General features: G+C 44.4%; 2 protein-coding genes, 1 long non-coding RNA gene and 3 pseudogenes across 21 annotated transcripts; 3 read left to right on the top strand and 3 right to left on the bottom strand.

Moving 5' to 3' along the window:
- Positions 1 to 251: 251 nt before the first annotated feature.
- On the bottom strand, positions 252 to 26149 carry LOC116744824. 8 transcript variants are annotated; one of them, XR_004347151.1, is made up of 8 exons: positions 25621 to 26149; positions 22832 to 22961; positions 22091 to 22158; positions 10287 to 11189; positions 9876 to 10206; positions 8565 to 9742; positions 7641 to 7770; positions 775 to 1960 (listed from the first exon to the last, which is right to left on the bottom strand). It is a non-coding gene; the product is annotated as an uncharacterized LOC116744824 (long non-coding RNA). The 8 variants fall into 8 exon arrangements; XR_004347146.1 differs by lacking the exon at positions 775 to 1960 and adding an exon at positions 252 to 331 and having other exon boundaries at positions 8565 to 10206; XR_004347145.1 differs by having other exon boundaries at positions 8565 to 10206.
- Positions 26150 to 30133: 3984 nt separating this feature from the next.
- On the bottom strand, positions 30134 to 39970 carry C19H19orf18 (chromosome 19 C19orf18 homolog). The gene is made up of 8 exons (XM_032613306.1): positions 39540 to 39970; positions 39355 to 39459; positions 38377 to 38418; positions 35569 to 35658; positions 34626 to 34675; positions 32158 to 32198; positions 31364 to 31572; positions 30134 to 30383 (listed from the first exon to the last, which is right to left on the bottom strand). Exons 1-8 carry the CDS (start codon positions 39658 to 39660, stop codon positions 30265 to 30267), a joined length of 777 nt encoding a protein of 258 aa, XP_032469197.1. The 5' UTR covers positions 39661 to 39970; the 3' UTR covers positions 30134 to 30264.
- A 4574-nt stretch (positions 39971 to 44544) lies between these two features.
- On the bottom strand, positions 44545 to 70862 carry ZNF606 (zinc finger protein 606). Of its 12 annotated transcripts, none has more exons than XM_032614913.1 (10): positions 70460 to 70850; positions 69288 to 69396; positions 68497 to 68553; positions 67795 to 67883; positions 59486 to 59612; positions 59159 to 59257; positions 58648 to 58683; positions 57594 to 57652; positions 45998 to 47658; positions 44545 to 44927 (listed from the first exon to the last, which is right to left on the bottom strand). In XM_032614913.1, exons 2-8 carry the CDS (start codon positions 69316 to 69318, stop codon positions 57645 to 57647), a joined length of 447 nt encoding a protein of 148 aa, XP_032470804.1. In that variant the 5' UTR covers positions 69319 to 69396; positions 70460 to 70850; the 3' UTR covers positions 44545 to 44927; positions 45998 to 47658; positions 57594 to 57644. The 12 variants fall into 12 exon arrangements, with proteins under 12 accessions (XP_032470804.1, XP_032470806.1, XP_032470803.1 ...); XM_032614915.1 differs by having other exon boundaries at positions 47607 to 47658; XM_032614912.1 differs by having other exon boundaries at positions 44545 to 47658.
- A 21726-nt stretch (positions 70863 to 92588) lies between these two features.
- Positions 92589 to 95106, top strand: LOC116744817 (annotated as a pseudogene).
- LOC116744816 lies at positions 94000 to 95106 on the top strand (annotated as a pseudogene).
- Positions 95107 to 97246: 2140 nt separating this feature from the next.
- On the top strand, positions 97247 to 100542 carry LOC116744019 (annotated as a pseudogene).
- The last annotated feature ends 15293 nt before the right edge of the window (positions 100543 to 115835 follow it).

Below are 115835 nucleotides of genomic sequence, written 5' to 3'. Positions count from 1 at the left end.
TCTATGAGTAAACGTGAGCTGAGCCCCAGGCCAGCTGCTGCTGAACTGTTCCCACCCTTCCCAGGTAAAACACCTGAATGTGTGCAAGGACTTGAAAGCCTACAGGAAGGGCCCAGCGACAGCACGCAGGCCGACTTGGTGCCTGCAGGCCAGCCGGGATGGTCCTGGCCCCGGGCGCTCTACTGGAAGCTTTCCATTTCCCTGCCTGATGTACCCCTCCTGTCCCGGCCCCCACTGCTTTTTTCCTTCCTCACCTCTGCCCGGGGAGAAATTCCAGCAGCAGGTATGGGTGACACATCCTCTTCTTTAGCAGGTGGCAGCCCAGCAACTCCTGCAGAAAGTCCAGCAGAGCCCCACTCACACCGGGCCACCCACAAAGCCGTGGGCCCTACTCCCTCCCACCAGCCCAACCCGAGACTGCTGACGGGGCAGAGAATATGGCGTCAGGCACAGCTGCAGGTACTCTTGCCTGGAAGGGGTATTTATATTGACCTCAACCCAGGCACACCTGGGGAGGGCTGGCCGGCTGGGTCAGGCTGCCCAGGTCAGCCATCCCTCGCCCATCAGGGGCTCAGAGTTGCACAAATTGGGCCTTGCTGCACCAGCCAGGTCCAAGGAACCGGGGGGGGGGGGCGGTCCTGAGGGTCAGGATAGACAAGGGGCTGCAGCCCTGGCTTGTTTTCTAATAATTTTATCTGGTCCATGAGCGGGAGACAACTTCAAGAAGACCCGCTCCTAATCAGAGGAACCCAGGAGTCAGGGAGAGGAGGGGTGGTGGGTGGAGACAGAGGCCTGGTGCCCCGGCTGCAGTAGAAGTCTCTGGAAGGCCCGGTGGAGGGAGACGAGATAAGCCCCATGGGCTGCCCAGGTGAGTCCCATGTTCTGGAAGGTGCCTGCCCACCTTAGCCCCGTGGGCTGCTGGGTACCTGCTCAGGTGAGCTCCATATCCTGGGAGGGGCCTGTCCACGAGAGCCCCATGGGCTGCTGGGTACATGCCCAGGTGAGCTCCATATCCTGGGAGGGGCCTGTGTAGAAGAGCCCTTGCAGTGGGAGGGGCCGTGGAACAAGCATCCTCTTTGCCACGAGCACACAGTTGCTTCCTCCCCCTTGGGCAGTGCTGGGGTGAGATGAGAAGCAGGAGACACTGTGGGCTCCTGAAACCCTGCGCGGGCTCGTGCAGAGCAAGGAGGTCAGCAGGTGGGCGCTGGCTACTGTGCTGCAGACTCGCTTTGAATGTAGCTATTTGTTTTATAGCACTTCATATTATGTGAATATAAATTATTTATCACATATGTATTTTGCAAATATTTTTCTCCCAGTTTCTGGCTTGTCTCTTGGCTTTCAGAATAAGGTATTTAACCAAGTACAATTTTCAGTTTTATAAAGTACGTTATTAAGTTTTTCCCTTTTGTGTGAGGGCTTTTCACGTGGTGTTAGAAATCAAAGCTCGTGATCTATGTGACCAAACCCATGGCCATGTCAATTTTCTTCTATATGATCTTCTATAATTTTTAAAGTTTTATATTTTAAATTTGCCTGTGGACAATTTGGAGTGACTTTTGGTGCGAGTTGTAAAGTCTGTGCCTACGTTCGTTTCGTGGCACGTGGTTCCTAATTCTCCTGTAATTAGGTTCCAGAAGTCCTGGGATGTTGGCCTCTGTCCCTTGGAACCTGCAGAGTGTAGTGCGTTGAGCGGGGCTGCCCACAGGGAACTCAGCCTCCCCTGAAGTGGGAGTGGGTGCTGCTTGCATTTTCCCAGGTGGCCAGCGGAGGGCGACAAGCCGGCATCTCTCACCAGTGCGGGACCTGCCTCTTCTGCCCACAGGCTTGGCCCTGTGCACAGCTGACAGGGGTTTTAGGTCTGCGCAGGACCCGCCAGGGCTTTGGCTTTGGAAAATGCAGACCTGCATCCACATGAAGGGTAGCTCGGTTTTCCCAAGAACTGCCGGGAGGTTCCACCCTGGGAGGGAAAGGTGAAGAAAATGTGGTGGGATGCTTCCTGCTGGGGGGGTGGGACACCCGGAGATGCAGAGCTGCCTGCAGACGCTGCTACAGAAACCCCTGATTTTTTTTCTTTTTGTGTGTGTGTGTGTGGTACGCGGGCCTCTCTGTTGTGGCCTCTCCCGTTGCGGAGCACAGGCTCCGGAGGCGCAGGCTCAGCGGCCATGGCTCACGGGCCTAGCCGCTCCGCGGCGGCATGTGGGATCGTCACAGACCGGGGCACGAACCTGTGTCCCCTGCATCGGCAGGCGGACTCTCAACCACTGCCCCACCAGGGAAGCCCCGAGAAACCCGATTCTTTCCTGAGAATATTGGTGGAGCGGGGCATTCAGGCAACAGGGCAAACAGCTTTCTCTGGAGGCTCCTGTGGGGAAGTGGGGGTATAGCAACAGGGGCTCAGCCCACAAAACCCCAGAACAGCTCCCAGATCAGCTCTAGAACTGCTCCCAGAATGGCAAGAAGTGGGTCTTCCACCTACTAGACGTGGAGGAAAGGGGTGGGGTCTGCAGGGCCTCCCTCACCTTCGGGGACTTGCTGGGAGGTCACGGGGCTCAGCACATGCTGTGTGCTCAAGGCTAAGATGGGTCAGGACGTGCAGTAGGGATGCAAAGGGGGATCCCTGCGCCAGCATCTTCGTGACCCCTCCTTTCCTCAAGGGTCTCGAGAACGTCTCTTTCCCCAGTGACGAAGGATAAAACCATGACATTTCCCCCAGGGAAGCTCATTATAGACTTGGCACTCAGCTGGGGGCTGGTCACGTGATTTCCACCCTCACCCTCCCAAATGCCTGGGCCCAGAAGCGGAGCCTTGTTCAGCGCGAACCACATGGTTTGTGCAAACAGTGTAGGCGCAGGGGGGTGCCCCTAAGGGGAGGGAGGTTTAGATAAGGGCGGGGTGATTTTCCAACTCTCCCCCACCCCCTCGGCCCCCAGGGCATTTTACAAAAGCCAGAGACTCAGCCCAGGAGGAGAGGCAGCGGCCCCTTCCTGATCCACGGGCCTAGGATGCCCGATATGCCGAGGGCACTAGACTCAGGTGTCTCCTACACCGTGCCTGGTAGAGGGGCCCTGCAGGTTCTAGGGCTCTGAGACCACCCCACTTCTGAGCCCAGCTGCAAGACTGGGAGCCCCTAGACCACCCCAGGTTTTCTTCTTAGAGGCTCCCAGGACTCACTGAAGCTTTATACTCAGGCTCAGGATTTGTTATGGTGAAAGAAATCAGATAACAGCTGAGAGCAGAGGTCAGGAGGAGAGTTGGGGGGTCCATCGGGTATGACCACCTAGGGAGGCGACCTGAGCCCTGGGGTGCAGGGTGTCACTGAGGTCCACCACGTTGATGTGGGGACCCCGTGTGGCTGGAGTTTCACTCCAGCGCCTGTGAGGGGCTCAGGAAACCCCACCATGCGTCACGCCGTCAGCACAGACCAGCCCAGTGTGAAGAGCACGGACACACGGATCTGATGCAAGGTGACCACCCGGAGCCAGGAGCAGAGGCCCGGCCTCTCTGAGGGCAGGTTTGCGGGTCTTTCACTTCTTGGGTTACGTTTATTCCTAGGGGTTATGTCCTTCTGATGCTATTATAACTGGGATGGTTTTCTTCTTTTCTCTCTCTGATGTTTCATTATTAGTGTATAGGGACACAACTGGCTTTTGTGTACTTGTGATTTTGTATCGTGCAACTTCCCTGGATTCACGCACTACTGCTAACCGTGTTTTGGTGTTTGGATGTGGAAAGCTGCAATTAGAAATACCACTGTTTCTAAAACATCCAGGTCATCCAGAACGCCAAGACATGGTGGCTACTGACATAATCTTCCCGCCGTGCCCCTCAAATCTCTGCCATCCTACAGCGGTGAACTGAACCACCACTGGGGAGCAGGAGCTGGGTGGGGCTTGGCCTCCATAACAAACTATGACATCTTCTCTGCTTTCCTGTCCCTTCACTGACATGCTTGTTTTGAAAAGTAATTGACTCTGCAGTCATTTCCAAAGTCTAGAAAATTGTCCCTAGCAGTAGAAAAGACTCACATTTGCCATTTCACACAGAATTCTACATTGTGTTTTATGCAAAGCAGAAATCCTCTTCCAGGGAAGCAGCACGTGACCTCCAAGTGAGGACATTTTTATGGTTTCCACATTATAATCCAATCCACAGGCCCACGTCCACTTTCACCAGGTGCCCCAACGCTAGGGAAATGTCTTGTTCCATTCTGATCCAGGTTTCTTTTTCTGAAACACTAACAGATCCTTTCCCTCCTTTTCACAACCTTGATGGATCGAGAGCCCACGACACGAGTATGATCTGGGTGGCCTTTTCTGTGTGGTTACACAGATCAGTACTTCACTCATTGCTTGTTGTGACTAAGTGGGCCTCACATTTAGCATGTGAGCCATTTAAAGTACACAGTCCTATGGCATTAACCACAGGCACGTTGTTGTACAAATAACCTCACCATCCATGTCCAGATCTTTTCCAATTTCACCAGTGAAACGCTGTACTTTGATTGAACACTAATTCCCCTCAGTCCCTGGCACCCACATTCTACTTTCTGCCTTTGAATTGTACTTCTCTGGATACCTCCTATACGTAGTAACTCATCATGTGTGTCCTTCTAAAGTGACAGGGCTATTTCACGCTGTCTGATCGTAATGCCTTTGAGGTTCGTATATGCTGTAGGAGTTGTCAGAATTTCCTTTGTTGTTAAGGCTGAATGACATTCCTTCGTGTGGATATTACATGTAGTTTACCCATTCATCCATGGATGGACACTTGGGTGGCATCTGCCTCTTGGCATTGTGATTCACGCTGCTTGGAATGTGGGTGTACCCATTTCTGTCCCAGGCCCTGCTTTTAATCTTTTGGGTATGATCCTCTCTGACGAGGTGTTTTAAAACTTTTGAAAACTTTGAACAGACTTTCCAAATATCAGATTCTTTGAACTCCAGCTAACTTTGGGGTGCTTCAAAGGGCTCCTGGAGCATCCCGAAGAGAGATCCTAAGCTAGCTGGGTTCACTTGGTGTGTTAAATTACATGGAAAACATTGTCCAAGCTCGCTGTTGCCTGTGGCAGATGGAACCATCAGGCTCTCCCCAGTTTTTTCGTAGCCACAAAACAGACAGGGGAAAGGATTTGGGGCTCTTCTGCTCTCTAGTCTCTCACCTCACCCAACTTACAAAAATCTAAAGAATTTCTGTTTCCCGGCCTCGGGTCTTGAACCCCTTGCCCAGCTCCACTTTCTCCAAAGATTCCTCTTTGAATCTATCGGACCCCCTTCACTCCAGGCCTTGGCAGCCCATACACTGCTACGGACAGCCTATCGGGCTGGCCGCTGCCCAGAAGCCCATATTATAAACTCTGTAGACATTCAAGCATGAGGAATACACCCCAGTGTAGGGAAACTTGTTATAGGACATAGGCTTTATACACAACAGATGCCCCTCAGGGAGAGTCCTGGCAACGCACTGGCACTAGTTCAAATGTCCCCACCCCCAACCCCTGGGGACCCTCATGAAAGGGACTGGGCTGACCACAGGCATCTGGTTGGGCGATGGGAGAGCAGAAGACACTGAAAACCCCATTAGGTTCGAAAGGAATTCGGAGGATGCTCTGACCCCTTCAAGTTAAAGCCTCCTGGTAAATGTTTCCGGGAAGCCAGATTCCATTTCTAGGAATGCTTGGTTGTAGGTTGCTCAACATGGGAGGATCCCCTTCTAAGCCAGAAGAAACACCTCTGGAGTGTATCCTTAAAACTGGAAATTTTTAGGGACTTCTCTGGTGGCACAGTGGTAAAGAATCCGCCTGCCAATGCACGGGACACGGGTTCGAGCCCTGGTCTGGGAAGATCCCACATGCCACGGAGCAACTAAGCCCGTGCACCACAACTACTGAGCCTGCGCTCTAGACCCCGCAGGCCACAACTACTGAAGCCCGTGCGCTACAACTACTGAAGCCTGCACGCCTACAGCCCATGCTCTGCAACGAGAAGCCACGGCAATGAGAAGCCCGTGCACCGCAACGAAGAGTAGCCGCCACTCACCACAACTAGAGAAAGCCCATGTGCAGCAATGAAGACCCAAAGCAGCCAAGAATAAATAAATAAATAAAATAAAATAATTTTTTTAAAAGTCCACAAATAACAAATGCTGGAGAGGGTGCGGATAAAAGGGAGCCCTCCTACACTGCTGGTGGGAATGTAAATTGGTGTAGCCACCATGGAAAACCGTATGGAAGTTCCTCAAAAAACCTAAAAATTGAGCTACCATATGATCTAGCAATCCCACTCCTGGGCATATATCTGGAGAACAACATAATTCGAAAAGACACATATACCCCAGTGTTCATAGCAGCACTATTTACAATAGCCAGGACATGGAAGCAACTTAAGTGTCCATTAGCAGATGAATGGATAAAGGAGATGTGATATACACACACACATATCCACAACACATACTCACTATGGAATATTACTCAGCCGTAAAAAAGAATGAAATAATGCCATTTGCAGCAACATGGATGGACCTAGAGATTATCATACTAAATGAAATCAGAGAAAGACAAATATTATGTATCACTTACATGTGGAATCTAACAAATAATAAAAATGAATCTATTCAAGAAACCGAAAGAGACTCACAGACTTAGAAAAAAAAACTTATGCTTGACAAATGGGAAGTGGGGGAAGGGTGAACTAGAAGTATGGGATTAACCGATACACAACACTATATATAAAGTAGATAAGCAACAGGACCTACTGTAGAGCACAGGGAACTACATTCAATACCTTGTAATAACCTACAATGTGCTGTACACCTAAAACTAACACAACATTGTAAAGCAACTACACTTCGATAAAATTAACATTACATTTAAAACAAAAAAAAGAGGGACTTCCCTGGTGGCACAGTGGTTAAGAATCTGCCTGCCAATGCAGGGGACATGGGTTCGAGCCCTGGCCCAGGAAGATCCCACATGCCATGGAGCAACTAAGCCCGTGCGCCACAGCTACTGAGCCTGTGCTCTAGAGCCTGCAAGCCACAACTACTGAAGCCCGCGCGCCTAGAGCCTGTGCTCTGCAACAAGAGAAGCCACCACAATGAGAAGCCCACACACTGCAACGAAGAGTAGCCCCCGCTCGCCACAACTAGAGGAGGCCTGCGCACAGCAACGAAGACCCAACGCAGCCAAATAAATAAATTAATAAAATAAAATAAAAAGAGAATTTCAGAGGCGGGTCTTCAAGAACAGACCACGGTCCACATGAGTAGTGACCATGTCAGCGATGACAATTCCTGGCACAGGCAGGCATGAGGAAATGTCAGCTAGAGGAAAAAATTAGAACCTGGTGTACACAGGTGCCTTGGATCTGGACAGTTACCTGGCCAGGGCAAGGCCAAACAAAGGGGGGTCCATTACGGTGACTGAAAAACCTCTGCCTCTGACACCTTCCACGTGACACCACAGGAAGCAGGTGTTGGGGCTGCTCAAGGAGAGCAGAAGGCAGCGCTCACACATCATCTCAACCAACAACAGCACCAACCCAGGGAAATGGAAAAGGAAGCAGTATCCGTGGTCCTGATGAGAGGACAGAGCTGTCACCGGGGAAAGGGGAAGGACACAGGGGTGGATCTGAGGTTCTTACCCAGGGAGGCTGTAAGTGCCAAGTTCTCCAGCTTCACATCACAATACGGGCATCTCCAAGACTCGTCAAGGAGACCCCATTCCTCCCCGGAAAATGTCACAGCCACATCTTCTAAGGCCACGCCATCCTGCTATGATGGGGACAGATGAAACCACAAACAGCCCCACTCTCAAGGAGCCACAATCCATTCTCCACCAACCCACCCACCCCCACATCTACCATACGCCCATCCTCCTCCCAACTTCCCCAACTCAGAGAAGAAACCAGGCCCTGGTGCCACTGGTGCCTCTGTCTCCTCAGGGGCCCACTGATCACTGGACAAAGCCATCAGTGGTAGGAGGCACATGGGCAATCAACAGCTAAGCTCTGGGACAAGCACAGAAGGATGTACCACCTCCGCAGGCTATTACCCGGCGTGGCCACAGTCACGTGGTCTCCAGTGCAGTGCCCTAGGCCATCAGACGTGCCCCTGTGTGAACGCACATCCCTCAGAGCCCCATACCCACAGCCACCAGCATCAGTGCCCCTTACTGTAGGCGTCTTGTTACTCGTGTTTCAGTCACCTCCTCATAACCCCACTGGTGAGGGTGTAATTCCCACCCTAAGGGTGTGGCCAAACACACGACCCCTGACACTGGCCAGACGCAATCAACAGCCATTTATTAACCACGTATTAACATGTGGGAGACAACACACAAGGCCGTGGGAAGGCCACACGCTGGCGGAGTGAACAACAAAGGGCTGTGGGATGCAGTCTCTGTGGGATCGAGATGGTACGGTGCCCTGCTTCCCGCAAGAGGACATGACTGGCTTGTTTAAATGACTCTGCAGGCTGGTAGGGAACTGAAACTAACTACAAAGGGATAAGCAGGAACTGTGCCTGCTCCCTTCGATAAAAAGGGTTGTAAGGTTAGGAGACATTACCTGTGAGAAGCATGTGAAGGGAAACTTGCACCACGGCCATTTGAGGGCATCCTTGTTTCACCAGATGTCAAGGCAGCATACCTGTTGGCCTTAACTTTAGAACTTGCAACACAACTTGGCAGACAGCATCCAGAATATCCTCGACAAATTCAGAGAGGATCCAGTATGACTACAGACTTCCCATGGTTCCTGTTAGCAACCACAGCCCCAAATCATTCCACGCAGGTCTCATTCAACTCCTTGGCTCAGACGCAGTCACAGAGGACCATGTGCGGATCTCAGCTACCCATGGTCCTATCTGCTATTCCCGCACTTGCTGTGCCCTCAGAAATCACACCCTTCCTCCGTCCATCCAACCATCATTCAAAGCCCAGCCCCACTGATAACCCACCCCAGATCCTGTGACTCACAGAATTTGCCCCTGATCACATGCACCTGGCTGAACGAGACATCCCAGACGCCACCCAAGTCCTCAAAAAATCTTGGTTAGTCCATAAAATGGTAAAAAAGCTCAAGTTTCAGCCTGAGTATATCTTTAAGTATGCACAATTTATGGCAAGACAATCAGTCAATCCTCATTTTTCATGGATTCTGTATTTGTAAATTTGCCTACCTGCCAAAACTGGAAAACCCCCAAATCAATACTTACATTTTTACACTTATTCATAGACATATGGAGACACAAAATATCCACGTCACCCAGTGTATGTGAGATACACAAGACGATGCTCTGCCTTCTCTTTGCGGCTCTCATACTGTAAACAAGCATTCTTCCCATGATGTATTTAGTGCCCCATTTATGCTTCTTCTTGGTGGTTTTGTGGTCCAAAATGGCCTCCAAAACTGGCGCTCATGTGCCGCCTAGAGTCCCTAAGCCCAAACAATGTGGCTTAAAGAAAATACACGTTAGGTAAGCATTGTTCAGGCATGAATCATCGTGCTGTTGGCCATGATTTCAGTGTTAATGAATCAACAGTATGCAGTAAACGAATTGTTTTTAAACAGAAACACATGGAAAACCACGTTATGTACTTACCAGTTGACCAAAACGTTGTGACCAGAGGCTCTCAGGAACCTGATTACAGATTTCCCCTAGGAACAACGGCTGTATATTCACCAATTCAGTGAATTAAAGGCCATGACTAGTGTGAATGACAACTGATTGTACTTCAGTAAAGCTGTTTAAAAAGCAAAGGTAACTCTTAAAATTTGTAACTTCCTAATTATTTCACGATGGTTTACTATTCTATACATTCTCAAGGTTATTTGCGTCTACTATTATCAGTACGCAAAAACAATACAATGTGGTACCTTCTTTGCATCTTTGTCTCTTTTGAGGCTGCCACAACAAAATACCACAGACTGGGTGGCTTAAAGAAATGTACATTCTCCTATTTCTAGAGGCTGGGAGTCTAAGACCAAGGTGCCATCAGGAATGGTTTCTGGTGAGGCCTTTCTTTCTGACTTCTAATCAACCACCTTCTTGGTGTGTCATTAAACGGCCTTTCCTCTGTTCGTGAATACAGCGACAAAGTGAGCACCTTCTGGTGCCTTGTCTTCTTCCATGGACACAAGTCACACTGGATTAGGACCCCATTCTTATGACCTCGTTTGTCCTTAGTTATCTCCTTATAGGACATACCTAAAAACATAGTTACATTGGCTGTTAGGGCTTGAACATATGAATCTTGAGGGACACAATTCAGTCCATAACAGACTTACCTATATTATGCAAAGGTCTTTATTCCTTGTGAACATTCTGGTATTTTAGGAGATTGGGGTTGAAGGTAAAGGACTTTCCACTCACTGCACTCATAAGGCCTTTCTCCAGCGTGAATTCTCTGGTGTCTAATGAGGCGAGAGCTCTGGCTAAAACATTCCCCTCGTTCACTGCACTCACATGGCTTTTCACCAGGGTGAACTTTTCGATGCATGATAAGGTTGTACTTCTTGCTAAATAATTTTCCACCTTCCCCACACTCATAAGGCTTTTTGCCAGTGTGAACTCTCAAATGCTCCCTGAGGCTACAGTTTTTTCTAAAGGATTTCCCACACTCACGGCACCTGTAAGATCTTTCCCTCTTGAGGACTCTGGTGTGGAACAAGGGTGTGTTTGGGGCTGCAAGCTTTCATGCACTCTAGCCGGTTGTAATGGTTGTTTACACTGTGGAAGGCCACCACACACTCCGGTCCACTGTTTGACTTCTCCCTGGTGTGCGTAGCCTGTTGCTGAAGATGTCCCGAGCTGGCCAGAAAGTCCTTCCCAACCTCCTTATGGGTAAAGGAGTTCCCCGACACATGGAATTAGCAGCTCTTCAAGAACAAGGCTCTGCTCATTGCTTTTGAAGCATTTCTCTCCAACACGCTGCTTGTGCAGCTGATAAAGGTCTGCAGTGAGAGGAAATTGTTTTCCACATGCCCCACACATGTGCAGTTTCGGCCTGTGATGTGTTTCCTGGTGTTCAACCAAGTGCAAACTGTCTCTCAACATGGGTCCACACATCTCACAGAGGTGGGCCTTCTGGGGAGACAGACCTGCTTTGAGAGTCCTATCCTGTGGCATTACTTTGGCAGAAATGCTGTGCTCAGAAGATGCCTCCTTATCCTCCACTCCACACCAACAACCTGAAAGAAAGAAATGCTGGTGAAGTGCATGTTGATTCCGGTGAGAAGGGTAACCTGTAGAAAAGTGTGTGTGGGACAAACCCAGGAACAATCAGTGGGATTGTTCTGGGGACCAAAGAGTTGGGTACAGGTTGAGAATGAGTTGATTAGCAGAACTGGGCCTCTAAAGATCACAGAACAGGGGAGGACTCACGAGGTTAAATACAGCACCACTGGGTGCAGCACAGGGAGGAAAGGGCCTACAATTCCTTCCTTCGGAAACAACTCTCTCTGGAGATCTGGTCTTCTGCTGACATCGGTGTGTTATATAGAAGAGTGTGTTCAGGCCCAAGAAAATACAACTACAACAGAGTAGCTGGTGTTCAATGACTGTTTAAGAATATGTGTGTGGGACTTCCCTGGCGGTCCAGTGGTTGGGACTCTGCATTCCAATGCAGGGGATGTGGGTTCGATCCTTGATCGGGGAGCTGGGATCCCACAGGCCTTGGGGCCACAGGGCCAGAACATAAAACAGAAGCAATACTGTAGCAAATTCAATAAAGACTCTGAAAATGGTCCACATCAAAAAAGTCTTAAAAAAAAATAAAGAAAGAAAGAATATGTGTGCATGTTACAATGCACATGTAGAGGCCAATGTCAGAGAGTACTACAGGTGAAGCAATGAGAACGGCGAGTGATATGTGTAGCCCACAGATGTGGTGAACAGCCCTGAGCTGGAAGAGCAGAAGTGACAAATAGCAGAGCTGACAAGTTGGCAGTGTCAAGAATGGGAAAGGAAAGGCATTAGGCTGCCTTTGTCAACAGCACCAAAATACTACTCAAACAGAATAGGTTTCTGTATGATCTGAGCACAGCTCAGACATCGTGCCTCCCCCAGGGCTAGGCTCCCATGAATTCATACTGCTGTAGCTGGATTTATGCTACAAACTCAAATGTTTATGTTCCTGCAAACACCATATGTTGAAATCCTAACCCTCAATGTGATGGTAGTAAAAGGTGGGGGACTCTGGCAGGTGATTAGATCATGAGGGTGAAGCCCTCACCAATGGGATTAGTGCCCTTGTACAAGTGACCCCAGAAAGCCTTCTCATTCCCCTTCTGCCATGTGAGGACACAGCAACAAGGAGACCATTTATGAACAAGGAAGTGGGCCTCACCAGACACTGAAACTGCCAGTGCCTTGATCGAGGACTGCCCAGCCTCCAGACCTGTGACATAAATGTTTGTTGTGTAAGTACCAGCCTATGGTAGTTTGTTATAGAAACCTGACTGGACTAAAACAGAAATTGGTTTGAGAAGTGGGATGCTGCTTGCAAGGAAAACCTGAAAAATTAGAAGTGGCTTTGGATCTGGGTAATGGTCAGAGGCTACCAAGAGTTTTGAGGTGCATATCTGCAAAAGCCAATATTGTCAAGAATGCTAAGTAATTCTGATAAGAGCTTAGGAAGAAAAGAGGGGAGTTATAGAGAAAGCTTCCATCTTCTTAGATGATGATGAATCATGAACGAAATGTGCACAGAAATCTGGATGGTAAATGCTATTCTATTCTGATGAAGTCTCAGAAAGAAATGAGGAACATGTTATTAGACAAGGAACACTGAAGATCCTTTTTATAAAGTGGAAAAGAACTTGGCTGAATTTTGTTCATATTCTAGTGTTTTATAGAAGGTAAAATGTGTGAGCAATGAAATTTGATATTTAGCTGAGAAAATTCTAAACAGTGCTGCAGAGAAGCTTGGTTCCTCCTGACTGCTTAGAGTAAGATACAATTAGAGAGGTGACTTGAGGATGGGATTGTTAAGCAAAAAGGAACCAGAACTTAAAGATCTGAAAAATTCTCAGCCTATCCATTTTGAAAAGAATGAGAAGGTGTTTTCAGAAGAGAACACTAAGACTTTGATAAGATTAGCATGCATATGACCCAGAAACCTCATCTGCCATCTCAAAAATGATCCCCCTTAAGGTGATCAGGGACCCTCACGGCTGCCACCTCCACCACAGGCCCAGAGAGCAAGGGCCAAGGGAGAGCCACAGGACTCCAATGGGTGGGGCCACCTATCTGGGTCAGGCACGCCACGATGCTCCCGCTCCGTGCCTCACGGCGGGGCCCCGGCAGAGAGCTGTGGTGTGCTCGGCGGACACATGGGGCCAGGGATTCCCAGAGCTGTAGCACCTGGACCCAACACCAACAGAGCCACCGGCTAACAGTGCCAGTCTCAGAGCCACCGCCACGAGATCCCAATCCAGGAGAGCAGCAGAGGCAGGACTGCTCCCCAGCGGGCCTGGAGGGCAGAGCACTGAACCACAGAGGATTATACTTGAGGCTTAGGGTCCAAAGACATTTGCCCCAGTAAGCTTTGGACTTACTCGGTACCTATCACTCCTTTCTTCCTTCCCTTTAGAATGGGAATTGTTTCATTCTGGGATGGGAATGTCTACCTCATGCCTGTTGCACCACTATATTTTGGAAGCACATAACTTGTTTGGTTATATAGGTTCTCAGCTGGAGAGAGATCTGTTGCAGGGTAAACTGTATTTCAAGTCTCACCAATATCTGATATAAATGATATTTAGATGAGACTTTGGAATTTAGAGTTGATGCTAGAACTAGTTAAGATTTTGGGGGCATGTTTGCTGGCCCTGCAAGGTGGAAATGGTGGTGTAGTAGGTTTTTGGGTTTTTTTTTTTTGTTTTTTCCTTCCCACCCACAGGGTTTGGGTTTCTGGCTGGGAGTCAGGTTTCTGGAAATCTACGTGGAAAATTAACGGTATATGTGGTATCTGTCTTCAATAGGGCTAAAAGGAGCCCAAGCCCGTTAACCAGCTGAACAAAGTCTATGATGCAATAGACCCTTGCTGAGATTTAGACTGGAGACGTTGTGGAAGTGGGGCTGGGCCAAGATACAAAGAGAAATATGGGGGAAGAGAGAAGTTACTGAGAAGAATCAAGAGATCCTAGCATTCTTATTTGCTGTGTGATCCTAGTCAAGCAACTTATTCTCTTTAGGAATTCTTTTATAAAATTTGACCAACAGGACCCACCTCACAGAATTACTGAGAAGAAAAAAATGAGATTTCTAAAAACCTGAAGAGTAAGCTTTTAGAAAAATCATCAGAAGGAAGGAAATTGGAGAAATAAAACTGGAAACATTCAGAATCTTGATGGTGTGCCAAACCAAATGTCAACTGGAGCTCGACCAAAAACTAAAATGAGCAAACCAAAGCCCAGGAAAGCCATGTGGCAGACAGGGTCTTGGTGCTCTGGCCTGAGCCTCTGAGGTGGGAGAGCCGAGTTCAGGACATTGGACCACCAGAGACTTCCTGGTCCCACGTAATATCAATTGGCGAGAGCTCTCCCAGAGATCTCTGTCTCAACACTAAGACCCAGCTCCACCCAGTGGCCAGCAAACTCCAGTGCTAGATGCCCCATGCCAAACAACTAGCAAGACAGGAACACAACCCCACCCATTAGCAGAGAGGCTGCCTAAAATCATACTAAGTTCACAGACACCCCAAAAAACACCACCAGACATGGTTCTGCCCATCAGAAAGACAAGATCCAGCCTCACTCACCAGATCACAGGCACGAGCCTCCTCCACCAGGAAGCCTACACAAACCACTGAACCAACCTCACCCACTGGGGGCAGACACCAAAAACAATGGGAACTACAAACCTGCAGACTGCAAAAAGGAGACCCCAAACATAGTAAGTTAAACAAAATGAGAAATCAGAGAAACATGCAGCAGATGAAGGAGCAAGGTAAAAATCCACCAGACGAAACAAATGAAGAGGAAATAAGCAGTCTACCTGAAAAAGAATTCAGAGTAATGATAATAAAGATGATCCAAAATCTTGGAAATAGAATGGAGAAAATACAAGAAACGTTTAATAAGGACCTAGAAGAACTAAAGAGTAAGCAAATGATGAACAACATGATAATTGAAATTAAAAATTCTCTAGAAGGAATCAATAGCAGAATAACTGAGGCAGAAGAACGGATAAGTGACCTGGAAGATAAAATAGTGGAAATAACTACTGCAGAGCAGAATAAAGAAAAAACAATGAAAAGAATTGAGAACAGTCTCAAAGACCTCTGGGACAACATTAAATGCACCAACATTCGAATTATAGAGGTCTCAGAAGAAGAGAAAAAGAAAGGGTCTGGGGCTTCCCTGGTGGCTCAGTGGTTGAGAGTCCACCTGCTGATGCAGGGAACAGGGGTTCGTGCCCCAGTCCGGGAAGTTCCCACATGCCACGGAGCAGCTAGGCCCATGAGCCATGGCCGCTGAGCCTGTGCGTCCAGAGCCTGTGCTCCGCAATGAGAGAGACCACAATAGTGAGAGGCCCACGTACCACAAAAAAAAGAGAAAAGAAAGAAAGGGTCTGAGAAAATATTTGAGGAGACTATAGTTGAAAACTTCCCTAACATGGGAAAGGAAATAGTCAATCAAGTCTAGGAAGTGCAGAGAGTCCCATACAGGAGAAACACTCTGAGACACATATTAATCAAACTATCAAAAATTAAATACAAAGAAAAAATATTAAAAGCATCAAGGGAAAAGCAACAAATAACTTACAAGGGAATCCCCATAAGGTTAACAGCTGATCTTTCAGCTGAAACTCTGCAAGCCAGAAGGGACTGGCAGGACATAATTAAAGTGATGAAAGGGAAAAACCTACAACTCAGACCACTCTACCCAGCAAGGATCTCATTCAGATTTGATGGAGAAATTAAAACCTTTACAGACAAGCAAAAGTTAAGAGAATTCAGCACCACCAAACCAGCTTTACAACAAATGCTAAAGGAATGTCTCTAGGCAGGAAACACAAGAGAAGGAAAAGACCTACAAAAACAAACCCAAAACAATTAAGAAAATGATAATAGGAACATACATATTGATAATTACATTAAATGTAAATGGATTAAATGCTCCAACCAAAAGACATAGACTGGCTGAATGGATACAAAAACAAGACCTGTATATATGCTGTCTACAAGAGACCCACTTCAGACCTAGGGAAACATACAGACTGAAAGTGAGGGGATGGAAAAAGATATTCCATGCAAATGGAAATCAAAAGAAAGCTGGAGTAGCAATTCTCATATCAGACAAAATAGACTTTAAAATAAAGACTATTACAAGAGACAAAAGAAGGACACTACATAATGATCAAGGGATCGATCCAAGAAGAAGATATAACAATTGTAAATATTTATGCACCCAACACAGGAGCACCTCAATACATAAGGCAAATACTAACAGCCATAAAAGGGGAAATTGAAAGTTAACACAATAATAGTAGGGGACTTTAACACCCCACTTTCACCAATGGACAGATCATCCAAAATGAAAATAAATAAGGTAACACAAGCTTTAAATGACACATTAAACAAGATGGATTTAATTGATATTTATAGAACATTCCATCCAAAACCAACAGAATACACTTTCTTCTCAAGTGCCCATGGAACATTCTCCAGGAGAGACCATATCTTCAGTCACAAATCAAGCCTTGGTAAATTTAAGAAAATTGAAATCTTATCAAGTATTTTTTCCAACCACAATGCTATGAGACAAGATATCAATGACAGGAAAACAACCGTAAAAAACACAAACACGGGCTTCCCTGGTGGCGCAGTGGTTGAGAGTCCGCCTGCCGATGCAGGGGACACGGGTTCGTGCCCCGGTCCGGGAAGATCCCACATGCCGCGGAGCGGCTGGGCCCGTGAGCCATGGCCGCTGAGCCTGCGCGTCCGGAGCCTGTGCTCCGCAGCGGGAGAGGCCACAACATTGAGAGGCCCGCGTAACGCAAAAAAAAAAAAAAAAAAAAAAAAAAAAAAAAACACAAACACATGGAGGCTAAACAATATGCTACTAAATGACCAAGAGATCACTTAAGATATCAAATAGGAAATCAAAAAATACTTCGAAACAAATGACAATGAAAACACAATGACCAGGCTTTGCTGGTGGCGCAATGGTTGAGAGTCCACCTGCCGATGCAGGGGACGCGGGTTCATGCCCCGGTCCAGGAGGATCCCACGTGCCGTGGAGCAGCTGGGCCCGTGAGCCATGGCCTCTGAGCCTGCGCATCCAGAGCCTGTGCTCCACAATGGGAGAGGCCACAGCAGTGGGAGGCCCATGTACCTCAAAAAAAAAAAAAATAATAATAAATAAAAACAGAAAAAACACAATGACCCAAAATCCATGGGATGCAGCAAAAGCAGTTCTAAGAGAGAAGTTTATAGCAATACAAATCCTACATCAGAAACGAGAAAAATCTCAAATAAACAACCTAACTTTACACCTAAAGCAAACAGAGAAAGAAGAACAAAAAAACACAAAGTTAGCAGAAGGAAAGACATCATAAAGATCAGATCAGAAATAAATGAAAAAGAAATGAAGGAAACAATAGCAAAGACCAATAAAACTAAAAGCTGGTTCTTTGAGAAGATAAACAAAATTAATAAACCATTAGCCAGACTCATCAAGAAAAAAGGGAGAAGACTGAAATCAACAGAATTAGAAATGAAAAAGGAGAAGTAACAACTGACACTGCAGAAAAACAAAGGATCATGAGAGATTACTACAAGCAACTCTATGCCAATAAAATGGACAACCTGGAAGAAATGGACAAACTCTTAGAAAAGCACAACCTTCTGAGACTGAACCAGGAAGAAATAGAAAAAAATATAAACAGACCAATCACAAGCACTGAAACTGAAACTGTGATTAAAGATCTTCCAGGGCTTCCCTGGTGGCGCAGTGGTTGGGAGTCCACCTGCCATTGCAGGGGACACGGGTTCGTGCCCCGGTCTGGGAAGATCCCACATGCCGCGGAGCGGCTGGGCCCGTAAGCCATGGTCGCTGAGCCTGCACATCCGGAGCCTGTGCTCCGCAACGGGAGAGGCCACAACAGTGAGAAGCCCGCGTACCGCAAAAAAAAAAAAAAAAAAAAAGATCTTCCAATAAACAAGAGCCCACGGGGTTTCCCTGGTGGTGCAGTGGTTGAGAGTCCACCTGCCGATGCAGGGAACACGGGTTCGTGCCCCGGTCCGGGAAACAAACAAGAGCCCAGGACCAGACGGCTTCACAGGCAAATTCTATCAGACATTTAGAGAAAAGCTAACACCTATTCTTCTCAAACACTTCCAAAATATAGCAGAGGGAGGAACACTCCCAAACTCATTCTATGAGGTCACCATCCCCCTGATACCAAAACCAGACAAAGATGTCACAAAAAAAGAAAACTACAGGCCAATATCACTGATGAACATAGATGCAAAAATCCTCAACAAAATACTAGCAAACAGAATCAAACAGCACATTAAAAGGATCATACACCATGATCAAGTGGGGTTTATCCCAGGAATGCAAGGATTCTTCAATATACACGAATCAATCAACATGATACACCGCAGTAACAAACTGAAGGAGAAAAACCACATGGTCATCTCAGTAGATGCAGAGAAAGCTTTCGACAAAATTCAACACCCATTTAAGATAAAAACTCTCCAGAAAGTAGGCATAGAGGGAACCTTCCTCAACATTATAAAGGCCATATATGACAAACCCACAGCCAATATCGTTCCCAATGGTGAAAAACTGAAACCATTTCCACTAAGATCAGGAACAAGACAAGGTTGCCCACTCTCACCACTACTATTCAAGATAGTTTTGGAAGTTTTAGCCACAGCAATCAGAGAAGAAAAAGAAACAAAAGGAATCCATATCGGAAATGAAGAAGTAAAGCTGTCACTGTCTGCAAATGACATGATACTATACATAGAGAATCCTAAAGATGCTACCAGAAAACTACTAGAGCTAATCAATGAAATTGGTAGAGTAACAGGATACAAAATTAATGCACAGAAATCTCTTGCATTTCTATACACTAATGATGAAAAATCTGAAAGAGAAATTAAGGAAACACTCCCATTTACCACTGCAACAAAAAGAATAAAATACCAAGGAATAAACCTACCTAAGGAGACAAAAGACCTGTATGCAGAAAACTATTAAGACATTGATGAAAGAAATTAAAGATGATACAAATAGATGGAGAGATACACCATGTTCTTGGATTGGAAGAATCAACATTGTGAAAATGACTATACTACCCAAAGCAATATACAGATTCAGTGCAATCCCTATGAAACTACCAATGGCATTTTTCACAGAACTAGGACAAAAAATTTCACAATTTGTATGGAAACACAAAAGACCCTGAATAGCCAAAGCAATCTTGAGAAAGAAAAACGGAGCTGGAGGAAACAGGTTCCCTGACTTCAGACTATACTACAAAGCTACAGTAATCAAGACAGTATGGTACTGGCACAAAAACAGAAATATAGATCAGTGGAACAGGATAGAAAGCCCAGAGATAAACCCACACACATATGGTCAACTTATCTTTGATAAAGGAGGCAAGAATATACAATAGAGAAAAGACAACCTCTTCAATAAGTGGTGCTGGGAAAACTGGACAGTTACATGTAAAAGAATAAAATCAGAACACTTCCTAACACCATACACAAAAATAAACTCAAAATGGATTAAAGACCTAAATGTAAGGCCAGACACTATAAAACTCTTAGAGAAAAACATAGGCAGAACACTCTATGACATAAATCACAGCAAGATCCTTTTGGACCCACCTCCTAGAGAAATGGAAATAAAAACAAAAATAAACAAATGGGACCTAATGAAACTTAAAAGCTTTTGCACAGCAAAGGAAACCATATACAAGATGAAAAGACAACCCTCAGAATGGGAGAAAATATTTGCAAATGAAGCAACTGACAAAGGATTAATCTCCAAAATATACAAGCAGCTCATGCAGCTCATAGCAAAAAAACAAACAACCCAACCCAAAAATGGGCAGAACAGCTAAATAGACATTTCTCCAAAGGAGATATACAGATTGCCAACAAATACATGAAAGGATGCTCAACATCACTAATCATTAGAGAAATGCAAATCAAAACTACAATGAGGTATCACTGCACACTGGTCAGAATGGCCATCATCAAAAAATCTACAAACAATAAATGCTGGAGAGGGTGTGGAGAAAAAGGAACCCTCCTGAACTGTTGGTGGGAATGTAAACTCATACAGCCATTATGGGGAATAGTATGGAGGTTCCTTAAAAAACTAAAAATAGAACTACCATATGACCCAGCAATCCCACTACTGGGCACATACCCTGAGGAAACCATAATTCAAAAAGAGTCATGTACAACAATGTTCATTGCAGCTCTATTTACAATAGCCAGGATATGGAAGCAACCTAAATGTCCATCAACAGATGAATGGATAAAGAAGATGTGGCACATATATACAATGGAATATTACTCAGCCATAAAAAGAAACGAAATTGAGTTATTTGCAGTGAGGTGGATGGACCTGGACCTAGAGTCTGTCATACAGAGGGAAGTAAGTCAGAAAGAGAGAAACAAATACCATATGCTAACACATATATATGGAATCTAAAAAAAAAAAAAAAAAGTTTCTGAAGAACCTAGGGGCAGGACTGGAATAAAGATGCAAACGTAGAGAATGGACTTGAGGACACATGGAGGGGGTAGGGTAAGCTGGGACAATGTGAGAGAGTGGTTTTGACATATATACACTACCAAACGTAGGACAGATAGCTAGTGGGATGCAGCCGCATAGCACAGGGAGATCAACTTGGTGCCCTGTGACCACCTAGAGGGGTGGGATAGGAAGGGTGGGAGGGAGATGCAAGAAGGAGGGCATATGGGGATATATGTATACATATAGCCGATTCACTTTGTTGTACAGTAGAAACTAACACAACATTGTAAAGCAATTATACTTCAATAAAGATGTTAAAAAAAGAAAAGATTTTGGGGGCTGTTGGAATGGATACGTTTATTTTGTATGTGAGAGGACATGAATTTTGGGAGCTAGGGGTAGAATGCTATAGATTGAATGCTTGTGTCCCCGCAAAATTCATATGTTGAAATCCTAATCCTCAATGTGATGGTATTAGGAAGTGGGGGTCTTTGGCAGGTGATTAGGTCATGAAGGTGGGGCCATAATAAATGGGATTAGTGCCCTTATAAATGAGACCCCAGAATGCTCTCTAGCCCCTTCCAACATATAAGGACATAAAGAGAAGGTGGCAGCTATGAACAAGTAATAGGGCCCTCACCAGAACCTCATGCTGGTGCCTTGATCTTGGACTTTCCAGCCCACAGAACTGTGAGAAATCAATTTCTGTTGTTTATAAGCTACCCAGTCTGTGGTATTTTGTTACAGCAGCCTGAATGTACTAAGACAGACAGGGATAAACATGTGGGTAAACGGGTTTGGTAAGCTACTGAGCAACACACTAATGTAATGTATTATGCAATCATAATTTCTGCCCTTTAGCTCCCTTTCTACCTTTTAAACTGTCTCCTAAACTGCAGGTTTAAAAATTTACAGTGTCAGGATACAGTTCCTAGAATGTGAAAATCACTGTGCTCTACAGATCTAAAGGAGAATGAGGTTTGTTACTCATTTAAGCACTCCAGGTTGCAAGTGCTAAGGCAGGATTTGGAACCCTGAAGTCCCTAATGGGATTTGTGGGTGTTGAGGCCATAGTTCCTTGGACAAGCTGCTTCTCCTCTGTGAGACCCAGTTTCCTGGTTATTAACCATTTTTCCCATAATCTACGCTTGGCTTCTTTGCTGAGAGAGGCCATGTTTAGAAGTAGGATTGGGTGGAGGATGGAGGCTGTGAATGGAACCACACTGTAAAGCAAGAACCAACTGTTCACCAGAGGCTCCAGGAGAGGACTTTTTTGTTTTATGTCCTCATGGAATGTTGTCCAAATCCTGATAAGCTGTCAAAGAGAGGCAAACCATCCTAGGGCAGTAGACAGTACATACCTATTCTTTTCATAGAAAAAGAGAAGGCTCTTTCCACAAGGCCAGTACCTTGATCTTCAACTTCCAGACTGCAGAAGAGTGAGAAATAAATGTTTGTTTAAACATCCAGCCATGTTAGTTTGTTATAGCAGCACGAACTGACTACGACAATTTATTTCCATTCTGTGAACCACCCAGGGCTCTCCACCCCACCCCCAAGATGAGCAACTACATGGGACCTGGGTGATGGAAGTGTTAAGGGCAAGATAGGACAGACGGCATTCAGGACTGGCCCAGAATACTGATAGCCCACAGGAAAGAAAACTATTACAAAGAGAACTTTGGGGGAGGCTCTTACAAGAACAGAACATGATCCACATAAGTAGTGACTATGTCAGTGATGGTAATTGCTGACACAGGCAGGCATGAGGAAATGTCAACTAGAGAAAGTAAGTTAGACCTGGGTCACACATGTGCCTTGGATCTGGACAAAGTCACCTGGCCCGGGAGAAGGCAAGTAAGGTAGGACTCAGGATGAGTACAAGACTCTGGACCCTGCATCCTTCCCTGGGAGTCTGCAGGAAAGCAGGTGTTGGGCCTGCTCAAAGAGAGGAGAGGGCAGTCCTACCAACCACAGCACCTACTCAGGAAACTGAGGAAGCAGTGCCCACAGTCCTGATTTGAGAATGACATAGCTGGTCCTGGGGAAAGAGAAAGGGCAGAGACTATCTCTGGGCACAGGGGTAGGTTTGAGGGTCTTACCCAGGGAGGTTACAAGTGCCAAATTCTCCAGTATCACATCTTGGTACAGGCGTCTGTGAGGCTCGTCAAGGAGATTCCATTCCTCCAAAGAGAAGTACATGGCCACATCCTCAAAGGTCACATTTCCCTGCTAAGATGATGACAGAAGAACCAAAAGCAGTCCACTTCTGAGTCACAATCCCTTCCCCCAACATCTATTCCATGCCCACCCTCCTCCCAAGCTCCTTAACTCAGCGTTTTGAGAAACTAGGCCTTGGCACCACTGATGCCATTGTGTCTTCATGTGCCCATTAATCCCTGGGTCCAGGAGGCAGGTGGAGAAACATACAGTTGACCCTTGAACAACACAGGTTTGAACCACAAGAGTCCACTCATACTTGGATTTTTTTCAATAAGTAAATACTACAGTACTCATGATCTGTGTATAGGTAGGATGAATCAGCAGTTGTGGAACTGCAGATACAGAGGGCCTACCTGTAAACTTTTATGCAGATTTTCGAGTGTGCAGAGGGTTGGTGCTCCTAACCCCTTGTTGTTTAAGCATCAACAATATCTAAGCCATGGGCCTGGCATAGAGGATCCAGCGGCTCGTATTACCCTGGTATTACCAAAGTCTCAATACCAGATGCTGGAACCTTCAGGTATACTCCCTAAGTTCACACCACTCTTTAGAATGCACATCCCTAGATTCCACATGCCCACGGCCACCACCACCTTAGGGCCCACACCATAGGCATGTCCTTGGTCTCCCCACATTACTCGTGTCTTAATCAACACCTCTTCACCCCACTACTGAGGGTGGAATTCCCAGTGTATAGTTATGGAGACAGCCAAACATGTGACATTTGACACTGAACATATGAGATAGACAGCAGTTTATAAATCACATATACTCACAGCCTCAGAGAGGAGGACACGCCACACTACACAGGGCCACATGGAGGTTGTACTCCAGAAGAGAGGCTGTACACCGGGGGATGTGGGACATAAGCTTTATAGTATCAAGAGGGAGAAGTGTTCCTTGGTTCCCATGGGACGGTGTGATTGGCTTTGTGCAAAATTCCATGGATTGGTAGGAACTGAAACCTGCTACAAAGGGATGAACAGGAACTGCTCTGGTCTCCTTGCTAAAAAGGGGGTATCTGGTAGGAGCAGAGTGGGGAGGGCAACTTGCACTGAGGACATTTGAGCCATCCCATTTTCTACCACCCATGTTAAGGCTACCCATAACGGGCTTATGCTGCAATCTGACAGATGACATAAAGATTATGCTTGACATAGTTAAACACAATCCAGTATGATGCCAGACATCCCATGGCTTCCACTAGCAGTCACAGTCCCAAAACTTTCTATGAAGATCTCCCTGCCTGGCTCAGTTCCTTGCCTCTGACTTAGTCACACAGAATCACACATGTATCTCAGACACACATGACTCTCCTCTACTTGTGTGCTTCACTTGCTGCCCCCTACCACTACAACCTTCCTCTGTCCACCTATCCCTCGTTCAAAGATCAGCCCACAGGTGGCCTACCCCAGGCCTAGTGACTCTCACAGATGACTACATTTGCTCTTGACCTTATCCTCCAGGCTGAATGAAAAACAAGCTCCATGGGCTTCCCTGGTGGCACCGTGGTTAAGAATCTGCCTGCCAAAACAGGGGACACGGGTTCGATCCCTGGTCCAGGAAGATCCCACATGCCGCGGAGCAACCAAGCCCGTGTGCCACAAGCACTGAGCCTGTGCTGTAGAGCCCGTGAGCCACAACTACGGAGCCCGCATGCTGCAACTACTGAAACCCGCGGGCCTAGAGCCCGTGCTCCGCAACAAGAGAAGCCACTGCAATGAGAAGCCCGCGCACTGCAACGAACAGTAGCCCCCGCTCAGCCCCTGCTCACCCCAACTAGAGAAAGCCTGCGCGCAGCAACAAAGACCCTACTCAGCCAATAAATACATAAATTTATTTTTTTAAAAAAAGAGAGAAACAAGCTCCACCAAAGTCCTCACAAAATCCTGGCGTATACAGAGAGTGGTAAGTAAGCACCAGTTCTGGCTTGAGTGTCATCTCACTTCAATTGCTGTGAGATGACTCTGCATCCATCTCATGTCCAGTCTTTTCTTGGAAGCCTTGGCCACCTGCCAGACAATACTGTCTCTGAGAGCTTCCCCAATTCCTTTTCCACCACCCCAGGTGGGACTCAAGGACTGGGGAAATAGCACTTAAGAGTCCCAAGACACCACAATCCAGACATGTGATTCACTGTCAGGCGCAGCGAGGGAACGGGACACCTTCCACTTGACTGTGTTGGTTCCATAAGCAGCCATGGAAATGTGGAACAAGTGATGAGTCTATGGAGGGGTTTGATGGGCTCAGGCTTCCATGTACCCCTGCCTGGCCCTGAAGTCTGGGATAGCTACTTAATCTCTGAGCCTCAGTGCTCAGTTCCCCTTTTACAAGGTGTCCCTGTGCCTGTCACCCTCCCCCACTTGCCACCACACTGTCAGAAACAGGGCCCCACCAGAAACCTAGCAGGACCCTGAGGGGCTCCTGTGTACGGAAGCCTTTCTGTGTCTTGCGTTTCTTGTTTGTAGGTCAAGGGATACTCTTAACAGTATCCTCGAGCTCTACTGAATTAAAACCCCCAACAAATAGGAGATGCTAACTACTTGATGAGGCATTCTTCAGAGAAGATCAGGACACCACCAGAGGCCAGATTAAAGGAATGCAAGCCCTGCTCACTACCAGATCCTTATCAACAACCGCGTTCTTCAACTGTTGCTGTAAAACTCACCAAATTCCCCCGGGGTATGGACAGGTTTTCAGGGCACGAGCCCACTGTGTCCCCCCTCGCCTGGCTAAGCAATAAAACTATTATTTTCTGCTTCACCGAAAACTGTCTCTGAGATTCGATTCGGCACCTGTGCGCAGAGGCCAAGCTTTTGGCATCACACCCACGGCCGCCTCACCATCCTGGACACCGGGTCCTGGGCTGGGAGGACGAGAGCAGGCGCCCCGCACTGGGGGCTTTAGTGTCTGCTGGGGTGAGCGCGGTGAGAGTCCGGAGGACAGGCGTCTACCTGAGGCGGGTCCCTCAGCACTACCGCTGCCATTGGGGTCTGTGGGCGGAGTGGGACCCGGATCGGCAGTCCCTCTCCCAGGCCTGGCGCGGGGCATCGGGGCGGCGTCGCCGAGCCTCAGACCCGCTTTTGTCCTGGGGGAACAAGGCCTCTTCTCGGACCTTGCTGGCCGTCACGTCGGTCCAGACCCAGCAGCCCGGAGCCAGAACAGACCCGGAGAAGTTAAAATGGTCGCTACGAGAAGGAAACCAGAAGTCGCTCCCTTATGAATTCCACCTGATACGGAAACGCCCCTTTTATGAGACTTTGATTGGCTGAGTGGCGCTGCCGCCCGTCGTGGAGCATTCTGGGTAATGTAGTTCCCGCAGAACCACAGGCCGCGCGTGAGGATACTCCCCGCCGACCTCTAGTAAAGAAGGCAGGTTAAAAAAAAAAAAAAGGCAGAGCTCCGCTGCCAGGGGCGCTGGGAAATGGTGCGTCTGTGTTCTCGGGCAGAGGAGGGACTTCGCTTCTTCTTGAAAATGCCATACTTAGATTTCTGGGGAGCCCTTTCTGCAACTGATGGCGCAGGTGTTTGGAGACGTATTTGGACTCCCGGGAAGCTCAGCGTGCTCTGAGAGGCTAAACAAATTCTTTCAGACGCCCCTAAAGGCTACAGATATAAATGAACCTGTCATTCCATAGAGTCACGAAAGTTGTGTCCCCGGGTATAGGAAACTCATAAAAATTATCGTAAGCAATTCAAGCGTCAAAATTATAAAAATTCAACCATGTTTAGGAATTCAAGAAATTATCTTTAACAATCATACGGCAATGATCATAGACAAAAATAAATTAACTATGTACGTTTGAAGTAATCGCTCTGAAACAAATTGAGATATAAATCTACAGTAAAAAACAAACAGAGGGACTTCCCTGGTGCCACAGTGGTTAAGAATTCACCTGCCAATGCAGGGGAGATGGGTTCGAGCCCTGGTCTGCGAAGATCCCACAGGCCACGGAGCAACTAAGCCCGTGCGCCACAACTACTGAGCCTGTGCTCTAGAGCCCGTGAGCCACAACTACTGAGCCTGCGTGCCACAACTACTGAAGCCCACGCACCTAGAACCCACGCTCCGCAACAAGAGAAGCCACCGCAATGAGAAGCCTGCGCACCTCAACCAAGAGTAGCACACCACCCCCCCGGGCTTTCCTGGTGGCGCAGTGGTTGAGAGTCCGCCTGCCGATGCGGGGGATACGGGATCGTGCCCCGGTCCGGGAGGATCCCACATGCCGCGGAGCGGCTGGGCCCGTGGGCCATGGCTGTTGGGCCTGCGCGTCCGGAGCCTGTGCTCAGCTGCGGGAGAGGCCACGGCACTGAGAAGCCCACATACTGCAAAAAAAAAAAAAAAAAAAAAAAAAGAGTAGCCCCCACTCGCTGCAACTACAGAAAGCTTGTGCAGCAACGAAGACCCAACGCATCCAAAAATAAATTAATTAATTTAAATAAATAAATACATATGGTCTGGGGACTTCCCTGGCAGTCCAGTGGTTAAGACTCCATGCCTCCAATGCAGGGAGTGCGGGTTCAATCCCTGGTTAGGGAACTAAGATTCCACATGCCGAGTGGCGTGGCCAAATAAGTAAATAAATAAATAAGGTCTGCAGCACTGAAGTACACAAATGGTAAAATATGAATTTAGACCTCCTCTTCAAACTATACACAAATATTAGTTGCCAGCAAGGGCACTGGTAGATTCCAAACCTTGTGGCAGCTGCAGGGAGATTGCAGTCCTACAGTGCCGGGCAACAAAAAGACTAAGGCAGAGGAATGCAGTGGAATGTTTAATGCCCTGAGAAAAATCGGAGCAAGGGTGGGGAGTGAGACTATTAGGGAAATCAAGACATTTAAATGCAGCATAGGGACTTCCCTGGTGGCACAGGGGTTGGGAGTCCACCTGCCAATGCAGGGGACACGGGTCCGGGAGGATCCCACATGCCTCAGAGCAGCTGGGCCCAAGTGTCACAGCTACTGTGCTCTGGAGCCCGTGAACCACAAATGCTGGGCCCATGTGCCTGGAACCCATGCTCCGCAGCAGGGAGAGGCCACCGCAGTGAAAGGCCCAGGCTAGCCTCAACTGGAGAGGGCCCGCACGCAGCAGCGAAGACCCAATGCAGCCAAAAATTAATTAATTAAAAAAAAATACTAAAAGGCTTTTAATCCTACTTTAAAAAAATAAAAATAAATGCAGCATACTGTATATGGTAGAACTGGTGAAACACACACACACACACACACACACACACACACACACACACCAGGGAAGATGCATGTCTGGAAAAAAACTGAGAAAGCCTGAAGCCTTCACACTGGGTTGATTAGTAAATGTCTTTCCCTGCATGGAGCCAGTCCCTGAAGACTTGGACAGGTGGCTTAATGTAACAATTAAGAGAGCGACAATCCCATCACTTTTGCATAATCACAAGAGTGACATCTGTCATATTCAAAGACCCACACTCAAGAGAAGGGAACTACACAGCTGTGTACACCAGAGGGCAGGAGTCTTGGGGTCATCTTAGAACTCTGCCTGCCTCAGTGATTCTTGCTAAGACACATCTGCCTGAGAAGATTCATGCTCTTCTCACGTGCTTGATACTTGATAAAAAGCAGTCCAGGGATTTCCCTGGCAGTCCAGTGGTTAGGATTCAGCGCTTTTGCTGCGGTAGCCCAGGTTCAATCCATGGTCGGCAAACTAAGATCCTGCAAGGTGCGGCCAAAAAAAAAAAGAAAGCGAGAAAAAGAGTGTGTATATATATGTATAACTGAGTCACTTTGCTGTACAGCAGGAATTAAAACAATGTTGTAAATCAAGTATAACACTTGTCTCTTGAGTATTGGTCTTTTTTTTTTTTTTTTTTTTTATAAATTTATTTATTTATTTTTGGCTGTGTTGGGTCTTCGTTTCTGTGCGAGGGCTTTCTCTAGTTGTGGCGAGCGGGGGCCACTCTTCATCGCGGTGCACGGGCCTCTCACTGTCGCGGCCTCTCTTGTTGCGGAGCACAGACTCCAGACGCGCAGGCTCAGTAGTCGTGGCTCACGGGCCTAGTTGCTCCGCGGCACGTGGGATCCTCCCAGACCAGGGCTCGAACCCGTGTCCCCTGCATTGGCAGGCAGATTCTCAACCACTGCGCCACCAGGGAAGCCCTTGAGTATTGGTCTTTTGAGTGGTGAGCAGCTGAACTTGGGTTCGGTACCAGCCTCCTCAAGTTACACTGATCTTTTTTTTCAACATTTTCATTGCCCCCAAGAGAATCCTCCTACCCACCAACCATCTTTCCCTTTTCTCCCCTCCTCCGGCACCTAGAACCACTTATCTACTTTGACCCTCTATGGATTTGCCTATTGTAGGTATTTTGTACAAATGGAATCATACGATGTGTGGACCTCTTGTGTCTAACCGCTTTTACTTAGCATAATGTTTTCAAGGATCATCTATCTTGTACCATGTGCCAGTACTTCTATCTTTCTCCTTGCTTAATAACATCGCACTCTATGGAGAGACCACATCTTGTTAATTTGTTTACCGGTTGATGGACATATGCGGTGTTTCCACCTTTTTGCTCTTATGAATAATGCTGCTATGAACATTTGTGTGAGGGTTTCTCTTGTACGCAGGTACATATATTTTCAATTCTTTTGGATATATACCCAGGAGTGGAATTGCCGGGTCAGGTAGTGACTCTATGTTTACCTTTTCGAGGAACCATCAGACTGTTTTCCACACCAATAGCACCGCTCAGATTAAATCCTGCCCCTTTTGTGTTTCCACAGCTCTCGGTGACTCCCAGTTTACAGCACTCAGTACATCTGGCAATGCGTTATAGCTCTTGGCCTGCAGACCTATTTCCTGCACCAGGTCCCAGATCCCTAAAAACAAAGGTTACTGTCTGCTGTCATATTCATTTTGACATTCTCAGTCTTGTTATACGTAAAATGGAAGCGAGCTACTGGAATTAACAGATAATGTCACTGGGGAAGCTTTGTTTCATGAAAGTGGTTTCCTCCCCTGGTCTGAGAGACTTACCCGAAGAAACTACTGGTTAGGAGTGAGAAAAGAAAATCCTGACAATTTCTCTTTCACACTCACGAAGTTGGATTTTTTCCTTTTCCAATTACGTTGTATTTATTCATAAACTCTAAGAACTAGGAAGCAAGGTTGCTATATCATATGAGTTTATTTCCTGTTTTTACGTCTGGTGTTCTTCCTTTAAAGTGCTCTTGCACAAGGTTCTCCAGGAGCAAGTCATGCTCACATTCTGTCATCTGTCACTGTTTCCTCCACACTGGCTAGCATGTCCTGCCTCTCTTTCATTTCTTTTCACGGACGCCCCGGATTTGCGGTGTGTATAGCATCCCTTATTTCCACTTCCTTTACCAACTTTTGCTCTGTGTTCAATCTCTTCTTTTCCATACGTTTTCTTCTTTTTGATCTAATGACTAAAAGTAGACATAACATTATTTAGATACTAATAAATCAGGAATTAGAGACAAAAGTGGTGAGGAAGTGTATGGAAAAATAAAGGAACAAACAATGGAATTTTCAGGCTTTCATGAATGTTATTTGTCTGATAAGGATGGTGAAAATTGCATTTCGAAATTATTTTCCCACTTTCTGTATTCAAGCTTTATAAATATCCAGTTTTAAACATGTATAATATTGTAAATAAACTATACTACAATTTTTAAACATTTAGAAAAGTTATAATTCAATGCAATGAAAAGACATTAAAAAATATTTTCTAAGAGTACAAGTGCGGTCTGCCTCAGTAAGCATCAATTATCTCTTCTACTCTTGGCCTCTCAGCCTCTCTCTGACTGTCTCTGGGGTGGTTAGAGAGGAGATCCATGCAGTGCATGCTTAACAGTATTGAATCAGACACTGCAATCTACATCGTTTTGCTCTAGAAATTTTTTTAAGCAAGTACTGAAGAATCTCAGAACTTCTACAAAATTAGGTTTCTGTGAGCATATATGTTGTTCTATCCTCACAAGGATTTGCAGGGGTAGTGGGCAATTCTCACTGGGGCGTCTCTGACCTGGGGTTAGTAACCTCTGTTTGGCGGGCCTGCATCCCATTTCCACATCAAACTGAGGCAGACAGCGCAGGAGGGCATCTGCCTGTCTGTGGTCAAAACTCGGCAACAACACGACATGGATAAGTATGTCTAAGGGAAATGTTGAGTCCAGGAAAAGTCTTGTTTCCTGAACTATCTTTTCAGTCCTTGGAATTGCCTTGCAAAAGGAATCAAACAACCACACAGCTGTTTGCCTCTCTGTGTAATTTGATGCGAATGGCTCATTCCTGCGTGTGGCGCTGTAAATATTCATTAGCTTTGCCATGGAAAACCCAACCATCATTGTCAGCTCAGCTTCCCTTGGATTTTGGATCCGACAAGATAAGCTGGTTGACCTTCTACCTGAATGAATGAACTTTTCCAGTTCCTTCTCACTCTCTGGAAGGAGGTGCGTGGACTCATCCTGGCCCTCATCCTCAGAGCCCTCCTCTTCATCTCCTAATAATGGTATCTTGACATTTTTATAGAGTGATGCAAGTTGTTGTTTTTCCTCAGCCTGTACCAGTCGACTGGAGGACAAAATAGGTAAATTTAAAAGCACAATTTTCCCACTAAATCATCCTGTCTTAATCTTGTGACTTTCTGACGGCAAAGGGGTCACTAGTACATGGGGGAGGAAGCAGAAATAGACTTAAACCCAAATAATTATAGAACTAAATTAATTATAGAAATATAATTAGAATTATAGAATTCTATAGTTCTATAGAGTTATAGAACTCAGATTGGGGCTGACACGCAGAAAAGGGGCGAGTGATTTGGAGCCAGGTGACAGGAATGGGGCACTCGGGCTGGGCACAAACCTCCATGATCAAGTTCAATAACATCTTAATGCAATATTTTACAAAAGAAAAGTTAATGCCAACAAATCCATGAGGAACATAATGTCAACATTTTAAATAAAGGTAGCATAGGTACCGCTGATTTTTCCTTTCGCTTAGTCTCCAATATGCTTTGGCCCGACATCATCACTGATCATGTATTTAAAATGTTGATATTTTGTTCATCATGGATTTTTGAGGGCATTAATTTAGACTTAAAAATATTGCAATAAATTATTATTTTTCTTGACTACTGAGTTTCTTGACTGCTGAACCCCCTTAAGTTTTGCACTGAGGTGAGTGCCTCGCTCACCCCACCCTAGGCCCAAACTTGGAAGTGGATCATTGAACAGGTATTTCTGTGTGAAGTGAAAATGGGTAATAGAGTGTTCTACTTTTTCCTAACATACTTACCTTCCTAATTGTGTTTGACTCATGTAATAACAAACCATTTTAGGGTTAGCTTATTTGTGTTCTAAGGGGCTGTGATGGAGGAAGGGGTGTAGGGGGAACATTCCAGAATCATGCTCTGTAGCAGGAAGAAATGGCCTGATTGTAAACACTGTTACAGATAATCAGGAAGCTGGAACAGGACCAGATTTTGGGTGAGGAGAGTGAGGTGGTCGCTTTAGGTGCACAGTTTAAGGGGGTGCCAAAAAACTCAGTAATGGGGATAAATATTTTGACTTAATATTGTAAAAAATTGAAATGAGGGGATTTCCTGGCGGTCCAGTGGTTAGGACTCAGTGCTTCCACTGCCTAGGGCCCAGGTTCAATCCCTGGTCGGGGAATTAAGATCCTGCAAACCTTATGGTATGGCCAAAAAAAAAAAGAGAAAAAGAAATGAATAGGAAAAATCCATGATAAACAAAATATCAAAATTTTAAAGACAGGATCCATTAGTGCTGTGATGAACGATATGGGAGACTGAGTCAAAAGGGAAAATGTGAGTCCCTATATACATGTCTTTATGTATTATTTTACGGTTCTTCTTTTCCAAAACATTAAAGTAGTTGAAATATATATATATATATATATATATATATATATTTTTTTTTTTTGCGGTACTTGGGCCTCTCACTGTTGTGGCCTCTCCCATTGCAGAGCACAGGCTCCGGATGCACAGGCTCAGCGGCCATGGCTCACGGGCCCAGCCGCTCCACGGCATGTGGGATCTTCCCGGACCGGGGCACGAACCCGTGTCCCCTGCATTGGCAGGCGGACTCTCAACCACTGCGCCACCAGGGAAGCCCCTGAAATATATTTTAAAAATTGAAAAGTGCTGTATCATAACTCACAGCATTATTTTAAGTTTAAATACTTTATCTTTACCAGAAACAAAATTTATTATAACTTTACTTTCCTGGTTTAAGTGAAATCAAACTCACCAATATATTTTCAAAAATCTACTTCTGGAAAAAATTAACCACTAAGACTTATGTAAAAACATGTACTTTGGGCTTCCCTGGTGGCGCAGTGGTTGAGAGTCCGCCTGCCGATGCAGGGAACGCAGGTTCGTGCCCCGGTCCGGGAGGATCCCGCGTGCTGCGGAGTGGCTGGGCCCGCGAGCCATGGCCGCTGGGCCTGCGCGTCCGGAGCCTGTGCTCCGCAACGGGAGAGGCCACAGCAGTGAGAAGGCTCGCATACCGCAAAAAAAAAAAAAAAAAAAAAAAAAAACAAACATGTACTTTGGGGCACATATTTTTCCTTTTGCCTCAGGTTCTAAAATGCCACTGGGGGCAACACAAATGTAAAAGCTGTAAATGTTGACATTAGCTCAGTAATTTAATTGGACACTGAAATTCCAGGAGGATACGTTGTAGTGAGTTACTTTAGAAATCTTCATATGTTAACATCTTTGTCTAGAGTAATGAAATAAACCGAAATTCTAGTTACATAAATTGAGTCATAGATAACCCACCACCAAATACTGGGGACACTCTCTCCTTAGCAAAATTTCTTCAATTTTACCTTTAATTTTGCCTTCATTTGACATACTCCAAGTGGTCCTAAAACGGCTACCTTAAAAAATATCCCGTACATGGCAATACATTTCCCATGTACACACTTAATTCTGATAGAGTAAATAATTCAGTACTTCCTCAAGCTGTTTCTGATGGGATATAATGGAGTCCTGGAACTAAATCCTAGAATAGGAATCAATGTGTTGTTCCTGACCAGAGTAGCATGATGTCACGGTGCGGCTCGCTTTCGTCTGACACTAATTTCAAAATGATCACATAACCTGAGCTTGACCACAAGCTTTATTTGTGCGAACAAGATGAAGTGTCTTCCCTAAATGCTACTATTACCCCTACTATTGCATTGATAATAAGTTTCTAGTGAAAGAGAGAGTGGTCACTCTTTTCTGCTTTGCACTATTAAGAGTCCTTCCAAAGTATCAAGTTCACTCTAGAAAGCCACATTTTGGGAGGATGACGGCATCTCTGACTGTGGCTTTCAAACATTTTTGACCATGATCCACAGTAAGAGATAAGATTTACCTCACAATCTTGAGTCTGAAAAGGTTGGAAATCAGCATTTACTTTTTGTTGTTGTTGTTGACTACTTTGGCTCTTCGTTGCTGCGTGGGCTTTCTCTAGTTGGGGTGAGGGGGGGATACTCTTCGTTGCGGTGCACGGGCTTTCTCACTGTGGTGGCTTCTCTTGTTGCAGAGCACGGGCTCTAGGTGCACAGGCTTCAGTAGTTGTGGTGCGTGGGCTCAGTAGTTGTGGCTCACTGGCTCTAGAGCGCAGGCTCAGTAGTTGTGGTACACGGGTTTAGTTGCTCTGTGGCATGTGGGATCTTCCCGGATCGGGGCTGGAACCCGTGTCCCCTGCATTGGCAGGCGGATTCTTAACCAGTGAGCCACCAGGGAAGCCCAACATTTACTTTAATACTTTCTATTCTACTAAATTGTATTCTGTCCTGTTTCTTTGCTTGCTTTTTAAAAAATTAATTTCTATTTTTACTTAAAAAATTCTTTTTATCCAGTTTCTTTTAAATTTTTTCATTTATATCATGACCCAACATGAATATAGCCCACATTCTGAAAAACAGTGTCTGAAAATGTATAATGACCATAATAATTTAAGGATTATAAGAATTATCACCATCATCATCATTACTATCACAAAATAATAACCTAGTTAACTTGTTATGTCTTACTTAAGGATGGTAAAAGTTATTCACCATAGACTTACTATATCATGTAGGAAATGGTGATCCCACATATCAGGGCAATACTGAAGGCTATACACACAATTGTAATTACTTGAACAATAGCAGGTCTATGAGGAATCAGTGCTAAAAATGGAAAAAAAGTTCTCATAAAATCTCATTTTAGGTGTGACTATCAGTTAATATAATTGTTAATCATATTGTTTTGGCAGAATGGGAGACAAAATCAGAAATAACCTTAAAAATAGTATTCTTAACTAAAAAAAAAAAAAAACCACAGAGGTTAGATTGTACAGCCTGTGTGGACAAATATAATTTGAATTCCCACCCAATCTCTGATTCCTTTTTCCATCTGCTTCCTGTCTTTGGTCAAAGCCCTCTCTTATGAGACTGGATCCCTGACTCAGTACAGCAGAACCGGCCATTGATGTAGCTGAAAGGAGAGTGGCCTTAGTTTTGCAACTCAAGTGTTGCCCAGATGGTCTTAGGTTGTGTAGTGCTGTTACAAAAGGAATATTGTAGGACAATTCAGAATCTAATTCCGCAAACCTGTATTGGGGTTGGTATTTAGGCCCACTGAATGTGCTACAAAACCTTGGATGCTTTTTGTAGACTCAGGTGTACCACTTCTCCCATTATCTGAAATAAAAATAAATAAACAGAGCTATTGTTGGTACAAACTGAACAAAAGAGCAATTGACTAAGTACATTACTCAACCACTTGTAGGGACTTCCCCGGTGGTCGAGTAGGTAAGACTCCATGCTCGCAATGCAGGGGGCCCAGGTTCAATCCCTGGTCAGGGAAATAGATCCCGAATGCTGCAGCTAAAGAGTTTGCATGCCACAACTAAGATCCCACGTGCCGCAACTAAGACACAGCACAGATAAGATAAATAAATATTAAAAAAAAAAAAAAAAACCCACTTGTAAAAATCTGACAAATTGAAGTGCCTACTCCTTGTTGCAAACGTGGCCTTCCCTCACTTTCTGTCCCTTCACTGGTTCAATGACTGAGCTGAGAAATACTTTGAGATTCATACCTCAATGTGAAGTCAGCCTGACATGACAAAAAGAACCTGGACTGTAAAAATGCTTGCAGATTAAACGCTTAATTGTAGACCTTAGGTGTGGTTTACACAGATGTTCATTCTATGATTCTCTCAACTTTTCTGTGTTTTCAGATTTTCTTAATGAATATTAGGGGTGGGGGGGTATGGGTTACAGTCGGTTTCAATACAATGACTCCTGAAAATTGGTTGCTGGAATTGGCAATGGGAAGGTCATTGGAGACCTAGTCAAAGGAGATGTTATCGACGTTCATGAGTGAAACAGGTTTGAGAGAGAACAGGGGAAAGGAATTGGAGAGAGCAAGTTTTGGAAACTTCCTGAAGAGTTTTGCTGTCATGCAGGGAAGAGAAATGGGGGCAGCTCCCAGAGGGGGCTGAGGGATCAAGAGACGAGTTTTGTTTTTTAATATGGGAAAACCGACAGCATGTTCATATAAGAACGGGGATGATACTTTTAAATACTGTGATGTTCCTGGAAAGGGAGAGAGAATTGCCTGGGGTGTCCCCAGTTGGCCTGAGGGGATGTTAGCTGGTGCACAGGTGAGGGGTCAGCCTTGGCCTAGACAGGAGGAAAAATGAGAAGGTACAACTGTGCTGGATCAGGGGATGCAGACACTCTGTCAAGTGCTTGTGTTTTGTCAGTGATGGAGGAAACAAGGTCATCCCCTAAGAGCGAGCCTGGGGTAGATATGTTGGGAGTATTTGTGGGATGAGAAAAATAGACGTGAAAGTCACCAAGTAAAAGGGGAGGGTAAATGAACTAAGGAAATGAAGTAGCTTTCTTTCTTTCTTTTTTTTTTTTTTGCCACGCCACGTGGCTTGTGGGATCTTAATTCCGTGACCAGGGATTGAACCCAGGCCCTGGCAGTGAATAAGTCCTAACCACTGGACTGCCAGGGAATTCCCTGGAATAGCATATTTTAAATAAAATTCCCAGAAATGGAATTGTGGGGTATATTGACTCTATGTTCTTATTTTCTATATCCTTGATGGTCTACCATTTGGGGCCTTCATCCTGGGAAGGCTCCACCTCTCAGGGCTGGCTACTTCCCAGAGACAGCAAGCGACTCCCCTGTGGTGTCTTTGATATTCAAACCAACCATCAAACCCTCACACACCAGGCCAGTGCTCCCTCTGCCCTGAATCACCCCAGGGCCAGGTACTGGACACCTGAGAACCACTCCTATAGCCCAGAGCCCACCAAAGTTATTCAAACTACGCAACACTAAGCTTCCTCCATGTACCTACCCCACCTCACCCATTCCTACCCTCAAAACCCCCAATAGAAGCTCTGGGCCATTCTCTCCCCTCTCCTCCTCCTGCCTCCTAACCCACTCTGGTCCTTTCCCACATGGCCTGGCATGCTGTGCCATGCCTTCTGTTTCTAGGATTCCGTGTGTAGAAACGTCTTCCTTCATGACGATCATGTCCGTGTCTGCATGTCTTACCATACCTGATTAAAACAAATCCCAAAACAAACAAATTTCAACACTCTGGGTCAAAAAGTGAATGCATTCTTTTTATAAGAATTGCCAGTTGCGCTCTGTAGAAGTTGTACTCATTCCTAGCCTACAAACAAGATATGAGATTATCTTTCCCTACTCCTTTGCCAGGAGAGTTTGTTGTGAAATATTTTGCCTATTTTCAACATGATAGCTGAAAACTGGAATTCTAGTGTATTTTCAATGTGTATTTTCCCTATTATGAGGTAGACATCTTTCCATATAACCAAGAGTTGAAGGTTACAGGAGAAAATGGGAGTCTTCCAGTGACCTGACTAGACAATTCTGTCTCTCTCTCTGTATCAGAAGCTACACTTGGGACCCAAAGCTCAGGCGTGGCAGAGGTCTCAGTGAACCTCTACTGCCATCTCACAAGACAAGTTAGTGTCAAAGTAAGGACTAGAATGTGGGCCTTCTGACACCTTGGCCCGAACTCCTTTTCTGGGCTTTGGTGCTGGGTGGGGGGTGGTGAACTGGGAAGTGAAATATTATAGCTGGGCTTTAGGAAAGGTAATAGCGTCTTTGGGGCGGATGGAGGGATGGATTAATTGTGGGGTTTTTTTGTCCTGTATTTCCTGATGCTTTGACCTCTGTGCTATTTTCTAATCCGCCCCAAGCAACATCATTACTAATCCAACCATGGGGCGGGGGACGCCTTTTTCTAATTTGCACAAAGGGGCTGTACAGGTTAGTGACAAGCAGCGCGGGGTGCCCTCTGGAGCCACACAGCACAGCAGCTTCGTGAACGTCCATGGATCCCACCCACCCTCCCAGATGCCTTGACTTACCAGTACGCCCTGGGAATGGCGTGGGTGTAGTACGTGCTGGAGCTATACGGACGTTGAAGGGGATCAGAAAGAAGAGACAGGTTTAAGATGCACTTAGGAAAATAAGATGTAACTTGGTATTAGATGAGGGGGCCTAAAACGTAGTTTCCAAATAGCTAAGATGGTAAATGTTCTCAATAAATTTATTCCAATGCCTAGTATTGATAGAAATGCGTGGCTTAATTTGCAAAAAGCATGGTGCTCTGCTTGCATCCTGTGTTTCCTTTGATGAATCTGGACCATTAAGAACACATTGCATTTGGGTCCTGGTCTGCTTTTGCAGTCACGCAAGCTGGGAAACCTCCTCCCAAGCTGAGGACCTGGAGAAACTTAGCACAGAGCTGAAGAGGGCTGTGCTCTCATCAGGTCGGAGAGCCGGGGCCAGGGAGGGCCCAATAGTCACAGCCCTTCTGTCACCCAGCTTACGGAGAGTGAAGAGTATAGGATATAATTTCCAAGCAATGCTTATCTAGTTTTATTATTTTATGGACCACGCTACTAACAAATATACAAGAAGAGACACATTGGGCTTCCCTGATGGTGCAGTGGTTAAGAACCCGCCTGCCAATGCAGGGAACACAGGTTCAAGCCCTGGTCCTGGAAGATCCCACATACCGTGGAGCAACCAAGCCCGTGCGCTATAGCTACTGAGCCCGCAAACCACAACCACTGAGCCTGCACTCTAGAGCCCGCGAGCCACAACTACTGAGCCCACGTGCTGCAACTACTGAAGCCCACGTGCCTAGAGCCCGTGCTCTGCAGCAAGAGAAGCCACTGCAATGAGAAGCCCGCGCACTGCAACGAAGACCCATGTAGCCAAAACTAAATTAAAAAATTTTTTAATCTTAAAAAAAAAAAGAAGAGACACATTGATATAGCACCTAAGAGGACCCCAGAATACATTCTCATTTCACTGAACGAATACTAACAATGACTCACCTCTGTGTTTTGAGAAAGCTCCTTGAACGTGAGATAATTGAAATTCCTTAGCGTACAGTGTGGGCTTTTGGGTGACATTTGTGGGTCTTTGTGACTGCATATAACCTGGAAAAGAAAAGTAGCTGTGAAATATAATTACTCCTTTTTACTTCCTCTAAAACAAGTTAAATCATGCTTGAAGCTACCCATTAAGCGTGTTGTTTGTCCAGCTGGTTTGAACTCACCTGCATAAGGCAAGCACAAATGAAGTGGGAATTCCATTAAAAACAAAAATAAAATGGCAAAAGAACTTTGAACCTTGTCCATCGTTCCAAAACTGCTAGTTTGTTATCGTATGGGTGAAAGGAAGTATTTAGTTGTAGGCTAGCATCTGTCCTATATTTCTCTGAGGAACTAAGGAGCTCTTCTCACTACAGAACGTTTGCGTTCTGACTGGGAACCACCAGTGTGAAGCCAGCTCACGTTGCCACATGGAATTCTTTCACGGAACCAGGTCAGCCAGTGGTGAGCCTAACAGAATGAGTGAGTGCGCTGGGAGGGATGCTAAGCTCTCGGGTACAGATGTGAATAAGAACAGGTCCCTGCCCTCAGAGAACGTCCAGATTAGTGAGGAGGCAGATAGAAATCAATTATAATCCCATGTGAGGCCTTCCCTGGCAGTCCAGTGGCTAAGACTCCGTGCTTCCAGTGCAGGGGGCCCAGGTTCGATCCCTGGTGGTGGAGCTAGATCCCACATGCACGCCACAACTAAGACCCGACACAGCTAAATAAATAAATAAATATTTAAAAAAAAATAATAATTCAATGTGACACATCATAAGAAGCCAACAGAGAAAACAGCAGGGCTCTGTGTTCAAATACCTGAATTCTAACCCTCATCTCTGGCTTCCTAGATGTTTGAGCTTGATCAAGTTACTTACCCCTCTGAGCTTCAGTTTCCTCAGCAGAAGAACAGGACAGGAACTAGTACCTACTTCACAGGGTTACAGCGATGGCTCAGTAAAGGAGTCCATGCAAAGCTCAAAAAGAGTGTAGGCACTGAACGTTAGTTCTGGTTGTAAAATGGGAGAGTGTAATATTTGCAATAAAGCAATTCAGTACTCCTCCAGCCTCTGGGGGTGCTGTTCAGAAACCTAGACCCAAGTGGTCATCTCCAGAAGTTTCTTTAAAGGAGATTAAATGAATCATCTGAAAATGTGGAGATGGGATAGAAAACTAGATGGCATGGAAGAAGGTTGTCCCCTGGACGTGCCCTTTGCCCATCTGGTAGTTCCCACAATACAGAAGACAGGTTTTCATTCCTCCTACCAATTAGAATAAGTGAACAGACCAGAGACCTTTCGAGGCTTGTAAAGTCCCCTGGGGTTAGGAGCTGGTTCCTCGTGTGCTGTGCCCCAAAGGGCAGCTGTCCTTCCTGAATGTCAGGAGATGACAAGGCAGGCCTCCAGATATACGCCCGCTGTGGACCATGAAGTTTCTTGCTCTGCTCTTACAACAGCCCAATCTGCCTTCCTCCCATCCTGCCATGCCCGGGGATGAGCCAGGTAAGAACAAGCGCCCCACGCTCTCTCTCTAAATCCCGCAGTCTCAGAGTCGCCCCCAATCAAGCCTGTCTGGATGAGTTCATCTGCTGTGTCTCTTTGAACTTAGTTTGGGGCTCCCTCTCGGTACTGTGACCTTTAGACTGGATTTAGGTCTCTCAAGCTCCCCATGGACACCGCTGTCTTTGGGGCTGGTCTGGGATATCAACTTCCCAATGGTCACTACTGCCTTGCCCAATCCTCATCCTCTGTCTGTGAACACCTGGCTCTTCCTAGACTTGGTTCTTACAGTCTGTGCGCCCAGCCCAGCTGGATGAATCCTACAAGCATCAGAATACCACTGTGAGTTAATAATGCTGACAGATGTGTAGAGAATACAAGGTCAAGCTATGAGGATTAGGCCAAGAGATAAGATCTTTCATAATGTCACCAAAACCTTTCAACAGAGTCCCTTAAATCCAGAGGTGCCTGACCTGTTCTCTTGGCTTTCTTCCAAAGTAGTGTGTCCGGCTGCAAAACTGTGTTCCCAACCTTCGTCATATGTCTTATAGGACTATTCCTCATTGTCACCTTTACCAAAATTTGCCGTCAGTGGCCATGTCCAGCCGTCCCAGTCAGTTTAGCATCTCCACAACCCAGGTGGCAAGTGTTATTCACCCCAAATAATATTGTTAATGATGTTGGAGCACTACAGTGTGGATTGTATTGTAGTTTTTTTTATTGAAGTGTAACTTCAATTGTGTAACTGACATTAACATTATATTAGTTTCAGGTGTGCAACATGATTCGCTATTTGTATGTATTGTGAAATGATCATAAGTCTAGTTAACATCTGTCACATATACATATTACAACATATATAATTACAAAATTTTTCTTGTGATTAGGACTTTTAAGATCTACTCTCTTGGGACTTCCCTGGTGGTCCAGTGGTTAAGAATGTCTTGTAATGCATGGGACGCCGGTTCGATCCCTGGTTGGGGAACTAAATCCCACATGCCGAGGGGCAACTAAGCCCTTGCATCACAACTAGAGAGCCCGCACACCACAATGAAGAGCCCACACACTGCAACTAAGACCCCACACAGCCAAAAATAAATAAGTAAATAAATATTTTTTTTTAAAAAAGATCTACTCTTAACATGGTGGTTGCCAAGGGTGAGGGGGTTGGGGGAGGGATGGAATGGGAGGTTGGGGCTAGCAGATGTAAGCTTTTATATAGAGACTGGATAAACAACAAGGTCCTACTGTATAGCACAGGGAACTCTATTCAATATCCTGTGATAAATCATAATGGAAAAGAATATATAAAAAACGAATGTATATATATGTATAACTGAGTCACCTTGCCGTACAGCAGTAATTAATGCAACATTGTAAGTTATCTATATTTCAATAAAAAATAAAGACAAATAAAAACATTGACTTTCTTAATAACTTTCAGATATGCAATACAGCGTTAGTAACTACAGTTGTGACGCCATACATTACATCCCCATGACTTATTTTACAAATGGATGTTTGTACCTTTTTACCCCTTTCACCTATTTCACTGTATTGTAAAATTTTAAATTTTGTATTTTCCTGCTGCCTCAACATACCTGCAAACAGGCTGTGAGCACCCCTCCCAGGTGACCAGGCTTATCAAGTGATAAGGCTGGTCCCTGCTACGAGGGGCTTCCTCTTTGCTCTCCCCTGAACATGACCTAGTAACATTCAAAAGCACCAATGACATACCTCATGCCTATCCCTGTGTATTCTACCCACACCCCTAATAAAAGCACTTGCCTGTGGGCTAGTCTTCACTCTCTGCTCCCCACCTGCTTGGCTGAGCCCGCTCCCTGGCTTGCAGCATGTGTGGACCTTCGTGGCATGCCGTAACTCCGTCTTTCTAGGACCTGTGAGTATAATAAACTTTGTTTCTTCCTGCTACTCTCCTGTGTCTCCTCTTATGGCTGCACCTGACTGACCATCACGTAAAAGAACATAAAACAGTGTTCATAACGTTATTTATAATAACCAAAAAGTTATTATAAACCCAAATGTCCATCAACTGATGAATGGATAAACAAAAAGTGTATATCCACAAGATGGAATATTATTCATCCAAAAAAAGGGGAAAAGTACTGATTTATGCTACAACACTGATTGACTATGAAAACATTATGCTAAGTGAAAGGATCCAGAAACAAAAGGCCACATTATATCATTCCATCTATATGAAAGGTCCAAAATAGGAAAATCCATACAGACAGAATGTAGATTACTGGTTGCCAAGGGCTGGGGGGAGGAATGAATAGGGAGTAGAGTAATTGCTAATGGGGTTTCCTTTTGGAGTGATGAAATGTTCTGGACTTAGATAATTGTGACAAATGAACAATATTGTGAATATACTAAAAACCACTTTAAAAAGGTTAATGTTATGATATGTGAATACCTCAAGAAAGCTATTGCTTTTTCAAAAGACTTTCCTTTTTAGAGTAGCTTTATGTTCACAACAGAGTTCCCACGTACCCCCTGCCCCCTCATACACACACACACACACACAGCCTTCTCCATGATTGACATCCCACACCAGAGAGGTACATTTGTTACAGCTGATGAACCTACATTGTCACATCATAATCAAAGTCCCTAGTTTATGTTGAGGTTGACTCCCGGCATTACACATTCTATGGGTTCTGACAAAGGTATCATGACATGTATCCAATCTTATAAAATGTCATACAGCACAGTTGCCCTGCTGTAAAAATCCACTATGCTCCACCTATTCACCCCTCTCTCCTCCCCCAACCCTCTGGCAACCACTGATATTTTCACTATCCCCATAGTTTTCCCTTTTCCAGAATGTCATATGTTGGACTCATACAGTATGTAGCCTTTTCAAATTGGCTCCTTTCACTTATTAACACTTACTTAATATATTCTTTAGTAGTATGGTTCTCCATGTCTTTTCATGGCTTGGCAACTCATTTCTTTTCAAAGCCTCAAAGCTCTTTTTAAAATAAGGTGTAGTTGAGTTTATTAGTTTCAGGTGTACAACACAGTGATTCAAAATTTTTATAGGGCTTCCCTGGTGGCGCACCTCTGCGGCCTCTCCCGTTGCGGAGCACAGGCTCCGGACGCGCAGGCTCAGCGGCCATGGCTCACGGGCCCAGCCGCTCCGCGGCATGTGGGATCCTCCCGGACCGGGGCACTAACCCGTGTGCCCCACATCAGCAGGCTTACTCTCAACCACTGCGCCACCAGGGAAGCCCGACTTTGGGTGATCTTAAGTGCAGCCCATGGACTACAACTCCCAGAAGCCTGCACAGGCCGCTGTCTCCCAGCAGCCTGAGTGCTCTTATTGGTCGGAGGCACGCCACGGTGCATTCTGGGAGTTGTAGTCTGAGCCTCACGGGTCCGAGGAGGCCAGGGCCCGGCCTACGGACCACAACTCCCAGAAGGCTGTGCAGTCCAGCCGCGTCTCCTAGGTAACTGAGGATGGGCTCCACCATAGTCTCTTCCTGCTACGGTTGTTCTCCAGTTGCCTTAAGCTTTTTGCTCAAGGTTAGTTGTTTTTAATTATTACCGGAAAGAAGGTAAATCCGATCCAAGCTTCTCCACCATGACCATGACCTTTTCTCTTGGGCTTCAGTACTTTTTAATAATGTGGTTTCTTTGTGTTTATCTTGCTCTGAAGTTCACTGAGCGGTTTGAATCTGTACGGTGAAGCGTTTCATCACTTCTCTGCGCACTGCAGCACCACGTTGGTCCAAGTTTCCATCTCTTGCCGGAACGACCACAGTAGCCTCCGCGCTTGCCTTCCTTGGTAACGGTTGCCTCCATCAGGTCATTATCCACACAGCAGCCACTAGGACCTCTTTAAAAACAAAAGCATTTTCTGTCCTTCCTGGTTAAAGTTGCTCAGTGGTTCCCATACAGAAACCCAGCCTTCGTGCGTGTCTGGGCAGCTCACCAAGGCCTTGTGGGAGGTCATCCTTCCTGCTGTGGGTTCTGACCAGACCCAGAAGCAGGGCCTGGAGCCAACTTCTGCCAAACAGAAAACAAAATCAAGCTTAGGTAAGGAGAGACTACATTCAGAAAGACGATTCCAGTAAGGAGAGGGGGACTGTTGCAGTAGGGAGAACACTCTTGACAGTAAGATCTGCAAGCATCTCCAAGGTTGCGCAGAAAGGAACTTTCTTTCATAGGGAGGAGTGAACAAGGCTAGAAAGAACCGGATGTGGGGAGTGGAATATCGGACTGCAGCAGGAGATGTCTTGCTGTCAGCTTGTTCTAGAGAGGGGCCACTTTCCTGCATTCGAATACTTATTTAACCTTAGGAGTAAGTCAGAGTTTAGGGGTCTTTGGGGAGGGAAGAAGCTGAACTGAAGTTTGGTGAAGTCAACTCAACAGACTTTTGTTCTGATTGATCAGTCTAGCTAATCATTTATGAGAGTGAATGGAAATTTGGAGAGTCTGGCTCTAGCCTTGTCCTATGTGAAAGAGGGGTCAAGAGTCCCATCTGTCCTTCACAGTAAGCCGTTTCCTGGAACACAAAAGGTTGGAGGGATTCAACTGTCTGTTTTCCAGGAGCCTGGAGGTAAGGTTCAGCATTGTCACCCCTCACCTCCAGGTTTCACCCCTCCTTTATCCCAGAACCCTTTGAAGAGGATCTTGGGGTTGCCCCTCTAGGCCACATGAAGCCTGGGCTACCAACTTTTCCTATGGTGTCATCATTGCATGGAGCCGGGTTAGAGTCCCTCACACCTTGCTTGGGTTCTGCCCATGGTGGACCCATAATGACCCCAATCCAAGCTGGCTTCCTTCCATATCAGGTCCCACTGGATGTCTGCTCCCAGCATGACAAGAATCTCCAGAGCACTGGGTCTAGCGGATTGGGGTTGGGGCCAGGAGGTCTATATTTTTAATAAGCCCCCAAGTGACTTTTAGGGTCAGGAGTTTGGGGAGCAAGGCCAAACTTAGTGACTTTCTGCTGGAAAATCTGATCGGGTTCCCTGTGATTCGGGCCCCCAGTTCTCCACCTGGGGACCCTCCATCCTCAGGGCATAAATACTTGTCTAGACTCTTCAGCAGTTCCTCCCACCACGAGGACCCACCTTGAGCACAGTGTTGCCCATAAGTGCTGCTCACTCCATCTGCAGAGGGATTTTGTCTCTGTGACGACACAAGGGAGGGTGTTGCCTGTGCAGACAGAACAGCATCTGCAGGGAAGGCTGGGATGAGCCCTGACCCTCGTGACTCGAAGACTCTGTGTTGCTGGGGAGCAGCACCGCCCACATTCCTGGCCACTTCTCTCCTCTGCCCACAAGGTGAGTCTGATTTGTGGTGTCTCTGATATCCACCCCCACCCCCCATTTTATGGTCAAGCCTTCTGACTAGTCCTTCTCCCACATACAGGGGTTCTTGACCATCTGTCTATGATTGCGAAGCCCTTCTCCCTGTGGGCACCACTCCACAGTCACCCCCAGTCTCCTCTCCATGGTCAGGAGACTCAGGATGATAAGAACTCATGGCCACCCCACCTGATGAGGTCGGGCTGCTGGGAAGCACAAGCAACAACCTGCTGGTGTGTTCCAAGCACTCACAGAACCACAGGTGCTGTACTGGACACTAGGGACACAGCACGACCAGGACCAACGAGGTGCCCTCCCCCATGGAGATCACAGCCTAGTGTGTGGTTTCGGGAGATGGTGTGAACAGTAAGGAAGGAAAAAAATAGACCAGGTGATGTTCTGTACTGACGTGTGCGACGAAGCAAGTAAAGACAGGGCAGTGAGGTGGAAAGTGAGGAGAATTCGTTGACTGGATGGTCCGGCATCACCCACAGCTGCAGTAACACGACCTCTGGTTCAGGCTTCCTGAGGAGTGGAATCAAGGCAGGGCTTTGGAGTAGCTGAGAGACAGGCAGAGACTACATCACATCAGACACAGGTTTCTCCACCCTGCCTCCACAGAGCCCTGGGCTGGTGAATCACATTTCAGTTATCTTGTGAGGTAAGAAGTCAGTGATTGGCTTTCTGATGCCTTCACCTCTCCATCCTAGTATCCATCCTCCCACCCCTGAATTCAGTGGGGTTTACAGGGACCAGGATCTGATCCTGTCTCATGTATGCATAAAAACTGATGGAGTAGCTGCTTCCCTAAGAGAAATAAATGTGCTCACTGGCCATGCAGTAAGCAAATTTCTGAGCATAACTATTTCAAAAAGAAAAACACCACACTGGATTACAGATTCCACCAGAAGCACGTATATTAGAACAGATGGACCAAAATTTTAACTTAGTCAATTAAGTACATTTAAAGAGATATGGCATGATACTAACAATAGGAAATGAGAATAAGAACACATAAAAGAGAACCAAGTAGAAATATTAGAAATGTAAAACAGTGGTTGAAATGAAGACACAATAGAGGAAATGAGCAGCAAAATGGACAGCTGAGAAACAAATCAGCAAGCTGAGGAAATGTCCAGACAAAAGGAAGAAAGGAGGAGGAACTAGAGGACATAAAAGAGCAGGTAACAGATATGAACAACAGACACAGATACGCTGACATCTAAATAGAGTCCTAAAAAGAGAAACTTTTTAAATGGCAAAAATGAAATATTAAAAAATAAGAGATAAATTTCCCAGAATGTAAAACAGAATAAAGACATCAGATTAAAAGGCCCATAGAAGTGTCTTATGAAGTTAAACATTTACTTACCATACAACTCAGCTGTTCCACTCCTAGGTCTTTACCCAAGGTAAATGAAAACCTGCATACACAAAAAAGCCCTGAAGAAGAATGCCCATAGTGGCTGTATTTACACTAGCCCAGAACTGGAAACAAGTCAATGTCCATCTACAGGTGAACAGGATGACTACTACCTGTGGCACATCCGCATAATGGAAAGCTACTCAGCAAAGAAAGTAGACTACTGATAAATGCTACAACGTGGATGAGCCTCCAAAACATGCTGAGCAGAAGAATCTGGATACAAACATAGCATATGAATACTGTATGATTCTATCTTTATAAAACCCTAAAAGACAATTCTAATATGTACCGACAAAGCAGGCATGTGGTTGCCCAGGTCTTGGGGTAGGGTGGAGATTAACTATGAAAAGACATGAGGGAACTTTTTGGAGAAGGGCAAATATTCTCTATTTTTGTTGTAGTGGTGGCTGCAAGGCTGTTGACATTTTTCAAAACTCATCAAACTGTGGCCTTAAAGGGAGAGTCATCAGCATACCAGTTGTGTTTACAGGGCTTCAGGACTGGATGAGATCAAGGCACTGTGAGCAGATGGGAAGTGGGCAGTCTGACAGTAAGAGGTAAAGGATGTGGAGAAGGAACAGCAAATGGGGCCTGAAATGAAGGCCAGAGAGGCAGGAGGCAAGTCCCAAAAGCCAGGTGAACATGTTTCAAGGAGGAAATGATCTATTATCTAAGAATCTAAGATGCTGCTGATAACGTCAAGGAAGAAAACAGAACTGACCACTGGATTTAGCAATGTGGAGGTCATCTGGCAGCAAGGCAGGTTTTGGAGTGGGTCCAAGAAAGAATGGAAAGGAGTCTTCCCTGGTGGTCCAGTGGTTAAGAATCCGCCTTCCGATGCAGGGGACGCAGGTTCGATCCCTGGCCGGGGAACTAAGATTCCACATGTTGCCAGGCAACTAAGCCTGTGTGCCACAACTAGAGAGAAGCCCATGTGCCACTACAAAAGATCCCGTGTGCCCCAACTAAGACCCGATGCAACCAAAAATAATAATTTTTTTTTTTAAAAAGAAAGAAAGAATGGAAGGGAAGTGAAGACTGCAAGAACAGACAACTTTTGAGATTTTGCTTTCTGAAACAAAGCAGAGAATGATTCAGGAGCCAGAGGGTTTTTTGTTTTGTTTTAAGTATGTTTACATGTCCATGGGGATAATCCAGTATATATAGAAAACCTGAGGATACAAGAGATAAGGGAAACTTGCTGGAGCGATGTCTTGGAGTAGCGGACATGGGACAGCCTCTGGTGCCAACCCAGTCAGTTCATATACAGGCACCAGTGGGAAGGCACGGAAATTATGGAAAGTGGGTAGAGAAGGTGGACAGATGTCATGCAAGGCCTCTGCTGGCTTCTATCACTCAGGGAAACAGGAAGCAAAGTCTTCTGCTGGGAACAAGCATAAGGGAAGATTCAGTGAAGGGATTGTTGGAATCTTGGTACTAAACAGCCAACTAGCCTAAGAAAAGACACTTGAAACCGATGGTGGGGAGGTTCCAGTCACTGGTAATGGAATGGTCCTAGGGATGACAATGGGAGTGACTGTCTGTTGCAGGGTGGGTGACAAAACCGTGAGCAGACAGGTCAAAGAACTGTGAGGTCAGGACGCAGGAAGATCATCTACCTGGACAATAAAATCAGGAAGTATTACGATGGGGGTTGTTTTAGATGCAATACAGCAAGAGCTGAAATCTTTACGGATGGGAAGAGTGAACCATTCATAAGGTGACTGCAACAGAGGGAAGCAGGAGTGATATGACAGTTTGGTGTCCCAAGAGTCAGAACTCAGTTTTAGAGAGAAGGGAGGGGAAACAATCTACAAGCAACAAATGAAGAAGAGTGGGAGACAAAGCAGCCAAAGAGACAAAGACAAAGATGTAAGGATCGTAAGAAAAGGTACTGTGCAGAGGGGAGACCCAAGTTTCAGTCACAGCAGAAGATGGCTGAATGGAGCGTTCCAACTGGGCCCAGCAGGTTTCAGAGTTGGGGAAGAGTGGAGCGTGGGGATCAAAAGGGCAATGAACTGAGCTAGATGTGGGTTAGAATAGGGAGGTAAGAGGGGACCTGGGAGCCCTGGGCATACATAAGGTTGTGTAATAGGTGGTAGGGAGGTAGGGAATCCTTCTAGGAGGAAGCAGAAGTCTGGGACCCTTTTAGAAGGACACTTCAGAAGTCCAGGAGGCCCTTTTAGAAATATTTTTTAAAAGATACTAAGCTTGGTGGTACAGTTACAGAACTTGCCAGGATGCTTGTGGAATATTTGTGTATGACTTACAAAATCCTTTGTAGTCCCTAAATCAGAAAATCTGCGTTCAAAGTATATTACTTTGGGTATTAGAATACAATACCCATATATTGGCAGTACACCTCTTGATGCATTAGGCTGCTGTCTCTTACAGAGCTTAATAGTGCTGCCTCTATTCTCTCCAAGGATCTCTGCACAAATCATACAAGAAATCCAATTAATTTACCCCTGCAACCTTTACTGGGCAACCCCTATACATTAAGGTAGGGTCAGTGTTACATACCTATGGAAGCGCCAGCTACGGGAGTCTGACAGTGAGCACAGAGTCCCACCATACCAGCAGGCCACTTTTTCTCAACCACTGGAGAGTCATGGACCCCTCGAGAACTAGATGAACCTCCTGTACCCTGGATTTCTAACCAATGCCCTTGAAACCCATCCAGGAAGGACTGCTGGCCCCTAATTATAGCCCTACCTTAGGGAAATACAGGAAATATTTGTGAACCGAAGAAACGCCACCCAAGTCCTCCTATTCATCTTGCCCCCTTTCCACTCTGAGCACTCAGAGAAACTTCCTCATTTTATGACTGATTAGCTCCCTTTCCTTCTGAATCTTCCCTACTATCAAGTAATCTCTTCATCTGGAGAAGATAAAGAAAATATAAACTTTGAATTCTACGGAGACCTTGAGAAATGGTGCTCTCGTGTGCAGATGTGTCTCTTGCCCTCTGCCTCATGAAGGGCATTCTAAACCTGTCAAGGGGCATTTCCTCTGACTTGCCCAAACCTCCAGTGAGTCCTCCAGCCCCTGCTCTGCTGTAATCTTCAGGGTCATAGGTGGTGAAATTCTAGGGAACCCAGGGCCCAGAAAATGCACTGATTCTGAATGTCCAATCCAGACTTCATATTCCAAAGGGAGCTTTGCTCTCATGGTACCCGAAATCCCACAGGGCAGAAAGCCAGGTAACTTTACTTCTCATTGTTTAGGAATTTGATTTTTATTATCAAATATCTACTATAAGAACACTGGACAAAATTAAAAAAAAAAAAACATTAGGGGAAAAAAAATCACTGCAGAGGCAGTGCAACACAGTGGTTAAAACAATCTCTGGAGCCAAACAATCTTTCTATTCCTAACTAGCTGTGTGTCCTTAGGTAGGTTTCTCATGATTTCTGCCTCCGTTTCTCCCTTTGTAAAACTGGGATAATAGTACCTATCTCATAGAATTAAGGAGACTGAACAAGTTAATATTTGAAAAGTATTTAAAACAAAGTTTTAGCACGTGATAAGTGCTGTATGTGTTTGTAAAACTTAAAAAAAAACCTTAACTGGGTTAATTTATCCATGGGTCTTTCCAGTCGTTATGCATATACACTTTTTAGATGTTATAGTAGATATGTATATACAATTTTGTGTCTTTTATTCCTTTTTTGTTATGTCTATTGACTCAGTATCCATAATTATAACTTACAGTGACTGCCTAAAACAGATTACAAACTAATTGTCCAACAATGCAGTAATGAGTAAACCATGGTCACTGACACACTGGGTTATTAAGTATCACCTTTTGTTCCAACAACATCAGTCTCATACTTATGGGCAATACCTTTCCATCATTAGTAATCTCATTTACTAATCTTTTCTAAGGTTAATCTCGATCAACAGTAGATATCCCATTCAACACTTTTTTTCCCTTAAATTCAGGTTTAGTATTCCATATTCTATTCCTTAAAGGGCACCCAGACCCTCCCCTTATAATAGCACAATCTGTGTTTCCATAATGATGCACAAAATGTTATTGTAAAGCTTCCATCCAATATTCCAGCTTGATGCAAAACAGCGGATTTCTAGTTGAAACACTTTTCCTAGGATAAAGTTTTTCCCTTAACAATGCACTCTGATCCACAAATAGTTGAGATCTCTTACTAAAAGATGTCTCATTCCCTACGTTCACGTTGCTCAAGTAGGATTCCTGGTGTCCTCTTCACTGTAATTATTTGATGTTAAACAAAGGTTACACAACTGTGGAAGGCTTTTGCCTATTCTTTTCATTCACAGGTTTCTTCTACGAAGATAATTTCTACTGATTAATAAGGGGAGAAGTCTTACTGAACAAGTATTAAAAATTTCCCCTCTTGATTATACTTATAGGTTTTTTTTCAATGTGTTATCAAATGTACAATAAAAGAAAAATCTCTCATCAATTCAATTCACAGAGTTTCTCTTCACTATGATTTCTCTGGTGTTGAAGTAGGGCTGAGTGACCACTAAAGGCTTTTCCACAGTCAGTGCATATAAAGCGTTTCTCTCCACTATGCATTCTCTGATGAATAATAAGAGAAGAATTCTTACAGAAAGCTTTCTCACAATGATTACATTTGTAGGGTTTTTCTCCAGTATGGTTTCTCAGATGTACAATAAGGGAAGAACTCTCATTAAATGCTTTCCCACATTCATTACATCTATACGGTTTCTCTCCAGTGTGAGTTCTCCTGTGTGCAATAAGATGAGAGCTACAGTTAAAGGATCTTTCACATTGATTACATTTGTAGGGTTTCTCACCAGTGTGGATTCTCCGATGGGCAACAAGGTGGCAACTCTGGCTGAAGGATTTTCCACATTTATTGCACTCATAGGGCTTCTCTCCAGTATGAGTCCTTTGATGTCTAACAAGGTGAGCCATCTGGCTGCATGATTTTCCACATTTATTACATTCATAGGGCTTAATTCCAGAATGAATTATTTCATGTTTAGTGAGGGCTGAACGTTCTCTGAATGCTTTGCCACATTCCTGACAGTTATAGGGTTTCTCTCCTGTGTGAGTTCTCTGATGGGCAATAAGGTGGGAGCTCCAGCTGAAGGATTTTCCACATTCAGTACATTTATATGGTTTTGCTCCAGAGTGAGTTCTTTCATGTTTACTAAGGGCTGAGTAATCCCTAAAAGCTTTTTCACATTCATCACATTTAAAGGGCTTCTCTCCAGTATGCATTCTCATGTGGGCAATAAGATGGGAGCTCCAGCTGAAAGATTTCCCACATTCAGTACATTCAAAAGGTTTCTCTCCAGTATGAGTTCTCTGATGTCCAATAAGATGGGAGTTCCAGTTGAAAGACTTCCCACATTCATTACATACATAAGGTTTCTCTCCTGTATGAATTCTCTTGTGTACGATAAGATGAGAATTCCAGCTGAAGGCTTTTCCACATTTATTACATTCATAGGGTTTGATTCCAGTGTGAGTCCGTTCATGTTTAGTAAGGGCTGAACGATTCCTAAAAACTTTTCCACATTTATCACATTCATAGGGTTTCTCTCCAGTATGAGTTTTCTTATGTTGGATAAGGTAAGAGCTCCAGATAAAAGACGTCCCACATTCATTATATTCGTAGGGTTTCTCTGCAGTGTAAGTGCTTGTATGCTGTGTAAGGAATGAGTCATACCCAAAAACTTTCTCCCATTCATTGTATTTATATGCTTTCTCTACAGTACCAATTTTTTGATGTTCCATAAAGGATGAAAAGTAAAAGATATTCTCATATTCTTTGTAATCATACTGGTTTCCTCCAATATGAAGTCCTGGATGTTCACTAAATGATGGGCTCTGGTTAAAGATTTGATGGCATTCCTTATATTCATATAGTTTTTCTCCTGTATGCATTCCCATATGATCACCAAAATGCAGTATATGATTGAAAGATTTAACAGCATCAGTACATTTGAAAAGATTGTCTCCAGTTTGCACCCTTGCAGGGTGAACAGGTTGCATGGAGTGGTAGAAGGCTTTGTCATACTCATTATTTTCACAGGTAATCTTATCTGCATACATTATGGCTGAATTACATCTCCAACTTTCAGCATTTGTATCAGGCTTATAGAAATGTTCTATTTGAGAAACTTTCTGAGATGGAACAATGCTTAGTCTCTGGCTACACCCTGCCCCAAGTTCACAGAACTCAGCGCCTCTTTGAGACAGTACTTGCTTTTGCATGAAGACCATTTGCCTCATAGCTGTACTCTGGTTCATGTGATACATTTCTAATTGGTCTTTACATCCCAAAACTTCTAACCTGGAGAACCAAGGATCGTCCCATATGTATCTCTCCAACTTCATGCTATGGGACTGTTCCTCCTCAAGAATGCTCTGTGTTGGGATCAACGCTTTGCTTTCAAGATTTCTCACCCATTCTGAAATAAACAGAAAATATCCATGAGAGCATAGGGAAAGAATTTCTAAGAGTAGAGTGGAAAAGGTAAGATTTACTGTCCATATTATTGAAAAGGTAAGCATGAACTTGTTTCCAAATAGACTTGTAACCCAGAGGAAGATCGTAATAGGAAAGAGAAGAATAGTAAAAAATGAACAAAAGTAGTTAACCAGAATACAAAGTGTGCACTGAATATGAATAAAACCCATTTAGGAGTATCTTCCCATGAAAAGGAGAACCAGTTATTACGTGTGTGCAGGAAAGAGTTAACTCTACACACTTGAGTTGGTCACACTTTGCACATTCCCAAGAAGGCCTGTTTCATGACTGGCCCTCGGCCAACTCCTAAGGACTGAGATCCTGGAATGTTCTAACTCATAAGAGTGTTCTGCATGCTTGAACCCTTGAAGTATACTGTACCAACTTCTCTAGATAGTTTGTACAATGTCATTTATGGTGAACACCTGCTTCCTTCTGGGGTTCTGGAGCTTCCATGATTACTCAGTCAGTCATGTGTGTCTAAATGACCAACCCCCAATAAACACCCTGGACTCACAGGCTTGGGCAAGCTTCCCTAGTAGATGACACTTCACACAACTCATTGCTGAAGGAATTAAGTGTGTTCTTTGCAACTCCACTGGGAAAGAACTACTGAAAGCTTGCATTTGGTTTCCTCCAGACCTCGCTCCATGCACCGTTACCCTCTGCTGATGTTGCTTTGTGTCCTTGCACTGTAATAAACCATTACCCTGAATATAATGCCTTTTGAGTCCAGGGAGTCCTTCTAGTGAATCACTGAACCTGGGGGTTGTCTGGAGGATCCAGATGCATTTAATACTATTAAGGTGAAAAAATAATAACTGGCTTAACAAAAGACAGATGAACAACCAGCCCCTCAGAAACTAATGTTTAAATTATTAAAGTGTGCTAATTCATTTCTATGTTATAATGTCCTTACTGTTCCCCTACTTTGACACCTGCCAAAAAAAGAAGGGGATGGGGTTAAGAGAAAGTATCACCAACAAAGGCTTCAAGCTATCACATTATTTCCTATCTCACAGAGTTCAGTCAATAACACAAAATCATCCTCCTGAATGGCAAAAATCACATGGTTTCAGGATACTCCTAAAGTTCTTCTAACATGTGTAGAATAATGACAAAAGAGATAGACTGGAAAGACAGCACACTGCAATGAAGCAGATACAGGAGTTATAGTCTGATAATCTGTATTTAAGTACTGGCTCTGCCACTATCCTTACATGACTTTTCTGAAGATTAAATGAGATTGTGAATCCAGCAAAATGTCTGGCAAATTCAATATGTGGAAGCTACCTATCATCACTGCTGAGGTATCAGTCCTCCAACAACAGGGGTCTGTATTAGTTTCCTATTGCTGCTGTAACAAATTACCACACATGTTGTGGCTTAAAATAACAAACTCACTGTCTCACAGTCTGAAAGTCAGAAGTTCTAAATGGCTTTCACTGGGCTAAAATCAAGATAGCTTTCCTTCAGAAGCTCTAGGGGAAAATCCACATCCTTGCCTTTTCCAGCTTTAAAAGCTGCCTGCATTCTTTGGCTTGTAGCTCCCCCCTCCATCTTCAAAGTTTATCATTCCAACCTTTGCTTCTGTCAGTCACATCTCTGTGTCTCTGACACTCCTGCCTCACTCTTAGAGTGACCTCACAATAACACGGGCCCATCCAGACAATCCAAGATAATCTATCTCAAGATCCCTAGTTTAATTCACATCTGAAAAAGTCTCTTTTGCCATATAAGGCACCATATTCACAAGTTTCAGATGTGGACCTTTTGCAGGGGTGGGTATCATTCATTATTCAGCATACCACAGGGTCTAATGCTGCAGGTACCCAACAGGGCATAGACCCTTGTCCTCTTTCTCCAGGTTTTTCTTCTTCTTCACTATACACCATTTTCCCTCTTTTACTACCCAAGTCCATTACAACAGGAGAGATCCTACTCTGCTCAAGAAATGGCACTTACTATCAATTTTAAGCTTAGCTTCTAGTAGCTAGGGAATGATCTTCAAACAACTTTTGAATTTTTCCAGTAGAAACTTTAAAAAATGGAAGCTGACCAAGTCACTGATTAGATAAATAATGTCCGTCCAGCTTCATACTCAGTACTTATGGCCTGAGTGTCTCTTCCACCTGTAAATTATTATCTATGTGATGAGGTGACGATCTAAACAGTTATGAATACACACATTACATCACTGAGAGTTTGTGGGGTTGTAGATGCTAAGCGGATGGGAGGTCAGAAAAGGAGACCACGACAGAAGCAATCAAGGAAGGTTTCACACAAGAGAAATAACATGAGCTCAGTCTTCGGGCATGGCTCAAATACAGACAGACTGCTGGTATGGCATGAGCAAAGGCATGCGTGATGTGACTGAAACGTAAGGAGGGCCTTAAGGATGCCAGCCGAGTAAACTGCAGGAACTAGTCAGGAAATGAGCAAAATAATAGAAAAAATTGGAAGGTCTTGAAATCCAGTCAGAGTTATTTAAAAGGCAACTCAAGTCACTGTAGGTTTACTGGCAGAGACCTCATAATGGAAGATTTCAGGGATATAAATCTAGAAACAACATCTGAGGGGGCTAATAACAAATAATAATTCACTCACCAACTTGAGCTGGAATCTTATGAGGGTGCCTACCTGAGGGTGATGTTGGTGGAAGCTGAATGACACAGCTGACATTTCAGAGGAAGAAAATCTCAGAAGTCAGACAAGAGATTACTTCTTAGAGAGGAAAGAGCAGGCAGTCAGGATGACTTCCCCATTTCCAGCTTAGCAGACTCACAGAAGGTTGGCATCAGGGATATAGATCAGGAAGACGGGGAAACAATCTAGAAGGGAGAGCTGAGATTCCTGGTTCTATCAAGATCAAGGAGACAGTTGAGATGATTTCCAAGAAGGCAGAAGTGTAAGGATGGAGGTGGTGGAACCACAGGGCTCAGGACAGTTACTTAGAATGGTCAGCACTGACCATTAAAGCTTCTGGAATTCATGACTCCTTGGTGGAAGGTTTCAGATCCAGATAGGGGGCAGGCGGTTAAGACTCCACAAAAGTTCACTTCGTTAGATGGGAAGATGTCCAACTTCAGGACTCAAGAGGGGGCCATGGTATATCGTTAAATTAAAAACAACAAGATACAGAACGATGTGTATTGTATTCTACCTTTGGTAAGGTGAAAAGTAACTACATATGCCTATATTCTTATAATTGCATTAAAAAACTCAGGAAACAAACAATAGAAATTATTGCAAGCAATTAACCTTGGTAAGACATCAGTGAAATTTCACCACTCCATAAAAGCAACCATAAAACTGGCAAAACCTGACAGAATAAGTTTCTTCTGAATTCTCTAAATTAACCAGACTTGCAGCAGCCCAGGGAGAGTTTATTCAAGGAAAACTGAGTTTCAATAATAACGGTGAGTTTTGTGGCATTTTAACTTACCCTAATCCCATCTGACTCCTCAACTCAGCAGTAGCCTTGGAAAATAACAGCTCACATTTCTGGTGATAGAAGGAACAGAACAAAGCTAGAGCTTTTTCAAAGCCTCATTCCCAAAGAACAGTCATTATCTGACCTGTTTGGTGGTTCCCAGGAAGACCCCACTTGAAAGGCTTGTGGGAACTTGCACAGCGCTAAAAACTTCTAGGAAGTAGGTATTTGTCAAACATTTAATGGCAATGTTTTAAAGCGTTACTGTCTGAGGTGATGGAAAACAGACGGGGTACACAATACACAAACCAGAAAATGAAAGGAAAACCTGAGGAGTGAGATGTCCATAGATTTGAAAAGTCCTAACATATTCCTGGGAATCTAGAAGGCCCATGCATACACACTGTAATTAAACTTTCAAAAGCCAAAGCCAAAGAGAGAATCCTGAAAGCAACAAGAGGGAAGCAAGTCGTCATATACACGGGATCCTTAACAAGATAAACAGCTTATTTCTCATCAGAAACCACGGAGGCCAGAGAGAAAAAGAAATATGTCAACCATGAATTCTATACCTGGCAAAACTATCATTCAAAAGTGGAGAAATCAAGACATTCTCTGATAAAAAAAGGCTAAGAGTTTGCTGCTAGTAAACCTGCCCTACAAGAAATGCTAAAAGTTCTTTAGGCTGAAATGAAAAGACACTAACTCGAAATACTGACTACCAGTAAAGGTAACTACATAGGTAAATACAAGAAGACTATACAAATACATTTTTTGTTTGTTTCCTATCTGATTTAAAAGACAACTACCTAAAGCAATAATTATAAATAAATTAAAAATCTGTTATGAATCTATGTTGAAACACAATTTACAGATGTAATTTGTGACAATAATAGCACAAAAGAGGGAGGACAGAGCTATACAGAAGCAAAGTTTTTGTATACTATCAAAATTAAACTGATAGTAACCCAAACTAAATTGTTATAAATTAAGATGTTAATTATAATTCCCAGGGCAACCACTAATAAAATAACCCCAAAATTTATAGTAAAAGGAAAGTGGTTACCTGTGTGTGCTTCTGTGTGTCTATCTGTGTGTCTCTCTGGAGAATAATAATAATGTGGTTAAGAGGAGAGAGTATAAATGAGATTTTTTTCAGCTTACACATTTTATATAGCTTTGAGTTTTTTGAATCATGTAAATACATTATCTATATTAAAAAAACATTTTTTGTTGTTTTTTTGTAAGAAGAGTTAGTGACTACAGGCCACAAGTTTGGCAATAAAACATTAAAAAGCAGGTAAATGAATGAGAAGTCTTCTTAGACAAAGGGACAAAGCAAAGAACATGAGAGGTGAGGAGGGAAACTGTAGCATACAAGAACTGTTACCGTATTAAAAAGGTGGGCATCTCTGCTCTGAATCAACAGCAGAAAAAAGTCAATATAAGGGATAAAGCTCCTTGGAAGGAACTGTGACCGTCTCTGAGGAAGTGAACTCCTCACGGCCTCAGCCCACTTCTCAAACAAGGATGGCTTGGAGGAAGGTTGCTCACTCCCACCTGGGGTCTGCTCTCACCTGGACAAGTGCCTTGAGGAGGATATGCCTGCTCCACTGACCACGGCTCTTCTCCTTGCTCCAACAGGGAGATGACCTCGGGCTTGGCGATCTTATTCCCTACATGTGGAGGAAAAACACAGACTTGCAGAGCCATGTAACCCTCCCTTGCCTATTTCTCATGAATGACTTCACTTCATGCTTTACGAGCAATAGGGATTTCATCCTTGAACCTCAGGGCTCAAGATCATCTCAGCCCTTCTGAGGCCTCGTAAGCTTGTAAACAGAGAGTAGCACAGGGGATTGCAAGGGGGACAGCATCGCTTACTTGGGCAGTCCCCGCCTTACCCACAGAGAGCAGATGCCCATAGGTCTCCAGCATCACATCACGGTACAGGGTCCTCTGAACAGGGTCCAGCTGCCCCCATTCCTCTTGGGTGAAGTCCACAGCCACATCCTTGAAGGTCACTGGTTCCTAAAAGAGCACACATGTTCCTCCTCAGCCCGGAGCTACCCCCACTCCAGTGTTTTCTGGGGCTGGAGTGAGTCTGACAGCCCTGGGGAGGAGATAGTACATAGAGGAATTGTCCTGGATGCGTTCAGTATTCTCAATGACGTGGGTCAGGTCTCACTGGGAGCCACCCAGGGCCCTGCATTTGGGATGTACTCTTAGCGAGTTAGATATCTGGGCCCACAATAACCACAATAGAGATGAGCAGGTCTCTCCTAAGATCTTGCCCAATTCTAGTTAACACTGGCTAGTATGGACAGGACTCCCATCTGGGCAATTCCTCCTGCTTCTCTGGAACTGCAGACACTTAATAAGACCGAGACCAGGACCAGGGTGGATGCAGACTCTGAGCCCTGGTCACAGACCAGAGAACCTGGGGCTCAAGTCTGCTCCACGTGTAGATCTAGGACCTGGAAGGGTGACCGCCTTCCTGGCCACAGCAGAGACACTTCCACTCCCAGACTGTCTCCAACCCAAGGACTGGAGGTAGGGGTGAGACAGGATTAAGCAGAGCAGCCCAAGCCAAAGAGAATCACTTACAGTTGCTGTCAAAGCACTTTGATTTTGAAAAAGTTCAAACTGATGTTTTTAGGAAAAAGAGAACCAAGAATACCCACTAGAAAGCTAAAGGGAAGTCTGATTTTTGCAATGAATGCATCCCTTACAGTCCTTTGAAGCCATCAACGTGAGCCTCAGGTATCTGGGCACTTCCAGGGTGTGGCAGGGGGACTGGGGAGCGAGCTGTGCTTCACGGGAGGTGAACGAGCGACAAACCCCACAGCCCCTGCTCCTTCCTAGGGCCCCCTCTTGGGCTGTCTGTGCACTACGGTCCTCCCCTCCATGTCAGTGCAGAATCATCCCCAGGACAAACACCCACTGAATGGATACACGTGCAGTGCGCTTCCACTCCAAGCATCCTTCCACTTCCTCACAGCCTGCTAATCACTTCTCTTCCACCACATGTGGCCTTCCTTTCTGTCCTGAGAGTCATCCCCGACCAGGGTCAGCCCTCATGCTGGTCTTCAGTGCAGACTTTGCTCTGCTGGTCTGAACTGCTCCTCCTCCACCTTCACATGACTGGCTTGAAACACAGAACTGCTTCTGCTCCAGTGATTCTCTAACTCCAAAAAGCATTTACAACTGCTATTCACAACCTCCTTTAGTGAAACCCTCCTTAGCCTTGGACTCCTCCATTCCAATTTTTTGATTTTCCTCTTACAGACACGCCCAGGCCTCAGTTTCCTTACTGGCTGCTGCTTGTACATTTTTGGGGTAAACTTTTTTTACTTAAATCTAACATTCGGGTAGAGAAGTGCACAAAACCGAAGTGTGCACCATACCTAAACTCAATGCACTTTCAGAGTGATCACACTTGGGAGACCAGCTGGTAGGCCAGGCTTCCTGCCCAGGGCGCTCCTGGTGTGCCCGTCTCATGCTCCCTAATCTCAAGGGTGGCACCTACTTAGATGGCTTCAAAGTTCAATTGTTAACAAGGTCCAAGCCCACACCGTGGCAGCTGTCAAGCTGGTGGACTGAGCCACAAGTTCACCTCCCACCCTTCTCAAGACCCCAACAGATCCCCATACACATACTTAAAAAGGAACAAAACCACCACATCTAATTGACACAGAAGGAATGAAATCACTAGAGAGATTCTGCAACCCCTACTAAAATAGTGGACATTGGTAGTGATCATTGATGACTGCTAAACCACAGGTGAAAGGCAGAAAGGGAAATGTCCGATGGAGGGGTCAGGCTGACAATACCTGCAGCCACTAATCCATCACATCACCTGGAAATGGGCCAACCAGACCCACCTGTGCCCACTGATGCAGGACAGTAAGAAGGACCCAGCACCACCTATCAAGTACTCTTGCCCAAAATACAAAGCCTGAATCTGCCCTATCCTCTAGCTCAACTACCAGTCTATGGGAGACAGCTGGATAGAGGAACTCATCCAAGGACATCACAAAGGCAAAATCAGGCAACCCAAGACAGGTGACCTGGTTTCCTCAGTACATGAAGAACATGCAACATGTGGTCCTTGCTTGGATCCTGATTTGAATAACAACTGCAAAAGACATTTTGGGGACAAGTGGGGAAAAGTGAATACGGGCTTGGTATTAGGTAATAGTAAGGAATTACTGTTGTTAATTTTGTTGGGTGTGTAAAGGTATTGTGTTTATCTTCTAAAAGGTATGAATGTCTCAGATACATACACAGAAGTGTGAAATGATACAGTATCTGTGCTTCGCTATAAAATACTCTAGTTTTTTTTTTTAAAGGTTGTCCGAATAAATGAAAAGGCAGAAAGTTGGAAGGTGACATTTGCTAAGGCTGGTGAATGTGGGTGTCTGTCGTCAGCTGAATAACGGCACTGCCAAAGACGTCCATGTCCTAATGACTGTTACCTTAATATGACAAAAGATGTCATAGTTACAGAGATGTGATTACGTTAAGGATGTTGAGATGGGAAGACTATCTTGGATTATCCAGTGAGCTCAATGAAATCACAAGGGTCCTTACAAGTGAAAGAGGTAGGAGGGCATGCGTCAGAGAAAAGGAGACAATGCAAGCAGAGGTTGGAGTGATGCACACTGAAGATGGAGGAAGGGGCCATGAGCCAAGAAATGGCAGGTAGCCTCTAGAAGTGAGTGAAAGCAAGGAAGCAGCCTCTCCCCTGAGCCTCCAGAAGGAACACAACTCTGTAGACCCATTCTAGACTTCAGACTCCAGAACATGAGAATAAATTCATGTTGTTCTAAGCCATTAAGTTTGTGGTAATCTGTTATAGCGGCAACAGGAAACTCGTAGAGTTTTTTAATCTCCTTAAGTTTTTTTTAAGAAAGTAAACGACATAACGGGCCAGCAAAGAGGCTGTCGGCATGTGGTGTTCTACACATTCCCGCAAGATGGGGAGATGAGTGTGGCTGACCAAGGAAACAGAGCAAAGGAGACCCCAGGCCTGCACGTTAGAAGGGGCTGCCAGGGGAAGCAGGACCCCAAGAGAGGCTCTGGGCTCTGAGCTTAAATGCCACTGAAGCCAGGAGAATCAGGCTGCAAGGTCCATACTCAGGACCTCTATATTCAGGACAACTTTGCCAGTTGCCCCACATCCCTGCCAGCCAGTTTGCCTTGTGGGAAAAACTCCCTGGATGCTCCTCACACTCAAGAGTGTGGGAGGTTCTCAGGCTGCCTGGATGAGTGACTACCCTGGAGTTGAGACCCCTTCAGCCCAACACAGGGAGGGGGAGGGGTCTGTGGCCTAACAGCCAGCTGTGCACCCAGGAAACCGGAAGCAGGACCGACCTGGTGATCCTGGCCCACCGAGGCACACGGAGATTAGAGTGAGACTTGTCAGGGGAGGGAGGGAGAAAGAGGGAGACAGACAGAGACCTAGAGGCAGGTCAAGCAGGAACCAGACCTGCTCAGGTGCACAAAGCAGATCTGTCAGACACAGCCTCACAGCTCTTCTCTGGTAAACAAAGACAGACCAGAGGGCCCCTGCACACACGAGGAACATGTGCACAGCGGAAAGACCGAACTTAGCAGCTAAGAGGACAGAGAATCCAGGCAGCAGTCACATCCAACTTCCAATGACCTATACTTCTAATTCCCAGATTGGAAAGATTCGGTATAAAATAGGACAGGATAATACAAGAGGCTCAGAGAATATGAAGAAGAGATAAAAAAAAACACAGCAGTCAGGGGGCCATCTAACAGACAACCTCAGAAAAATAATATAAAGGAAAACAGGAGGGAGTTTTTTAAAAACACAGGACTTCTTTAAAAAAGACACAAAACACTAGCCATAAACAAAGACAGATATATTTGACAAAAATATACCAAAAAACATTTCACTGATAAAAGACACCATAAAGACAAGCTACAGATTTGGAGAAGATAATCCACATGTGGCAAAGACTCAGGATCCAGAAAGCATGAAATGCCTACATATTAATGTGAGAATCTACAGAAATCTAGGGATGGGAGACACACAGAGAAAGAAGGAAATACAGATGGCCAATAACTCATTTAAAGATATTCAACCTCACTAGCAATCAAGAACATGCAAATTAAAATAATGCAATAAACTTTTGTGGTCTTGGGGTAAACAAAAATTAAAAGACCCGATATTAATATTGTCAAGTGGCAGCAAAGATGCAGGGAAATAGGCACCTTCTCTGAGTGGGGAGACAGAGAGGGGGCTTTGCCCTTTCAGAGCCACGTGGCAGCACTGGTCACGCGGAAAACACAAACACCCTAAAACTCAGCAAAGTGCTGCCTCCAAGGCATGCCCAGATAAACTTAAATGTGCGCACAAAGCAAAACTAAAAGAACTTCCACAGGGCTTCGTTTGGAATAGGAAAAATGGTGGAAGGAGGAAGGACTTATAAGCTTATTCTCAGAAGAGATGAGCAGAGTGCGCTTCTCTGATATGGCAAAAGGAATGTACTTGACCTTCATCTACCACATGGATATACCTCAAAATTGACCTTGAAAGGTGTAGAAAAGCTACATGTAGAAAAAGCATTGTTAAAAAAACCAGATTATTACCTTATAATGTCTGTATAGTTTATTACCTACATGAGTATGAAAATGGATTAACTATGTACGTATCTTAAGTGGTTGCTGTCAGGAAGGGTGCAAAAAGAATGTGATTGGGGACTAAAAAGAACGAAAAGCAAATATGGCAAAACATTAACGATGATTAATTTGGAGTTTGTTTAATCACCTGTCTGTTTAATCACTTTTTATACTTTTCTGCAGTTATGGAATTTGTCAAAATAAAAATTTAAATAAAAAGTATTTTCAGAGTTGAGAGATGTCATCAAAACTGGAAGGGCCCATGGACTGCCAATCAGGAAGAAAAAAGACCCCCAGCAGAATATGCCCCAATGTCAGGGCCCACAACTCGTGGAGGCCTTAGGGATGCAAAGAAAATGCAAAACTGAGGCTGGTGATGAAACAGAAGAGATAGCAGAAGATAGGCACCTAGTCTCACCAGCTGTGGAGACAAGAGGTGGGGCTGGGAGACGAAAGTCTCAGTTACCTAATGCTTAGGAGCAAGGAAGCAGAACAGAGGAGGGCCCCACCCCCTAGGTAGGAGTGAGCCCTTCCATTTCACAGGTAACCCTTACCTGAACTCCTACTTTCCAAATATCATCTGCCAGGATGACTTGCAAACACGTTTCACCCAAATTCTTGTAAACATTTTTGGACATGTTGCTTTGTACACAAGTATAATCGTTTATCTAGACATTCTAAGGCACTTTATGAAATCTGACACACCAGCCTCACGTTTAAACTACAGGAGGGTTTAAGGGAGGATGTAGAGGGTGCTGAGCTGGGTCTTAGCTGTTTACCTGACAGCTAAGGATCTCATCTGATTGCTCCTGCATTACCTGAATTCTCTGACAACTGGCCCCTTCATGGAACCTGGGGAAGTCCAGATATACTCTCTGGCATCTTCAGAATTTCATTGTTTATTATTTTAGGGCAAGCTCTTTGCAGAGAAGGAAAATATAACTGAACTGTGCTCAACCTTGAGACAACCAAAGACGGAGGCAGAGTATTCCATTAATTGGTGTTTTATGTGAATGTTTACTGTGCAGAAATCTTTGGTGGACTGTTATAGTGGGGGTTCGAGTTTCCATATTTGGGGGGGGCTGGCTGGGGTTCTTATATGGGCTGGGATATTATTATTATTTTCCCTATTCATCAAAATAATGGGCTCCCACTAGCTGAAACTTCACTAACCAACATGTTTGTAAGATCGGACTATTCAGATAACAAGGGATGACAGCATTTGATATTTTCACCAGGTGAATGCTTTATTTCAATAAATATTTAATTTGGAGGGAACAATAGAGGGATAAGGCGCTCTTGTTTGTGTTCCCAAGACCTCACTTAATACAAAACTCACACGTTCAAGTCTTGAGTTTCCCACAGGGAAAGATCCAAAGTGGGTGTGGGAAGGGGCCAGGAGTACATGCTCACAAATCACAACTCTTCAGACATTAGAGGGTGGTGTTATTTTAATTCTCCATTTTATTTTCTCGGCATTAACTCTAATAACTCTCAGAAACCCTCATATAAATGGACAGCAGAGTGCAGCACAGTGGTTATTTTCTTCACAGCACTTCACTACAGCTAACTTCTGTTCCCAAGCAACTGATCAGGGCCCATCTTTCAGCCTAGTCTAGCTTCACTATCGATTGTCTGCAAATGACCGCACGTTGTAAGAGCAACGAACACCAGTCACCCAAGCTGTGATGCCCTCATTACGTGGCTCAGACCTGAGACGGCAGTGCTGTGACGTGGGGACAGCATACTCACGACGTGCTTCACCAGTCAGCCTTGAAACCGTGGGAGGTTAGTTTTTTTTTTAACTTGGCAGGAGGCGTAAAGCTAAGCAAAGATGTTATTAACATTTTTATATCACAGTATCTCACATTTGCTTGATTCATTATTTTAACTTAGAAATGAAAACTCTAAATATAGTAATGAAACTATTTTTGTCTTTCACAGCAGACAATCATTAGAGTACATGTAAATGTGAAGAACTAGGATAAAAATCTCTCATTTAGAAAAAACCCTAAGAAACTGAAACGTAAGTTAAAAACGGCTACTTCCAAGTCATGAAAAGAAATAAAATACTGATAAACGATATGACATACAGGACCCTTGAAAGCCAGACACAAAGGCCATATATTATATGATTCCCTTTATGTGAAATGCCCATAATGTGCAAATACAGAGAAAGCAGATTAGTGGTTGCCAGGAGCTGAGAGTTGGGGAAACAGGGAGTAACTACTAATGGGTATAGGGTTTCTTTTTGGAATGATAAAATGTTCTAGAATTAGATACTGGTGATGGTTGCAGAGTTCTGTGAATATACTAAAACCCACTGAGCTACATACTTTAAAAAGTTGAACTTTATGGTACATTAATATTTTAATAAAGCTTTTATTAAAAAAATTTTTTTAAGTGGCTGCCTCAAGTAAGGGGGCTGAGCAAGAGGGGAGGAGGGAGATGACACCTGTCCAACATCATGAACTGTGCTGCCCTATTTCTCTCGGGAGCCACCCTTGTGCCCTTACAGTCACGAAGTCCTCCTGCTTCAACTCCCTTATACCTCTCAGATCTGGCTTCCGGGTGCTGGTCAGACTGAAGCCTGATACGCCAGCCTGCTTCCCACAGCCCCGCTTCTTTCCACTCCCCTGCCAGAGGCAACTTTCCAGCCACATTCTAGACCCTGGTTCCTCCTGCTCCCAACACTTCTGAGGCTTCTCATTACCACCAGGATGGAGACCCAGCTCGGTGGCGGGCATTCAGGATGCGGCTGGGTTTGTCCTGGCCTCTTTGGCCTAAAATCTAATTATGGTCAGCCTTCACCCAGATGCTGGTCATGCGGTGTGTCCCCATGGTGCTACAGGAGGCCAGATTCCTGCACAGCAGGCTATGCCCACCCGGCTGATGTGTTCCCTTTACCCCTTGGCTCAGGGGTGTTCTATCTCCCAGGCAGCCTCCTCTCCACAGCAAAAGGACCCCAGGTGCTCTGTGCCCCACGGCCTCTATGCAGACTCTCCCAAGGCATCAGTTGTGCTCAGCTGCTCCAGGGCTCAGGGCCTCCCTAAGCACCTCTGGCTTGTGTCCTAAACCCCATGTGCAGCACTAAGCAGATGGTGAGGTCTCAGCAGTTGACTGAACCACCCTGGAAAGTGGCATGGGAGCTCCTCAGGATGGGGGCTAGCACTTCACCTTGTTCTCCTCCCAGTAAGCACAGAGCCCAGCAGACATCATCAATCTGATCAGGCACTAAATACATGAGGGAAGGTGGGAGGGAAACAGAGGAGGGGGCTGCTAGCCAAAAGGGGGTTGCCCCTTATCCACCAAACAGCCCACAGCACAGCTGGGGCTCAGGACTCTGAACAGGCTGGTTGACAGTGAGGCTGCAAGTCGTGGAAAACAGAATTCTCCCGACCTGTGCTCAGGAATCAATAAACTTCTAGCTGATTCCTTCTCTACCCAAACCCTAGCTGTGGTAAACTGAGGAAGTACATCGACTGGGATGGCCGGGAACACCCTGAACACCTTAGGGAACAGGGCAACCCTTCACGAAAAAGCAGAAACCCCATCTCACCTGGGCCTGGGCTGTCGGAAGCCTGGGGGCCCTCCTTCTCTCCTCAGGGGTCTTCTCCACGCACCAGGTAGAGTCCTGAGGACACAGAGCTGGGGGAGGAAAGTGAAGTCACAGAGGCAGTTCTCCCTCCCAGAAGTGTGACCACATGAGGCCCACCTCCTGACCCTGTCCTTCCCCTTTGGGCAAGGGAAAAACCCTACCTCCTCATGTTACAGATGAAAGCAGTGGGGCCGAGAAATTAAAGAATGTGCCTAAACACATGAACCATCTCCCCTTGCTGAGGTACTGTCTTAGACAAAGTGTCTCTTCACAGACTTTCTAGGCCTGAGCCCTAAGTGGCCACACATTCATTCTCATGCATCCTGTCCTGGAGATATCATCACACTGTACCCCCCAGTGGAGTGTTCTGGTCCCTCTCTGTTCCAGCTCTGCCCAGAGACAGAGCTGGACCAGACCCCACGCCCCCGGCCCCCTCCTCCCCAGCTCTAATTCCCTGGCAATGGCAGGTTACTGCTGGGAGAGACCACAACATGTTAACCAATGTGGCTGATGGGGACACAAGTTGTTTTTTTGCCACACCATGAGGCATGTCGGATCATAGTTCCCCGACCAGGGATGGAACCCGCATCCCCAGCAATGGAAGTGTGGAGTCTTAACTGCTGGACCACCAGGGAAGTCCGGGGACAAAAGTTCTTGACTCACCCCAGGAGGCCCACGGGTCAACAGCCGCCATCCCCCAGGACTGGTCCGTAAAGATACCTGCATCAGAGGATCCGGTTAGGACAAGGAAAGGAAAGAACTGTGACACCAATCCTAGTGACAAAAGGCTACAAATGGAAAAGGAGAACTGTCTCACTAATGCGCAAAACAAAATTCCATAAGTAGAGACCAAGGATGTGTGAAACAAACCCAACATAAGCTAGACTTATAGCAGAAATGCACAGGTGGGTCACTTTCAGGAATTTTATTGATATGATACAGCAACAGAACAATTAAGGACAGAACTCCTTAAACAGGCTAGAGAGGTATTTGATAAAATTTAACATTACTTAATTTTTAAAAAATATTAGTAAAAAGATACTCCTTTGATATCTTTAATGACAGATACATGAAAGCTCACTTAAAGATAAAACACACCACTGACACTATTTTAACATTGTTCTTATATCATAAACCACTGCTATATAATAAGAAACAATAATAATAGTAAAAAAATACGGGAGTAGTAGAGAAATTTTGGTTGTACGTACGACTGTCATAAAAATCACTAGAAAATCTCTTAAAACTAATGAGACTTCTCAGGAGATGACTATGAAATACACAAAAATTACATTGACTTTAATACAAAGAACCAACTTTTTAAAGAAATCTCACTCAGTTCTAATTCTATACGAAGACAGAGAGACACCCCCCTCCCCAATCCCAAAAGCCCTCAGCCCCTCTCCAGCAGATCATTGCTGGGGAGGCCCAGAAGAAACAAGATTTGTACTCACCCCAGGAAGCCCACGGGTTGATGGCTGCCATCCTGCAGGATTAATCCACCAGGAGCTTGCCCAGGAGCAGTGGATTTGGGTGATTACTGAAATCAACTGCAATACCCACCTAGTAATAAAAAGTGTAAAAAGACAAAAAATGGTCTCTCCTCACAGAAGATCCAGTGGGAATAAAGAGAACACATCCACAGAAACAACGAAAGACTCCTACAGAGCATTATAAGAATACAATTTACATGTCAAAAACACAACAGAATTTCTTAAGAGAAATGAAAGGTGACAAGAATTAGCTGAAAAGTGGGCACGTTCCAGAATAAGAGAGCAGAAATTTGTCAGCAGTTCTCAAGAGACAGCTACTGACAAGGACAAGGTAGCTTTTCTGTTGATTTAACGAAAATTACTATAAAATCTACATACAGCCTTCACATGTAAGTGGCTGTCTAGAGCAGAAAGGAGGAACGGGGGAATGACTGCTTAATGGGTTCAGGGGTTTTTTCCTTGGGGGTTGTTATGAAAATGTTCTGGAATTATAGTGGTTATGACTGCACAACGTTCTGAAAGCACAACAAAATCACTGACTTGTACGATTAAATGGTTAATTTTACGTTACGTAAACTTTACCTTACAAAAAAAAAAATCCACCTTGAAGACCTACCAGGCCCAAGTCTGTCTGTCTCTGCTGGTGCAGAGGCCAAAAGAAAGCCGGGTTTGGAGCCCAGACCATCCCCAACTCCCTAAGTTCTAGGCTTATTTATGCAAGTCCTGCACCTCTCTGAGGGCCCGACGCCCACTGGCAGAGCTCTGCGGATTCCTGGGAGCGTGCATAAAGCACTGGGACGCCCACTGGGCACCAGGAGCACCGGGATCTGCGCCCGAACTCCAAGTCGGCACACTGAGTATTCTGCACTCTTGCCTGCAACTTGACAAAGTCCTCGGTCACTGCACGTTTAAAGGAGCCCTGGGCTGTTCCCAACCCCCTTTTGACCTGCCTCTGCGTCAGATGAGAACGGACTCGTACGAGAAACGCCCGCCAGGGAAGGAAAGGTGGACTCCCCGGAACGGCCTCGGAGGGGTCTTCGCCTCCTGCTTCCTGGCCTCCCACCCCGGATTTCCTCCGCAACCCTGCCGCGGATGCGCTGCTCTCAGCCCGTCCCGGGAACGGCCGGACTCACCTGGTTCGCAACCACCGGCCTCGCACCCCTGAGGGCCAGTGCCCGCCGCTCTTCGCGGGCGACTTAACAAGCTCGCGTTTGCTTCGTCGCGGACGTTCGGCCCGGCTCGCCCGTGCGTCTGGGGTTCCCGCCCGGAGGACAAAGGCCCGACGCGCAGGGCTCACCCAGGCCCGCCCAGTTGTTCCAGCGCGGCCGCGAGGCCGTAGGCGGGCCGAGGGACCTGCCCTGGCGTCGCGCCCGCCGCGAGTGTAGGCGTCGGCTCTCTCCACCCGTTCTTCCGACCTCCCGGACAGCGGCAGCGGCAGCGGCAGCGGCAGCAGCAGCAACCCCACGGACTGGGCGACCGCCTCACCTCAGCAGCGGACAATGGCGGTCGCTCCCCCTACCCACCCCGGCCCGGCGTCGACCGGGACGCGCCGCGCAGGCTGCTGGGAGTGGTAGTTCTAGGCGGAGCGCTTCCGGTTAGACCTTGGCAAGTTCCTGGAGGTGCTCGGCCTCCGAGTTCCTCCTTCTAGGGATTTACCCCGACCGCCGTGCCAGAGACCTCGGCGAGGCGGGCGGTGCTTTCCCAGCCGCGGACCGCGCTCCCCAGCCACCGCTGCCTGACGTTAGGGGGCCTCGGTAAATCGCCGGTCGGCGAGCCTCAGTTTGCCCGTCCGTAAAACGGCGGCTCGCTGTAGCCGCACTTAGCAGTGGGAACTTGGTTGAAGTCTGAGCACTTTCCTTTTCGTTCAGTAGTTAAAAGATTGTAAGGAAGTGGTTGTTAGGATACCCTTTTCGGACAAGGAACCTAATTTTGAGCTTCCCCTCACATATGAAGCCCTACTCCTTGTTACCGAGACGAATTTGAGTCCGCTGGACCGAGGCCTCCTTCCCAGCTGTGTTGGGGGTGACCCTTGCTCAGAGCTCCCTAGCCCCTTCCTCCTTGCTCCTTATTCGCCATGCCTGTTCATTTCTCCACCCTAGTTTCGACTGATTAGTTGGGGGGACAGCATGGTGGTCAGAGAGAGAGTGGCCAATTGCAGAGAGCCTTAGGGGCATCGGAATGGCTCTGGCTGTGAGCCAGGGCATGGTTCTGAGCAGAGCAGTCATGGGCTCTGGCCTCCTCAAAGGATCACTCACTCTGGCTTCCGTGTGGAGAGCAGAGTTAAAGAGGGTGAGGGAAGGACCAGAGTGACCTTTGTACCAATGCAGTAATCAACGTGGGTGGTGATCCGTGGTCAGACTGTGGAAATGTTAGCGTTCAAAAGGTAGCGCCAACAGGCAGTAGGTTAAAGGTTGTGCATCATGGGCTGCAGTCCAGTCTGTAATACCCAGAACAAGGAAGGGCATGGAGGAGGCCTCTCAACGCAGACCAGTTCACCAAGGCCCGGTGGGGAGTGGGTTACAGGTGTGTGATGATACTGCTTCCCTCATACCCAGGCCCTCTCCTACTTCAGGCACCCCAGCTTGTTGGATGCTACCTTGTTCTCTCTGTCATGAGGTGGCAAACGCTGGGGCGAACAGCCATCTTGGATGCCACATTATGGAAGTCTGGGCTACGTCTGAGCTGTTACTGAGGTTTCTGAGTGGGGAGAGACCAGAGCAGTAGGAGAATCTAGGTTGTCTGTGGACATGCCCTTCCTCTGAGAGGTGCCCAAAATGTGGTCACCCCATGCCACGTGAAGGGCTTCAGCTGGTTCCATTTCCTCATAACCAGATAAGAATAAAAGGTAAAGGGGGGGGGGGGGGCTTCCCTGGTGGCTCAGTGGTTAAGAATCCACCTGCCAATGCAGGGGACACAGGTTCGAGCCCTGGTCTGGGAAGATCCCACATGCTGCAGAGCAACTAAGCCCGTGTGCCACAACTACTGAGCCTGCGCTCTAGAGCCCATGAGCCACAACTACTGAAGCCCGCGCACCTAGAGCCCATGCTCTGCAACAAGAGAAGCCACCGCAATGAGAAGTCTGCACGCCACAATGAAGAGTAGCCCGCACTGGCCACAACTAGAGAAAGCCGGCACGCAGCAAGGAAGACCCAATGCAGCCAAAAATAAATAAATAAAACTTAATTTTTTTCTTTTTTTTTAAGGTAAAGGGAGGAGGAGTCCAGGATACATTACTTGGAACAAGTAGGGTATTTTATGAACTGGGTTGTAGGGTCGCCAATAGTATCATAACTAGCACAAGTCAGGTAGACTTGAAGTTACCTTATGCTCTCAAATCCTAGGATTAACTCATCTTCTCCAGCTAAGAGTCCAAGAGTCACTAAGGTCAACACTATGGGATTCTGAGTCCCCGCAGAAGGACGTCAAGATGCTTCTCTACTGCTGGTGACCATGCAGAAGCTCCCCTTTCCACAGCTTTTCTTTGCCACCAGTTCACCATTCAGCATCCAAATTCTCACATCTCTGGAATTTAACGTTAGACGTCTGCTTGTTTTTCTTTTAAGAAAAACATGTAAAATACAGTAAACTCGTCAGAGATTCAATGAAACCCTGTGAACACACTCCTACGCTGAAAAAAAAAAAAAATCAACCTACAGGCTGAAACACCTGTGTTTCCCTCGCCAATAGAAACCCCCCTTCCTCCAGAGGCAGCCACTATCCTGAATGAGATGTGGATCACTCCATACATTTCCTGAAACTTTACATGCCTGTATTCGAAAGCAATACAAAGCACGTTTTGCATTCATATAAATGCATAAGATTTCATCTGCAACTTGCATTTTTTGCTCCATATATAAGGAAAGATTTATCCTTTCAGTGTTGTTTTTTTTTTTTCCATGTGGCATGTGGCATCTTAGTTCCCCAACTAGGGAATCGAACCCGGCCCCCTGCAGTGGAAGCATGGAGTCCTAATGCATTATTTTAAAACTGCATTATTATTATTTTTGCATGATTTTTTTGACGTGGACCATTTTTTAAAAGTCTTTATTGAATTTGTTACAGTATTGCTTCTGTTTTATGTTTTGGTTTTTTGGCCATGAGGCATGTGGGATCTTAGCTCTGTAACCAGGGATCGAACCTGCACCCCCCTGCACTGCAATGCAAAGTCTTAACCACTTGACAGCCAGGGGAGTCCCAACAATTGCATTTTTATATGCTTGTAATGAACAACTGGAAATTGAAAATAGTAAAAATACCATTTACCACAACATCAAAAACTATGAAATACTTAGGGATAAATGTGACAAAAGATGTGAAGAATTCATACATTGAAAACAAAATATTGCTGACATAAATTAAAGAAGACCTAAACAAATAGAGAAATATACTTGTTCATATGTTAGAGGACTCAATATTGTTAGGATGTCAATTATCTTCAAATATATAGATTCAATGCACTTCCAATCAAAATCCCAGCAGTTTTTGTAGACATGGAATCGTATGAAAATGCAAAGACCTAGAATAATAAAAACAACTCAGAAATGAAGAAAATTGGAGAGGTAGCACTATCTGAGCTCAAAAATTATTATAAAGTACATAATCGAAACAGCATGGTATTGGTATAAACAGATACATCAATGAAACAGAATATATAGTTCAGAAATAAGCCCATACATCTATGGATAACTGATTTTTTACAATGGCACAGAAGGCAACACAGTGGGAAAAGGATAGCCTTTGCAACAATTTTTAAAAAAAGAACTTTGATCCTTAACTCACACCGTGTACAAAAATTAAAGTGGATCAACAATTAGAACCCAATTTTTGAAAAAAGGGTAAAATATTTTCATGAAAGAAGATGGGCAAATGACAAACAAGTACTTGAAAAGATGCTCAACATCAATAGTAATTAGAGAAATATAAATTAAAACCACAATCAGTGGCTTCCCTGGTGGCACAGTGGTTAAGAATGCAGGGGACACAGGTTCAATCCCTGGTCTGGGAAAATCCTACATGCCACAGAGCAACTAAGCCCATGCACCACAGCTACTGAGCCTGCGCTCTAGAGCCCGTGAGCCACAACTACTGAGCCTGCGTGCCACAACTACTTAAGCCCGCGCACCTAGAGCCCCTGCTCTGCAACAAGAGTAGCCACTGCAATGAGAAGCCCGCAATGAAGTACCGCAATGAAGAGTAGCCCTTGCTCACCAAAACTAGAGAAAGCCCACGCGCAGCAACAAAGACCCAACACAGCCAAAAATAAATAAATTAAATAAATAAATTTATTTTAAAAAAAACAGGGCTTCCCTGGTGGCGCAGTGGTTGAGAGTCCGCCTGCCAATGCAGGGGACATGGGTTCGTGCCCCGGTCCGGGAAGATCCCACATGCCGCGGAGCGGCTAGGCCCGTGAGCCATGGCCGCTGAGCCTGCGCGTCCAGAGCCTGTGCTCCATAAACGGAAGAGGCCACAACAGTGAGAGGCCCACGTACCGCAAAACAAAACAAAACAAAACAAAAACACAACGAGAATCCAATACACATCTACTGGAGTTGCAAAAATCAAAAAGACTGACTATACCAAATATTGATGGGGATGTGGAGGAACTGGAACTCTCATACTTTGCTGATGGGAATGTAAAATGGTATAACCACTTTGAAAAACAAAATGACAGTTTCTTCAAATGCTGAACTTACACCTACTGTATGATCCAGATGTTTTAATCCTATTTATCCAAAAGGAAATATATGTCCATACAAAGACTTGTACACTATACTAGTGTTCATAGCAGCTTTATTTGTAATAGCCCCAAACTGGAAACAACCCAAATGTCCACCAACAAATGACTGGATAAACAAATTGTGGTAGATCCATAAAATGGAATACTAGTCAGCAGTAAAATGGAATGACCTATTGATACATGCAACAACATGGATGGATATCAAAATAATTATGCTAAGTAAAAGAAGCCAGTTCCCCCTCCCAAAAAAAAAGAGTATGCAACATATCATTCCATTTATATACAAGTCTAGAAAATTCAAGCTAATCTATAGTAACCGAAAGCAGACCTGTGGTCATTTGGGAACAGAGGAATGGGGAAGGATGTGGAGAGGTAGGAGGAGGGACTTCAAGGGGCATGAAGAAACGTGCGGGGGTGATGGTCATATTCATTTTCTTGATTGTGGTGATGGTTTTACAGATTTAAACGTCAAAATTGGAACTTCCCTGGAGGTCCAGTGGTTAAGACTCAGCACCTCCATTGCAGGGGGCACGGGTTCAATCCCTGATAGGGGAACTAAGATCCCACAAGCCGCATGGCGTGGCCAAAAGAAAAATAATTTTTAAAAAAAAAGTCAAGGGGAAAAAAAAAGTCAAGTGGACTTCCCTGGTGGTCCAGTGGTAAAGAATCTGCCTTCCAATGCAGGGGACGCAGGTTCGACCCCTGGTCAGGGAACTAAGATCCCACGTGCTGCAGGGCAACTAAGCCTGTGTGCCTCAACTAGAGAGAGAAGCCCGCGCACCCCAGCGAAGGATCCTGCATGCCGCAGTGAAGATCCCGCGTGCTGCAACTAAGACACGATGCAGCCACAAATAAAATATTTTTTAAAAAGGTCAAAATTTATGAAATTGTACACTTTAAATACGTGCAGTTTATTTTTATTTATTTATTTTTTTGGCTGCGTTGCGTCTTCGTTGCTGCGCTCGGGCTTCCTCTAGTTGCAGTGAGCAGGGGATAGTCTTCATTGCGGTGCATGGGTTTCTCATTGTGGTGGCTTCTCTTGTTGCGGAGCACAGGCTCTAGGCACAAGGGCTTCAGTAGTTGTGGCACGCAGGCTCAGTATTTGCGGCACACACGCCCCAGAGCGCATGAGCTCAGTAGTTGTGGCTCACAGGCTCTCGAGCACAGGCTCAGTAGTTGTGGCGCATGGGCTTAGTTGCTCCACAGCATGTGGGATCTTCTAGGACAAGGGATTGAGCCCGTGTCCCCTGAATTGGCAGGTAGATTCTTAACCACTGCACCACCAGGGAAGTCCATGTGCAGTTTTATTATGTGTCAATTACATTGCAATTAAGCTGATTAGAAAGTCTTTTAGGAGAAAATACAAGATACTATTTTTAGGACCCAAACGTAGTTGGGATTTTGAACTGAAGACATAAAACACAAACAATGAAAGAAAAAAGACACTTTTTAAAATCCTTCTTTTCTTCAAAAGACACCATAAACAAAGTAAAAGACAGGACTCCATGCTTCCACTGCATGCACAGCTTGAGGAATCCCAGTTCCCCCACCAGGGATTTGAACCCAGGCCACGGCAGTGAAAGCACAAAATCCTAACCACTAGACCACAAGGGAACTCTCTGCAATTAATTTTTTTGAGTACTTAGGATTTTTGTTATTTCAACTGTCTAAAAAACAACAAAAACAAAATGGAAAAAGATCTTTCCAAAATAACTGGATATTTACCTAAGGAAATTATTCTCACATAAAATCTCTAGAAGAACATCATTAACAACAACAACAAGAAGAAGTTACTGTGGCCAATAACACTGAAAATGTTCCTCTTTTTATAGCAAAACACAGGCCATGGCAGTGACAGTGCTGAACCTTAACCACTAGACCACCAGGGAGCTCCCTGCAATTTTTAAAAAAAAAAATATTTATTTATTTACTTATTTGGCTGCACTGGGTCTTAGTTGTGGCATGCGGGATCTTCGTTGCCACGTGCCAGATCTCTAGTTGCGGCATGCGGGCTATGTTAGTTGCAGCATGCAGGATCTACTTCCCTGACCAGGGATCGAACCTGGGCCCCCTGCATTGGGGGCGCAGAGTCTTAACCACTGGACCACCAGGGATTTTTGAATATTGATCTTGTATTGTGCAATCCTGCTATACTCACTTGCTAGTCCTAATAGTTTTTTTTTCTTTTTTGATTCCATCAGATATTTTACATTGAAGATCATTTAATCTGTAAATAACAGATTTTACTTCTTCCATTCCAATACGGATTCCTTTTATTCCATTTTCTTGCCAATTGCCTTAGCTAGAACCTCCATTACAATGTTGAATAGAAGTGGTGAGATCAGACATCCTTGTCTTGTTCTCATCTTAGGGGTAAAGCATTCCGTTTTTTACTATTGAGTGTGATATTACCTATAGGTTTTTGTAGATGCCTTTTATCAGGTTGAGGCAAGGGATATGAAAGAACTTGCTAGCGTAATGGAAATGTTGTGTCTTGATATGCATTTGTCAAAAATGATTCAATGGTGCATCTAAGATATGAGCACTTCACTGTTCTGGGTACACAGCAAAATTCTAGGCTAAGGGGATTCTCAGGATGAGAAAATTACTTTTGCACTTGGAGTTCTTCCTGCCCCAAGTTTGGGGCTCTGTTCCACCCGCTCACAGTTGTCCAGGGCTCTGCTGCTCTCTCCTTCTTTGTTCAGAGTTGCTCTAGCCAATTTTGAGGCCTACCTGCACCCAGACCAGGTGCTTGTCCCCAGCGTGCTCACCTGTGAAGGGGCCACATCCTTGAAATGCATCAAGGCTTCCTTGCTCCCAGCCCCTCTTTGGTAGTGTACCGTAGGAGAGTATAATTTTTAAACTTTGTTTTACTCATTGTTACATTGGGAGCTAAGATTGTTCATGCACTCCTACATCTTCACTGGAAACAAGTTTGGTGTTGTCATTTTCTTTAAAGCTACCTCTGTGATTAAAATGTCGTCAGGGGGAGAATCACAGGTGAGGGCCCCAGTAAGCTGTTAAGGATCTGAGTCTTAAATTCTGGATAAAATGGGAACTTTCTCCACAGAGGCTGGCATGACAGGAGTTAACGTTTCAGCAGGAATTCTACCTGCTGTTTGAAGAATAAACGGGTAAACAAATCTTCGCAAACTCTGATAAATGGTGTGACGAAGGGTCAGCTAGGTCTGGTTGGTCATGAATGTCCTTTCTAAAGTGATGTTTAAGCCCAGACCAGAAGGATGGGTCTCAGCTTCCCAAAGGTTATGCTGGGTGGACTGTGGTTCCAGATGGAGGGAAAAACATTTGCAGGCACCTTGCCAAGATTCCAGGAACCAGAACAGGGCCAGTGCAAGCCAAGCAGGGTGAACACCTGGGACAGTGCTACGGTGGGAGCATTCAGAGGCGGGCAGAAACCAGACACAGGCTGAGAAGTTACTTATTCTGGGAACTGTGCTGAATAAGTAAGCCGCATGTGTATCAAATGGTACACATTCACTGTAAACAAAATCGCTTAGGAAAAGGTAGAGCAAACATTGCTTAGAAGTCCCATTACCCATAGATAATCAGTGTCAGCATGTGGGTGACGTTCTCCCACAGAGTTCCCCTGAGATTTGTGGTTTCATAGAGTTGGGATCATCCAGGTTGTTATGAACCTAATTTTGTCTCCCAACAATATGCCATTTAATTTCTGCACGATAGTTACTTAAACATTCTCCTATTGGTGAGCATTTCTTATTTTGCTGTTACAAACGGTGCTATAACAAAGGTCTCAGGCCCGTGTGCGTTCGTAACTGGGCAGTTATTTCCACGGGTGAGACTGCTGAATCAACTTTACATATGAACACTTCTAACCTGACCACCCTATAAAGAGGGTGCACCCATATAACCATCCATGGGTGCTGAATAATAGGGTCCATTTCCCTACTAGTTTTGCCTACGTCCAACACAGTCTTTTAAAATCCTTGCCAGTCTTTACCTGTCAGTTAGCCTCCTGGGACTGAATTTTCTGCAGTCTAAACAGAACTTCCTTACTAGGATTTTTGAATTAAATGAGGTTACTTAGACTGAATGCTTGGGATACTGCCTCCCTCATAACAGGTCCCCAAGTATATACTTTTATCACTTTTATTTATATCTCTTTGATGATTGATGAGCGCATACACTCTTCCATGTATTTATTGTCCATATGTACTCCTTTTGCGAACTGCCTGCTCATACATAAGGACTGGTGAGCAACCTTGCCTTGGTCCTTCCTGAATGGAACAGGAACGGCTCTAGATCAGGGATTGGCAAAGCTTTTCTGGCGTTTTGGCTTTTCAGGCCACGCGACCTCTTTCACAGCTACTCTACCTCATAAAGCAGCTACCGACAACATGGAAATGAGTGGGTACATGCTATGTTCCAACAAAACTTTACTTACAAAAACACATGGGCCAGATTTGGCCTGTGGGCCCTAGTTTGCCAACCTCAGCTCTAGTGCCACCATTAAGCCTGATATCATCATATTATAAAAATACTTTTTCCGGGCTTCCCTGGTGGCGCAGTGGTTGGGAGTCCGCCTGCCGATGCAGGGGATGCGGGTTCGTGCCCCGGTCCGGGAAGATCCCACATGCCGCGGAGCAGCTGGGCCCGTGAGCCATGGCCGCTGAGCCTGCGTGTCCGGAGCCTGTGCTCCGCAACAGGGAGAGGCCACAACAGTGAGAGGCCCGCGTACCGTAAAAACAAACAAACAAACAAAAAATACTTTTTCCTTTACCAGGGTTTTTTTCTCCCCCGAAATAATAAATATTAAATTTTATCAGCTTCTTTTTCATTAATCATTGAGATGACTTGTTTTTCTCCACTGCTTGATTCAAATGGAGCATGGTAGTTGTATATTTCCTAATACAAAGTACCCGTTTACTGGAGTGATTGTTCCTAAATCCAGGTGTACTCGCTGTAATGTCTGATCTGGAACTTTTGCGTTAATATTCCTGAGAGATATTGGCCTTTTTCTTTCTTTGAGCTTTGACAGACTGGTATCACAAAAGAGGTAGCATTCAACTCTCTATATGTTCTGGAATAGTTGTATATCAAAGAGTTTTCTATTTCTTGAAGGTGGAAATAATTCAGTGGTAAAATAGCTTGGGCTTGAAATTTTGTGGAGTCATTCCCTGAGAACTTTTTCAATTTATTCTGAAATGTTTAGTCTATTAGGTTTTCCGTGTCTTCTTCAGTCAGTATTATGTTTTCCTAGAAAACTGTCTTTTTCATCTAAGTTTTTCAGGTGTGTTAACACAAAAATGTACAAATCTTATGATATAATTTTCTCTATGTTTATTTCCCTTTTCATTCCCAATGGTGCAAATCTGTGTGTTATTTTTCTTGATCGTGTTAGTTTGGAATTTATAGTTTGTTTTTCTCAGAATCATCTTTTACCATGTATTTTCTCCTTTTATCACTATTACATCCTTGTTTCTGCCTTGATTAGAAATATTTTTTTTCTAATTTCTTGTGTTTAGCGCTAAATTTATTTCCATTTCTTCTTGTTTTTGCTACTTTAGTGCACCCATTTCTAATGATTCAGACTGACATTTGAGCTTCTTTCTCCTCCTTGGTTTTTTGTTTTTTTTTTTTTTTTTTTGCGGTACGCGGGCCTCTCACTGCTATGGCCTCTCCCGCTGCGGAGCACAGGCTCCGGACGCGCAGGCTCAGCGGCCATGGCTCATGGGCCCACCGGCTCCGCGGCATGCGGGATCCTCCCAGACCGGGGCACAAACCTGTGTCCCCTGCATCGGCAGGCGGACTCTCAACCACTGCGCCACCAGGGAAGCCCCTCCTCCTTGTATTTTTATTTGTTGTAAAACTGTACCAATTTTTAGAGAAACATAAAAAGGCCCAGTATTCCCAGACTCTTATTAAATTAGCTATGTTCATTTCTGTTTTCTTCTAAGCCCTTGTCCAGATGCACACATAGGATAACACAGCCACAACAATTCTGCACTTCTCAGTACACATTACAGGTGCTTTCCGTATTTCTACACAGTGTTCATAATAACAGTTTATGGTGACTTCCTGAAACAAATTAGAAGTACCCTAACTTTCTATCATTGGAGAACAAAGAAGTAAATCATAGCACTCTGGCTCTTTGAAATAGTACATTCAGTCTTTGAGTCAAATATCATCAACCTATTCTGACTTCTCAGCAACGGCCTTTCCCACACTGGTTGATTGAATTAACTAGTATTATCGAAGGGAGTCTTGATTTTACTAATTATTTTTCATTGGCAATTTACCCAGGTATCAAATACCACCCAGTCTCAGCCCTTCTCTGGAAATGGTTAAAAAAGACAAAATCTACATATACTTGTATAGCTTTTGTGAATTAAAATGAAATGTGTAATTTCCTCCCCCTGGTATGAGTTCTTTGGTGCCCAGTGAAGTGAGAACCTTGACTGAAAGCTTTCCTACACTGATGACATTCATACGGTTTCTCTCCAGTGTGTGTTCTCTTACGTTGAGTGAAGGATAAATGAAAACTGTAAGTTTTCCCACATTCATTACATTTGTAGGGTTTCTCTCCAGTATGTGTTCTCTTGTGCACATTAAGATTACACCGTCCACTGAAGGATTTTCTACATTCGTCACATTTATAGGGATTCTCTCTAGTATGAGTTCTCTGATGTACATTAAGGTGAGAATTTTGGCTAAAAGATTTTCCACATTTATTACATTTATAAGGTTTCTCAACAGTGTGAATTCTCTGGTGCAAAATGAGGTGAACACTCTGCCAGAAAGATTTCCCACATTCATTACATTCATAGGCTTTTTCTCTACTGAGATTTCTTAGATGGTGAGAAAGAGATGAAAGCTTCTTAAAGGCTTTCCCACATTCATTACATTCATAGGACTTCTCCCTACCATGAGTTCTCATGAACTGAGAGAGGTGTGACCTATGGGCAAAAAAATTCCCACTTTCCTTATATCCGTAACATTTTTCTCCAGTATTAATTATCTCATGTGTAGAAAAGTATATGCTCTGGTTGGTATATTTACCGGGCTCATTCAACTTACACAATTTTTCCAGGACTTTTCCACATGGATTGCCTTTACAAGATTTCTTTTCTACCAAGATTTCCTGATGATTCTGAAAAACAAAATTATGCTGTAAACTGTGAACTCCTGAGTCAGTTTATTAAAATGTTCTTTGATAAGAAATCTCTGTGAAGAAACAAAGTCGGAATAGAAGCTGCATTTCCCCACAACTTCAGCATTTTCCCAATCCCCATCCGGGGTCACTAGTTGCCCTTGTTCATATTCCACTGGCCCCACACTAACACTGTACATCTTCTGCTTTTCAGATTCATCCTCAGATTTCCAGTCATCCGATATGGTAGAACACCAGGAATCACCCATTGTGTATCTTTCCAGGTTCATGCTGCTGGGTAATCTGTCACCAGAAATGGCCTCTGTTGATGGCGACTCTTGGCTTTTAGGTCTGTTCTTCCATGCTGGAAGGAAATGAAAAACAGGTGCTTGGGAAAAAAAGCTCCTAGAGTGAGAATGATGAGATAAAAGCAACAAGATGTGCACGATACAAGTAGATGTTTTTAAATATCAACTAAGGGAACAGATGGAACTTTGAGAAGAGAAGCCACAAAATGTACACACAGAACAAGAGGAATCCACAGGAAGACTGATCAGCTAAAAAAGTCATCAGCAAAACAGGGGGAGAAGACATATTAGGGGAAACATCATGGAATAAGCAGACATCCCAAACATAAAATATTCTGAACAGCCACCTCTCTTTAATCCTTAGATATCTCCAAATTCTGATCCATCTCCCTAGTTAGGTCCATTCCTCCTGTAACTGACATCATATTAACCTTCCTAACAAACAAGTTCCACAATGTCAAGAGGATACCTCTTGATCCAGTCCTCCCGAGCACTCAGAATCAGGGTCAAACTACCACAGCTCTCCTTGTTCCATTTTCTGCTGGGTTTCTTTAGTTCTCCCTGTAAGTGACCATTTCCCTCATTAACACACAATTCCTGTCTGTTTGAGGCCTGTCTGTTTTGATCCCCAAGGTCTCAGGTGACAGCAACCCTTCCCTTTCTTCTCATCATTCAGGTCACAACTCCCAGGTCACCTCCTCTAAAAGACCCTCTCTGACCTCGCCTCCTATATGGGTTACTCCTCATTTTCCAGCTCACTGTCCTGTTTTATCTGCTGCTCAGCACTGGTTAGCGCTATTTAACATCACCTTGTTCGTTTGGTCCTTTATTGTCTGCTCTTCCCCAGACACCAGCATAGCACTGGTAGCTCTGTGGGTGCCTGAGACATGTCTGTGAGGTGGACAGAGGGTACACAATTGTGCTCCTGCCAGGTGGGGAGGCCTTACATTCCTGTCCACAGGGAGGAGGCTATGGAATTGTCTGTGAGGAGGGCTTTGCAAAGTCAAGCAGAGCAAAGGAGGGGACCCAGAAACCTGCAGTGGGTTTCTCCATGAGTCCTTAGCTGGACCCTAACTGCAAATGTATCGGAAAAGGCTCTCAAAGACCTGGCAAAGAACAGCTGCTAGGTTTCTGAGCAGAGGTTTCAGGAGTTACACAGTGTTGGGAGGCATTAGAGTTCTGACCCAGCTTGGGCAAAAGAACATCAGTAAGCACCCAAGGCATTCAGCTGAAACCCTAGAAAGCTACATCCCAGAAGGAAAGACCATGCCCAAGAATAAGGGCTACACCCAAGGATTAAGCAAAATCAAAGTAACTCTACCTTAATCAATCCTAAACCAAGCCTCATCAGGATTAGGGTGATTTGTAATTATTTAACCGCCTACCAAAACAAAATTCACACTCTTTAGTAGAAGATAACAATCTATAGTCCCTACAAGGTGTCATCCACAGTGTCCAGTACACAAAAAAATGACTAGAATCAGGAAATGTAAGAATCAGGAAAATGTGACACATAATCAAGAAAAGAAAAGTCAACAAAAACAGATATCCCAAACATCAGAAGTAGCAGGAAAAGATTTTAAAATTATTATAAACATGATAAATAATTTCATGGAAAAAAAAGAAAAGAACCAAAAAAATTCTACAACTAAATAAAAATATAATATCTGATGTAAACCATGAATGCACCTAACTGCAGTCTGGACACAGTAGAAGAAAGGATTGTGAATTAAGGCAGGTAGGTGGAAACTTTATGATGATACAAAGGAAGTGAAAAGAATGTAAAAACAGAGCATCTGACATAGGATTAATGTGTAACGTGTAATGTTAAAGCAGAGAGACAGAAAGCAGCAGAAGGCATATTTGAAGAGATGTGGGAGAGTTTTCCTAGATTGATTAAAGGCACCATCCTATAGATCCTACAAGCTCAGCAAACTCCAAACAGAATCATTTCCAAGAAGACCTCACCTAAAACATCACAATCTGTTGATAACCAAATAAAAAGTAAAAATCTTAAAAGTAATCAGAAGAAAACAACTGATTATATTCATGGAACAACAAGAAGGAAAACAGCTGACTTCCCACAAGAAACAATGGAAACAAGGAAACAAAAGACAAACTTTTTTTTTTTTTTTTTTGGTACGAGGGCCTCTCACTGTTGTGGCCTCTCCCTTTGTGGAGCACAGGCTCCGGACGCTCAGGCTCAGTGGCCATGGCTCACGGGCCTAGCCGCTCCGTGACATGTGGGATCTTCCCAGACCAAGGCACAAACCCGTGTCCCCTGCATCGGCAGGCAGACTCTCAACCACTGCGCCACCAGGGAAGCCCCAAGACAAACATCTTTATTATTTTTTTTCCCACAACTTTATTGGAGTATAATTGCTTTACAATGGTGTGTTAGTTTCTGCTTTACAACAAAATGAATCAGTTATATATATACATATGTTCCCACATCTCTTCCCTCTTGCGTCTCCCTCCCTCCCACCCTCCAGATCCCACCCCTCCAGGCCATCACAAAGCACCGAGCTGATCTCACTGTGCTATGCGGCTGCTTCCCACTAGCTATCTACCTTACATTTAAAGCTGAAAGAAAAAACCTAAAATTTTATATCCAAGAAAAAAATCCTTCCAAAATGAAGGCTTAATAAAGACATTTTTAGGCACGCATGCGCATACACACACACACACACACACACACACACACAAAGTGGAGAGAATTTTTCATCATCTGAGCATATCACAAGAAATACTACAGCACGTTTTGTTGTTGTTTTTACATAGAGTAGTTTATTCCCTATCATTCTACAGTCATAAGAAATGATATAACAATAAAACTGAAAGGTAACTAACATAATCCTGATGATGAAACTCAATAACAAAGCAGGTACCTGAAACTGAACATCGTTTAACAAAATGGAGGAAAAGCCACGAGCTGATGTTGTCTTTTAACCCTTGACCCTCTATCTTTTCACTACTGCATTCAGCCAATATTCCTTACTAGTACTGGCTTCTATCAACTGCCTGCATAACCTGGGTTTTAGAAGATTACATGTCTAACTAGAAGCCTCTCCCCTTCCACCATTATCCTTCATAACAGCAGGAGTATAGGTATGTACATTTATTTCCTGGCAAATGTTCTATCCCTAAGGTCTGATATTTATAACATTAGCATTTAAATTTTATTATTATCTTTCAAAAACTATTCTTCTGTTTGTTAAATCAATTATCATCGACGTTAATTTTTTATCTACAGGTAATTTCTGTTGCTAATACTCTATGGTGATAGTAAAGCAACCTCAAAACTCTAGCGTAAGGTTACCCTCTGAGAGTTAATCTAGTAAAATTAACAAATAATGACTGAGACTCATCATCTGTATAAATAAGCAAAGTGTCAATTATTGTAAATGTCTGCCTCAGTCTCAACTAGGGTAACGGCAGTCTGATCTTGGGGAGAAATTACTGATACGTGATGTTAAGTAAGAAAGCTAGAACCGAATCAGTACAAGAAAGATCATAATAATAGAAGTAACTTGGATGGTGGTATTTGCAAAGCACTGAAATCTGGCATGTTACATCTGTTAGATATATAACCTGATATATAACAAATATTTACTGAGTTAAGTAATCTGAACTGAGAATAAAGAAGCCAGATATGGTGATAATGTAGTCCTTACCCTAATAGATGTTTACTGTTCAAGGGCAACAACCTGCAGAGAAAATCTTATGATTCTGACGTTTGACATCATATTTTTTAGCATGTCATTACACACTTCAATGTATGATAAATACAGCTAGTAACGTCATTCTAAATGACAGTCTCTGGGGGAAAACTATACATGAAAACCAGATTTCCATTTTACCCCCTCCCCACTTAATTTCCATTTTTTAATGTAACTTTTTTGTTGAGCCCGTATTAAACACTTACCAAAACAGAATCAAAACAGGCAGTGTGGATTTAAACTTTAAAGCACCAAACCCAGAGACACAGGAACTGAACCATCAGTTCTAATCTCATTAATTTGTTCCCTGTAGATGCTCTCTGCTCCCTTAAAAACAGTTCATGAGGGCTTCCCTGGTGGCGCAGTGGTTGAGAGTCCGCCTGCCGATGCAGGGGATACCGGTTCGTGCCCCGGACCGGGAGGATCCCGCATGCCACGGAGTGGCTGGGCCCGTGAACCATGGCCGCTGGGCCTGCGCGTCCGGAGCCTGTGCTCCGCAATGGGAGAGGCCACAACAGTGAGAGGCCCGCATACCGCAAAAAAAAAAAAAAAAAAAAAAAAAAAAAAAATTGTAAAAACAGTTCATGAACTGCACCTCCCTCCCAGAGAGAAGTGAGACACGTGGGAGCCTCATCCAGGCTGGAATGACAGAAGCAGCAGCCAAGACTTTAGAATGATGACAGACTCATCTGAAGTCTCCTCCGGGTACAGTAAGTTTTTTAGCCTGAAAGGAAACCATCAAAGACAGAAGCCTGGGTCTGCAGAGAGGAATGAAGAGCAACCCCAAAACTAATTAACTAGGAAAAAAATATTGTACAAAATTACTTTTAAATTTCTTTAAAATGCTGGTGACCGTATAAAGCAAGAATAATAACAATGCATAGGTCTTCCCTGGTGGCACAGTGGTTGAGAGTCCGCCTGCCGATGCAGGGGACACGGGTTCGTGCCCCGGTCCAGGAAGATCCCACATGCCGCTGAGCAGCTGGGCCGGTGAGCCATGGCCGCTGAGCCTGCGCGTCTGGAGCCTGTGCTCCGCAATGGGAGAGGCCACAACACTGAGAGGCCCGCGTACCGAAAAAAAAAAGAAAAGAGAAAAACAATGCATAATGGACTTATATAATATGTAAAAAGTGATATATACGACAACAGGGAAAACTGCAATTATACTAATATATAAGTTCTTACATTAAGTGGCATAATATTAATTCCAGGAAGATTATTATAAGATAAAATTTGTATTGTTAACCTTAGAGCAAATAAAACATAAGATTATACCATATTACAAAGACATAAAGCTAAGAAGAAATAAAAGGAGATGAAATGGAATAAATACCCAGTTAATCCAAAAGAAGGCAGAATGGAAAAACAAAGGTACAAAGACCAGATGAGACAAACAGAATAACAAGGTGGCAGACATAAACCCAAACATATCAGTAATTATATAATAAATACAAATTTACTGAACAAATTAAGAAATAAGACTGCCAAAATGGATTACAAACAAAACCCAATTAAATGCTGTTTACAAGAGACTCACTTTAACATTTCAACAGGTGAGTTGAAAGTAAAAATAAAGAAAAAGACATGTGGGACTTCCCTAGTGGTCCAGTGGCTAAGGTTCTGCGCTCCCAATGCAGGGGGTCTGGGTTTGATCCCCGGTCAGGGAACTAGATCCCACATGCAATCTTTGCATGTGGCACTGAAGATCCTGCGTGCGGCAACTTAGACCCGGCGCAGCCAAATAAATAAATATTTTCTTAAAAAAGTGTATGTTCAATAGGAAGACTGAACAATCTGCCATGTCATTAAGCCCAGTAACATAGCTTCAAAATACATGAAGCAAAAATTGATAAAAAATATTCAGATACAAACTACTATGTATAAAATAGATAAGCAACAGGATATACTGCACAGCACAGGGAAATACAGTCATTGTTTTGTAATAATTTTAAATGGAATATAATCTATAATACTGAATCACTATTTTGTACACCTGAAACTAATATAACATTGTAAGTCAACTATATTTCAATAAAAAAATAAAGTTATGCTAGCTTCATAAAAACTTTAAGTTTTCATCACAAGAAATAAAAAATTATAGCTATGTGGTGATAGATTTTTAACTAAACTTATTGTGGTAAGTATTTCAAAAAATATATATATATCAAGTCATAATGTTGTACAGCTTAATGTAATACAATTTTACATGTCAGTTATATCTCAATAAAACTAGAAAAAGAAAAGAGAACTGATTTAAAAAAATAAAGAAATCCAGTAATGGTTGGAGATTTTAACACTCTTCTGTCAGTGGCTGACAGAAAAAGCAAACAAGAAAATCCATGAGAATAAAGTGTGCAACACAACTAAGCAACTCGACTTAATTGACATTTATCACGCACTATGCCTAACAAGAGCAGAATACACATTCACTAAAATAGATCATATGCTGTCTCATAAAGACATTTCTCAATAAATGTAAAAGAACTGGATACATACAGAATATGTTATTTGACCACAATGGAATTAATCTGGCCATCAATAATAAAAATCTCCTCATATTTAGAAATTAAACAGTGTATTTTACAAATCAAAGAAGAAATCGGTTTCATATATTCAAAGAACTGACCGCTAATGAAAATATAACATACGAAAATGTGCAGGATGCAGTTAAAATAAGCTTAAGGGAAAATATGTAGCTATAAATGCAAGCATCAGAAAGGAAGGATTAAAATTAATGACCCAGAGACTTCCTGGGTCCAGTGGTAAAAAATCCGCCTTGCAATGCAGGGGACACGGGTTCGATCCCCAGTCAGGGAACTAAGATCCCACATGCCACAAGGCTGCTAAGCCCACATGCCCCAACTACTGAGCTCACACGTCTCAACTAGAGCCCACATGCCGCCAACTACAGAGCCCTGGAACACGTGCGCCACAACTAGAGAAGAGAAAACCCTCACGCCACAACTAGAGAGAAGCCCGAGTACCACAATGAAGAGCCCGGGCCACAAGGAAAGATCCCGCATGCCTCAACAAAGATCCCGCGTGCTACAACTAAGACCCTATGCAGCCAAAAATAGATAAAATAGATAAATAATAAATAAATCTTAAAAAAAAATTAATGACCTAAGCTTCTACCTCAAGAAGCCAGGGAAAAGGAAAGCAAATTAAACCAAGAAAAAGGAACAAAATAGTCAAGTGGGGAAACCAACAGAACAAAGGCAAAAAAAATACCATCATGACAATACATGCATGTAGAGTATTTGATAAAATATAATGCCCACTCATGATAAAAACTCAGCAAGCTAGGAACAGAGTGCCCTCAATCAGATTGCCCTCAATCAAATAAAGGGGATCAGATCACATTTAACGGTGAAATATTGAATGCTATTTCTTGGTATCATGGGCAAGGCAAGTATGTCCATTCTCACTTTTATTCAGGATTGTACTGGATAATCTAAAGTGACAGATATCACATAACAATGGCTGTCACCTCTGGGGGTACTAACTGGAGAGGGACATAAAGGAAATATATGGGGAGGTGAAAATATTCTATGTGTGGATTAGAGTATGGGTTACATAAATATACAGTTCTAAAACTTTACTGGACTGTACTCCTAAGGACAGCATGTCTCACTGTTAAGTACTAGAGATCCTAGTCAGTATAGTTAACATTAAATAAGGAAAACATAAAGGCTGGAAAGGAAGAAGTAAAGCAATTTTTTTTTTTGTATATGACATGATTGTGTAAGAAATCCAAGGAAACTAACAAATTCTAGAACATGTAAGTGATTTTAGCAAGTTCACAGTGATGAAATAAAATTTATATTTTAAGGCAGGACAAGAAAAAATTAAACATAAAATTCTCTGTGTTTGTTTGGGCCTTCTCCCTCCCTCCCTAATGTGCAGCGTGAATCTGCATTACACATTAACCAGAGCTCCTCAAAGATGGGAGTGCCTGCTTGACGGTAAAGATCAATTTTTCCCCTTTCTTCTGACTCTAGAAACGTAACTTCTTAAAAGAACAGCATTCTTGGGACTTCCCTGGCGGTCCGGTGGTTAAGACTCCACACTTCAAATGCAGGAGGCGCACGTTCGATCTCTGGTTGGGGAACTAGGGTCTCACATGTCGCGCAGCGCGGCAAAGAAAAAAAAAGAACAGCATTCTTTCCCAACTCTGTAGGGGTCATAGTGACTTGCTGCTCGCTTTGTACGTGCTTACCTGGACTATCTTTGGAGAACTTTATATAAAATGTAAGCATTTTGATGTACCGCCCTCCTACTCTCAATAGGAGGGCTCCCACCACTATCAGGATTCGTGCCTAAATGAATGATTATTCAAGAAATAACAAAAAACAGTACTATTATCCTACCCACACTCATAACTACCACAGCACTGCTCAACCTGTACTTCTACATACAACTCACGTACTCCACAGCACTGACCTTATTCCCCTCTACAAACAACATGAAGATAAAATGACAATTCAACTCTACGAAACAATAATCCTTTTACCAACCATAATCGCAGTATCCACAATACTTCTACCTCTCACACCAATACTGTCAATCCTAGAGTAGGAATTTAGGTTAAACCAGACCAGGAGCCTTCAAAGCCCTAAGCAAGTACGATTTACTTAATTCCTGCCTAATAAGGATTGTAAGACTGTATCTTACGTCAATTGAATGCAAAGCAAACACTTTAATTAAGCTAAATCCTCACTAGATGGGAGGGATACAGCTCCCATGAACTTTTAGTTAACAGCTAAATACCCTAATCAACTGGCTTCAACCTACTTCTCCAGCCACGAGAAAAAAAAAGGTGGGAGAAGTCCCGGCAGGGTTGAAGCTGCTTCCTTTAATTTGCAATTCAAAATGATCAATTCACCACGGGACTTAGCAAAAAGAGGACTTAACCTGTCTTTAGATTTACAGTCTAATGCCTGCTCGGCCATTTTACCGAGCAGGTTAATAATTGCTGGTTATTCTCAACCAACCACAAAGACACTGGTACTTTATACTTACTATTTGACTCTTGAGCCGGAATGGTGGGCACTGGCCTAAGCTTATTAATTCACACTGAACTAGGCCAACCCAGAACCCTGTTCGTAGATGACCAAATTTACAACGTGGTAGTAAAGGCCCACGCATTTGTAATAATTTTCTTTACAGTTATACCCATTATAATTGGCGGGTTTGGAAACTGGCTAGTACCCCTAATAATTGGGGCGACCAATATGGCTTTTCCCCGTATAAACAGTATGAGTTTCTGATTACTCCCTCCTTCTTTCCTATTGTTACTAGCATCATTAATAGTTGAAGCCGGTGCGGGTACAGGCTGAATTGTATATCCACCCTTAGCTGGAAACCTAGCACACGCAGGAGCTTCAGTTGACCTTACTATTTTTTCTCTACATTTAGCTGGTATATTCTCAATTCTTGAGGCTATTAATTTTGTTTGTTTGTTTTTTGCAGTACGCGGGCCTCTCACCGCCGCGGCCTCTCCCGTTGCGGAGCACAGGCTCCGGACGCGCAGGCCCAGTGGCCATGGCCCACGGGCCCAGCCGCTCCGCGGCATGTGGGATCTTCCCGGACTGGGGCACGAACCCGTGTCCCCTGCATCGGCAGGCGGACTCTCAACCACTGCGCCACCTGGGAAGCCCGGGGTTATTAATCTTATCACTACTATCATCAACATAAAACCATCCGCTATAAGCCAGTACCAAACACCACTATTCGTATGATCAGTACTAATCACAGCAGCATTGCTTCTACTACCCTTACCTGTCCTAGCGGCCAGAATCACCATGCTATTAACTGATTGAAACCTGAACACAACTTTCTTCGATCCTGCGGGAAGAGGAGACGCAACCTTATATCAACATCTATTTTGATTCTTTGGACACCCTGAAGTATACATTTTAATCCCACCTGGATTTGGAATGATCTCACACATTGTAACCTATTACTCAGGTAAAAAAGAGTCTTTCGGGCATATGAGTATGGTATGAGCTATAATATCAATCGGGTTCTTAGGGTTTATCATATGGGCCCATCAAATATTCACATTAGGTATAGACGTTGATACGCGAGCATACTTTACATCAGCCACTATAATTATTGCTATTCCTACAGGGGTGAAAGTATTTAGCTGACTGGCAACACTCCATGGAGGCAATATTAAATGGTCCCCAGACACGAGGTGAGCCTTAGGTTTCATCTTCCTTTTCACAGTCGGCGGACTAACAGGTACTGTTCCTAGAAAATTCATCATTAGACATTGTCCTTCATGATACCTACTATGTAGTCACACACTTTCACTATGTGCTCTCAATGGGAGCTGTTTCTGCTATCATAGGAGGATTTGTACACTGATTTCCACTACTCTCAGGATATACACTCAACATGAGCAAAAATTCACTTCGTGATCATATTCGTGGGTGTAACATAACCTTCTCCCCACAACATTTTCTAGGTTTATCTGGCATGCCTCGATGATACACCGACTATCCAGACGCCTATACAACATGAAATACTATTTCATCAATAGGCTCGTTCATCTCATTAACAGCGGTCGTACTGATAGTCTTCATTATCTGAGAAGTATTCACATCCAAAGGAGAAGTATTAACAGTAGAACTTACTACTACAAATTTAGAGTGGTTAAATGGATGCCCTCCACCATACCACACATTTGAATAGCCAACCTACGTTATCTAAAGTAGCCAAGAAAGGAAGGAATCGAACCCTCTTTTATTGGTTTCAGGCCAACATAATAGCCGCTATGTCTTTCTTCATGAACGAGGTATTAGTAAAATTTTACATAACTTTGTCGAAGTTAAGTCACAAGTGAAAATCTTGTATACTCTATGGCATATCCCTTCCAACTAGGTTTTCAAGACGTAACATCACGCACGATAGAAGAATTGCTACATTTTCAAGACCACACACTGATAACTGTTTTCCTAATTAGCTCCTTGGTTCTCTATATTATTACGCTAATACTTACAACTAAGCTAACACATACTAGCACAATAGGTGCACAAGAAGTAGAAGCTATCTGGACTATCCTACCGGCTATTATCTTAATCTTAATTGCCTTGCCATCATTACGAATCCTTTATATAATAGATGAAATCAACAATCCATCTCTTACTGTAAAACCTATAGGCCACCAATGATACCGAAGCTATGAATATACAGACCACGAAGACCTAAATTTTGATTCCTATATAATCCCAACACTAGACCTAAAACCAGGAGAGCTACGACTGCTAGAAGTAGATAACTGAGTAGTTTTACCTATAGAGATAACAATCCAAATACTAATCTCCTTCGAAGACGTATTACACCCATGCGGTACCCTCCTTAGGCCTGAAGACAGACGCAATCCCAGGGGACCTAAACCAAACAACCCTAATATCAACACGACCAGGCTTGTATTACAGACAGTGTTCAGAGATCTGTGGGTCAAACCATAGCTTCATGCCAACTGTCCTTGAGCTAGTGCCCCTAAAATACTTTGAAAAATGATCCACGTCTATGCTATAAACTCATTAAGAAGCTAGATTTGTGTTAACCTTTTAAATTAAAGACTGAAAGCTAAAGTTCTCCTTGATAGCATGCCACAACTAGATATATCAACACGATTTACTACTATTTCACCTATATTTCTAACATTATTTATTATATTTCAACTAAAAATCTCAAAACACATCTACTACCCCAACCCAAAATCAGCACTCACTAAAGTGCAAAAACAACCTGCCCCTTGAGAAACAGTATGAACGAAAATCTATTTGCCCCTTTCGTAACCCCAATAATAGGCCTCCCTGTAGTCGTTCTAAACATTATATTCCCAAGTATTTTATTTCCAACATCAAAAGGACTAATTAATAACTGCATAATTTCCCTTCAACAATGACTAATTCAACTCACATCAAAACAAATAATAGGTATCCATGATCATAAAGGACAAACCTGATCACTAATACTAATATCACTCATTCTAGTTATTGGCTCAACCAATCTCCTTGGACTATTACCCCACTAATTTACCCCCACCACACAGCTCTCAATGAATGTGGGAATGGCCATCCCCCATGAGCCAGTGCCATCATTACCGGTTTCCGTAATAAAACAAAAGCATCCCTAGCCCACTTCTTATCACAAGGTACACCCACCCTCCTTATCCCTCTGCTAGAATTTATCGAAACTATCAGCCTGTTGTTCATCCAACCGGTAGCACTGGCTGTATGACTAACAGCCAATATCACAGCAGGCCACTTACTAATACATCTAATCGGAGAGGCAACCCTAGTGCTAACGAGCGCCAGCACATTCACGGCTCTCATTACATTTATCATCCTCGCCCTACTCCCCATCCTCAGATTCGCCGTTGCTATAATTCAAGCCTATGTATTCACCCTCTTAGTAAGCTTATACCTACATAGCAACACACAGTGACCCACCAAACCCACACGTATCACATAGTAAATCCTAGTCCTTGACCTCTCACAGGAGCTCTTTCAGCACTTCTCATAACATATGATTCCACTTCAACTCAATAGTTCTACTAATACTGGGCCTACTAACTAATATTCTAACAATATATCAACGATGACGAGACGTCATTCGAGAAAGCACTTTCCAAGGCCACCACACACCAACCATCCAAAAGGGACTCTGAGACGGAATAATCTTATTTATCGTATCAGAAGTCCTATTTTTTACCAGCTTTTTTTGAGCCTTCTACCACTCAAGCCCCACCCCTACCCCTGAATTAGGCAGGTGCTGGCCACCCCTTAGGCATTCACCCCTTAAACCCCCTAGAAGGACCACTCCTCAACACTTCTGTGCTATTGGCCTCTGGCGTATCCATTACCTGAGCCCATCACAGCCTTATAGAAGGAAATCGTAAGCACACACTTCAAGCCCTTCTTATTACAATCGCCCTCGGTGTTTATTTTACACTCCTACAAGCATCAGAGTATTACGAAGCCCCATTTACGATCTCAGATGGAGTCTACAGATCAACTTTCTTCATAGCCACAGGATTCCACGGACTGCATGTAATTATTGGGTCTACTTTCCTTATCGTTTGTTTCCTACACCAATTAAAATTCCACTTCACGTCCAACCACCACTTCGGCTTCGAAGCTGCTGATTGATACTGACATTCTGTAGACGTTGTATGACTCTTTATGTATCTGTCTACTGATGAGGCTCATAGTCCTTTCAGCATTAATTAGTACAACTGACTTCCAATCAGCTAGTTTCGGTACACCCCAAAAAAGAACAATAAACCCAATACTGACCCTATTAACAAACGCAATACTAGCCTCATTACTCGTACTTATCGCCTTCTGACTTCCTCAACTAAACACACAGAAGAAACAAGCCCCTAGGAATGCAGATTTGACCCTATAGGATCCGCCCGCCTACCCTTTTCCATAAAATTTTTCCTAGTAGCGATCACCTTCCTCCTTTTCGACCTAGACAACCTAAAAACAATACTTACTATAGCCCTACTTTTAATCTCATTATTAGCAGTTAGCCTGGCCTATGAATGAACTCAAAGGTGATTGGAACGAGCTGGATATGGTATTTAGTTTAAAATAAAACAAGTGATTTCGACTCATTAGATTATGGTTAAACTCATAATTACCAAGTGTCCTTAGTACATATAAATATTATCATAACTTTCACTACGTCCCTCATAGGGTCACTAATATATCTGTCCCACCTAATATTCTCACTACTATGCCTAGAGAGCATGATACTGTCACTGTTTATCCTAGCAGCCCTGACAACCTTAAACTCACATGTCACCTTAGCCAGCGTAATACCAATCACCTTACTGGTATTCGCGGCCGGCGAAGCAGCCCTCGTATTAGCCTTATCGGTAATGGTATCAAACAAATATGGAACCGATTACATACAAAACCTCAATCTTCTCCAATGCTGAAATTTATCATCCCCACAATCATATTAATACCCCTAGCTTGGCTATCAAAAAGTAGTATAGGGCTTCCCTGGTGGCGCAGTGGTTGAGAGTCCGCCTGCCGATGCAGGGGACACGAGTTCGTGCCCCGGTCCGGGAAGATCCCACGTGCCATGGAGCGGCTGGGCCGGTGAGCCATGGCCGCTGAGCCTGCGCGTCCGGAGCCTGTGCTCCGCAACGGGAGAGACCACAACAGTGAGAGGCCCGCGTACCGGGGCGGGGCGGTGGGGGGAGGTAGCATAATCTGAATTAACTCCACAACCCGCAGTCTACTAATTAGTCTCACAAGCCTACTTCTTAACCAATTCAACGACAACAGCCTCAACATCTCATTAACATTCTTCTCTGACTCCCTCTCCCCACCATTACTAACCCTAACAATGTGACCCCTTCCCCTAACGCTAATGGCCAGCCAATCTCACCTACCCGAAGAGCCACTAATCCAAGAAAGGCCGTACATCACGATACTAATCACGTTACTGACACCAGTCATCCCTAATCACGACATTCACCGCCACAGAACCATTTTACATTATATTTGAAGCCACACTAGTTCCTACCCTCATTATCATTACCTGTTGGGGTAACCAAACAGAGCAACTTAACGCCGGACTCTATTTTTTATTCTACACACTAGTTGGGTCACTCCCATTACTAGTGGCACTAACATATATACAAAACATCATCGGCTCTCTAAATCTCCTAGTACTTCAGTATTGAGCTCAACTACTATTCAACTCCTGACCCAACGTCTTTATGTGACTGGCCTGCATGATAGACTTTATAGTAAAAATACCCCTCTACGGCCTCCACCTCTGACTACCCAAATCACATGTAGAAGCTCCTATCGAAGGCTCTATAGTCCCTGCAGCATACTACTGAAACTCAGGGCTATGGCATGCCACGGATCACATCGATACTCAACCCCCTAACGGAGTTCAGAGCATACCCTTTCCTTATGCTTTCCTTATGGGGAATAGTCATAACCAGTTCTGTCTGTCTACGTCAAACAGACCTAAAATCACTCATGGCCTACTCCTCAGTCAGCCACATGGCACTTGTTATTGCAGCTGTCCTCATTCAAGCCCCTTGAAGCTACACAGGGGCTACCGCCCTAATAATTGCCCACAGCCTCACATCGTCTATATTATTTTGCCTGGCAAACTCAAATTACGAACGAATCCATAGCCGAACTATAATCCTAGCCCGAGGCCTACAAATTATCCTCCCACTAATAATCACTTGATGATTACTAGCAAGCCTAACAAACCTGGCCCTACTATTAATCTAATTGGAGAACTGTTCGTAGTTATATCAACTTTCTCATGATCAAACCTCACTATTATCCTAATAGGAACCAATGTTGTAATTACAACCCTATACTCTATGTATATACTAATCAACAACACAACGCGGCCAGTGTACGCACCACATCAGTAATATCACACCCTCCTCCACACGAGAAAACGCCCTTATAGCTCTCCATATCCTGCCACTTCTACTCCTGTCACTAAATCCTAAAATCATCTTGGGCCCCCTATACTGTAAATATAGTTAAAAAAAACACTAGATTGTGAATCTAGCAACAGAAGACTGAAACTTCTTATTTACCGAGAAAGTACTGCAAGAACTGCTAATTCATGCCCCCATGACTAATAGTTTGGCTTTTTCAAACTTTTAAAGGATGGTAGTTATCCATTGGTCTTAGGAACCAAAAAACTGGTGCAACTCCAAATAAAAGTAATAAACCTGTTCTCTTCTCTTGCCCTAATCACATTACTAGTACTAATTATTCCAATCATGATAACTAGTACAAACTCCTACAAAAGTGATAAATACCCATCATACGTAAAAAATACCGTCTCATGTGCTTTCATTACCCGTCTAATCCCAACAATAATATTCCTTCATACACGCCAAGAAATAATCACTTCAAACTGACACTGAATCACTGTCCAAACCCTTAAATCGACACTCAGCTTCAAAATAGATTATTTCTCAATTATGTTTGTACCAGTGGCATTGTCTATCACATGATCCATCACAGAGTTCTCAATATGATACATCCATTCAGATCCTTATGTCAACCAATTCTTCAAATACCTACTCTTCTTCCTCATTACTATACTAATCCTTGTTACAGCCAACAACCTCTTCCAACTTTTTATTGGGTGAGAGGGGGTAGGAATCATATCTTTCCTACTCACCGGGTGATGATATGGAAGAGCAGACGCAAACACAGCTGCTCTCCAAGCAATCTTCCATGACCACATCAGAGATATCGGACTCATTATATCAACAGCATGATTTCTGTCCAACTCAAAGGCATGAGACCTACAGCAAATTTTTATACTCGACCTAAATTCTCTAAACCTCCCCCTCACAGGACTCGTACTAGCCGCAGCCGGAAAATCAGCCCAGTTTGGACTTCACCCTTGACTCCCTTCAGCAATAGATGCTCCTACCCCAGTATCAGCCCTACTCCACTCAAGCACAATGGCCATAGCAGGAATTTTCCTACTTATCCGATTTTACCCTTTAACAGAAAACAACAGACTCATTCAAACAATAACATTATGCCTAGGAGCTCTTACCACCCTATTCACAGCTATATGCGCTCTCACCCAAAACGACATTAAAAAAATTATCGCTTTCTCTACCTCAAGCCAATTAGGTCTGATGATGGTAACAATCGGTATCAACCAACCCCATCGAGCATTCTTACATATTTGCACACATGCTTTCTTTAAAGCCATACTATTCACGTGCTCTGGATCCATTATCCACAACCTAAACAACGAGCAAGACATTCGAAAAATAGGAGGCCTATTCAAAACCCCGCCCTTCATTGCAACAGCCCTTATCACTGGGTGCCTGGCACTGACAGGAATGCCTTTTCTCACTGGTTTTTACTCTAAAGACCTAATCGTCGAAACCGCCACCACGTCTCATACCAACGCCTGAGCCCTATTAATAACTAACCGCTACCTCCCTCACAGCCGTCTACAGCACCCACATCTTCTTCATACTACTGGGACAGCCCGCTTCTCCACCTCAGCTCCTGTCAACGGAAACAATCCCCCCTAGTTAATTCTACCAAACACCTACTAACCGGAAGTATCTCTGCTGGATTCATCATCTCCAACAACATCCCCCCAACAGCCATCCCCCTAATAACCACACCTTTGCACTTACAACTAACTGCCCTCATAGTAACAGCTCGGGTTTTGTACTAGCATTCGAAACCAACCTTAACACACAAAACTCAAAATATACTTACCCTCAAACTGCTTTAAATTCTCTACTCTCCTAGGATATTTCCCTACCATCATACACGGCCTTCCTCCCCATCTAAACCTATTAATGAACCAAAATTAGCAACCTCCCTCCTAGACTTAATCTGACTAGAAACCATCTTACCAAAGACCACAGCCTTCATTCAACTGAAATCCTCCACACTAATCTCAAGCCAGAAAGACCTTACTAAACTATACTTTCTATCATTTCTCATCACCATCACCCTTAGTATACTCTTATTAATTACCCCGAGTAATCTCCATAATAACCACAACACCAATAAATAATGACCAACCAGTAACAATCACCAACCAAGTACCATAACTATATAATGCCACAATCCCCATAGCCTCCTCACTAAAACACCTACAGTCACCAGTATCATAAATAACCTAATCCCCCAACGCATTAAACTTAAACACGATTTCCACATCCTCATCCTTCAAAATACAAAACACCAGTAAAAACTCTACTATTAACCCTAAAAGAAACGCCCCCAATACAACCTTATTAGAAACCCAGACCTCAGGATATTGTTCAGCGGCTATAGCCGTTGTATAACCAAACACAACTAATGTGGGGAATATTAGTATGTAATGTAATCATTGATATTACATAATACATATTATTGATCGAACATAGTACATTAAGTTAAATCAGTTTAAATCAACATGCTTGGAATCCCATCCATTAGACCACAAGCTTAATCACCAGGCTGCGTGAAACCATCAACCCGCTCGGCAGGCGTCCCTCTTCTCGCGCCGGGCTCATAACTTGTGGGGGTTTCTACTGAACTTTATCAGACACCTGGTTCTTACTTCAGGGCCATCTCACCTAAAATCGCCCACTCTTTCCCCTTAAGTAAGACATCTCGATGGGTTAATGACTAATCAGCCCATGCTCACATATAACTGCGATTTCATATATTTGGTATTTTTTATTTTGGGGGGGAGGGGGAAGTGCTTAGACTCGGCTATGACCTTAAGAGGTCTTAACACAGTCAAGCAAATTGTAGCTGGACCCGGATGTATTTATTAATTGGCAAGAACAACCTGTGTTGTACAATCACTTAACGGTCACAGGACATAGCACTTTACTATTCCCCACCCCGGCTTAAAATATTTATCCATCACGATAAATCAACCTCAAGCCCCTCCCTCTCATACCAATGAGCTACTTAGATATTCACCACCCATACAGCCAGACATCCCCCTAGATTCGCCAGCCATCTTATCAAAAATTTAATACTAAATCTAACATAAGCCACAACCATACAAACACCACCTATGTGCAACAAGTTAAGGTAGCTTAAATATTTCCTAAAGCAAGACACTGAAAATGTCTAGATGAGCTTACTAGCCCCATAAACATAACGGTTTGGTCCCAGCCTTTCTATTAGTTTTTAATAGAATTACACATGCAAGTATCCGCACTCCGGTGAGAATGCCCTCTTAATCACTAAGATTAAAAGGAGCAGGTATCAAGCATGCTACACCAGCAGCTCACAACACCTTGCTTAACCACACCCCCACGGGAGACAGCAGTGATAAAAATTAAGCCGTAAACGGAAGCTTGACTAAGCCATATTAATCAGGTTTGGTAAATTTCGTGCCAGCCACCGCGGTCATACGATTGACCCAAATTAATAGAACTACGGCATAAAGCGTGTTAAAGAACCATACAATATAAAGTTAAACCTTAATTAAGCTGTAAAAAACCATAATTAAAATAAAAATAAACTACTAAAGTGACTTTGACATATTCTGATCACACGATAGCTAAGATCCAAACTGGGATTAGATACCCCGCTATGTTTAGCCCTAAACCCAAATAATCGTAAGAACTAGACTTCGCCAGAGCACTACTGGCAACAGCTTAAAACTCAAAGGACTTGGCGGTGCTTCACACCCCTCTAGAGGAGCCTGTTCTATAATCCATAAACCCCGGTAAACCTCACCAGCCCTTGCTACTCCAGTCTATACGCCTCCATCTTCAGCAAACCCTAAAAAGGAGCAAAAGCACAGTTAGAACACCTAAGAACGTTAGGTCAGGGTGTAACCTACGGGGTGGGAAGAAATAGGCTACATTTTCTACACCAATAGCACCCTTTACCCACACGAAAGTTTTTATGAAACCTAAAAACTAAAGGAGGATTTAGTAGAAAATTAAGAATAGAGCGCTTAATTGAATAAGGCCGTGAAGCATGCACACACCGCCCGTCACCCTCCTCAAGTGCCATGACAAAGCCACAATTCATTAACACGTGCTAAACAATTATATGAGAGGAGATAAGTTGTAACAAGGTAAGCATATTGCAAAGTGTGCTTGGATAAAATAAGGCATAGCTTAAATAAAGCACCTAGTTTACACCTAGAAGATTTCATAAGCTATGTATGTCTTGAACTAAACCTAGCTCACAACTTTCCCACCATACTAACACAAGCTAGTCAAATAAAACATTCACTAGACATCTAAAGTATAGGAGATAGAAATTTAGACACTGATGGCGCTATAGAAAAAGTACTGTAAGGGAATGATGAAAGAAATATTAAAAGTAATAAAAAGCAAAGCTTACCCCTTGTACCTTTTGCTTAATGACTTAACTAGCAACAACTTAACAAAGAGAACTTAAGCTAAACTACCCGAAACCAGACGAGCTACTTATGAACAGTTACTAGAACAAACTCATCTATGTGGCAAAATAGTGAGAAGATTTATAAGTAGAGGTGACAAGCCTAACAAGCCTGGTGTTTGCTGGTTGTCCAGGAAAAGAATTTCAGTTCAACGTTAAGTAATACTAAAAACCACAATAAGCTTCCACGTGTATTTAAACGTTAGTCTAAAAAGGTACGGCTTTTAGAAATGGATACAACCTTAACTAGAGAGTAGAAACAGACAACACCATAGTTGGCCTAGAAGCGGCCATCAATTAAGAAAGCGTCAAGCTCAACAACAAAACACATCCCAATTCCAATATTAGTAAATCAACTTCTAGTCTTATACTGGACTAATCTGTACGATTATAGAAGCAATACTGTTAATATGAGTAACAAGAAAATTTTTCTCCTCGCACAAGCTTACATCAGTAACTGATATTATACTGATAATTAACAGTTAATAAATACAACCCAACACTAAATTATTTATTAAACACACTGTTAACCCAACACAGGCGTGCACTAAGGAAAGATTAAAAAAAGTAAAAGGAACTCGGCAAACACAAACCCCGCCTGTTTACCAAAAACATCACCTCTAGCATAACCAGTATTAGAGGCACTGCCTGCCCAGTGACTTAATCGTTAAACGGCCGCGGTATCTTGACCGTGCAAAGGTAGCATAATCACTTGTTCTCTAAATAAGGACTTGTATGAATGGCCACACGAGGGTTTTACTGTCTCTTACTTTTAATCAGTGAAATTGACCTCCCCGTGAAGAGGCGGGGATAATAAAATAAGACGAGAAGACCCTATGGAGCTTTAATTAATCAACTCAAAAATCACAAAACAATACCACTAAGGGATAACAAAATTTTATATGAGTTGACAATTTCGGTTGGGGTGACCTCGGAGCACAAAAAACCCTCCGAGTGACTAAAACCTAGGCCTACTAGCCAAAGTGTAATATCACTTATTGATCCAAATTTTTGATCAACGGAACAAGTTACCCTAGGGATAACAGCGCAATCCTATTCTAGAGTCCATATCGACAATAGGGTTTACGACCTCGATATTGGATCAGGGACATCCCAGTGGTGTACTGCTATTAAGGGTTCGTTTGTTCGAGGATTAAAGTCCTAGTGATCTGAGTTCAGACAGGAATAATCCAGGTCGGTTTCTATCTATTACACATCTCTCCCAGTATGAAAAGACAAGAGGAAAAAGGCCCACTTTAAAAAGCGCCTTCAAAACAATTAATGATCTAATCTCAACTTAATAAGCAAGCACAAACCAACCACCCAAGACCAGGGTTTTGTTAGGGTGGCAGAGCCCGGTAATTGCATAAAACTTAAACCTTTATGCCCGGAGGTTCAAATCCTCTCTCTAACAAAACGTTTATAATTAACATTTTAACGCTCATCATTCTTATTCTCCTAGCCGTGGCATTCTTGACATTAGTAGAACGTAAAATCCTAGGCTATATACAACTCCGAAAAGGACCAAACATTGTAGGAACTCACGGCCTACTCCAACCCATTGCCAATGCAATTAAACTATTCACTAAGGAACCCCTACGACCAGCTACAGCCTCCACCTCCGTATTTATCATCGCACCCATCTTAGCCCTAACCCTAGCCCTCACAATATGAATCTCCCTACCCATGCCATACCCCCTCATCAACATAAAACTAGGAGTATATTCCTACTAGCAATATCAAGTCTAGCCGCATACTCTATTCTATGATCTGGCTGGGCCTCCAACTCAAAATACGCATTAATTGGAGCCCGACGAGCAGTAACACAAACAATCTCATACAAAGTAACACTAGCAATCATCCTCTTATCAGTACTCTTAATAACTGGATCCTTCACCCTATCAACCCTAACCACAACGCAAGAACAGTTTTGCCTAATCTTCCCATCATGATCACTAGCCGTAACCTGATTTATTTCCACCCTAGCAGAAACCAACCGAGCCCCTTCTGACGTAACACAAGGAGAATCCGAACTCGTGTCTGGCTTCAATGCAGAGTACGCAGCAGTCCCCTTCGCCATGTTCTTCCTAGCAGAATTCTATTTCTAGGAGCATTCCACAACCCCTACACCCAGAACTATATACGATTAACTTCATCATTAAAACACTACTACTAACAGTATCTTTCCTATGGATTCGAGCATCCTACCCTCGATTTCGGCACGACCAAGCAGCACACTTACTCTGCAAAAGCTTCCTACCTCTAACACTAGCCCTATGCGTATGACATGTATCACTGCGCGTCATAACAGCAAGCATCCCTCCACAAACATAAGAAATATGTCTGACAAAAGACTTACTTTGATAGAGTAAATAACAGAGGTTCAAACCCTCTTATTTCTAGAATCATAGGAATTGAACCTACCCTTAAGAATTCAAAGTTCTCCGTGCTACCATATTACACTACATTCTACAGTAAGGTAAAAGAGCTATCGGGCCCATACCCCGAAAATGTTGGTTTATATCCTTCCCGTACTAATAGATCCCATTATCTTTACCATTATCCAGACAACTGTCATTTTAGGACCTATAATAGTAATTACCAGCTCTCACTGGCTACTAGCCTGAATTGGATTCAAAATAAATATAATAGCCATCATCTCTATTACAATAAAAAACTTTAATCCACGAGCCATAGAAGCCTCCACTAAATATTTTCTAACACAGGCCACCGAATCCCTACTACTTATAATAGCAGGCATCGTTAACCTACTACACTCTGGCCAATGAACCATCACAAAGCTATTCAACCCAACAGCATCAACAATGACAACACCGATAAGATCAGTGCCCGGATACATGCCTTTACGTGATGACCTCGTGGAAGTGAAACCCAAGATGGTCGTGACGGTGTTTGCATGCTTAATGAGGAAAGGACTGAACAAAATAAAATAACGAAACATTTATTATGATTTTCTGCCACATTAAACACATTGAACGCCTCACAGTTTACAGAATTCTTAAATGTAGTGGGTATAAAACCAGAGATTATTTGCATGCTCCAAACAGTTGTATGAATCATGAATGAATTTAACATCCTGTTCATACTAGCTAGGATTTGTTGGCCTTTTTGGATGACACAATTAATTTACCAGTCGATACTGATAAGAGTGTGTTCATTTTCAAGATGATATTTTACGATTAAGTTATTGTTTCCTGAAAGTCTCACTAAAACAAGACTAATTCGTTCTTTTTCATGGCTATGAAAAAGCTAATTCATTCTATTTCATTGTTATAAAACTAGGACTATCCCCTTTTTACTTTTGAGTGCCCGAAGTAACACAAGGCATCCCTTTAAGAGCAGGTCTAATCCTACTAACATGACAAAAACTTGCACCCCTATCAATCCTATATCAAATCTCACCATCAATCAATCTAGACCTAATACTAGCTTTATCCATACTTTCCGTTCTAATCGGAGGTTGAGGTGGTACATAAAAAATAGATCTACTGAAACGTGGGGCAAAATATGAATATAAAAAAAGGACATATCATGTTGGAACAAGGCAAGCAAAATAGATCAATGGAAGAGATGAGAGCAACAAAATAGATCCACACATATACATTCAATAGATTTTCAATACTGTGAAGGAAAATTTTTTCATTAAACGGTGCTGAAACAACTGGACAACCATAAGAAAAATAAATGCCTTGTCTACTACCTCACACTTACATAAAAATTAATTAAAGGTGGATATTAAGTCTTGATATACAAGCAAAAACTATAAAACTACCAGAAGAAAACAGAAGAATATGTTTGGAGTTTTGGCAAAGCTTCATTAGGACATTTAAAACACACACACACACACACACACACACACACACACACACACACAAACCTAACCATAAAACAAAAAGTTGATAAAATCAGACCTTGTTAATTCATGACCCAGCAATTCCACCCCTAGATATTTTCCCAAGAGAAATAAAAACATGGCTCTACTAAAAGCACTGTACAGAAATGTTCATAGTAGCATTACTCATAAAAGCCCCAAACGAGAGACAACTCAAATGTTCATCAACAAGACAATGGATAAATAAATTGTGGTTCATTCAAAAAATGGAATATTGCTCAACAGTAAAAAGAAACAAGCTAACAATGCATACAATGTCATGGATGAATCTCAAAAATCTTAGGGTAAGCCTTACACAAAAGAAATAATGTATGATTCTCTTTATAGGAAGTTCTAGAAAAGGCAAAAGTTCTATGGTGGAAAAAATCTGAACAGTGGTTGCCTTTGTTAAATGCAAAGACGTGGGCTTCCCTCGTGGCGCAGTGGTTAAGAATCCGCCTGCCGGGCTTCCCTGGTGGCACAGTGGTTGAGCGTCCGCCTGCCGATGCAGGGGACACGGGTTCGTGCCCTGGTCCGGGAAGATCCCACATGCTGCAGAGCAACTAAGCCCGTGCACCACAACTACTGAGCCCACACACCACAACTACTGAGACAGTGCTCTAGGGCCGCGAGCCACAACTACTGAGCCCAAGTGCCACAACTACTGAAGCCAGCGTGCCTAGAGCCTGTGCTCCACAACAAGAGAAGCCACCACAGTGAGAAGCCCGCGCACCGCAACGAAGAGTAGCCCCCGCTCACTGCAACTACAGAAAGCCCATGTGCAGCGACAAAGACCCAACACAGCCAAAAATAAATTAATTAATTAATTAAAATTTTTTTAAATGGAAAGAGGTAACAAAAGGAATTTGTGAGGTAATGTAAATGTCCTCAAGCTCAATTTGAATGATTACGTATAGGTACACGTTTGTCAAAATTTTTCAATTGTACGCTTAAAATTTGTGTATTTAACAAAGCACTGTTAGCAAAAATACATACAAAAAGGCCCACTGTCTTCAAAGTAACAATAATAAGACAGAGAGTTGACTTCTCAACAGAAACCATGGAATACAGAAAACAATAGCATGGTGTCTTTAAAGGGCTGGAAAAAAAAAAAAAGAACTGCCAACTTAAAATTCTCTGCTTAAAGTATCTTTCCAAAATGAAGATGAAATAAAGACATTTTCAGGCAAACACCAAGTGGGGGAATTCTGTCACTCTAAAAGAAATGATAAAGGGAGCTCTTCAGACAAAAGGAAAATGATCCTAGGAGGAATTATGGAAATACCAAAGGGAGTGAAGAGTATATGAAAGGGTAGATATGAAGGAAAATATAAACATTGACTGTAAAGATCCTTTCTCACCTGGGCAGGAATCCTGGGAGAGTCCTCTGCCCATTATCCATGGCTCTACTCCGAGTTCTAGCTGGACCACGATAGCTGGTTTGGAGATCCAAGACACTGTCCAAGTGAGAGATCAGGCCTTGAGGGCTTGGAAGAAGAGAAACCCTTCTAGGGTTCACTGACCCCACACTCCCAGCCAGGTCACACCCACTCTGCCAAGACCCCAGGCAGATGCAAGTCAACACAAGGCACAGCCTCACCCACAATGACCAAGTGCCTAAAGGTCTCCAGCATCACGTTGTGGTACAGGGCCTTCTGGCCAGGGTCCAGCAGCCCCTACTCCTCCTGAGTGAAGCCCACAGCCACATCATCTAAGGTTAACTGCCCCTGAAATGTCACCGTCGTGTCTGCTTAGCTAAGACCCTGATCTCTGCAAAGCTCCCACGAGGGCTGGGAGCAGCATACATGAGAACGTGAGGATGGACTCAGGCGTACTGAGAGATGTCCTGAGAAGGTTCTGGCTTCTGAGGGATACTCAAGGCTCCCCGGGGGATCTGGGGGCCTCCATCAGCCATTTCAGAGGAGTGCCCCCATAATACTGAAATGTTTACCCCCCAAGAATCTCACGCATTTCTTGATAAACTAGGGATCCTCCACAAGATCAAAATGTACAATCATCCTTCAGGATTCCTCTTCCTTTTTATACATCAGGCATAAAAAGATGATGTTATTAACTGCCGATAATAATGTTAATATTTGCCAAGAGTTCTCCAGGCTGAGCGCAATGCTGAGTCAGCACTTTCTCTAACGGAAATTCACTTACCCCTGGCAACAGTCTGAGAAAGTAGTTGCCACTTCCTGGAGTCTGTTCTTTTGTCCTTTCAAAGGAGGAGCCTGAGCTGAGAGAAGTGCGCAACTTTTGGAACACAGGTTACGCGGGCTTCGTAAGAATTCACAGAGACATGCTCCCTCTTTTAGACAAGTCATTCCAGATGATGGAAATACCAGAATCGTTTGTTCATTAAACGGGTGGTAGCTGAAGCCATTCGGGTCAGGAAGTTTCTTGCCGGGGGGGGGGGGCTTTGTGACTAGATCTTCACTGGCTCTAGGGCTTTATTGATACACTTAAGGACTGCAGGCCAAGGCAGTTTTCTGCCTCTTCTGTTCATCCCTCCTCGGCCAGAACGACGGGCTGAGGGTCCGAAGTCGGGGGAGTTATGTCCCCTAGCCTGGGGTCCAGGCCCAGCCCATCAGGAGGGAGAGGAGAGGCCACTCACCGGGAGGCAGGCAGCCAAGAGCCCCGTGGCCGTCATCTCTTCCGACTCCGAGCTCTCGACCGAGTCAGAGCTGGGAAAGGCGAGTAACAAACCTCGACGGCGGTCAGGTCCGACCCGCAACGCCCACCCCGGAGTCTCTGCACACAGGGAGGGCCCAGGGCCACGGTTCTCGAGTCCCGTCAGCTCCCGACACCGTCCGCCCCAGGCCCCGGTCGGCCGGACCCCGCAGCTCTCCCGACGGTTACTCCGTCCCCAGACCGCGGACTCCGGAGACCTCGGCCCAGAGCGCCCTCCGGGGAAACTACCAAGACCAGGAGACCCGCGGCGCGGCCTGCCGACCAACACGTGTGCGCCGCTGCCGGGGCCCTGCTCCTGAGCGCACAGAGAGTCAGACTACATTTACCAGAAGACCCTATGGCGCGACCTACCGACCAACGCGAAAGAGCGACGGGGGAGCCCGGGACGTTAAGACGCCGCTGCGCTGGAGCTTCTGGGAGTTGTATTCCTGCAGCCGACTCTGGACCAGGGCGTCCAGGGAGTCAGACTACATTTCCCAGAAGGCGTGGCGGCGCGGGGGGACCGCCCAATGGGTTTGCGGGGCCGGGCCTAGGCTGGGACTAGGGCCTTCGGGAATCAAAGTCCTGACTCCCGGGCCAGGTCTAGGACGCACTGAGACCACTTTATCTCACTGTAACACACAGAAGCGACTATTGGGCGGGCATCCAGAAGGTCCGGGGAGCCTGAGGATGAGCGTTCTGGGCGTCTAGGAACTCATAATCACACTAACCTTGACCGCCAGGCGGCGCGCCGGCACCTAGAGCGTCCTACTACATCTCCCAGGGGGCTTCGCGGTGCAGTGGGCGGGTCCAGTCTGCGACCTCTTGGAGCGAGGCATTCTGGAAGTTGTAGTCCATTGTCTCCAGGCCTCGTGAGGCCTCTGAGGACAGCCTGCCCTTCACACCAGGTGTGGAAGATGCTACCTTCACAAATATACCTTCCTGGAGATGAAGTAAAAATAAATGTCACCTTACTTGTTTATTTGGTTTGTTGTTATTGGTTTTTTATATATATATAAATTTATTTATTTATTTGGCTGCGTTGGGTCTTCGTTACTGTGTGTGGGCTTTCTCTAGTTGTGGAGAGCAGGAGCTACTCTTCGTTGCAGTGCGCAGGCTTCTCATTGCATTGGCTTCTCTTGTGGAGCACGGGCTCCAGGCACATGGGCTTCAGTAGCTGTGGCACGTGGGCTCAGTAGTTGTGGCTCATGGGCTCTAGAGCGCAAGCTCAGGAGTTGTGGCTCAAGGGCTTAGTTGCTCCGCGGCACGTGGGACCTTCCCGGACCAGGGCTTGAACTAGTGTCCCCTGCATTGGCAGGCGGCTTCTTAACCACTGTGCCACCAGGGAAGCCCTGTGTTTTTTAAATAAGAGACGAAGATGTATTTATTTATTTTGACAAAGACATTTAAATATTATATCCTGTGCCTGGATGTTTTTGTTTATTAGGTGGGTAATGAAGGCAAGCATCAGTCGTACGTTGTTGGGTAGTTCTTTCATAAAATGTCATTTTTCAGCTACATCACTCCACAGCCACAGTGGACTTGCCATGTAAGAAGAGGAGATTGGGACACAGACATGCAAAGAGGGACGACCATGTGAGGACACAGGGAGAGGGTGGTCATCTGCAAGCCAAGGAGAGAGACCTCAGAAGGAATCAATGCTGTCGACATTTTGATCTTGAGTGTCCAGCCGCCAGAACTGAGAAAATTAACGTCTGTTCTTTAAGCCACATTGTCTGTGGTATTTTGTTATGGCAGCCCTTGCCGACTAGGACAGCAACTCTCACCCATTCTGCCACCCCTTCCTTTGGAGATTAAATTGCTGTTCTGACCACAATGAGATAGCATCACACCCCACAAGTCAAAAGACCCAACAACCCAAAGGCTGTTGAGGATGGGTATGTTGAGAGTCACGATGTCACCCCCTAAAGCCACACACATCCTTTACACACTTTAAAGTGTCAAAAATAAGCACACTCATTAACACGACCCAAACCTATGCTACCCTACAATGAGTAGAAATATGAAGTCAAGGTAGAAATACAAAATCTAGGGAATTCCCTGGTGTCCAGTGGTTAGAACTCCACGCTTTCACTGCAGGGGGCCCAGGTTTGATCCCTGTCCAGGGGACTAAAAAAACACCAAATCTATCCTTTGTGGCCAGACTCTCAGTATTCTGACTTACTTAGAAATTGTTCCAGTATCCAAAGGTCGTTAAATAATTAAGAAATTAGCATGAGTCCAATCTCTTAATGTTAAGTTAGATTCTTGGAAATTAGCCTTCAGTTGATACCACGTGGATCATAATTACTATTGATATAAAAATGTGTCAGAATGATTATTCAACTAGTTGAACATGTTTTTTGTTTGTTTTGGCCGCACTGTGCTGCAGCATGTTGAACTTCCCTGACCAGGGATGGAACCCGTGCCCCTGGCAGTGGAAGCTCAGAGCCTTAACCACTGGACTACCAAGGAAGTCCCAGGTTACATTTTTTAAAAATCTTAAACATTATGTGGAATAGTCATATATCTGATTAGATTCTAAAAGAAACAGAACACAGTTAAAATTAGCTCTTTCTGGACAAATACCATATAATATCACTTATAGGTGGAATCTAAAATATGACACGAATGAACATATCTACGAAACAGAAACAGAGTCACAGACACAGAGAACAGACCTGGGGTTACCAAGGGGTAGGGGGTGTGGGGGAGGGATCTCAGAGAGGCAGCAGTGAGCGGTGGCGGGAAGCAAGGTCTTAATTCCCTGCCCAGGAATTGAACCTGGGGAGCCTGGATGAAAACCAGGAATCCTGGCCACTACACCCCATGGCTTTTGCCCCCAGTGAGAAGTGCATTTCTCACGGAGGCAAAAACAGGTACAGAGTTTATTGTTAGAGACAGCACGAAAACAAATGGGAGAGCACACAGAGAAGCAGTTTGTTTCGTTAAGACAGAAGCAAGGCAGAGATGCACACCCGGAGAGGAAGGGTGTGGGCATCCTCCCTAATGAGGAGGAGACCAGTAAAGAGGCGGTTAAGTCGTTCATATAGGGCAGTTCTTCCGGGTCTCTGTTTACCTCTGGCCAATCATCTGGTATCTTTTTCCACACCTGCCCTGCCCTAGGACCCTCCCCAACATGCGTGCTCAACTTTTTTTTTTTTCAGTACGTGGGCCTCTCACTGTTGTGGCCTCTCCCGTTGCGGAGCACAGGCTCCGGACGCGCAGGCTCAGCGGCCATGACTCACGGACCCAGCCGCTCCGCGGTATGTGGGATATTCCCGGACCGGGGCACGAACCCGTGTCCCCTGCTTCGGCAGGTGGACTCTCAACCACTGCGCCACCAGGGAAGCCCTCAAATTTTTGTAATAACCTATAAGGGAAAAAAAATCTGAAAAGGAATATATATATATATATTTATATATATATATATAAAACTGGATCACTTTGCTGTACACCTGAGACTAACACAACACTGTAAATCAACTCTACTTCAATAAAAATAAATAAGTTAAAATCTAAAAAAGTTTTTAATAAAAAGATAAATTATCTCAAAGGAAAAATATCAATATGGCCGTTTAATTCTCCTTTATGTCAGAGGAGAAAAGTGTCTCTTCAGGCTACTCTGTGGAGTCTTGTATGATGTAACATAATCTCGAAAGCGAGGGCCCCAGCGCGCTCACAGGTTGCTCTGGCCACTCAGGGTCGGGGACCACAGGGGGCGTGTGTACCCGCAGGCAAGGATCTCAGGGGCTACCTCAGCATCCTGCCCCCCATACAAGCGTTCTTCTTTAGGTGGCATCTTGCATTCACAGCCCTGTCAGAATCCACAGATAGCTCTCCCCAGCTTCTTCCCCTGTAACAGCGGTGTGGTTACTGGCAGAGGTTCTCTAAGACTCCTTTTTATCAGGAGAGAACTAGACGAATCAGTCAGACAGCCGAGCCCATACCTGGAGTGTCACACTTAAGAATAAACCGCGTCACATGACAAGCCCTCCGAGGAGGAACCAGGGCTGGACTTCCTCTGTGGCACCCACACCCCCAAAGCCCCGCCCCCAGAAATGCCCTGGAACCTATTCTGTGACTTACAAGGCCCCAGCTTCACGGGTAGGACAGCGACGTGAGCACAGAGGTCGTGAAGACCGCAGAGAAGGTGGGGAGGAAGGGACCACAAGGCATAAAAATGTGGGGGCACCAAGAGCTGAGAAAAGGCCAAGAAATAGACTCTTCCCTGGAGCCTTCAGAAGGAACGAGCCTGGCAGACACCTGGGCACGAGTGCAGGGCAAGTGACTCTGGACTTGTGGCTTCTAGAGCTGCGGGAGTTAATTGACCGTGTTTTCAGCCGCTGCACCAAGCTTTGCCTAGGCCAGGCAGGAGCTCATACGCACCACACGAACCGAGGCAGAGACGCCAGAGGAATGTAACCTGTTACAGCAGGCATGGGGTCAGACACACTGTATACACCTAAGCAGATGGAGCAAAGGCAGGGACCCAGGGTTGTATTAGGACTTTTGTGGGTCCTGTGTGGTTTTGCCCCATAAAAGTAATATCAAAACTTAACATTTGTGGTACTTCCCTGATGGCACAGTGGTTGAGAATCTGTCTGCCAATGCAGGGGACACGGGTTCGAGCCCTGGCCCGGGAAGACCCCACATGCCTGGAGCAACTAAGCCCCTGCGCCACAACTACTGAGCCTACACTCTGGAGCCCACGAACCGCAACTACTGAGCCTGCGCTCTAGAGCCCACAAGCCGCAGCTAATGAGCCCATGAGCCGCAACTACTGAGCCCGCAAGCCATAACAACTGAAGCCTGTGTGCCTAGAGCCCATGCCCATGCCCTGCAATAAGAGAAGCCACCGCAATGAGAAGCCCGCACACGGCAACCAAGAGTAGCCCCCACTCACCAAAACTAGAGAAAGTCCGTGGGCTTTCTCTAATGCAGCCAATATGCAGACCCAATGCAGCCAATATGCAGACCCAATGCAGCCATAAATAAGTAAATTTTTATTAAAAAAAGTTACATTCGTGAGCTTCAACAAAATAACATTAAAAGTTATATTTGACGGGAATTCCCTGGCTCTCCAGTGGTTAAGACTCTGTGCTTTCACTGCTGAGGGTGTGGGTTCAATCCCTGGCTGGGGAACTAAGGTTCCACAAGCTACACTGTGCGGCCAAAAAACAAAAACAAACAAACAAACAAAAAGTTATATTTGAAGAAAGATCTAATAAGCTAGAGATCAAAATGGTGAAATAGGACATGGAGCCCACGTCCTCCCACAAGTACATCGAAAATACATCTGTATGTGGAACAGTTCTCACAGAATACCTACTGAAAGCTGGCAGAAGATCTCATACAACCAAAGCTGCAAGAAAGATCCCCAGATTGGGTAGGACCAAAGGGGGAAAAAAAGGAAGTGGACGGGACCTGTGCTCATGGGAGGGGCTGTGAAGGAGGAAGGGTTCCTTTTCCCTGGCGATCCTCCCTGGCTGGGAGATCAGCCAGCACAGATAGGGAGCCTCAGAGGCTCGGAGGTGAGTGCAGCAACCTTGCAGCAGGCAGGACTGAGACAGAGCAGCACAGACGCTCCCGGTCACCTTGCTGCGCTTCCCAGCCAGAGATCTCACCAGCTGTAGTATGCAGTGCCTGGGGGCTGAAACTCAGGCTTCAACAGACAGATCCAGGGAGAGGATTGAGGTCAGCTGTGTGGGGACAGCCCAAAGGGCCTGGAGTGTGGTCCAGGCCACAACTGGGGAGGCCATTGTCAATGCACGCGTAAAGGGGAGGGCATGCCCCCCCCCATAGCAGCCTCACTCTCAGCGCGCTCACAGTGGGCTCAGCTCAACCTCTACAAGGTCTGGGAGCGCACGAGTGCCTGCAGGTTACCCACATGCAGAGGCAGGGCTGAAATCTGAGCTGATTCCCTGCAGCTGTGTGACTTCCAAGGGTTTACCCCCTGGGGCATCTGGCGCCCCTGTGGCTAGGGCAGGTCTGGCATCAGCAGCCACGGGCTTTTTTTTTTTTTAAGCTGTGTTGGGTCTTCGTTTCTGTGCATGGGCTTTCTCTAGTTGTGGCGAGCAGGGGCTACTCTTTGTTTCAGTGTGCGGGCTTCTCACTGCAGTGGCTTCTCTTGTTGCAGAGCATGGACTCTAGGCACGCGGGCTTCAGTAGTTGTGGCACGCAGGCTCAGTAGTTGTGGCTCGAGGGCTCTAGAGTGCAGGCTCAGTAGTTGTGGCGCATGGGCCTAGTTGCTCCGCAGCATGTGGGATCTTCCTGGACCAAGGCTCGAACCCATGTCCCCTGCATTGGCAGGTGGATTCTTAACCATTGTGCCCACAGGGAAGTCCAGGATACAAGGTTAACATGCAGAAATCTGTTGCATTTCTTTACAGTAACAATGAAATATCAGAAAGAGAAAGTAAAAAAAAAAAACAAAAAAAAAACCCTTTTAAAAATCACATCAAAAAAATAAAATAAAATAAAATAATAAAAAATAAAATAAAATACTTAGGAATAAACTTGCAAGGAGGTGAAAGGTTTATATGCTGAGAACTATAAAACATTGATAAAGAAAATTATCATACACAATGTAAAGCAATTATACTCCAATAAATATGTAAAAAAAAAAAGAAAGAAAGAAAATTAAAGATGATTCAAAGAAATTGAAAGATATCCCATGCTCATGGATTGGAAGAATTATAGTTAAAATGGCCATATTACACAAAGCAGTCTATAGATTTAATGCAATCCCTATCAAATTTCCCATGACATTTTTCACAGAACTAGAACAAATAATCCTAAAATCTATATGGAACCACAAAAGATCCAGAATTGCAAAAGCGATCCTGAGGAAAAAGAACAAAGCTAGAGGCATAACCCTCCCAGACATCAGACAATATGACAAAGCTACAGTAATCAAAACAGTGTGGTATTGGCACAAAAGTGGACACATGGATCAAAGGAACAGAATAGACAGCCCAGAAATAAACCCACACACTTATGGTCAATTCATCTTCGATAGAGGAAGCAAGAATACACAATGGAAAAAAGAGTTTCTTCAACAAGTGGTGTTGGGAAAGCTGGACAGCCACATGTAAATCAATGAAGTTAGAACACTCCCTC

This window comes from Phocoena sinus, chromosome 19 (genome assembly GCF_008692025.1).
Source record: "Phocoena sinus isolate mPhoSin1 chromosome 19, mPhoSin1.pri, whole genome shotgun sequence".
NCBI classification, from domain to species: domain Eukaryota; kingdom Metazoa; phylum Chordata; class Mammalia; order Artiodactyla; family Phocoenidae; genus Phocoena; species Phocoena sinus.
This window is presented reverse-complemented; position numbering and strand designations above follow the sequence as displayed.

What these genes read in the sequence shown, in the direction of transcription:
- C19H19orf18 (XM_032613306.1), bottom strand. Translation starts at nt 39,660, where the DNA reads ATGGACAAGGTTCAAAGTTCTTTTGCCATTTTATTTTTGTTTTTAATG. An exon ending in AAATACCAACCCCAATACAG is followed by an intron (nt 34,676 to 35,568) that starts GTTTGCGGAATT and finishes CTGCCAATGCAG; the next exon opens with GGGACACGGGTTCCAGCCCC. An exon ending in CTTCCAAGTTTGGGCCTAGG is followed by an intron (nt 31,573 to 32,157) that starts GTGGGGTGAGCG and finishes AGGATGATTTAG; the next exon opens with TGGGAAAATTGTGCTTTTAA.
- ZNF606 (XM_032614907.1), bottom strand. Translation starts at nt 69,318, where the DNA reads ATGGCAGCCATCAACCCGTGGGCTTCCTGGG. An exon ending in TGACCCGTGGGCCTCCTGGG is followed by an intron (nt 67,884 to 68,496) that starts GTGAGTCAAGAA and finishes TTCCTCCCCCAG; the next exon opens with CTCTGTGTCCTCAGGACTCT. An exon ending in TTCCGACAGCCCAGGCCCAG is followed by an intron (nt 59,613 to 67,794) that starts GTGAGATGGGGT and finishes GTGCTCTTTTAG; the next exon opens with GAACCAGTGACCTTCAAGGA.